General features: G+C 49.9%; 8 protein-coding genes and 1 long non-coding RNA gene across 17 annotated transcripts; 6 read left to right on the forward strand and 3 right to left on the reverse strand.

Moving 5' to 3' along the window:
• Positions 1-1,114: 1,114 nt before the first annotated feature.
• MC1R (melanocortin 1 receptor) lies at positions 1,115-3,566 on the forward strand. The gene is made up of 2 exons (XM_081920237.1): positions 1,115-1,741; positions 1,832-3,566. Exon 2 carries the CDS (start codon positions 1,853-1,855, stop codon positions 2,795-2,797), a length of 945 nt encoding a protein of 314 aa, XP_081776363.1. The 5' UTR covers positions 1,115-1,741; positions 1,832-1,852; the 3' UTR covers positions 2,798-3,566.
• A 7,080-nt stretch (positions 3,567-10,646) lies between these two features.
• TUBB3 (tubulin beta 3 class III) lies at positions 10,647-18,733 on the forward strand. Its single transcript, XM_081920225.1, has 4 exons — positions 10,647-10,803; positions 15,416-15,524; positions 16,440-16,550; positions 17,291-18,733. The coding sequence occupies exons 1-4, from the start codon at positions 10,747-10,749 to the stop codon at positions 18,364-18,366; spliced, it is 1,353 nt and encodes a 450-aa protein (XP_081776351.1). The 5' UTR covers positions 10,647-10,746; the 3' UTR covers positions 18,367-18,733.
• A 3,386-nt stretch (positions 18,734-22,119) lies between these two features.
• Positions 22,120-33,953, forward strand: DEF8 (differentially expressed in FDCP 8 homolog). 2 transcript variants are annotated; one of them, XM_081920228.1, is made up of 12 exons: positions 22,120-22,251; positions 25,688-25,822; positions 26,788-26,888; positions 27,215-27,364; positions 28,097-28,238; positions 29,061-29,225; positions 30,468-30,595; positions 30,741-30,854; positions 31,052-31,132; positions 31,591-31,731; positions 32,804-32,913; positions 33,044-33,953. In XM_081920228.1, the coding sequence occupies exons 2-12, from the start codon at positions 25,699-25,701 to the stop codon at positions 33,144-33,146; spliced, it is 1,359 nt and encodes a 452-aa protein (XP_081776354.1). In that variant the 5' UTR covers positions 22,120-22,251; positions 25,688-25,698; the 3' UTR covers positions 33,147-33,953. The 2 variants fall into 2 exon arrangements, with proteins under 2 accessions (XP_081776354.1, XP_081776353.1); XM_081920227.1 differs by lacking the exon at positions 30,741-30,854 and having other exon boundaries at positions 22,132-22,251.
• A 2,074-nt stretch (positions 33,954-36,027) lies between these two features.
• On the forward strand, positions 36,028-51,646 carry LOC309374919 (mitochondrial inner membrane m-AAA protease component AFG3L1-like). 3 transcript variants are annotated; one of them, XM_081920172.1, is made up of 17 exons: positions 36,028-36,297; positions 37,166-37,232; positions 37,699-37,758; positions 38,138-38,253; positions 38,389-38,538; positions 38,932-39,000; positions 39,237-39,361; positions 39,457-39,727; positions 40,052-40,189; positions 40,602-40,755; positions 41,454-41,561; positions 42,207-42,332; positions 43,333-43,443; positions 45,132-45,247; positions 46,713-46,913; positions 47,892-48,086; positions 48,775-51,646. In XM_081920172.1, the coding sequence occupies exons 1-17, from the start codon at positions 36,043-36,045 to the stop codon at positions 48,979-48,981; spliced, it is 2,469 nt and encodes an 822-aa protein (XP_081776298.1). In that variant the 5' UTR covers positions 36,028-36,042; the 3' UTR covers positions 48,982-51,646. The 3 variants fall into 3 exon arrangements, with proteins under 3 accessions (XP_081776298.1, XP_081776299.1, XP_081776300.1); XM_081920174.1 differs by lacking the exon at positions 36,028-36,297 and adding an exon at positions 36,573-36,660; XM_081920173.1 differs by lacking the exon at positions 46,713-46,913.
• A 52-nt stretch (positions 51,647-51,698) lies between these two features.
• On the reverse strand, positions 51,699-67,465 carry DBNDD1 (dysbindin domain containing 1). Its single transcript, XM_081920250.1, has 4 exons — positions 67,314-67,465; positions 59,308-59,460; positions 58,580-58,720; positions 51,699-55,440 (listed from the first exon to the last, which is right to left on the reverse strand). The coding sequence occupies exons 1-4, from the start codon at positions 67,342-67,344 to the stop codon at positions 55,271-55,273; spliced, it is 495 nt and encodes a 164-aa protein (XP_081776376.1). The 5' UTR covers positions 67,345-67,465; the 3' UTR covers positions 51,699-55,270.
• Positions 67,466-70,159: 2,694 nt separating this feature from the next.
• LOC309374966 lies at positions 70,160-70,680 on the reverse strand. The gene is made up of 2 exons (XR_014170772.1): positions 70,553-70,680; positions 70,160-70,502 (listed from the first exon to the last, which is right to left on the reverse strand). It is a non-coding gene; the product is annotated as an uncharacterized lncRNA (long non-coding RNA).
• Positions 70,602-81,319, forward strand: DRC4 (dynein regulatory complex subunit 4). Of its 4 annotated transcripts, none has more exons than XM_081920221.1 (11): positions 70,602-70,695; positions 71,212-71,310; positions 72,332-72,529; positions 73,140-73,346; positions 73,562-73,616; positions 74,378-74,583; positions 75,166-75,333; positions 76,146-76,232; positions 77,660-77,869; positions 80,325-80,390; positions 80,985-81,319. In XM_081920221.1, the coding sequence occupies exons 1-11, from the start codon at positions 70,693-70,695 to the stop codon at positions 81,132-81,134; spliced, it is 1,449 nt and encodes a 482-aa protein (XP_081776347.1). In that variant the 5' UTR covers positions 70,602-70,692; the 3' UTR covers positions 81,135-81,319. The 4 variants fall into 4 exon arrangements, with proteins under 4 accessions (XP_081776347.1, XP_081776348.1, XP_081776349.1 ...); XM_081920222.1 differs by lacking the exon at positions 70,602-70,695 and adding an exon at positions 70,710-71,005; XM_081920223.1 differs by lacking the exon at positions 70,602-70,695 and adding an exon at positions 70,710-70,927.
• Positions 81,320-81,730: 411 nt separating this feature from the next.
• Positions 81,731-88,104, reverse strand: LOC309374945 (cadherin-1-like). 3 transcript variants are annotated; one of them, XM_081920232.1, is made up of 9 exons: positions 87,130-87,363; positions 86,716-86,862; positions 86,389-86,532; positions 85,739-85,883; positions 85,156-85,331; positions 84,259-84,342; positions 82,687-82,829; positions 82,464-82,602; positions 81,858-81,997 (listed from the first exon to the last, which is right to left on the reverse strand). In XM_081920232.1, exons 1-8 carry the CDS (start codon positions 87,346-87,348, stop codon positions 82,506-82,508), a joined length of 1,155 nt encoding a protein of 384 aa, XP_081776358.1. In that variant the 5' UTR covers positions 87,349-87,363; the 3' UTR covers positions 81,858-81,997; positions 82,464-82,505. The 3 variants fall into 3 exon arrangements, with proteins under 3 accessions (XP_081776359.1, XP_081776357.1, XP_081776358.1); XM_081920233.1 differs by lacking the exons at positions 82,464-82,602; positions 87,130-87,363 and adding an exon at positions 87,983-88,104 and having other exon boundaries at positions 81,731-81,997; XM_081920231.1 differs by lacking the exon at positions 82,464-82,602 and having other exon boundaries at positions 81,731-81,997.
• Positions 88,105-98,600: 10,496 nt separating this feature from the next.
• LOC309375771 (B-cadherin-like) lies at positions 98,601-121,081 on the forward strand. Its single transcript, XM_081921678.1, has 16 exons — positions 98,601-98,804; positions 98,995-99,109; positions 109,275-109,495; positions 110,214-110,360; positions 110,608-110,763; positions 111,111-111,255; positions 111,907-112,082; positions 112,802-112,930; positions 113,377-113,562; positions 114,507-114,751; positions 115,734-115,876; positions 117,068-117,292; positions 117,740-117,958; positions 118,622-118,752; positions 119,170-119,316; positions 120,071-121,081. Exons 1-16 carry the CDS (start codon positions 98,754-98,756, stop codon positions 120,278-120,280), a joined length of 2,646 nt encoding a protein of 881 aa, XP_081777804.1. The 5' UTR covers positions 98,601-98,753; the 3' UTR covers positions 120,281-121,081.
• Positions 121,082-124,661: the final 3,580 nt, after the last annotated feature.

Below are 124,661 nucleotides of genomic sequence, written 5' to 3' on the forward strand. Positions count from 1 at the left end.
CTTTGAGAATGGGATGCTGGGCTGGATTGCTTAATCTATCAGACTCATTTTACATTCTTGCATCAACAGTTTTAGGGAACTTACTGGACTCTGAAGCTTTGATTTGGAGGGAACTGTATAATCCTATGTTTTAAGATTTTCAGGAGAGGCCATTCTTTCTGCCCTGCCAATATCTGTAGCATGTCTGGCAGAACTTAAGGCAGGGCTTTCCAAGTGGCTTCCCCCAAACTCTAGAGTTCCTTGCAAGGGAGGCCCATGTAGCCTCTGATTACCTTCTGTCAGTAGGAAGAACATAGGAAGTTGCCTTCTGCTGAGCCAGACCCTTGGCCCCTCTAGCCTAGTATAGTCTGCACTCTGGCTGGCAACAGCTCTCCAGGGTTTCATGCAAAGGACCTTCCCAGTTCAGCTACCTGGAGATACTGTCAAGGATTGAACCTGGGACCTTCAGCACACAAAGCAGATGCTCCACCACTGACCTATGACCCTCTCCTAAAGGAGAATATTTTTAGTCAGATGAGGCTCCAAGTAGCTCCTCTTGTTTTATGCCCACTGCAGTGCTGCTATGTGTTCTACTGGCTGTTGTTGTTTGTATTGGTTGCACAGGAAAGTTGCCATTCCTCTAAATTCCTCAAGGCAGACACTTTTTGCCAGACCATATTCACAGAGTAAAGTTTGCACTGGCTGCCCATATGCTACTTGGCCAGGTCAGGCCAATGAGAGATCAGGTGGTCGCTGAGATATCCTGTACCCAAGTTGTTAAAGGGCCTTCAAAATAAGAACAATGAACCTGGCTGGGTAGCATATGGGCAACCAGCACAAGCTTTCCATCGCTAGTCTTATGTGCTAGCAATAGTCTGTCCCAATCAACAGTCTAGCAGCTGCATTTTGCATAAGCTGGAGCCTCCAGACCAGAGCATTGCAATAACTGAGTCTTGTCAATCAAGCTGGGCAATTTCCTCCAGTAGAAGTTGGTGGGGAATCTTCTGCAGCAGGGGGAAAAACCCGGAGTGTGTCAAACATGGGTGAAGCCATATTTGGGAAAACTTGACTTTTCTTCCGCCTATATGCAACCCTTCTCCTTTGTACTTGCATAAATGTAAGTTGAAGACGTCACTGAGATGGTGAGTAATGCTTCACTGCTGGACCCCCTTTTGCTTGGCATGGGGAGGGGGGCATCATGCCACCAGGATGTTAATGAAGAGGAAAACTCAGCCAGGCTTTAAGGGCAGTTTCATAAGTTCTCCCTGCCATTCAGCGCCCTCGCCTCCTGGGCTGTTATCATGTGGATCACCCTCCGCCCCTCTGCTGATGGGAAAGCTGGGAATATTCCTTTAAAAGTAAGGGAGATAAAGGGTTCTTTCTTTGCTGTGAACTCCTGCTAATCAGTTTACTTTGGGGAAGAGGCAAATCAAGCAACGGCACCCTTGGAAGGGAAATAGGACTTGGGAATTCAGAGCCGGGAGAGGCGGAAAGAAACTGGCAAGTTCTCCCCTTTTCTTTTTCTGGGACCCAAAGGAAGAAACCAGGAACAGGAGAGCAGAACCCAAGAAGACACGGGTGTTGGGCTCTCCAGCGTATTGTGCCAAAGAAGGGTCACTGGAAGCGTGTTGCTGACTTTGCCACCCCAAAACTTTGTGTGGAGCATGTCTGGTCTCACAGCTCTGTTCTGAGACATCTATCCATCTATTCCCTTGGAGGAAGAGTGGCCACAGAAGTTTCTTTCAGGTTCCACAGCCTACAGGTGAGTTCCCGGACCATGCTAACTATATACTTCTCCCCCAAGAGAAAACTCTGTTGCAAAATCCTGCGGGTTTCCTTTGTCTTTCTGTAGCATTCCCACCAAGGTGCCACCATGTCTGTGCCATCACCCCTGAGGGTGCTGCCCAGCCCCCCGAATGCCACTGCAGGCATTCCCGTGAGCAACCAGACCAATGAGACATTCTGCACAAGCAGCCAGCAGGTAGTGATCCCTGGCGAACTCTTCCTGACCCTGGGGATCCTGAGCTTTGTGGAGAACTTGTTAGTGGTGGCCGCCATTGTCAAAAACCGGAACCTGCATTCGCCCATGTACTATTTCATCTGCTGCCTGGCTGTGTCAGACATGCTGGTGAGCGTCAGCAACCTAGTGGAGACCCTCTTCATGCTTCTGCTGGAGCATGAGATGATGGTTGTGCAGCCCACCACCGTGATGCACCTGGATAACGCCATGGACATGCTGATCTGCAGCTCCCTGATGTCCTCGCTCTCCTTCCTCGGCGTCATCGCCATTGACCGCTACATCACCATCTTCTACGCCTTGCGGTATCACAGCATCATGACCATCCAGAGGGCCGTCACCATCATCGTGGTTGTCTGGGTGGTCAGCAGCATCTCCAGCACCATCTTCATTGCCTATGATGGCAAGGCGGTCATCCTCTGCCTGGTCATCTTCTTCCTCTCCATGATCACCCTGATCATGGGCCTCTACATCCACATGTTCAGCCTGGCTCACCAACACGCCCGCAGGATCTCCAGCCTGCAAAGGAAGCAGTCAGCGCCCCACTTCACTAGCATGAGAGGGGCCATCACCCTCACCATCCTGCTAGGGGTCTTCTTCATCTGCTGGGGCCCCTTCTTCCTTCACCTGATCCTCATCCTCACCTGCCCCGAGAAGCCCGCCTGCAACTGCTACTTCAGATACTTCAACCTCTATCTCATCCTCCTCATTTGCAACTCTGTGGTGGACCCCATAATTTACGCCTTCCGGAGCCAGGAGCTCAGGAGGACTTTGAAAGAGGTGGTCTTATGCTTTTGGTAAGGAGCAGGCGGCAGTGGGGGTCTGAGGGTGCAAGTAGCCACTGGGGCTCTCCTGCCCTCCCCAGAGGCAGCAGAGGCAGCCACTTTGCAATTGGGAGCTCAGCGCCCCCTGGTGGCACTGGGGATGGGCAAGCAGAGGAAGCCTCTGGGAGGAGGTACCAGGCAGCGTTTGCCACATCCCACGGCCAGAAGGAGGAAACAAAGTGTGTGTGTGTGTGTGTGTGTGTGCGTGCGTGCAGTGGGGAGGGACGTTCTTTTGCTTCCTGACTGCCTTCAGCCTAGAGGCATGGCTGAGATGTTGTATAACTCTGCTATTTCCTTGCTAGTGATCTAGGGAAACCATTCGTTCTTCCTCTGTGAGCGCTCCAGGGCGTTCCCATCAAGGTGTGCAGAGCAGAGGGTGAGGATGACAATGGCAGGTGCAGCAACATTTTCCCAATGCAGAAGAAGGAAAAGTGTGTGTGTGTGTGTGTGTGTGTGTGTTTGTGGCTGTGTACACACTCCCAATTGCGCTGCATCCAGTGCACAACAACCTTTGGTTTGGGAAGTGGCATACAAGTGATGTTAACCACAACCAATATTGATCCTCTCCTTTCTGAGGAAATGCTGTGTTTTGATGCATTCCCCACCCCGCCCCCCAAACCAGCTCCGATTTGACTTGTGTAAAGATACGGCCGCACTGTGTTTTAAGCCAGTAATGTGTGCACAGCCTAAATATGTGTTTTGTATGTCAAGGAGCTTTGCAGGGTAATAAAGAGGAATGTTTCAGAGTATGTGTGCCCCTTGTGAACTGAGCAACTGCAGGAGGGCTCTACCTGTCTAGGAGTACGGGGGGGGGGGTGTCCAGTTTAGAGATGTGGACATCTTTTCCTAAAGCCATTTCAGCACTGGAAGGAAACACCCTAAAATTTCAGATGCTGCAAATATGTCCCCCTGCATTCTCATAAGACCCGACTGGCAGCCTCTGACTGTGTTTCAGAGGACTTCCCTCCCTCCGTCTTCTGACTTCATGTTTGCAGTCTCTACAAATCAATGCAACTCAATAAGTTGCAAAATGGTGCCTCTGCCCATATCTCAACCCTTTGTCCAGAATTCTTACAACATTGTCCTTTCACTGAAAAATAGGCCTGAGTGATGCTCTGTGCTTATGTGAGATTATCTTTCTGAGTGGATCTCTGATTCCCTTACCTGTTTCAGTGTATCTGAAGAAGTGTGCATGCACACGAAAGCTCATACCAAGAACTAACTTAGTTGGTCTTTAAGGTGCTACTGGAAGGAAAAATTTTGTTTGTTTTGACTATGGCAGACCAACACGGCTACCTATCTGTAACTCCCTTACCTGAGTGGATCTCTGCTTGTTCCGGTTTCCATGTCCTGCAATAGGTGGTTGTAGCATCCCTTACCTGGTGGCTGGGCTACCTTGGGCCAAGCCTGGAGGAAGCATCAGGGACTCACAATCCTATCTAAATTACTGGTAGTTCCTTTTCAGAACATGCTAATTAAAGTAGGAGTCAGTCTTCAGATTCATGGTGCCCAAAGCACAGGAGCCTCCTAGTGTTGCATCATATGTCACAGATGGGAGTTGCCTGTAAGGAACCTCACACACATATCCCTGTCCGGTCCTGTGCCATAGGGATGCTTCCATGCAAAACAAGACAAGCCATAGCTCATTCCAGGCATCACCCCTAGTAGATAGGACAGTAGCATAGCCCTCCTAAAGAAATGACTCTAAATCCAGAAAAGAGCCTTGCTATTTACATCCAGAGCTTTACCAACTGGGCAAACTCTTATTCCGTGCCACATAATAACAAACTTCAGTGGCATTGCCGATTTTGATCTTAAGGTTTGCTCTTAAAAGCATATTGTAGGTCTGAGCTGAGGTTCTTTCCTAAGATAGCAGGAGCAAACTCCTAAAAGCACAAGGAGAGCCCTGCTGGGAACCCAACAGGCCCTGTATTCTAACATCCTGCCTCCCATAGTGGCCAACCAGATGGCAATGACTTTATGCGCAGGGAGGCTACACATAGCCTCCGTTGGCTAGCAGCTGTTGGTCAGACTTCCCTCCCTTCAGGAATGTGTATTCTGAAGTATGCACAGGTGTACCTAGGGGTTGGTGAAACTGGCTCCCTCTGGGGCACAGGCCTGGGCAGGTGCACAAAAATCACCTATCTGGCTATGGAGTGTATGACATGCATGTGTGTGGTGAACCAACACCGTTGTTACAGTGAGATCAAACATGGGAGAAGCTTCCCATCCTTCTCACACCATGGCACAAAAGTGTGCAGTGAAGTGATGGGGGTGGCATCAATACAGCTCCTTGCCAAGGGTGCAAGGGACCCTACAAATGCCTCTGGGAGCATGCCCCCCAGAAGTGGGTGACCAGGAAATCCAAGTCCGATGAAGGACAGTTGTCTCCCATTCACATGAAGGGCTGTCGCACACAGAAGATAGTTCTTCTCTGTTGCTCCAGAATCAGTGGCTGGAAAAGGCAGAAAAGTAGACTTCAATGAAACATGAAGAAGGCCTTCCAGATAGTGGCAGCTGTTCAGCAGTGGTTTGGGAGCTGGTGGGTTCTTCTTCACTCAAGAGGAGGTTGAGCAGCCATCTCACAGGGTTGTTGTAATTATATTCTGCATTGCAGGCCCCGTAGGGCAGGAGCAGGAGGTGGGGCTAAGCAGCCTTCAAAGTCCTATCTGATGCTGTGATTCTAAAAGCATCTGAGCCAAGAGTTCCCAAACTGGTTTACGGCATTTCTGTGGATTTGTGGTTAAAGGCAAGAGACAGCACATCTATTGCATAAAAGATTCATACTGCATTTTAAGTGCTTCTTTTGTTTATTATATTGAATTACAATTTGAATTCAGTGGAATACAAAGATGTGATTTAAAAATGCAATTAAAAATCACACAGCATCTAGTACAGCACAACACAATTGCTTCAACAGACAGACAACACCATTAACCATTTTCTGAGGGCCTGAGTGGTTTGGGAACCATTGCGCTAAGCCACATTGTGCAGAATACAAATCATGGGTCAGGATGAGGGAGACAGGAGGAGAGATGAATGGCTTGTTAGAAGGTGTATTCCGGAGAGCATAACAACTCACTTGCAACACTGTATAAGAAGCAAGTTCAGTGGGTATTTTTTGTGGGGTGTTGTCTTTCTCATATGCACCAACTGTGTGCATTCTCAGACACAAACACACAAATACAGAATGCTGGGGAGAAGCACACAGCACTTTTATTCCACCTTCTTATTATCTGATACACAATATTTTGTAGGTTTTTGTGGTGCATGTGGCATAAATGTTCAGCTAGCAGCTTCCGTGTGGGAGTGGAAGTTGCGAGGGGGCTGGAACTATTTCTAAGAAGTGAGAGCTCCATCTGACCAGGGGCTTTTGTTTTGTTTGAGCTCTGCCACAATGAGTCATGCCTATGGGGGGGGGGATTGGGTTCTACTCCCAGCCATTCAGCAGTCTGACTAGTCTCTGACACGCCACTCCCCCTGGGAGGGAAGAGGGCCTCATTTCCCTCCTGTCTCCTGTCAGTGGGCTGCAGCTGAGGCACCAGAACAAAATCACAGGGTCCTTTGCATGTCCACCTCTGCCTCACATGCCTACCCATTGCCCATGCACACCTGATGTATCATGCATATGGAGCATCCCTTGGCAATGGCATAAAAATTCCATGTGCAAGTCTGTCACTCATGAGGCAGGCTGGCAATCCAGAGCATCCCTTCTACCCCTCCCTCCATTCACAAGCTCCTGAGCAGCAGACACATACATGTTCTGTGGCACTCCCTCCCCCCACCCCTTGTTATGCAGCAGCCTGGTTGTTCTGGAATGTGCGCACCATCTATTGCCTGGAGGTGGCACTGGTGTTTGCTGCCTTTGCCCTTCAGGTCCTCTTGGGCAAACGTCCTGAGCTGGTTCTATGTCCCCATCCAGGGAAACACCATTGCTCAGTGGTAGAGGACCTCCTCTCCCCTGTTCAATCTCTGGTGTCTTAAGGTAAGGCTGGGAATGTCTCCTGCCTAAAACCCTGGAAAGCTGCTGTCAGTCAGTGAGACAGTACTAAGCTGGCAATCATCTGATGCAGCATAAGGCAGCTTCATATTATTCCGGCAGGGTGGCTAACCTTTTTGTTAGGGAAGGACCTAAGTTCAGTGCTAAAATAACAGCAGCTTTGCATGCAGAAATGCCTGGGTTCAAGTATGGCTGAGAAAAGACTCCTACCTGAAATCTTGATGAGCTGCTGCTGCCTGTTGGTGCAGACAATACTAAGGCTAGATGGTTTTCGATGTACCCATTCCTTGCCAAGGCAGGTGCTTTACCTGAGAAAGAGGGTGAACTAGCTGTTTGCCCACTGCACAGTCACACTCGCTCTTGAGTTCCTTTGTCTCTGTCCAAGGCCAGATGTGATTCTCCTTCAGGCGAGCCCTTTCTCCAAGCTCTGTCATCTCTGATTACTGCTCCCTGCTGCTCACTTTGCAAAAAAAGAAAGACCTCTTTCTGGGCAAGGCTACTCCCTAGGGCAGCGGCCACATCCACCATTCTGGGAATTCAGCTGCTGTGGGGAATGATCTCAGAGTGCTTTTCCTTGCTAGCAACTTGGCTGCATTTTACTGCCACTCCAGATGTAGGAGGGACTGCGCAGGCAGGAAGCCTGGCAGAGAGGCTGGCATGGGATGACCATGAACAGGCCCTGAAGAATAAGCGGAGAAGGGCTTAGAAGCCAGCAGAATTTATCCTAACCTGCAGCTAGAAATGTTTTCATAGAATCATAGTTAGAAGGGGTCCTGAGAGTCATCTCTTCCAACCCCCTGCAATGCAGGGATCTCAACTAAAGCACCCATGCCAGATGGCCATCCAAGCTCTGCCTAAAAATCTCCAAGGAAGGAGAGTCCACCAAGCAATGCTGGATTACCACATAGGCAGAGAAGGGACCCATGCCTTTTAGGGGCCCAATGACAACAGGTAAAATAATATTGATTTGATCTTGAAAGAAAATTACAATCAGGACTTCTTAGTTCAATGCTATCCCACTAGAGCAGGCGTGGTGGGGAGATTTCGACAGCCTAGGGGCCTCCACAGGATTTAATCCGGCACTGCTTCCAAAGGAGTCTGTTCTCTTAGTACCATCAGAAAGTTCTTCCTGATGTTTAGTTGGATATTGGAATATCCTTTCTTGTATCTTGAAGCCATTGGTTCCGGTCCTACCCTCTGGAGCTGGAGAAAACAACCTGGCTCCATCCTCCATGTGACAGCCCTTTAGATATTTGAAGATGGCTATCATATCTCTTCTCAGTTTCCTCTTTAGCAGGTTAAACATACCCAGCTCCCTCAATTGTTCCTCATGAGGCTCGGTTTCCTGACCCTTTGTGCATTAGGTGGAAAACTTGTCTCATGGGAACTATTTGTGTGTGTGCAGTTTGAGAATAAGGGATTATCAGTAAGGAGCTAGATTGTTCTTTGAAAAAGAAATAAATGAGATTTCTCCCTCCTCCCTGGACCCTGTCTCTTCCTGCTTTCTGAAAGAATAATTCTGGGGTGGAGATGCTTGTGGATTGGGAGGGCCGTCAATACAGATGGGAAGCCTAGACCAGACACTGGGGGGCGCTGGTATCCAGCAACAAGAAAGAGAGAAGCAGCTTTGCCTTGGTGGACAGCAAAAGTTAACCCTGAGCCAGCCAGGATCCAAGCCCTGCCTGTGACATGTTGCCAGTGACAGAGCCCACGTGAAATCCTCTCAAAGAAGCGTTAGGTGCCCTTGAGCACGTACAGAGTCCTGCCAAGAGTTCCCAGCCAAGCACCCGGCATCCCTCTGTGATTTAAGGGCTGGGCTTGCAGATAGGAAGATATCATCAGGCCTAGGCTGGCTGCTGGTGATCAGCCCCCTCTCCTTGTATTATACTGGCTACGGGAGCGGGGAGGATGCTGAACCATTGCGAGGCCAATTGTCGACCTCCCTGTTTCCAGCACCAGCATATTTCTTGAGCAGGGTAAATGAGTGAGTGAATGTGGGCCTTTCCGCCTTCAGTTGTATACAGGTGAAGCAGACCTTGGTGGGGGACAGGGCCGGATTTAGGTTTGATGAGGTCCTAAGCTACTGAATGTAATGCGGCCCTTTATATGTCCAGCTGTCCTTTGTCAACAACAAATTGCCACAGTTTTTTGTGTTGAATATATGCTATATGCAGGGCCCATTACTTACATCATAGGAGCCTACACAACACAAACACTGTTGCTGTATGTAGGTTTTATTTTATTATATTTCTTTTTTATCTTATATTTTGGAAATGTACATCCAGGTGTTTTTTTCTTTAGTTTTTTGGGGGGCCCCCAAGAGAGTGGGGCGGGGCCCTAAGCTATAGCTTGTTTAGCTTATATCTAAATCCGGCACTGGTGGGGGAGCTAGGAGAGCGTTGCCTCGAAGGGACCCACCCGTTCCCCTGGCAAGGAGCTCCTGCTTTTTGCAGCCTGCTGTTCTTCCTGCTGCGGTTCTCGCCTGTCAGAGAGGGGGCAGCCTTTCCTCCCCCCCTCCCCACTTAGGGAAGAGGTCAGCAGTCTCCCTCCACAGGCCTTTGTTCTCCCCCAGGAATTGCAACGACAACCCAGACACAAAGGAGGGCGTAGGGGGAAAATGACAGGAAACAGATCTGTGGGGCCCCTCCCCATCTCCCCACCCAGGAAAAGGGGGAGAGTAGGGAGAGGCAGCTTCCTGCCCGAGCTGGCTGAACAAAGGGGAGGCGGGCGGGAAGCCTCCTCGCTCTCTCCTCCTGCGCACCTGGGACCACGAAGGGGCTTTTGTTCTGCCGACTTTCCTCACCACCACCCGCATCATCTCCCCCCACTTAGGCGATGGTCCATCGCCCGTAGCCGCCCTTGTTCCCGGTAGGATGGCCTTCAGTTGCCCCTTGCAAATTGCAAGCAGCCGAGGAAGAGAGACCCACGACGAGGCCCCACCCAGCGGGCAGGGGCGGGCTGGGCACTGCTGAGTCAGGGGGGTTCGCCCAGCTGGCAGTTAGTCAGCAGCAGGAGAGCACAGAGGCTGCGGGCAAAGAGTTGGCCAAGCGGCGAAAGGTTCGAAGGAAGCGCCCGTCATCAGAGCCTCTAGGCGGCTCACCGGAAGGAAACACGCGTGTTCAAAACCGATTGTTAAAAGCACCCCAACCTCAGCAAAATACACACAGCTTCAATGCAGGATGGCCCCTCTAATATATGTCTTCAAAGGGCTGGGTGGGCGGTCGTGATATCAAGAGAAGCGGAGAAGCCCCCAGTCACAAAGCAGAGCGCTGCTGTCTGGCTGGGGAATAAGGAAAGAGGCGCGCCAAGGAAGGATGCTTTGGCGACCCCGTCCGAGGTCATCAAAGGCAAATCCAGGACTGGGGCGAGGCTGAAACTTGAGACCTGATAACAAAGATGCCCCCCACCCAAGAGACATCCCAGGAAAGTGGCTGTCCCCCTCACGCACCCCCAGGTACCGCAGCGGCCCACCCGCCCACTCTGGGATGTGAACCTCCAAGTCGCTTCAGGCAACAGCCTGCGATGCCTCCTGCATCAGCCGCCTCCCCTGGGCCTTTTCTTTTGCACGGGCCTTTTCCTCGATCCCGGCTTGCGGGCGAGGCGGGGCGGAGGGAGCGCGGGCCTTTCCCTGCCCCAGCCTGGCCGCCCGCTTTGTGCCAGGCAGCGCGGCTCTGGCCGGCGCCGAGGGATGCGCTGCTGGTGCTGATGCTGCAGGGATGTTGCAGTATTTTGCGGCGGCGCCTCCTGATTGGCCGCGGCGTCGGCGCTGACGTCAGCGCCCCGGCCTGGGTGCAGCGGGAGGCGCCTATAAAACCCGCCGGCAGCAGCCTGGACGCCTCCGCCAGCCGCTCCGCCAGCTGCAGCCGCCGCCCACCCACCCGCCTGCCTGCCCGCAGCCGCCCCCCCGTAGCACCAGCCGCAGCAGCATGAGGGAGATCGTGCACATCCAGGCGGGCCAGTGCGGCAACCAGATCGGAGCCAAGGTAAAGGCATGGGGAGGCGGAGACGCGCGCTGCTGGGGCTGCAGAACTCCCAGCCGCCCCCCGACGGCTCCTCCAACGCGACTTGGGGGTTCCGTGGCTGATCCTGCCCGGTATGTTGCGGGCCCCCTGGAAAACAGCCAAGCGTTGCGCCGACGAGGCGCCCGGCTGCTCTGCCGCTCCCCTTGCCCTAGATCCGGGCGAGGTAGCCAAGTGTCATCTCGCCGAGGCGGTGGTGCCGGTTCCCTGGCTTGGCACCGGGGTGGGGCGTGCCCTGCGCTGGCGGCGGCGGCGCCTTTGTTGTGGCCTCATCTTTCCCCGCCCGGGTGTGGGCGTGGAGGCACCCCAGGGCTGCGGGGCAGAGCCTCCTGCAGGAGGTGAAAGTGCCCTCCGGCTCCCTAGGAAAGGCACTCCTTTGCCTTCTTGGCAGCTAGCCAGTAGGTGGCCCAGGCCAGCGTCTCCTAAAAAGTCCGCCCTGGGCATCCTGACGCGGCTGTCAGAGGCCCGTGGTCACCCTTTGTTGTTGGCGCTTCTGATGGGAGACAAAAGGAAGGAGTGGTCTTCCTCCCGCCCCCTCCGCCACGCCCATCCAGGCAAGGGGGCTGCCACACCCAGGAAGCAGGGGACCCTCCTGATTCTCTTAGAACAAAGAAACCCTTCCCTCTGCCTGTGACCTTGCAAGTTCCTGCTGTAACCTTGACTAGGTCAGGAGGCAACTTGGGCGATCTGGCTATTTGTTTACACTCCTTTCCTACCTTTTCTCTATGGGGAGTGGTAATGCCTCGCTCCCCTCCTTCAGTCTGCTATGGGGCAACATTTCAGCCCTGCTTCTGCAGGGGGAGGGCGGGGCCACCTTTTTTTGCTCTGTCTTCTTGTCCCATTGGGTTCAGGTGAATGGCTATTCCTAGAGACTTTCAGGAGCCTTTTCCTCCCTTTGCCAAGTGGTTCTGTGGATGACAGATGGAAGGTAAACAGATTTCAGCCTGTGATGCCCCCACCCCTGGACAAAGCATCTTCGCCTCCCCTTCCCCTTGCAGCTTCAGGTAATGCAGGACACAATGGTGAAGAGTTGTCCACTCCTGGAGACAAAGAGGTGTGGGGATTCTGAGCGTCCTGTGGCATCTTCTGATATATGAAACAAACAGAATGTTTGATGTCATGACAGGATCCCCTCCTGTTCCATGATGGGGCAGTTTTTTCCTAACCATTTGTTAAGTGAAATGGCTGCTCTTGGCTGGTGCAATTGGGCCAGGGAGAGAAACAGGGAGCACCCTCTCTCTGGGCAGCAAGGGGTGGTCTTATTTTTGTTTGTTAGGGGAAATGTCCAAAGGGAAATGAACAATCCTGCAAAAATAGGGGGTCTCTCAAATGGGTTTTCAGTTTCTGCTTTCCCAGGAGACACCTGCTGCCATGACTTAGTGTCACAAAGACAGCTAATAATCCATTAAGTCAAACCCCCCCCCCCCCGCTCTCTCCCTGCTCTTCTCTCCTCCACCCTTCAAAACCAGACATCTGTGCCTGCTCTGAATAAAAAGGAAGGCCAGCCTGCTGCAGTGTGATTGTACCACTTAATGCTCTATCCCCGTGGGGCAGGGTAGCAGCACAGCAGGCTGAAATCAAATCAGCCCTCAGGAGCTCTTCTGCAGCTGGGGCCGGGAGCTCCCTTGCCTCTCCCCCACCCCACTTAGGAGAGAGGGATAGTCTGGTCATTATGCTGGATGCAGGGAGGTGGGCAAGGGGTATGAAGAGCACCTGCTACCCACCCACAGCCAGTAAGCTATTTAAGAAGCTGAATAATAAACCTTGAAAGACTGCCAGTCTCTTCCCACCACCACTCAGAGCTCCAAGTCTGTGGCAGCTTCGCCACATGTCTCCTGAGGAAGAGGTGGGTTAGCCACACCTTCTGCAGCAAGGAAGTCAAAATGCCCAGGATTGTACTTGAGATTCTCAGAAAGGAACATTCTCCTCTCTTTTTTTTTTTTTTTAAAAAAAGAGACAGGGTGTTTTCTACCCTCCACCCTCAAATGCTGAACGTGGAATCCTGTGGAAAACCAAAGGAAGTTGAATGGATTTCACATTATCTGAGACAACCTTGGGTTCTGTTGCAATCTTCCCTGAAACTGGGTTACTAAGGCAAGGGAATAGGGTTCTCCACTATCTTGCTGCTCCTGAGTCAGGGATTTGGGGACAGGCAATCATCAGTTGGGGCGGTGATGCTGGAGGCTAGCTTTCTGCATAGTTTACCTAAGCAGACTCATGCATATGCTAATCTGCATGAAAAATTCATTGTAAACTCACAGGTTCTGTAATTGACACATCTGATCAACACAGGATAGAAGCTGGCTTTGGTATAGAAGCCTGGCTTGGCAGCCCCTGAGATATTTAAGGATTGTTCTTTTTCTCTTTTTCTAAAATAAGAACAACTTTATTTAACCTATTTGGAATCCTGCATCACTCTAGATACGGTATGCCCCAGAGAATTCTGCTGCCAAATCCAGCGTGTTGATTTCAGAAGCTGTCTCTGAAGCAATGCCTGTGCCTTGACAAAGAACTATGCTTTATTCATGCCTTAAGCTGGACAGTTCACTTAATTATGCATTGGTGTTCCTTTGAAACCTCTCAGAATATGGGCAGGAGTTAATTTGGAAAAAAAAAGAGATGACAGTCACTTTTTCCCACATCTGAGTCTTCCCTTCCATGGAGCTAAGGGCAGAGTACGGCAGATTGTTATCCATTTCATTCTCTCAGCAAATTTGTATGGAAGGCTGGGGGGGGGACCCATGCAGTGAGCTTTATGGCTGAGCCAGGGATTTGAATTTGACTCAGCCTGTTCCAAGTCAAATGAGACCAAATGAATTGACAAGAGGGCTTGACCCTTGCATTTGTCTGCAGTCCTAGGGCTTAGTCTCACTTCCGTCCCTGAGTAACCTTGGGCCACCTCTGCATATATAGGATTATATCACTTTCCAGATCTGCTTCATTTTTAGAAACAATTTATTGGTGAAGAGGCCTTCTCAAGGCAGATCTTTTTGCATTGGGTCTCGGGGGGGGGGGGGATCAGCCTTGTGGCATGTGGCTGACGCCATTGTGTTTACAGTCTTCCTGACCTTGCCATCAATTTCAATTTGTCCTCTTAGTAGTGGGAGCTCCCTGGTAATTAAAGCTCTGTCCACTGGAGATGGTTAGCATTCATGACATGCATCTTCCTTTCTCTCCCCCCCTTCCGCATTGTTCAAACTAATTTAGCAAGGACTGAGCAGTCTCCTATAGATTGCTGTAAACAAACCTTTTTCTCCTGTCCTCCTCACTGCCTTGTTAAAACAGAAAGTCCTTCCGTTAGTGAAAAGCTCCACAAAAAGAAGCCCTCTCTGTTGTCCTCTAGGAATACAGCTTAGCCCTTGCTTGCAAGAAGCAATTAGTTCCAAGGTAAAAAGTTCTGGAAAATGCATCATTAGCAGCTGTCCCTCCTAAGGGAGATAGAGTGCTCTTGCTGCAGTCTGCGTAGTGCTGTGGCTCGTAATAAGTTTGCGCCAATAACCAGCAGTGCGAAGTCATGTGCTTATTTGCCGGTGAGATGACTCTGCACAAATTTAGCTGCTTTTCCTTGTAGCTTATTCCCAAAGCAAAATGCTGTGTTGCTTGTCAAAATGTGTACAACAGCATGATCAACCCTTGCCTCTACCTTTGTCTTCATGGCTAAACACTGCAGATGAGGGCAGGAGTTTTGACATGCGGCAATACCCCATCTGAATGTTCTCACTTTCAGCAGCCTTAAAATACTAAAAGCTCAGCCAAATGGCTGCTTCTCTGTCTCCTGTAGTGCGGTGTAGATTCCAAGAAACAAAGCTAGGAAAGCAGTATCTTTAAGGTTTCAGCACCATGGCCAGATCCCTAGAACAGCACACAGTGCTTGCAAGAACGAAGCGTTTCTGCTCTGGGTCTCACCGTAGGCTGGTGAGAGAGCCCTCTCAAGGATGGCTTTGCAGAAAGGGCTTTTAGCAACCTTCAACTACCAAACGCAGCTACAGCTGCTGATGCAGTGCTACTTGGCACTTGCGAGTAGCAAATCAAATTTATTTGTGTATTTATTTCTATCCCATCTTTGTGTTGTTCAAAGGGATGTACTTGGCTCTCCTCCTCTCCATTTTATCCTCACAACAACCCTGTGAGGTAGGTTAGGCTGAGATGTGATGGCCCAAGATCACCCAGTGAGCTTCCTGACTGAGCAGAGATTTGAACCCTGGTCTCCCATGTCCCAGTCCAATACTCTTGACAGCTTGTACCACACTGGCTCTCTATATGTCATTCAGTTAAGCACCCCCCACATCCAAAAGAACTGCTTGCACTCACACAAGGAGTGGCATACTGGATAAGATTTACAGGATAAGGTCAGGATAAGGTCGGTGCTCCACTTAGCCCAGTATGATGTCTCCAGCAGCAGATCAACTCAGAATGCTTTCCCTCAGTGTGGATAATGAAAAAGCTAAACAGCCCAATGCGGGTGGGAATTTCCTTTGTTTCTAATGGTATAAAACAAAAATGTCCAATTCTTTAGCTGACTTAACAGGTAGAAATGTTAATTCTTTCTATCTCCCCCTCTCCACTTTTCTTTCAGTTCTGGGAGGTGATCAGTGATGAGCATGGTATAGACCCCAGTGGGAACTATGTCGGTGACTCTGACCTGCAGCTGGAAAGGATCAGTGTTTATTACAATGAAGCCTCTTGTAAGTTGTGCTCCTACCCCAGACCTGACTGCTCTTCCTGATAGGCAGGGATATTCTGGTATACCAAGAAACTTCCTCCTGGCTTCCTCTCAGAAATGAAACTGGAAGGTTTTCACCATTCCAAGCAGATGACAATGGCCCTTCCCTTAAGCACTTGTAGCGGCATAGAGTACGCCATCCATCCTGCCACCTCCTTCCGAGTGAGGGAAAAGCATCCCAGGGCTGCCACTCTCATCCTGGATCACACCCAGTTTTGCAGCAACATTGCAAAAGGTATTCTTCCTTGTCGCCTTTGTTGACCAGCCTAGTCCTCTTTTGAGGCAGAAGGCTACAGATTTGAATAGCAGGCCTGGAAATTACATGGCTGGTACCGAACACTGCCTTGGGGGACATGGGTCTCTCTGGTCATGGGTCAAGGGCAGGCTGCTTTGAGCATGCATCCTTTAAGCATAACACTAACAGGAGAATGAGTTAAGGCAGCAGTGATGGTGGGGAAGCCTGTGGCATTCCAGATACTCCACAATGCCCATCAGCTCTGACAACTCACTACCCTGGTTGTGGCTGATGGGAGTTGGAGTCCAACAACCTCCGGAGAGTTGCTACAGATTCCCCATCCCTAGTTTAGAGGAAGAGATAAAGAAGCTCAGCCCCACAGTATAGTCTCCTTGGTAAAGGATTCCCTGGATTGTTGGGCAAGAACATCTGAAAAGGCTAGGTGGGAGCCTGATGTTGGGCAGTGCCCACTTTTGGCTTTGGTGAGCATCCTGCCAAATGGGTACAAGGGAGGGAGATGATGTGGGAGATCAGGAATCTTATAATCACCCCCCCCCAACACAATAACTCCTGTTGTAAATCAGCAAGGTTGTCTCTCTGGCTGATTGCAATGAAGACAAATCTTCCTTTGTTTTTTTCCAGCTCACAAATATGTTCCTCGTGCTATCCTGGTGGACCTGGAGCCTGGCACCATGGACAGTGTTCGTTCAGGTGCTTTTGGGCACCTCTTCAGACCAGACAACTTCATCTTTGGTATTGTTTCTCTGCTTTCTTCTGCTGCCTGGCTCTCTTTCCTTTTCTCTCTATCATAGCTTCTCTCAGATGTCACCCAGTTTTAAGAAATAGCACAGTTCGACCTCAGACTTGCATAACTAATACTAAGCTGTAGCATTTCGAGGTTTTTGGAGCTGCAAGCAAGGAAGGCTGGAAATCTTGGGACGGGGCAGCTGACTTTTAAGGAAAGGGTTAGGTCAGATTATTTCCAGGGTAGAGAATCTCCACTCCTTGATCACAGCTTGCTGCTGCCTAATACATCTTTATTTCTAAAGGCTCATACAGGTGCTTCAAACATATAAGCTAAAATCAAAAGGCAAACATCTTCAGCAGACTCCATGTTCACCTAATTTGTATGCTTGGCCTCTAAACTCTGTGCTCCCCACACAACCCCTGCTTTATAGGCCCTTCCTGTGCCAGTCACTGTCCCATTTCTCTGGGCATTTTAAGTCTCCAATTAATGAGAATCTTACAAGAGCTACAAATGGAGGAAGTTAAAAATGGCACAGCAAGCTATTGTTGCGTACTTTTTCTTTTTTTACTTAAGTCTGGTGGGCTTTCAAAAATTTCAAACTCTGATTGGTCAAAAGGTAACAGGTGTCCCTCAATGTTATGCCATAGGGATGAGTAGATCTGTACATCCCCCAGTTGACAGGACAGGGCACACAGATCAGTGCTGATTGCTACACAAGATGGTGTTGGTGTCTCTTCCTTCACAGGACAAAGTGGTGCTGGGAACAACTGGGCAAAGGGTCATTACACAGAAGGCGCTGAGCTGGTGGATTCCGTCTTGGATGTAGTGCGAAAAGAGTGTGAGAACTGCGACTGTCTACAGGGCTTCCAGCTCACCCATTCCCTGGGTGGGGGTACGGGGTCTGGCATGGGGACTCTCCTCATTAGCAAAGTCCGTGAAGAATACCCCGACCGGATCATGAACACTTTTAGTGTGGTGCCTTCTCCCAAAGTGTCTGACACTGTGGTGGAACCCTACAACGCTACCTTGTCCATCCACCAGCTGGTGGAAAACACGGACGAGACCTACTGCATTGACAATGAAGCCCTCTATGACATCTGCTTCAGGACCCTCAAGCTGGCCACGCCCACCTACGGAGACCTCAACCACCTCGTTTCTGCCACCATGAGCGGCGTCACCACCTCCCTGAGATTCCCAGGGCAGCTCAATGCCGACCTCCGCAAACTGGCCGTCAACATGGTGCCCTTCCCTCGCCTCCATTTCTTCATGCCGGGTTTTGCTCCGCTGACGGCCCGCGGGAGCCAGCAGTACCGAGCCCTCACTGTCCCCGAGCTCACCCAGCAGATGTTTGACGCCAAGAACATGATGGCCGCTTGTGACCCCCGCCACGGCCGCTACCTCACGGTGGCCACCGTCTTCCGGGGCCGCATGTCCATGAAGGAGGTGGATGAGCAGATGCTAGCCATCCAGAGCAAGAACAGCAGCTATTTCGTGGAGTGGATACCCAACAACGTCAAGGTGGCTGTGTGCGACATCCCTCCCCGGGGCCTCAAGATGTCCTCCACCTTCATTGGCAACAGCACAGCCATCCAGGAGCTCTTCAAGCGCATCTCGGAGCAGTTCACGGCCATGTTCCGGCGCAAGGCCTTCCTCCACTGGTACACTGGCGAGGGCATGGATGAGATGGAGTTCACAGAGGCCGAGAGCAACATGAACGACCTCGTCTCGGAGTACCAGCAGTATCAGGATGCGACAGCCGAAGAGGAAGGAGAGATGTATGAAGATGACGAGGAGGAATCGGAAGCCCAGGGTGCCAAGTGAAGGGCTGGGGCCACAGGCAATGCTTGGGTTCCTCCCAGTGAGGGCCAGGCAGTGACATGGGCCTGTCGTTCATCGCCGTCCATCTTTGCTACTCATTTGCTGAGTTGTAGACAACCAGCTTCTAGTTGCTTCTGATTCAAGGGTTCCAAAACTTAAAAGCTGTTCAGTATTTAACCCCCTTCCTCCTCCTCCTCCTCCTCCCCCCCCTCCGCCCTATATTCCCTCTCCTTTACCCCCAAGTCTTATAAGTTAGTGCAGCTCCCTCTGTCCATGACTTTGATAACTTCAAGGGCCCTGGTCTTTATTTTTTACTGGTCTGTGTCTATTTTTATGTTTTGGAATACTTAATAAATCTATTGCTGTCCAGTATCTCGGGTGTCCCCTTTCTCTCATTTGGGATAGGGGAGCATGTTGGTGAAGTGGGGAGGGGTTGGAGTGCTGGGTAAAGGAACTGAATGAATGTTGTGGTGTGGCACAACCACTCCCTTGGAGAGTGTTGGTGTGTGTCTGTCTAGTGCAGCCTTCCACAAGCTGGTGTCTTCCTGCTGCTTTGGACTACACCTTCCCTCAGCCCCAACTAGCACAGTCACGGGTCAGGGGTGATGTGGGTTGGAATACAAAACATCTAGAGGGCACCAGATTGAAGAACACTGGACTAGAAGGCAAACACCAGCTGGAAGTCAATCACACACAGTGTTGCTTGGCAACTGAGGGCAAGCATCAAGGTCCAGGCTTGGCTTTTCAACTATCCACCTTGCCGTGTTTCCAACCAGAGAAATTCAGCAATTGCACTTAGGGTGGTCACTTTAAAAACACACACACCCCAACTACTTTAGACAATTTCATGCAGGCCAATCAGTGGTTACTAATGAAAACAGCTTCATATTCAAAGAGGGGGTGCACTTTGGGATAGAAATTCAGGCCTCCCCTCTTATCAGCAGAATGAGTGGGAGGTCCCTTACATGCAACAGAACGGCCTTGCCATAATTGGAAAGTAAGTAACACATTCCTCTATGAGCAGGAGGGCCATGAAGTCCAGCATCTAAAATGATCGAACACCACTGCTATGCTTAGAACAGTTGCCTCCCAGATCCTGGGGTCAAGCTGGGAGGAGCTATGAAATGGTCACTGCTGTAGGAGGTAGCTGCACATCTGGCTCTGCTTAAGAACTGATTTACTCACAGGACTGGCTTCAGCACATGGTGAGCCTATGGCCAAGAACTCCCCTCTCACCTGAATGTGCTTATATAGGCCATAAGTTGTGCCACAGAATTTGTGGGACTGGGTCAAGAGAGAGACAATGTGCAGCTTCCCACTTGGGTGGCAGATGGTTAGGAATGAGCACTTGCCTGCGGGTGTTGTGACACTGGTGTGACTCCTCTCAATGTGCCCCTCAGTTAGCTGAGCCTCAAGAAATGCCTAGTGAGAAGGCTGGCTCTTGGCAGCAGCTGTGATCTGTGGGGCGAATCCTAAAGTGAGGATTGGCTCAGTGATGTAGATGGGGCACACCAGATGTCTTCAGGGTGGTGGAACAGCCTATTCTAATGCCCCACCTACATGGCTGATGGGAATGACACCAGGCAGAATGCAGACCATACCCCAAAAATAGTAAGAGAGAGTTTTGCACTGGAAAGAACACACTCCTGCCTCTAATGACAACTGCTAAGATTCAAATGTTTGCTGCATCAGTGGACCACCTATGTAACTTACCACAGAATAACCCGAAGCTATGATCACTCTTGGAATCCAGTTGAACCAGCTTTCACCAACCTGGTGGTCTCCAGACATTGTTGGACTACAAGTCCCATCAGCGCTGACGGGAGCTTTAGTCCAACGACATCTGGAGACCACCAGGTTGAAGACTCTAGGATAGCAGTCCATCTTTTCTACCTTACTATGGTCCTGCTGCTGCAGACTAGGGCAGTGTCCTGCAGGATGGCCCTCAGCAGCACCATATCAAAGATGCCTCCTGGGACCCACCCAACATTGCTGAGGTCCAATGGTGTATTCTGCACTCTTTAACCTGCCACAATGGCATTCTCAGGAAGGTGCCTTATTCTGAGTCATTCTGCCATCTCGCTCAGCACTGTAGACTACAGCTCCCAAGGTTTTCAGACGCAAGGGGTTTATTTCCTGCCAGACACAAAGATGCTGCTAATTGAACCTCAGGCTATGTTGATGGCCTGTAACTTGGAGCCAGAGGAGTCTCAGTCCACACTGGATCCTTTGCCTCAGGTGGCATCTGAACCAAGTCTGGGGCCTGATTCTGAAGAGCCCCAGTCTGCACATGTTCCCCTGCAACAAGCACCAGCTGGGCCGAGTCAGGGGCCTGAGCCTGCCCTGGCTCCAGATGCTGGGATTACCTCATTGCCTTCAGCTAGGCAATCACTTACAGCTGCTCCACTACCAATTGGGTCAGGAGAGGTTGAGGCGACCTCTGGGTCTAGTAACCCACCGACATCTCCCGAGCTGCAGAGGCTGAGGTCTGAGAGGAGAGACCTAAGTACTCACAGGAGGAGTGCTCACCTTCGGGTGAGACAGGGAGGTGAGTCACTGGGGGATCATGACCCCGACAGAGATAAAAGGCTGCTGGACCCTGCCCCAGGCTGAGGGAGCAATGTTGCTGTTTGCCAGAACCTGCCTGTAATCCTGTGCCTTGCCTGGTTTCCTGCCTCGTGTCCTGCCTTGGCCCTGTCAGACTGACTCCTCGTGGAACCCTTGGATTTGGGACCAGACCTGGACCATGTTACTTGGCTTACCCCCGGGCCTAGCACAGGCTGCCTGCCTGCAAAACATATGCTCTACCACTAAGTTTATGACACTTCCCCTGGGAACACAAGAAGCCCCCATATACTGAGTCAGGCCATTGATCCATCTAGCTCAATATTGCTCACACTGATTGACAGCTCTCTGGGATTTCAGGCAGGTATCTCTCTCCCATACCTGGAGACACCAGGGAATGAATCTGTTACCTTCCTCATGCATGGAGGTTTTAGTACCAACTCAAAATGTAAAGGGAAACTTTCTACCTACCACTTTAGGTTATTTTTCTATACATACATAATTTGTGTATTATAAATGCACTGCAACAGGATGCACTTATATAGTGAAATCTTACTACTTAACATGAATAGAAACAAAAGAAAGCAAAATGAGAAACCCTTTCTCAAAGTCATAAGAGATATCTGATGTAACCACAGATGCCCCCGCAGCTATGTAAGTTGTTCACTAATGTAACGGCCTGGTAGGCTGGCTTTTGAGCATATCCTTGCATATCCTTGGGAAGGGCTCTCTCGGGCCTCTTTTGCGAGACAGACTCCCTACACATCTAGAACTTTTATTCACTCCCTTTTTTCAGGACCTCGCAGGAAAAGCCCGAAGGAATACCTTCGTGCAAATCAATTAAATGAAATGGGGCGGTGGCCGCGGAAAAGGGCTTCTGCCCTGATGTTTTTACATTAGTCAAAGACTGTCCGTAGTCGAGGTCTTGCTTGAGGGAGGACTGACAGCTGTCTTTGCTCGGGACTTGCGCGGTCTGCACTGCAGGGAAGCGGTCTGCTCCGAGCCAGGATGACGAACCCCCTTCCTTCTGTGAAGCGTATCTCCTTTTCAATTTGCAAGGGACCCGCAGGCCTTTCTGCAGCGGCGCCCCCTCCTGGGCCTTATAGGCGCCGCGGCTCCTCCGGGCCGCGCGGGGGCAGCAGCGGGCCGGTCCGCGCGGGCCGGTTTGGGCGACGCTCGTCGCTGGCCAAGGCTTGGCTGGGGGCGCCCCGCCGAGTTGCCATGTAGCGAGCCGAAGAAACGGCGCGTCCGGACCGGGCAGAGGCGCGGGCAGCCGGGCCGGGCCAGGCCGCATCCCCCCCACCCACCCCCATGGGCGCGCAGGTAAGGGCCGCGGAGCGCAGGGGGCTCTTCCGGGTTTCTCCCCCTCGGGAAAGGGGGTCCCTGGGGTCGCGGAGTGGGGGGTGTTAGGCGCCTCCCTCTCTCGCTGCGCCCCTCGCCGCCGCCTCGGGTCTCCGGGGAGCCTCGGTTTCCCCGTCTGCCAACCTTTCAGGTCGATTGAGGCGGGGTAGGAAGCGGCTCGGGGTTGCTTGAGGACGCGGCTCCCCACCCCCACCCTCGAAAGTGGGAGGAAAAAACCCTGCACCTCCTTCCCCTCCCGCGCCTCGAGCTCTGGCTCTTCTGCTCCCCACGCAGGACCCTCTTCCCTCCTTCGACCCGGCGAGAGACTCCGCCGCCCGTGGGACACAGCAGGTCTTGAGCGTACAGCTTGGCTCACTTGCTGAAGCCCTCTGGTTTCGCTCCTGGTCGTGCCCTCCCTCTGGGACCGCCCTTCGCACCTCTCTCCCCCCCTCCAATAATAATCCAGTTGTGGCCCCTTCTGATCTAGGGATCCCCTCCCAGGGATCTCTGCGTTTGTTTTCGTTGTTTTCACCCGCCCGAGGCCTCTCGCAGCCTCTTCCAAAAAAGCACGAATCTGAAAGCCAAAGCTTTAAAAAACCCGTTTCAAAACGTACGCCACACGAAAGAGAAAGGACGCGGAAGGCCATTTAGGGCTGAAAAACCTCATTCCCCCTGCCCTGAAAGTGTGGTTTAATATCCAGATACACTCTGGTCCCAGGTGGCAGTAGGGGGTTGCCTTTGGGGCTCCTCTCTAGGCTCTGCAGGTCCCCATTTCTGCTCCCCTGATTCTCACAGCCCACCAGCAAAGCCAAGACACTCAGTCCCGGGCACTTCCTCAGTTGCCTCTCTGCCTTCTGCACCTGTTCTTTCATGCTGCTTTGGGTACCTGGAAATGCCCTCTGTGCCAACTTTTGCTGCTGCACCAAGTATACATGTGTGCATGTGGTGAGCACCTTGGACACAACAGCCTCATGTGATCGGTAGGTGCAGAATGTAGGACAAAGGGTGCTTTCTAGCTATGGTAATGGGTTTACTGGTACACTGGCCTTGCCATCTGATTATCTACAGAAAAGTAGGCTAAGACAAGAGCCCACCAGTTGCTTTGGCAGGAAAGGTCATTGCTCAGTGGTTAGAGCATCTGCTTTGCATGCAGAAGACCCCAGGTCCAATCCCTGATGGTATCTCCAGGGAGGGATGCAAAAGGCTCCTTAATCTGAGCTCTTGGATAGCAGCTGCCAATCAGTGTAGACAGTATAGAGCCAGTTGTATCAATGGTCTTACTCCTTTGTATATTCCTATAAGCGTGCAACCAACAGTGCCATACCAGGTGTTTTGCACTACAGTTTTCATTAGGCTCAGTGAGCACTGGTGTTGCTGGCATCTGGAGGGCACCAAGTTGATGAAGGCTGGTTTAATGTGTTCTTCAAGGTATAATGTTATATATAGCACAAATTGAGGTATTTCATCAGGTTTACTCATTTTTCAAAAAGAAAAAGATTTTAAAGTCAGCCAGATTCCCCCCCCCCCCCGTTGCTTATATATTATTTTGTTTATTTTGCTATTTATAGATTGCCTTTCAGGCTGTTCACATCACATTAAAGACACAAAATTATACAACCCTGAGGTTGTAAATGTTAAATTCTGTACACCTAGAAAACTAAAACAGCAGCATCTAAAAAAACAACAAAAACAACCAGCAGAATAAAACTGAGCTGGAAGCAGGAGGTTTTTATTTTTTTTAAAAAATGCCTTAGAACAAAGCAAACATCACTTTTCTAAAGTGATGTGGACAATCTTAGAGCTCAATTATCAATGTCTTCATGATGAAAAAAAGGCTTCTTGGATTCTATTTGAGTTGTTTCCGGTGGTTAGTAAAGGGAAGGTGCTAATAGCCCAACAAAGTGAAGATGATGTCATTTTAAAGGCTCCTTAGAGCATGAGACAGAAGGGAAGAGCAGCTAATGGAAGGTTCTCATATATGCACTTAAATCTCAGTAGGGAAGTTGGAACAGAATGGTAAAAAGAGATTTGTACAATAACATGCTTGGAAATCTGTATTTCTTTCATAATAGTTATCCTAATAATGATAATAATTTTTGTGTGGCTGTCACCCTACCAATTGATTCCTTGCCATCAAGGGACAATGAGACAGGGCTGATTGATGTCATGCTGGTTTCAAATTCATTTAGCTGGCTTTCTTACTAGCCCTTCTCTGAGGGTCCCTAGATAACCATCAGTGGTCATGTGATGTTATGGACAACTCCATTGCTGGAGGCTCCAATTCCCAAAGAGGAAGGCTAAGCATGGTTACATATAAAAAGTAGCCTCTCAAGCAAGTGTGGTTGTATGCAGTCCGGGTGGTCTTGGCCATGTGAACCAATCTTCATCAACAGTGTTAGAAACTGGGATAGAAAACCTAGGAGCCAAATGGCTTCCGGGTTGTGGGCACTTTTAATTTATTATTTTGATAAGCATGAGCTCATATGAAATTCACATAAGTGACACATTGTTAATGTAACATTTTAGCAGAAATTGTTAATACATGTTTAATTTGGTGTTTACAATAAAAATATTGGTACCATACTTCAGTTTTCAAAATATTCTACTCTTTATTGTTAAACTCCTTTACATATTGTCTATCCTTAACATATACTTCAAGGCTTCAAAGCACGTTCATTTCAGTAATCCTTAAGTGTCAGCCAGGCGCAAAGAATGGCATCCAGACTTTTTGAGGTGCTCGCAAATGGGGAATCTTTCGGTGCAAAATGTGCCTGGTGCCCTGCTAATTTTGAACCCCGTTCCTCAACCTGGTGGGCTCTGGGTCTTTTGGATTACAACTACCATCAGTCCCAGCCAGCACAGCACAAAGGATTGTATTCAACTAAGGCCTACTCAGAGTACACCCATTATAATTGGTGGTAATGTCCATTAATTTTGAGGGGCCTACAGTGAGTAGAGTGGTAGCAAATATGACCACGAATGTCTGAAGGGCACCAGGTTGGGGAAGTTTGATATAGACTCAAAGTGGCCAAAGTTTGCCTAGCTGTGCTGTCCACTGGAGTTCTTGGGGATTCCAGGAAGGAACTGGCAGTGACATCATTGTGCAGGAAGGGATGACACCTGACTGATGCACAGGAGCTGCCCTGCTGGATGCCTGCATGACTCTGCACAGTTATTGTGTGGCCATCAGAGGCTGCAGAACTGGCTTTACTACCATCTGGGGGACAAACAAGCCTGAGAAGGTGCCTACGAAGGCAGGAGCCATATGGGAGAGACCATCCTGAGTGGCTTCTGGCTGGGCAGGGCCCTTATGAGGAGCAGACAAGCCAACTTGTCTACACCAGGGGTGGGGTCTGCCTAGTCCTAACGTGTAACACCTCTAGCCCCTCACCTTGGCTTCTGTGTGTGGCTTTGGCAGGTCGGACTGCTATGGAATATGACGAGAAGCTGGCTCGTTTCCGGCAGGGCCACCTCAACCCGTTCAACAAGGCCCCGCTGCAAAGCCAGCATGACCAGAAGACTGGGGAGACTGGAGAGGAGTTTCAGCAGAAAGGTGAGTAAGGCAGCTGAGTTCTCCCCTTGGGTAGGGCTCATAAGGGCATAATATTGAAGCTTGAAGTTAGACCCACTTAAGAAGAGGGGGCATCTGTGTTTGTGCAGAGCGTCTTTGGGGCCAGTGCCATCTGCTCAGGCTTACAGATGCTATCCAAAGTCTCTGGCCTTGTCTTCTCCTGCTTCCTACAGTCCTTTGAAATGCAGGTACTGAGAATTGTACCTGGTAAATATCTGGTACTTTACATATATATATATATATATTGTGAAGCCCTGTATAACCTCAGAATCAACACCACAGTCACCAAGACTCCTTTTGGTCTCGTGGGCATGGAGGAAGACAGGAGACTGTGGTGTTTCAAATTCAATGAGTAGGAGGGGACATGGTTCACCCTCCAGATAACTTCTATGAAAGCTGACCTGCTACTTCCTTCCCTTGGTGGAGAAATGAGGTGACCCCTTTCTGACATGGACCTCCTAGCCACAGAAAAAGAGGAGCTGGAGGAAAGGCAGGGGGCAAGAACAGATTTGGACCTAGGCAGGTAGTTCTGATCCCTACAGAACAAGAACCTGCTGAGTCAGGCCAATGGCTCATCTAGTCTAGCATCCTGTTCTCAGATGCCTGTGGGAAACCTGCAAGCAGGATCTGTGTACAAGAGCAACACACACACACACACACACATCCCGGTGGTTTTCAGAAACTGGTATTCAGAAGCATTGCTGCCTCTGGCTGTGGAGGCAAGAGCATAGCCACCATGGCTAGAGAAATGGCGCTGCGTAGCAGCTCCTCATACAGTCTTTCAAGAAACTGGACACAGAGTTTCCCTTGCACAGCTTTGGGTAGCTTATTGTGGGGCAGGCGCCCTCTGAGACCCAGGCAAGCCGATGTTTGTATGGGAGAGGGAGGAAGGGAATGTTGCCATTCTCTTCCCTCCTGACACTTTTGCTTCTCTTTGCTCCTTGTAGGCTTGAGGCTGGGCTTGTCCCCCGAGGAGGAGGCTGAGTTCCAGTGTTCGGAGCGCACCATGGACTTGGGTCTAGCAGAGGATCACTTCTCGCGCCCAGTGGTGAGGAGGAAGGAGGGATGCTTCTGCATTCTGGCCTTGGGCTTGCTGCCCCCCCAATTGTACCTAAAGACTTTTACATACCTGGAGAAAAGCAGCACTTAAAATCCCTGGCGCCAATCCAAAATCCTCACACTTAACACCAAACATTAAACAGCCAGCCCCCCATTCCCTGCCTTGCAGAGCAGGCCACCTCTCTGGCTCCACCAGATCACTGGGGCCACGAGGATATGGCCGGCCTAGACTGCTTGGCTATGGGGGCGGGCAGTCAAGGTTGTCCCTCTGCCTCTGCACTGACAGCCCCTTGGTGATATGCTCTTCCTTTGCAGGGCTTGTTCCTGGCCTCTGATGTTGAGCAGCTGCGGCAGGCAATTGAAGAGTGCAAGCAGAGGATTTTGGAGCTCCCTGATAACTCGGAGAAGCAAAAAGATGCCGTAGTGCGGCTCATCCATCTGCGGCTCAAACTCCAGGAGCTGAAGGTGCACAGACAGGCTTGTAGAGGGGCATTTCCTAACCATAGGATGGGCTTAAGGGATAGAGCTCTGGAGTCTTCTTGCTGCCAAACAAATCCAAGACTTCTTTCTTGCTTTAGTTCAAGGTGAAAAATTTGTAGTGGGTGTCAAACTTGCAGGTGCACCGTATGATCATGAGAGCCAGCATGTTGGACTGGATGCAAGATTGCTGTGGACCTCAGATGCACCAGCTGAATCTCTGCTCAGCCATGAGTTGCTCCAGAGCCTCAGTCTGAGATGAGACAATCCCCCACCCTGCATCTCTGGGCTTCTATATCAGAAGGCATAGCCCCCAGCAAGGTTGAGCCGCAGCACATCTCAATACTATGCCATGCTGGCTTTCTGTTTAAGATTCAGCTGTTTTAAAGATATATTTATTGCTATCTAACAGAGTGAGCCCAGGGGTGGAACACCTATGGGGGTCATCCAGCTGTTGTTGTTGGACTCCAACTCTGATCAGCCCTATCAACTGATATGGCCAAAGCTCAAGGGTGGTGGGAGCTGGAGTTCAGCAATTGCTTTAAATAATTCTCCTTTTTTGTAGTTGCTTTGCAGCCCTTTGGGCAGTGGGGAAGGGCACAGCTTTAGGGCCATGGCTTAGACTTCCAGAAGTGGGGAGAGAGGGCAGATAAAACCACAAGGCCCTTGTTGGGGGCCATGATTGAACATCCCTATGTGGCCTGCCTTTCCCTGTTGCAGGATCCCAGTGAGGATGAACCCAACATCCGGGTGATTCTGGAGCATCGCTTCTACAAGGAGAAGAGCAAGAGCGTGAAGCAGACTTGTGACAAGTGCAGCACCATCATCTGGGGACTCCTCCAGACCTGGTATACCTGCACAGGTGAGAAGCCACACACCCACATCCCCTCCCCTGGGGACCAGGAGTAGGAGGAGCTCCAATGGGAGATCAATTGCTGTTCCTCCTCCTTCCAGAGCAGCGGAGGGGAACATTTGGCCTAGTGGCAGGGGGCAGGGGTCCTGTGAGGCCATTTCCCCCAAGCCACACCCAAATATAGAGCAGGTGAAGACACAGCTGAAAAGGACCAAGTGTGTAACCTGTGGCCCTCTCAGATATTGCTAGACTACAGCTCCCATCATGCCTGATCATTGGCCATGCTGACCAGGGCTGATAGGAGTTGGAGTCTAGCAATACCTGGAAGGCTACCTGCTTTGAGGCTCTGTTGCCAGAAGAAAGTTGTCTGCATGAACTGGATGGAAATTCAAAGACAGATGCTTATTCTGTATGCAGCATGGCCTGGATTCTGCAGTGCATTGAAAAAATACCAACAAGTGTTCTGGCCTCATCCTTTTAGGAGGGCACAAATATTACTCTCCCTCCTCATTCCTTTTGGCCTCCTCATTGTTCTGCCAATCAGGAAACAGAAGCACCATGAGTTCTTCCTAGGCTAAGTGGGGAAGATCCTGTAGGGCCTAAATCTTATTCTACCTGCCATGGGTATTGTCTCTTTTTATGCAGTACTGTGTTTTTATGTCCTGTGGAACTCCCTGGCACACAGCTTAGAGTTTTCAAGCCCACTGTGAATTAGCTTGAGGTTCTGTTGTGAGGTGTCCCTGGAGAGACCTTTAGAGAGGAGATACGGGGGAGGACTGCTGCTGTTGGGGCCCTGTGGCTTCCTCATGCTTTCCTCTTTTTCCTCTCCAGGTTGTTCCTATCGCTGCCATAGCAAGTGCCTGAACCTCATCACCAAGCCATGTGTCCGCTCCAAGGTCAGCCACCAGGCTGAGTATGAGCTCAGCATCTGCCCAGAGACAGGGTTGGACAGCCAGGACTACCGCTGTGCTGAGTGCCGGGTGCCCATCTCGCTCAGTAAGTGTTGGGGTGGGACTGGCTGGGGCTATCCAGACCAGGGGAAGGGGGAACCCCTGGCTCGCCAGGCTTAATTTGGCCCAACTATGCCCACCTGTCGGACACTTGATGTCAGGTGTGGGGCAGGTAAAGATGTGGCTGGGCCAGAGGGGTTTTATGGGCCAAACAGCTGGCCAGCAGCACCTGCAAAGCCCTCTGCATGGTATTTTGCAGCTGTCCACAAGCTTTGCATAACTCCATGTGCATTACTGTGCAAGCTCCAGCAATCAGCTGCTTGGCCATGCAGGCAAAAAGGGCCACCTGACATCATTGTTATGCTGGATGATTGATGGGTGAGTGGCCTTGCCCACCCTTTCAAACTTTGCTGTGAGAGAGCATGGGATATAAAGGGTCTGGTTTGCTGGCCAGATCCAGTGCCCCAGCTCTGACCTAAACCTTCTGGATCTTGTAGGGTGCCTTCTCTGCCCCTTCCATATGCCCATATGGACCGAGGGAAAGTGCCATGAGTCATGGTCAGATACCCGCTACCCCATTTCTGGAACCTCTCCAGGCACTAGCTGTGAGGACTTAAACCAGCCTTGGACTAAAACTCCCATGAGCCTCAGCCACCTTTGCCGTCTGATGCTGAGACAGAGGGTAGTTGTCTTCAAACAGTAAACGGAGGTCAATCTGACCCATGTTTTCCCATAATTATTTTGTAAGTTGGTGAATTCTCCAGTTGAGATTTGGCATGCATTTTAGTGGCAACTGCTTGTTGCCCTCCCTTCCCTTCTCGCCTAGAAAACTTTTACAGTGAACTGTAAGTCTGTGGTATGACCTGTGCACATTCATGCAAGATTGTTTTTAAATGAGTGGTGCGATCTTACCCTTTTGCTGGTTCATGCAGACATGGCTGAGTTGTTTTGCTCAGAGCTCTGCAGCTTGGACAAGAACTCCAAAGAGGCAGGATTTAGTGGACTGGAAGTGCAGCTCAGGAGCAGAGTGAATCCTTTGCATGTCAGGAGTCCCAGCTGTGAGCCAAGGCACCTCCAGTCAAAGGATCCCAGCAGCAGAAAGTTTGGAAAGCCCCCTCCCTGTAGCTGTGAGCTGCATTGCTGCCAGTCAGGGTAGACAGGACTGCTTTCAGTGGCTCTAAACCTTACTGGCCATTTGTTGCCAGAGTTCTGCCCAGCCTCTTGGGAGTTTTGAAGATAGTGCTGCTTACCTCGACTGACCTGCCTCTTTCCCTCTGTCCCGCTGCAGGGGGAGTTCCAAGCGAGGCCCGGCAGTGTGACTACACTGGCCTCTATTACTGTAGCAACTGCCACTGGAACGACCAAGCTGTCATCCCTGCCAGGGTCATCCACAACTGGGACTTTGAACCCCGCAAGGTCTGTGCTCAAGTTTCCCAATACCAAAGGCCTTCTGTTGTCAGAAGTTGTAGCGAGTGGCATTAGAAGAGGACAGAGCAGGGATGGGGAACCCCATTGCTGTTGCCACTGTTGTCCATCCTTAATTGGTGACTGTGATTTCCAGGTATCTCGGTGCAGCATGCGCTACCTTGCCCTGATGGTGTCACGGCCGGTACTCAAACTGCGTGAGATTAACCCTCTTCTGTTCAACTATGTTGAGGAGCTGGTGGAGATCCGGGTGAGCATAGGAGGAGTCTGAGAGGGTATACCTGGCCTGAAACCTCTTCTTGATGTGTGCATGGGGAAGTATTTGGGGTTTGAATGAGAAGTGTCCTCTACTGATATTCTAGCACCCAAAAGAGAGGTTCACATTACTGGGGAAAGACTGCCTGGCCAAGTTTTTCAAGCGAGTCTTCTCTCCCTCTCCCTTTGCAGAAGCTGCGCCAGGACATTCTCCTTATGAAACCGTACTTCATCACCTGCAAGGAAGCTATGGAGGCTCGGCTCTTGCTCCAGGTCAGGAGGAGAGATGGACCAGCCAGCAGCAGTTTTCTCTTATGTCCATTTTAAGCCCAGTATAGGGGACCACTTACAAAACGTTGGGCGTTTATGTGCTCAGCCTCCCTTACACATAAAACCAGGTGGCCTGAGGATTTTATTTATTTGTTTATAAGCATATTTCTAAATGGCCTGCTCATTCAAAAAATATCTATCAGTGGTATATGATAAATCTCCAAAAAACATTGGTAAAGCCTTAAAATACAGAACAAATGACCAAAACTGAACCACGTTAACTCTTAAAATGCTTGGGGAAGCTGGGATGTTTTCAGCAGGCATTCAAGGGACAATCATTAAACAGAGGAGCCTTTGAGTTCTTTACTCATATCCCACTTGAAGTTCCATGCTTTGTCCTGCCCTCTGCCCCAAATTCATCTACTTGCGGTGGACAATAAGCAATCACGCTCTCCCTTCAGCTGCAGGATCGGCAACACTTTGTGGAGAACGATGACATGTACTCGCTGCAAGACCTGATTGACATCAATGCTGGGCGCCTCAGCTGCTCCCTTACCGAGACCCACACGCTCTTTGCCAAACACATCAAACTGGATTGTGAGGTGAGGGTTCAGCAATTGGCATTCAGAAATTTACTGCCACAGGTTAATGGCAATGGCCACCAATTGAAGTAGTAATAAAAGGGAATCAGGCAAATTCATGGACAAAGCTATCAGTGGCCAGTAGCAGGATGGTCAGGTGCAAAAAGGGCCGTCCCTCAGCAGATTTAACGTTATGTAAGACAACATACATCTCCTAAAATGCCCAGTGAAGGAGCCCTGTCCTCTTTCACTTCAAGCCACATCTAGCTACTAGTCAGGGTGGCTCTATGCTATCTCCAAGATCAGAGGCACCATGCCTCTGAAGGCATGTTGCTGAGGAACAAGAGTTGGAGAGTGCTGTGTTGTGCTCCTGACCTGTCTGTGGGCTTCCTTGAGCCATCTGATTGGCTTCTAGTAAAAGGGGTGCTAGACTAGTTACACTTTTGGTCTCATCCAGCAGAGCTGCTCTTATGTTACTGTGATTCTTAGCAATTGACAGGCCTGTTTTCCACCTCTGTGAATTTGTCTAAACCCTCTTTAAAGCCCTCTAAACTGATATCCATCATCACCCATCTTGTGGGAGTGGAGTTCCTTACATCAAATGCTGTATGATGGTGGACCATATTTTGTCTGCCCTGAATCAATTTCATCACATGATCCCAAGTTCTAATATTCTGAGACATTGTACTGACCTTTGGCATTACACAAATACATTACTGACAAGTAGTCTATAAGAGGAAGGAAAACTTGTTTCTTTCATGCATAATCTTATAATTTTATTTATTTAAGAATATTTATAATTTGCTTAATCTTAAAGACAAATCTTTACCCCCACCATGTCTTCCTCATTCAATGCAGCACTTTATAGTACATGGCATTTCCCCAGAATATTTTGCTGTTGGGGAAAATGCAATTCCTCCTCTACAAGATTAGCACGCCCATGTGGTTGTATGAGTGTTGTAGGCACCCAGTAGCTAGCAGGAAACCTCTAAGGTGTCATTACGAGCCCAGCAACTCCACCCAACCTCTGTTCACTGGCAGTGGAGGTAGAAGCTGAAACTGACTCACTGGCCTTCCTTTCTCATTCTTACAGCGGTGCCAAGCAAAGGGTTTTGTGTGTGAGCTCTGCAAAGAGGGGGACGTGCTCTTTCCCTTTGACAGCCACACCTCCATGTGCATGGACTGCTCAGCTGTCTTCCACAGGTGAGCCCCAGAGCTATGATCTGGTTTGCGCCAGTGCTAAATGTGAGGGTTCAAGTCAGGCAGTGAGTGGTAGCTCCTGCCTCTCATCCAGATGAACGAAACTGACAAGCCTTTGTGTCTCCTTTTACAGGGACTGTTATTATGACAACTCCACAACATGTCCCAAGTGTGCTCGGCTAAATCTGAGAAAGCAGTCGCTGCTCAGAGACCCCAGTGTGGAGCTGCAGGCTTAGAGGTGCCTTTCCTTGGCTGGAGGGAGATGGCACAAAGGCACATGGCAAGCCCAGGATGCTGGGTTTCACCTGTACTTGCCTGGGAGGAGGTCAGCCCAGATTGGCAAGGAGGAGCACCTTCACAGGAGTGCAACTGGAAATGGCTTCTCTAAAGGTTCCGGGAAATGATGCTGCAGGACAAGTGTCCTAGACTCTCTCTCACTAGAAGAGCCTTTGAGACTGCTCAGTACATCAGACTTTGCAGACTCTCCCTACCTGAAATCATGAGACTGAGCACTGTCCTCACAGGACACAGGTTTTTGGGTGTGAGGAGGACAAGCTTTTGGGCCAGGGTTTATTCATGGCAGATCCTGCTAGGCTGAAAAACATTGGAGAAAGGGCCGACTGACTGTGATGCGAAACACTTCCTAGCAGCTTTCCTCGGCTGTTGCTTATTAACGCCACCGCTCTATGCTGGCACATGACATTGAGAGTGCCCCTGTGGCTTTCGTTTTGACAGTGATACATCAGCGTGGAAGATGATCCGAGGCAGGTGGGCTTAGGGATGATATGATATCTGGAATTCATTCCCTCTAACTTAGATGCATAAAGTATCTGTGCTGGAGATCGGGTATGTGGGAGAGAAGATGCCCTTTTCTCCTTCACCATCCCCATGGCTTTTGGTGATGGCAACACAAGGACTGGATGGATGATGAACTTGGAACAGACCCCAACAGCCAGTGAGACCAGACTGGAGTGGGGCACTTCAACCACAGTAATTTATCACGAGCACTAAAATCACTTTAAATAAAGCCGTGTGAAACTCTGGCTGCATTACTATGACTTTAAATTCTGCCTGCACAGACCTTGTCTTCTGCAAATATGTTACCTTCCTTTCCCTCTCCTGGAAGGCTTCAATGTTGCATCCTCTGGAGCTATTCAAGACAGTTTATGGCCAAACATAACATGAGGGCAGATAGTTAGTGCCAATACTTATTAAGATAAATTAACTTGAGATCACATGTCCAAGTAACGGAGACCATGTTGTAAAATGTCATGCATATGTGGTAGTTACCTGCTTTTCATTCTTGGGGTGTCCTTAGCCCCTTTGTCTCTATCTGAACTAAGGAGCTTCAGGTGCAAGGAAGTTGCAAATACAACGGGTTCATCTTTACTATGTGTACAGCTCAGTAACTTGCAACTGAACCTGTAAATTGTGTTAACCGTAACATGATATTATTCAGTGTGGTGAATTGAGAGAGCCAGTGTGGTATAGTGGTTAAGAGCAGCGGACTCATAATCTGGTAAACCGAGTTCAATTTCCCACTCCTCCACATGCAGCTGCTGGGTCACCTTGGGCTAGTCACACTTCTCTGAAGTCTCTCAGCCTCACTCACCTCACAGAGTATTTGTTGAGGGGGAGGAAGGGAAAGGAGAATGTTAGCCGCTTTGAGACTCCTTAGGGTAGTGATAAAGTGGGATATCAAATCCAAACTCTTCTTCTTCTTCAGTGGTCTGAAAGCTCCAAGTGATCTGTTGTAGCTGTTTCATAAATGTAAGTCCATAGCTGATAAGTAGGCATGTGCAAGTTCAGCTTGAATTATAGATGGATTGTAGAGGGATGTGGGAAGAGGAAACATGGGTTTCAACTTCTATTAGTTGGTTGAACAGAGAGTTATTTTAACATCACAAAGCTGCTATTATCCTAGGCTCAGCCAAGCAGGTACCACAATAGTCCTGCTCCCTTTGGCTTAATACCACAACACAGTGTTACCAAAAATCTTTCCTTGCCCTACCACAACCAATTGGACATACTAGGGCAGAAGGGACGAGGTACATAGGAGATTTAGCAGCCAGGTAAGAACCAAAGAGTCCTGCTCCCAACTGACAAAATGGCTATCTAGACCATCATATAGTTTCTCACAGTAACTAATTATATGCTTCTTGAAAGCCCACAAGCATGAAATAAGCACAAGAGCACTCTCCCTACTTGTGCTCCCCAGCAACTGGTGTTCAGAGGCTGAGCACTTCCAGTATTGGGCTAGTCCCCAGGCATAATGGTTGGTAGCCACTGGTAGCCTTATTCTCCATTTGTCTAATCTGCTTTCAAAGCCATCTTTGTTGGTTGCCATTGCTACCATCTTGTTTTAGCAGATTCTAGAGTATTAAAGTACACTGAAATGTGAGCAGTGAGAGCTTTTGTAACATGAGGCAGAAGATCTTGATTCTATGTAACTCTGAGCGAGTCCTATGTACTGGATTCCTAGTTCATAGCATTCTTGACACAACCTCCCCCATAGTCTCTGGCTGACAATGTGAGGGTAAAATGTGGGTGCTGCTGTATCTCCAGCTGATACAGGAAAAAGATGGAAAGACATACTGGCCTGAGAAGCCAAGCAGAGGGATTCCTGAGCAAGGGCTGATGGTTAGGGAATGCTCATTATGCCTTGGATATTTTCTGTTTCAAGGCTGACCCTGGACCATTTGAATTAATGAAAAAAATCTGCCTCTGCATAGCTGCATAGTAAATTTCCCCGAATACTGAGTAGTCATAATTAGAAAGGTTGCCACAACTTCAGATCTTCAGGTATCTGAAGAAGTGTGCATGCACACAAAAGTTCATACCAAGAACAAACTTAGTTGGTCTCTAAGGTGCTACTGGACAATTTATTTATTTATTTTTATATACTGTATTTCTACTGCGTCAGACCAAAACGGCTACCTACCTGAAATCCACATCTGCATAAATAGGTTTGGGGTGGGGAGATGTACTCCTCACCCCAGTAAAATGCCTCAAGAAATTAGCATTTCACGTGTACTAAAGCCATTATTTCGCCTTTCATCCGCTGGGCTCTGACAAAATTTTCTGGTATACGCGGCCAAATTCAATCCCGGAACTACATGTCACCACATTACGATGCTGCAGCCTGTTTTCTTGGTTACACAAGTTGGTTCACATACCTCCTATACGTTAGTGAGAAACGAGAACTATAGCGCCTGCGCAGTGCAAGCCCGTAAGATAAACAAAAAGCGCATGCGCTTACGGCGCCTGACTGATAGGACAATAATGGCTCATCGGCTGGCGGCGGCGGTTTTATCGCCACCTTTGGCCGCCTTGTGGAGAGGCCACTGCCACAGCCGCGGACTTGCGAAGTTGGTACCGGTCCGGCAGGTGAGGAAAAGGCGGGTGCTGTTTTGTGTGTTGCACTGTCGTAAATACAACGGCGCCCTCCCTCTGTTCCCCATAATGGTCTGAGTTAAGAATGGTGGTCGCTGGTTATGTCATCGCCGCGCGCCAGCGCTTCCATGACAGGTATAGGCCATATTCAGTGGGCGTGGTCAGAACGCGCCTCATGTAACCGGGCTCTGGATTGGCAGAGAAGGAGAAGCGTGATTTGTATGGTGACATTAGAGTTGCGGATTGGCTAGAGATGTGTGCAAGTGCTTTGGATAGCAGTCAGTGGGCTACACTGCAGGGTTGCTGTTAAGCTGCTCAGCGAAGTAGGGCTGATTTCTGAGCGCACAGGATCCCGATGTTAGCCGTGCGCTTCTGCGTGCGCAATATGCCGATGTTTAAGTATGGACCACGCGCCCTTCCTGAGCTCCCCACTGCTCAGCAATAGTAGGCCACACAGCAAGGAGGATATCTTATGCCTGTTAATACATGCCCCTATCTCAACTGTAGCTGTCTTCCTTCTTCAACATGGGAATAATTACCCTTTAATGCCCCTGAACTATGGGGATCATGGCACAAAGTCTTTCCTATAGGACTAGCACAAGCCACTCTCAGCTTCACCCTAGGCTGCACACTGGCAGAGACCCTCCCATGGACTTTTCCTGGGATAATGCTAGTTTTCAGCTTCTGGTTTTAGAATTCCTGGTGCACAAACTATTCTGCATACAGAACTTTATGGATACTTGGTTTTGAGGCCTTTCTGGCCACTGTGTTGCATATTTGTACCTTTGACCTTGCTCAAAAGAAAGGAGGAGGAACCCTTGCTGGCCCTCAGGAAACCAATGCCGCCCTTTGCTCTTTTCAGTGGTGTGAGAGAGGCCATCCAGGATGTGGCATGTCCTTCCATCACTGGCTGTGCTCCAAGCCTGAAGGTATGTGACTCCAGCAGAAAAGGGCTGGCGCTTCTTGTTTGTGACTCTGTTGAGAAGAAGAATGTCATGAGATTTTTTTCCTGCTTAATTGTAGAGCACATTATTTGCATATAGTAGGTCTCAACTTCCATTTCTGGTACATCCCTTTAAAATAATCTCAGGCAGCAAGGCTGGCAAAAACATTTGGTGGTGCCCTTGAAGCCTGCTGTCAATCATGATAGACAGCCTCAGCCGTCATCACTGAAGCTTTTCTTCAGGCAGGTTTATACTTACTGACTTACCAGCCTCCCATCAAGCTCTAAGTGTATTGTGTGGGCATAGAAGGTTGATATTGAGGCACTTCTGGTCATTTCAGCGTTAGGGAAGTAGAGCATTGTGGCAGCGGTGGGGACCTTGTCGTGTAGTATAGAGGCTAGAAAGAATAAGACTGAACCTGTCAACAGTGAGATATGTTTTTGTCCTGCAGGCTTTGAGAAGAAAGATGAAAAGAGACAGGGTCCAACAGAGGCAGCCCCTGATAATAAAGGTAAGCACCTTCTTTTCCATGGCTCGGTTATAGAGCATCTGCTCTTCACGCAGAAAATCCCAGGTTTGATTCCTGGCATTATTCTCCATGTAGGGCGGGAAACGCTGTCTGCACAAAACCAGAGTGCCGCTGTCTAGTGGTGCAAACAGTCCTGAGTGAGATGGACCTTCAGTGGTCTGGCTCAGTACAAGGCAGCTTCCTTTGTTCCTATGTTCTTCCCCCTCATTTACTTCCCTAAAGTTGGTGAATGCCTCCCATTCCGAAAACTGGTCCATCTCTCATAAATCTCCCCAACCTGTTCTGCTCCCCCTCTACAATGCAGCCAGAAGCCTTTTAAAGCCTAACGTATAAGCATTTCTATTTTTTCTCTCCTTCCTAGAGCCTATCGGCTCCAAAAATCCCAGTCTTCCCAAAAATACCCGGGGAAGCAGTGGTGGAGAAGGCAAGAGAGGAAGGAAAGATGAGGATTTGGGGTGGTGGAATCACATGCAGAAGGTATGTGACCATTTTCTCTGTTGCATTTATGTCACTGAAATGTCCTAAAGCTGCTGGAATCGGGGATGGCTAAAGCAGAAAAGAAAAATGACACAATGATAGCAGCCATATTAATTACCTACTTTTTGCCCCCAGGGAGAGTTCCCTTGGGATAATAAGGACTCCCGGTACCTGATTGTCATGGGAGCTGGCATCCTCACAGGGTTCTTCTACCTCTACTACCGAGATCCAGGCAGAGAAATCAGCTGGAAGCACTTTGTGCATTACTACCTGGCCAAAGGACTGGTAAGGCAACATGTGGCAGGCCATCCTCTTGCTGGGGGCGGAGGGCAGCTCATGTATGTATGTATTCTATTCTATTCTAGCAGTAAAGTGTAGGCACCTGGAGGAGACATTAGGAGCAGGAGAGTAAATAGGGGTGATTGCCCTTTGCTAGGAGTTCTCTGCGGCCACAACATACCATTTTGTACTCAAGTGAAGCTCCACCCAGAAAGATTCACTCTCACTCTTTCTGGCCCTGTCCACACCATAGATTTAAAGCACTCTTATACCACTTTAACAGTCACAGCTCTCCCCCCCCCCCCGATATATGGTGTAGATGTGACCTCTCCTTCCTTCCTTCCTTCCTTCCTTCCTTCCTTCCTTCCTTCCTTCCTTCCTTCCTTCCTTCCTCTTAAGGTGGATCGACTGGAAGTGGTGAACAAGCAGTTTGTCCGGGTGTTCCCAATCCCTGGCGCCACCTCAGAGGTAAATAATTCCAGGGGACAGAGGGATGAGGTGGAGAAAGACAGTGGATGCCCACAATCACTGCTCCAGTCTGCCACAGTTAGACCTTTGGAAGAAAAGCTGTGTGTGTTTAAGGCACAGCAGTCTGGTGGCAAGAGGGTTGGGTCCATAGAGGTCCCTTTCACACCTGAAACAAGAGAAGGCTCTGTGTATGCCAGGGGGCATGAAAAATCAACACCTGTCCTTGGTTGCCACAGAAGCACATCTGGTTCAATATTGGCAGTGTGGATACCTTTGAACGAAACCTAGAGGCTGCTCAGCTGGAGCTGGGGATCAGCAGCGCCCAACAAGTGTCTGTGGTCTACAGCACCGAGAGTGATGGGTGAGTGACAGGCCCCAGATCAGAAGCAGCTGTGCTAAAACTGCCCAGGTGCCACCTGCTGTAGTCATGGGCCTTCTGACCTTCTCTTCTTTCAGCTCCTTTCTCCTGAGCATGGTGCCTAGCCTTCTGCTGTTGGGCTTCCTGCTGTTCACTCTGAGACGTGGACCAATGGGAAGTGGGCGCGGAGGGCGAGGAGGAGGGATCTTCAGTGTTGCAGAGACAACAGCAAAAGTCCTGAAGGACAACATTGAAGTGCAGTTCAAGGATGTGGCCGGCTGCGAAGAGGCCAAGCTGGAGATCATGGAGTTTGTGAATTTCCTGAAGAATCCGAAGCAGTACCAAGATCTTGGGGCCAAGATTCCAAAGGTGCCCACTTTTGATTTGTAGCCAATTCATCAGGTTACGCAAACAAGTCCAAATGGCCAGTGCTTTTGGAGGAGAGGTGAAGGCAGCAGTTGGCTGTCCAAGACCACCATAAATGAAGCCCATCAGAATAGTGTTAGCTTGGAGGGTTGTAAGTGAATCTTCCTGAAACGAGGGACCTCTGAGCCCCAGCAATGTTGTGCCATTCCGGGCTTTGAGGTGCTGCTGATGTGGGTTGGCTGACCAGTTAAGGGAGGGACTGCATGTCATTGGGCCGTATTGCTGCCCCACCTTCCCTCGTGTTGGCCAACCTCTTGTCTCTTGCAGGGAGCGATGCTCACGGGCCCCCCGGGCACAGGCAAAACCCTCTTGGCCAAAGCTACTGCGGGAGAAGCCAATGTCCCTTTCATCACTGTGAACGGCTCTGAGTTCCTGGAAATGTTTGTCGGAGTTGGGCCTGCAAGGGTGAGATTGGGGAACCTCGCAAAACGTTCTGCATTGGCAAGCTTCTTAAACAGAAAGGGTGGTTATCCAAAATCAGGAACACATCTTGTAACTATATCTCCTGGGAGATAATAGAAAGGAGTCTAGGAGACTTTGGCAGGTGACATAAGCATCCAGGCTTCAGCTTTGACCATTTGATGCTCCAAACAGATGCTCAGTATTTGGGCTGGTGCCTGAGCAGGGGAGTCTCTTGTTTCTTGTGCCTGCTTGCATATCTCCCTCAGATGCTCAGCTGAGCCTGACCTTTCTCCTAAAGGGGCAGGATTCTCCCACCTTGAGTCCCATCATCAGCATCCTGCCCCAGCTGCTCACCAAACCAGACTGCTTTCTTCCCAGTGGGTGGATCAGCTCTGGGGAAACATCTTTGTTTCAGGTTCGGGATATGTTTGCCTTGGCACGGAAGAATGCCCCTTGCATCCTCTTCATTGATGAGATTGATGCCGTCGGGAGGAAGCGGGGCCACGGGAACTTCGGGGGCCAGAGCGAGCAAGAGAACACACTCAACCAGCTGCTGGTAGAGATGGATGGTGAGATCTTGAGGAGGCATATTGAGGAGGGAAGGAGCTGGCATGCCCTTGTCTCCCTGGAGAAACAAGCAATCTGAAGTTCTCACCCCTGTTCCTTAGCATTAACAGAGGCTTCTGTGTTAATGTTTCCAGACCTTTAACATGGTTCCTGCCTGGGATAGCTTGGCTGTTCCTAGCTGTGCCCCCTGCTCCTTTTGCCCCATCACCATCTTTAAGATCAAGTGAGAGCACCCCTCATAGACAGCCCTCCCCTCAACCTGGTGCCCCAACCAAATGTGGCTGGACTCTGAACACACACCTTCCCCATCCAGTGGTTAGTGGTGATGAGACCACCTGGAGGGTACCAGCCCTGGGACAAGGCTGCTTTAACATGTACAATTATTGCATGGTTGGGGATAAGGGAGAGTTTGGGTTAGCAGAATGGAAGGGGCATTAAATTGGGTTCTAAACTGGGTCTTTTTAGTTTGCTTTTAAACCATTCTGAAGGCGGGCGTAGCTAGTGACCTAGTTTCATAACTCTACAAAAGGTTACATTCTGAATTTTGTTGCAAGGCACTGTAATTCAATCCGAATACGTTAGCTCCGCTCCGCCCCCCCACTAGAAGGCTTGGAAGATGTTTGGGGAATGTGTTCTGTGCATAAAATTGCAAGAGGCACCCCCCCCCCCAGGAGCTGATCTCCTCTCATTTCCTGTGCAGGGTTCAACAGCAGCACAAACGTCGTAGTGCTTGCAGGCACAAACCGACCCGATGTCTTGGACCCGGCGCTGACGAGACCTGGACGCTTTGATCGGCAGATTTATATTGGTAACAGATGCCATGTCTAGTCTTAGTTGTGCTCACCACTTTTGCCGGTCTCCCTGCCCGCCACTGGAAGGTTGCCCTTGGAAGGTTGCTCAGAAGGAATGTAACCCATAGTTTGAAAAGGGTTGCCTATCTCTGCCTCAGATAGCCCCAGCTCTTCAATAAAACAATATCCTCCTGTTGCTCAATCAGCAGGACCTACTGGGAGGTGCCCAGAGTCTTGATGAGCTTCAGAGAGACTTGCCTTGACTTTTCGTGACCTGCTTGGAAGAGCCTCCAAGGAGCAGAGGGGGATTTCTTTCTGCCCCTTGCTTTTCTCTCTGATCCTTATGAGATATTTTGGAGTCAGGAGAGGTTTCCTGGGGTATTAAAGCGGCAATCTCTCAAGAAGGTGGAAATGTCAAACAGATCAAAATTATTTGACTTTTAGAAGACATCTGAAGGCACCCCTGTTCGGGAAAGTTTTTAATGGTTGATGTTTTAGTGTGCTTTTAATATTTTGTTGGGAGCTGCCCAGAGTAGGGGCAACCCATTCAGATGGACGGCATATAAATTTATTATTAAATTATTATTGTGGAGCATGACCGGCCTCTTTTAACTCCTTCTCATTTCTGAGGACTGCGTCTTTAACTCTCTTTCCCCAACCAGGCCCACCAGACATCAAAGGCAGAGCGTCCATCTTCAAAGTCCACCTCCGGCCTCTCAAACTGGATGCAGATATCAGCAGAGATACTCTGGCTCGGAAGATGGCAGCCCGGACCCCAGGATTCACAGGTGAGATGTGGACAGAATGCCAGCATGTGGACGGGGGTAGAGCAGGAGCGTTATAGGTCAGAGGGGGCACCTGAGCGGGAACCTGTAGGGCAGCCTTCCCCAACCTGGTGCCCTCCAGATGTTTTGGACTATAACTCCCATAAGCCCAGCACATGGCAAAAGCTGTTGTGGGGCTTGGCATGACTTCCTTGTTTGAATCATTTGGCTGTGTTGTTTCTTTGGAAGCAGAGATTGCAACAGAAAGGCAGCAGCAGGAGCCCCAGTTCTGACACAGTCAGGTGCTATTTGTTACTTTGTGAGCCTCTGTCATCTTGTCAGAGGAGCCTTCCTGCCCCACCCTGCTGCTTGGCCTAGGGTCTAAGTGTAACTGGGTAGCCTGAGGTGAATGGTCCTTCCCCACAGGAGAGTCTCTGGCAGCTGTGGAGGAGCACATCTGCTTTGGAAAAGAGCTTGCAGAGTCTGTGGCAACAAGCTTCAGTGAGAAAGAAAAAGGCACAGGGATATGGACACTCCCACCCCAACTTGAGTTGAAACAGAAAAGGGCATTGCCCTGCCACGCTGGCTTAGGATTTATTCTCATGAGAGCCAGTGTGGTATAATTGTTATCTAATGTCAGACTAGAACCTGAGAGACCAGGGATCATATCCCCCACTCAGCCAGAAATCTCACTGGATGACATTGGGCCAGCCACCGCCTCACCCTCAAAGGGCTGTTGTGAGAACATAATGGGAAGGGGAAAGCCATATACACCACCTTGAGCTTCTTGAAGGTGGCATGTAAATATAGGAAGAGAATAATAATAAATAAATAAATGTCTTGCCAGCTCTGAAGGTGCTTGAAGGAGCTTTCAGATCTTCTTAAAGCTCGGCCAAACAGAAGGTTGCTGAAGGCGCCAAGTTCCCTTTTCCTTCAGCTGTTGCACTAACATCTCTCTCTCCCTCTCTCTCTCTCTCTCTCTCTCTATCTCTATCTCTATCTCTATCTCTGTCTCTTTTTCCAGGTGCCGATATCTCCAACGTTTGCAATGAGGCTGCCCTCATTGCCGCACGACACGCCAGTCCCACTGTGAACGAGAAGCACTTTGAACAGGCCATTGAGAGAGTCATTGGGGGTGAGGGTCCCTGACTGCTCACCATGCCAGCTCTGAGTACCAGTTGCTGGGGAACAGGAGCACAGGGAAAGCTGTTCCTGTAGACTTCTGCTGCTGTGGGAAGCAGGATGCTGGTTTAGTTGGGCTTGTGGCCTGATAAGGAGATGTCTTGGCAGGCTGTCAGATCCTGAGCATTTATTTCCAAGCAAATCTTGCCAGTTTCAATGGGGCAAGTCAGGGTGTGATTGCACTGGCAGCTTCCTGCTGATTTACTGGTGGATATGCCACTGAACTGGGCCCCTTCTGTTCTTCCCAGGCCTTCACGCATTGCTTTTTAGGCTTCCCAGACCTGTTTGGTCACTGCGGGGAATGGGGTGCTGAATTAGATGCCCCTTTGGCCTGACCCAGCTTCCCAGTGACCTATGGCCATCCAGGTACTTGCCTATCCCCCTCTTGATGTCATCTCAGCTGGCGGCTGTCATCGCATCTTGCAGAAGTGATTCCCGAACATTCTTCTTAGGCAGGGGTTGGCAAATGTTTTTAGATTTGGGCCGGTCCACTGTCCCTCAGACCTTGTGGCAGGCCGGAGAAGCAGCACTGGGGGGGCGGAGCTGGAAGAAGAGGCGAGGGGGCCAAGTAGTCCTCCTCCCAAAGCCCCAGCCCCAGCTGCTGCACTTACCTTCCCAGGGGCTGCTGCCACTGCCGCTGCTGCTGCTTCTCCTGGGTAGGCAGAGCGAGCTCGTCTGCTCCGCTCTCTGGCCCACAGGAGCACTAGGGGGGTGACAGTGGCATCGGAAGGAAGATGAGCGGCGTGAAAGGGCTGGCTCCAGAGAGGGGCTGCTTAAAATGGTGCTCAGCCAGCTCAGCCCAGCCCCCCTTCCTCCTCTAGGCAGGGCAGAGAGAAGCCAGGAGGAGGGAGGGAGGAGGCGCTGCCATGGCGTGTGTGTGTGGGGGGGGGAATGTAATGGCACGGGGGGAAATGGCGCAGCCCGAATGAACAGAATCCCCACACCGATCCATGGACAGTTCGCGGGCTGGATCCTGAAGGCAATTGGGCCTGATCTGGCCCGCGGACCTTACTTTGCCGACCCCTGTTCTTGGGTTTGTGTGCCTCTGCAACAAGAGCCTCAGCTACTGTCTTCTGCTCCTGAGAAGAGCAGAGCTGAGCAGAGCCCTGCTGAGTTTTGTGTGGGTGGAGAAGAAGCATTTGCAGTTCCCCAGTAATTTAACAACCCAAAGAAAAGTGGTCCCCAGAGGGACCCGGCCTTGAGCAGTCCTCTGCAGTTGCAGATACTTTGCTGTGGAAACTGTTAGTGAAAGGAAATTGAGAAGCAGGACAGGGAGAAAGCTTCCCTAAGGGAAGTGGAGGCTTAGTGGCTTCTGTGCTGCAGTTGGAGCATTGCTCTGCCTCTTGTGGGTGAACCAGCTGACCATATTGCCTTACAGCTTCTGGTTGCAGAATGTTCCTATAGCAGAGTTAAAGAAGCGAGTCTTTGATCTTCTCTGTGGAGGCAGGAATTTGGCATTAACAGCTTGCAATTAGAGCTCTCGTATTTTGCATCATGAACTGCAGGTTTTGTGTGGATTCTCCAGTGGGTTGGTATCTGCTGGGAGTGTGTGTGTGGTGAGTGGGGAGCTTTCTCATTGCTTTCGACAAACACTGCACTTTCCTTCTTCTCCCCCACCCCCCTGCTTCCCTCTTTCTCCAGGGCTTGAGAAGAAGACCCAGGTCCTGCAGCCAAATGAGAAGACCGTAGTGGCTTACCATGAAGCTGGGCACGCTGTGGTGGGCTGGTTCTTAAAACACGCCGACCCTTTGCTCAAGGTGCATCTCCCCCAGCCAGTGGAAGCTCTCCTAACATGAACACAAAGCAGGTTGTGGAGCGGGTAAAGCCAGCTGAGCTCCAGTTCTTTTCCAGAAGGGCCAGGTAGCTCAGTGAAGGTCCCCATTTGGTTCAGAAGGCTCAACAGGGTTGATCTGTCCCAGGTGGTGGTCTCAGTCAGATGAGGTTCCAGCCCCAGAATGAGGTTCCAGGCAAGAGTTCAGGTTCCAGCAAGCCAAGCAAATTTAGGCAAAGTCCGCTTTTTGGTTAAGCAAAGCAAAGCAAAGTCCAGCACCTGGAAAGGTAAAGTCCCAAGTAGCCCTGGGAGATTCATACAAGCTGGAGATTCATACAAGCAAGCTACGTTATTGCTTCAGCAGCAGACCATCCTGGTCAGAGGCCTGAGCAGGGCTTCAGCTATGCCTCTGCTGGGAGCAGTCTCCGTTCCTTAAAGGGGCCTTGCCTGTAGTCTCCAATGGAATAGGAGAGACAGGGACTTCTGGCGAGAGTCCTCTGACCAAGAGAGTGACAGTGTGACTTCCTCAGGTGGTAGTGAGATGGGCTGCTTGGCACAGAGGTGCTTCCAGGAGAGCAGGGTCAGTTGTGGCTGATGTTGAGGTCACTTCTTCGTGGCCTCATCCTGCTAACCTGGAGGGTCTGCTGTCCCCTTGAGCCTCCCTGGTTCTGGCTCCAGGTGCTAAGTGCCTCCTGGCAGATCTGAACTACTCTGAATGAGGAAACAGGATCTGGGTGTTCCTTGCAGGATAGCACCCCAGGATGCTCCTGTTAAGCTAGGAGCGACATAATGCAGGATACGTCCTTGACTTCACTTGCATTGTTGCTAGAGCTGGGGTCAAGTCCAGAGGCAAAGGAAGGAAGGATGGTGTAGAAAAATCCTCCTATATGGCAATGCTGATTCAGAGCAGGATATCAGCAAGGGAGCATACAGGGAAAGGGCTGCCTGTTGGTGTAGGCAATACTGAGCTAGGTGGACCCATAGTCTGACTCGGTATAAAGCAACTTATTACAGCTGGGTTAGACCCAAAACAAAGATCTCCCCTTGCCCACCCCCCGCCAGAAGTGCCCAGCTGAGTCAGACCCTCCCTTTGCCATTCCCAGCAGGGGCGAATTGCTCTCTCTTTCCAGAAATAGTTGTGTGTGTAACAGACTGCTGTACTTGCAGATGATAGCTGATGAGAGCAATTGGCGTTCCTTGTTTTGGAAATCACTCTATGTAATTTAGGTCCCTTCAGTAGAATTCTCTCCCCCCCCCCCCCCGCATGTAAATCTCTGCCCTTCAAGGGAACTGCATCAACCTTTGGGTGATGCAGTAAATGTCTAGCTGACTCTGCATGGGTTGTGGGGAGGTGAGTGAGTGTCTTCCGCTCCCTGCGGGTCACTTTCCTGTTGACTCCAAGCTGGACTGGGCTCTGCCTTGTTGACCTTGGCTCTGCATGTTCCTGGCAGGTCTCCATCATCCCCCGGGGCAAGGGCCTGGGCTATGCGCAGTACCTGCCCCAGGAGCAGTTTCTCTACACCCGGGAGCAGCTCTTCGACCGCATGTGCATGATGCTGGGGGGTCGCGTTGCCGAGCAGCTCTTCTTTGGCCGCATCACAACCGGTGCCCAGGATGACCTCCGGAAGGTGACGCAGAGCGCCTATGCCCAGGTAATGCCCCATCAAGACATGCCCTGTGCTGCTGGGTGCCCTGGGTGTGAGGACGTAATGAGAGCCCTTTATCTGATGCAGCAGCTTTGTTAGAGATGCCCTGTTTAGAAGCCAAGGGTAGATGATAAGTGGAAAGCTCATTCAAAATGTTGACTTCTTACTTCAGAAACAGAGGTTAGGTTTTTTTTGCAAAGGCACTGGAACCGCTTACCTGCTCCCCATCTCAGTCACACACATGTGCAAGGAAGAGCTCTATGCTCATGCACACGTGCGTGCACACACACATCCACATGTGACTTAGAAAGAGTCCTGCTGAAGGAGCCAGTGGAGACCCACCTGGTCTAGCATTTTGTTCTCGCAGTGGCCAACCAGATGCCTCTCTGAGCTTTGCAAGGAGGACCTGAGTGCAATAGCACTTACCTCACTTATGATTCCTAGCAACTGGTATTCAGAGGAATACTGCCTCCAATAGTTGAAGTGGAACATAGCCATCTTGGCTGGTAGCCCTATTTTTATCCTCCAGGAATCTCCCTAATCCTCTCAAGGGCAGACTTGGACAAGAAGGGAGGAGAAGGAAAGAAATGTCGGAGAGTCAGTTTTCTGGTCAGAGCAGGGGGGAGGTTTATCACTTGTTAAATTTGTGCCCTGCCTTTCCCCACCAAATTGTAAGATCCAGGTATAATTGTCTGACTCTGCGTTCACAGCTTTGCATGTACCCAGGCTGGTGCCAACTGTCTTGTCTGTGCTCTGCTTCCCTCTGGACCTTTCTAATATTTAATTTTACAGAAAGCAGGTTTCTGTCTCCCAAGACCTGGGAATATGGCTGCAGCGTCCGGTGAAACTCTTGGGAAATTTGGGCAGCTCAAGATGGATGCCCTGGGGCAAGAGAAATAACCCGGCACCCCGTTGTCTCTGCCACTCCCAGCCCCCTCTGCCCCCGGTCCTGCTGTTGGCTCAGGTGTCTTGCTCTCTTTCCAGGTGGTGCAGTTTGGCATGAGTGACAAGCTGGGTCAGGTCTCCTTTGACCTTCCACGGCAGGGTGATCTGATGCCCGAGAAGCCTTACAGCGAAGCCACCGCTGAGCTGATTGACGAAGAGGTGCGTGCCTTGATCAACACGGCCTATGAGAAGACCCTGGAGCTGCTGACTCAGTGCCGTGGCCACGTGGAGAAGGTACGGAGCCAGGGCAGAAGCTCCCTGCTGACTTGTCCTGCACTTCAAATTGGGTCTGCTTTCAGCACACAACCCACGTGCCACCCCTCTTTCAAAGACGTTGAAATGGGACACAATTGCAGGTTAAATGGGGGCAGCACAGCAGGGACCATTAGAAGCAATGAAGGACATGGAAACTACTCTTGAGGGGAACAGTTTAATTTTGCTGCAGGAAGGAATGCACAATGAGAGTAGTAGCTTCTCTCCTTAATTAGCATTTTGTTTCTTAATGGGCTTCTGTAGTGTTGCTTGCTCTCCATAGCCATTGGGTGATATTCAGCTAAGTTCTACACAGATCAACCCATTGGAATTAATGAACATGACTATGTTAGGGCTATTAGTTTTGGTGGGTCTACTCATGACTAAAACTTAGTTGACTACCACCCATTGTCCTAAGACAAATAGCAGAAGTTGCTGATCTGCTGGGCTGGCATTAGCACCCAGTCTCCTTGAGCACCTGCAGGACTCCCAGTGCCCAGCAGGTCTTACCACTGACACGTTGTTCCTCATAAAAGATTCTGCCATGGCACTCCAGGTAGCTGTACCATCTTAATTTCCCACAATGCCTACATCAGGTGTTGTTGGTCACATGGCTGGTAGCTCCAGAGGAGTCCAGTGACCTGTTTACTTTTTATTTTGACCCTTGCAGGTAGGAAAGCGTCTCCTAGAGAAGGAAGTCCTGGAGAAGGCAGACATGGTGGAGCTGTTGGGGCCCAGACCCTTTGCAGAGAAATCCACCTATGAGGAGTTTGTTGAGGGGACCGGGAGCTTGGAAGAAGACACCTCCCTCCCCAAGGGCTTGAAGAACTGGAATCTCGAGCAGGAGGAGGAGACAGCCCAGGAGAAGGCCTCTTAGGGAAAGCAGGGCCAGCCTGAAAAGAAACGCATGGCACATTGTCCATTGGTCAAGCACCAAGACCTGTTTCTTTGGCTGGGGGCAGCATTGCCGAGAGACCAGCTGAGCCTCACTTTGCCATGGAATCATGGGACACTGTCAGGCTCCCCTTCCACCAAAGGACCAGCAACAATGTTCAAGGACCATTGTCTGCAGCAAGCAACCTTTCTTCAGTTCTCCCCCTCCAACGAAGGACATGAACTGGGATGGTTGCTTGGAGCAGAGAAAAGCAGGTGCCACAAACAGCCTCTGTGCCTCCAGTAAACTCATTGACCATCTGACGCACACAGACCCAGCAGTCTGGGAAGGTAAGGGCAGGCGAGGAGTATCCTTTCCAGGAGACTGCTCTGCTCAAGGGACCAAGGGCTGCCTTATTATGCTCAGTGCCTTCACTCCAGCTTCCCCCCTGCTTTCCCTTCCCTTCCCCTCCCCTGCCAGCCTGCCTTGCAAATGGGCAAGAGTGAACAGCAGAAGTCCATGCAGAAGAATTTCTGTGAACCTTGAGAACCCCGTGGACTTATCTAAGGGTTGAAGTGAATAGGTCTGAATAGGAACATGGTGCTAGTTTAAATGGTGCTACTTGAATCCTTAGCTTCTAGCTCTGTTGACATAAGGGGCCCCAGAGGATCCAGGGGGCAGGAGCCCCAAGCAAATCCAACAGGGCCACTCCAGACCATGGCTGTCCTGTGTGCAACATCAACTGCTTTCCCATTGCCTGCGGAGCAACCTCCTTTACACAATGCCTGTTATTTCTCACCACCAAATGCCTTCCCTGCAGAGGAGGCTTTGTCTTGAGGGCAGCAGTGCAGGAACTCCCTCCTGGTTGTTTAGGCAGTTTATACTTCAGTCTCACCTGAGTTCCTGCAAAGGAGCAGCTCAGGGCCCCTTTGGGCCCTTTACTTCCTGCTGCTTTTGCCTTGGAAATGTCACCTATGGTGGGCAACCAGTGGGCTTCCATGCAAGACATCTTAGTGGCTTCGGGGCTCTATCTCCTAGATCAATGTTGGAGCCGTCAGGGCAGGAGGATATGCAGCCCAACTCACCCCCCCCCCACTTCCAGCACTCCTTTCTTGGCACCTTGTGCTCAGTCGCAAAAAGGCTTATAATCTGTACCTGTGAGGGTTTTGATTTGGGTGTGTTGTGCCAACTCTCTTGTAGCTGCTGCCTTTGGAACCAAATCAACCTGGCATTTGCCCATGTATTGCCCACTGGGCAGAGGTCGTCCTGAACCCCCTGCCCCACGTTGGCAAAGCCTCCCATGTAAAACCTGTGTGTCGCCTTGCCCCCCTCCCCCGCCTCCACTCCACCCCCACTGCTAGCTGCTTCTGCTGTTTACTCACTTGAATGCTGGCCGTTCCAAAGCATTTGACCGACCAGCTTCTGAAAAAGTGACTCAGCAGAAACAACGCTGACTAGCTCAGCAAAACTGCTGGCTTTACTGAAAGTCATATTTGCTACATTCAAAGACCAAAATAAGTTTGGGCACCACCTTCTTCCAGGAGTCCAGCACAGGAGCTGTCTTCTGCATGATGAGTTGCTTTTTTCTTTCCCTGTCCTTGAGAACCTTTGCAGGGAGTCGCATTTTCACATGAAAGGTGCCCCATATCTACCATATAAGTATAGGTCAGACTTATGTGTCCTTCTTGCCCAGTAATGCTGCATACCCCAGCCTTTCCCACCAGTGGTCCTCCAGATGTTTCAGAACAGGGGCTGATGGGGGCTGTAGTAATTGTAATGGTTTTGTCTGTTTTTATAGTCTTTTCTGTTGTTAAAACCTGACCTGGGACCTTAGGGTTGAACAGTGGGCCACAAATCTTATAAATAAAACAGCTCAGAGCATCTGAAGAGGACCAGGTTGGGGAAGGCCGGCCTGCCCTGACTGTTGCCCCTCTCCAGGGTCTTGAGCAGAGGTCATATGGATTGTGGACACCTCTGAGACACCTCTTGGCTTGCACTCAGTTCAGTAGGTTTCCCCTTCTCTCTTCTTCAGCTTTTTGCGCACATCCCATAAATTTAGCCCTGTATAGAAGGAGAGACAGTGTGCTGCTGAAGTGTGTGCAAGCATAACCTAATTTAAAAATGAAACGCTAAAGCCAGCCCCCAAAAGACAACCAGGTTTCTAAAAAGGAAAACGTATATCTTTTGTAAACAAAGGCAGATGTGCAAACCTTGGTAAGCAGATCTGCAGGGAGGGCAACAAGGAGCAATAGATAAAGTACCAAGAACATTACAGATAGCAGTGGTGTGATGTGTAAGTGTGGACACTACTGAATATATATCTCAGGTAAAATGGGAAGTATATGGAGGCTGAAGGAGGCGGGCAGGATTAGCAGATTGTGACAAAGCCACTGATGAGGGGGAACAAATCAGGTTGGGCACAAGTCACCCCCAGTTGAGCCTCAGTGTTATCAGTAGGGAGCAAGAAAACACAGTTTGCAAAAAGCAGATTTTGTGGGTTTTCCAGCTGCTGGCTGGAAACCTACAGCATGCCCTACTACCTCACTTCCAATGTGCTGTGGATTCTGACTTCAGCAGCCTTTCCTCCCATGCAAGGACTAGGGAAGGAATCTATTGGACTTGGGAATGCAAGTGTATTTATTTGATAAACAGCCTGTTTTCTTCTGCATGTGGGTTTGTTTGTTTCCTTGCTTCATAAGAACAAAGCAAAACAACAGAAAAAGCAATGATTTTGCTTTAATGGTTCAGACTACATTGCCAGGACAGGACACACCCTGTGATCTATTGCTGGGTCTGTTCCACAGCTTTAGAGGCCACTGCTGTCTGACCCAGGGGTTGGAGGGGGGCAGCAATAAACCATAACTGGGCACATTCAAACTTCAAACCCCAAGTGCAGAAACCTGGATTATACACATCTGTTGGGTGAATGACAAGACAGTGGTGTGCAGGGCATCTTCAAGGTAAGACCTGGGTCTGCACGGTTGATTGGGCAGTTTTCCTGCTCATGGCACCAGCAAGTGGATTGTGTGACAGAGTCAACGCTGCGGCCCAGCCCCAAGAACAGCAAAGGACACGTTGGGTCATCGTTAGGTGATATCCAGCACACTTCTGATTGGCTCCTGTAAAAGCTGTAGTTCTGCCACACTGCCTCAGCCAGAGCAACTGAGACTTTGTTTTGCCAGCTCTTACACCTTGCCCAATGAGAGGCCAAGAGCTGGGCAAGAAGTATCTGGAAGTGCCACCTCCTGCCTTCCTGACCCCTGTTCATTGTGTGCCTGCAGAAAAGTTCTGCTTGGTCCTCTGTGCCCAGGTAAATACTGTTGCGTGTGCTGAGTACTTCAGAGGGAGCAAAGGAGCCCCCAGCTGAACAACTGGCTGGACCTGTTGGCATGAGGAAGGAGGGAGCGAGAGAACGGTATGGATCATTCTAGCTGCTGCTCCTAGAAAATTTGGTTCTGTGGCTTTAAGAAACCCTGATTGCTGTGAAGGACAGCCTCCAGCAGCTCTTGAGCGGAGACCCCAGGGGTGATCTGTCAGGGTTATTGAGGCCAACTGTGCACAATGCAAGTCCACAGGAATTGTGCTTTGCCAAGAGTGAGCAACCCAGAGGTGAGTCTCCAAGCATGAGGGGGCTGGACTTGATGGAAACATGAACTTGCCACCTGGAAGAGCTTCATGGCCTTTGCCTTCAAGTGGCCTTGATGCTGTCGCTGTGCCAAGTGAGAAAAATGCAGCGCACCAGGGAAGTGGCTTTGGCTCCCCGGCTCCCCTTGCCTCTGGGCCTCTGTAATTGTGCTGATCTGGTGGTATCCCTGCTGCAGCTTCCTGCCTCCACTTTGGCCAACAAAGCTGACTGTTCCTCAGATCATAGCAAGGATGAAACCAGCCTCACGTCCTCCAGAAGTGGCTGCTTTTCAGTGTTGTCCCTCTTCTGCCACAAGCCCCAGTTAGATCCAGCTTAAATTGGCACAGGGACTCAGGGTTCCAGGGTTGGCTTCTGGTTCCTGTGTTATAAACAACAAACTGGGTTTCGTGAACTGGAAGGGTGTGGATGCACTTGAGAGCATCCCTGCAAACAGCTGAATTTGGCTGTGGAAGCAAAGGATCAATTTGGGAAGCAGGCAGCTGTTGTTCTCCCTGAGCCCCCTCTCGGCACATGCACACACACACACACATTCCCTGGTGGCTCATGTGTCATCTGGGCATCATGATACACCAGCATTTCCACTTCAGCTGGCTGCGAGATCAGCTTGTGCTGCAATCAGCAGATGCTTATCTGTTAAGCCGTGAAACTCTGGACAGGCCTCAGAGTCCTCGTCATCTATGCTCTGCGCTCCACAATGGGGCTTGAAAGTTTATCTCCTCTGGCGTGGCAGGCAAAGTGGAGAGGGCTGAGGGCTGTGCATTTTTGAATTCCCAAAGAGGAGGAAGGAACGCATCTGCAGCTCCATTTGTCTTGACACAAATCCCTCTTGCCTTAAGATGCCAGCATTTTGCTGCAGAGGATGGAGGCTGCTGCTTGCTACAGACTCATCCCAGGAATGCAGGAGAAGATTTTGTTGCCCTCTGATCTGTTTGGCAAGGAAACCGGCTTTAAACTAAGGCCCAGACCACCTCTCTTGGTGGCTGTAAAGAAATGCAGCATTCCCTTCGCCCATGGCTACTGCGGTGTCTCAGGCTGTGGAGCCGTTCCCCCCCCCCCCGCCCCCAGAAAGATGCAGTCACCCAGAACAGGGCTGTGCAGTTACTCTGTAGGCTTTGGGGCTTGTGCAGTGCCCCCATCTCCATTGGAGGTCCGGAGAGTCAGTGTGGTTGATGGATCAGAGGGCTGGGCTGAGCTCTGGCCTGTGGTCCCACCTAACTGAATGGCCTCAGCTGCAAGTCGCCACCTCTCAGCCTCCGGTTCAATGTCACTGACAGGCATGTTTCGATAGCAAACCCAGTAAGGACTGCGGCACATTTGCAAAGTGAATGGAGCAACATGATTTGAATGGTGTCAGGCTGGGAGAGAGAAGCTGCTGTTCCTGCCCCATCCTGGCTTTCCCATCCTGAGAAGGAGAGGAGAGGGGGAGAGAGGGGATGCAACCCTCTGGGTCTAGCTAACTGGGTGCCAACAGCAGGTGCCCAGTCTGCCAAGCGGCAACACCAAGTGGCTGACCAGCCATGGTGAGGAAGGTAAGGTAAACTGGACAGTGGGCCCCCAAAGTTTCTGAGGCCCCCAAACCTCAATAGGGTACAAGAGGGTGTGTAAGCCTTGGAAGGAGCCTGTGCTGAAGGGGACCCCAGAGACTGAACTAACTCCCTGTCCCTGCTACAAGGGCATTCAGGCACCAGAGGGCCACCACTAGGGAAAACACAAGCTGGGTCCAGCACTTGGCTGAGAGCTTCTGGTTTAATGCACAACGGGGCAAGAAGCAGTCTCAGCAGCGTGCCTCTTTCCACTGGCACAAAGAGGCCTCCCCAGTTCACAAGGGGACGTACTTAGCTGCTCAATTCGGCCCTGCTCCTTCCTGGCTTCAAAGCAGTTGTGAGAATGCACAGAGTTGCAGGAGGAGAAGCGTGCAGCTGCCCTGATGCTGAGCCAGGCCAAGCCTGTGGATGCTGTGTGCTAAGAAGACCAAAACCCCAAAGCAGCAGCTGGGAGTTAAGGCCACCGGGAAGAAAATGTGCTTTCGGAAGTGAGGGCTGGTTCCACCCTTTCCCAGCAGGTTCTCCTGGCAGCTGGACTTTTGGCTTCATCACATATCCTGGAAGTGTTGTAGAAATGGTTCTGAGTTCCCCCAGGTTCCTTTGGTATAACAAGGTTCCTTTCCCTGGCTGAGACGCTGCCTCCCATCACCCCAGCATTGCTCAAGGCACGTGGCTGAAGAAGGGGGACTTTTTCTCTATTGCTGTGTGCTTCAAGCCGCTCTCCCTTTCCCGTTTCTACTCGTCCCCAGCAAGGTAGCCTCTTGTTGGTGTGTCCATCGCCACTGGCTTTGTTGAGAAGGTAGCAGCAAAAGGTTCAAAAGTGCCTAAGGGAAACAGGGCTGCAGCCGTCTCCCCTAGACGTGGCATCTGCTGCTTGGTGTTGATGGCAATGCAGAGAAGGTCCTGATGGGCAAATGTAACTCATGGCCGGGGGCTAAGCGAGATGATTTTTACACAACCAGCAAGACTGGCAAATGTCTTGACCTGGGAGGGAGGGAGGGAGGCAGAGGAGGAGGCAGAATGAATGTCTCTTAAGGTCACAAATTGCTTGGAATTTGTGGTTAGTGCAAGAGTGAGTGTTGGCACCTTGGTCTGGCTCTGGTTATTCTTCTTTCGGCTTCTCCACAGTAAGGAAAGTGTCTGCTTTGCTGGCCTGGAGCTCTGAGTCGCTGAGGTGCTTCTTCTCCCGGCCCTGTTCACCTTTTGACCTCGTCCAGGATGGGGAGCGCAGGTAGCCGGCCCGGGGGTTAGGGTGGGGGTGGGGGTGCAGACCTATGCCGAGAGAAAGAAAGGCAGGTCGGGACCTGACCAGCACACCTGGTTGCTTCCTCACACCGACAGACCTTTCGTTAGGACTGCCGTTTGTCCGGAATTTCCCAGACATATCTGGGGATTTGTCCGCCAAAAATAGTGTCCAGGCAGAATTTTCAGAAATCGTTTAGAATGTTTGGGAAAATCCAGGTATATGACAGCCTACATTGGAAGTGTTGGGGGTTTTTTTTGGCAAATTTCCTGTTTTAAAAAGCTCAAAACTTTCCTTCTTTCTCTCTCTCTCTTTCTTTCTTTCTTGGAGATTTTGCAAAAATCAGGGCTCAGCCACACTTTCGTCTACCCGTATTTTGATTGCATCGTGTACCAACTAATTCCCCCAGGTCTAAGAGTTTCCCCATTGTTCTGTGGCTGTGCCTTGAGAAAAATCCATTGTACCCGTTGACTCAGAAGCTCGGTAAGCAACATCTCTCTTCGGATTTTCCATGCATCTGAGGAGATCCAGTTCAGTGGGTAAGAACTGGTTTTCGCAAGGCACAGCTGCAGAACAATGAGAAAACCTCTCGGACCCTGGGGAATTACCGTATTTTTCCATATATAACACGCCCCCTATTTTGGGGGACTTCAAATTAAGAAAATGGAAAATGGCAGCCAATCGCCAGCAGCCCTTCTCACAGCCACCAATCACCAGCACTATTGCCACTGAGAATCTCCTGCTCGCAGCTGTGACCAATCGCCCAACCCCACTCTGCACTACCCAAGTATAAGACGAGGGATAATTTTAAAGCTAATGTTTAAATTAAAGACCCTCATCTTATAGATGGAAAAGTACAGTAATCAGGGCAGAATGCAATCAAAATACAAGTCAAGTTTGGACGAGCCCTTAATTTATTACCCATCTTTCCACATACTGGGTGTCAAAGGCAGCTATCTGAAGCAATGTACAATAAAAACAAAACAAATATCCAAAGCAGATAAAACAGCAGCAGAGCAGAAGAGAAGCAGATTAAAACAACTTAAAATTCTCAGTGAGAAACACAAAGTCCTCCCACTCCGGCGAGGGGCAGCTAGTCATGCGCCACGCCAGCTCCCAGCTGTGTCCACATCAAAGGACACATCCAGCTAGTTCCGTGGGGCCTTGATGCGCAGCTCACGTGGGTCTCCCTTGCTGTACTTGTGGCCTGTGCAGCCAATACATTTTGCAAGGCCTGCTCAAAATCAAATAGGCTCCCTTTCCAGATGCAGCCTCCCAGTGAAAGAGGGAGGACTTTGAGCCCCGCATTTTCTGTGGAGAAGTAGAACAGAGGTGTGGGATCCACTGGGTGTTTTTGGCAGATCCCCTGAGAGTCTGCTCGCCTCATTCTGTGTGATCCATGCGCATGATGGCCAATAATAACAAATCAAAAAGCCGACCTGCAGCCTGGATTTCCCTCCCTGCCTCTTCTTGTCTGCTGAGAGTGCAGGGAACTCTCCTCATTAATTCCACTCACACTTTCCCACCAAGGAGGCTGATCTGCATTTCCACTCCATCTGTGTCACTGGGATGCAGCTGCTGCTTCCGCAGACACCATCGCAGACACCCTCTTCATACCCCTCTCAGCACAGCTGCTCATCGTGCCATTGCTCTGGGAGGGGCAGGAGAAGAGGGCCTGGAATCCTGGGATGGGGGAGCCCTCCCTCCTCCCTACACACACAGCACACAAGCCCTCCCTAGAGCAATAGCTTGCGCATCATCCTCAAGCAGATAATGAGGACATCATCACTCAGAGGAGAACCAGCTTGCCCCAGGGAGAAGCTTGATATTTTCCACAATCAAAGAGAACATCCTCTAAGCCAAAGTGTCTCCTTTTCTGAGACACCTGTCAAATGCTATCTGTTTTCTGAGACTCTTGGCACAGCTGGGCTGCTTAATGAGGCGCGCACACACCCCTACCGGCATGCTTGATTAAGCAGATTTCACACTGTCACTCCATGCTTGGGTTCCTTATCATCACAGGTGGGGTCGATTGGCTCAGGTGACCTTTCTGCCGCAGCAGCTCTGCCTGGGGTGATGTGCAAGCCCCACAAGGCAGTTGCCAGGCACTCTTCCCCCTGCCACTGCCCTAGTCTTTGTGCCCTAGATCTTGCCTAGCTGATTAAAAGCATCTTACTCTGTTTGCAATCCTGTTCCCACTTAACTGGCAGTAAGCACCATAGAACTCGGTGGGACTTACCTCTGGCTAGAGATGGATAGGATTACGCTGCAAGAATTGGGCCTCATAGACTCACTCTTGTGCACTGAACATCAACAGTTTTTTTTAAACTAATTTTGAGAATTAGATGCATGACGAAAAAGAAAAAGGAAATTAGGGCACCCGAGTACAGAAACATATTTTGCGGAGCCATAAGGCACCATACAGAGTTGCCATTTTGCAATTGAGTATGCTTCAGGTTGGAAGGCAACAGATCTCAGGGCATACATCTGATGCTTAGGCCCTTTGTGGCATCATGTCTGAACTGCTTCTTGTTAAACTTAAAGCCTGGGGAGGGGAACAACAGACCAGAATTATACTGAAATCAATAAAATCCTACTGAATGGGGTAACAACATTAATCCCAACCAGCAGGAACTATGGTATAAAAAGGAAAGCATTCTAAGAAGCTGCAGAAACGGCAACTTTGTTTGTGGTTAGAACATTTTCTAGGATCAGAACTGGAGAGCAGAGTCGCCTCTCCAGATAAGCTTCTCCTAAGTAATCTCACACTTGCAAGTGAGATTCCTAGAGGGTGGGATGGGTGGAAAGGTGTCAGCTGGAACCCCCCCCCCCCCGATAAGGCACTTGCTTAGCTGCTTTGTAAAGCCAATTTATGTGACATTGCCTCTCCCCACATGCCGAGCAGGATGAGTGCCACATTGATCATTAGATCTGCAGCCGTTGGCTCGACCCAGCAGTCTCATCTTGCGCTCTTTTGTCAAGGATGATAGGAGTTGTAGTCCAGCAACATTTCAAGCGCCACAGCTTGCTGATCCCTCTTTTGAATTTCTCCCCCAACCTATCTTAGGTCTATGCAGATGTATGCAGTTGGAATTGACTAATTAGTTCCTCCATTTTAAAGCTTGCATAATTAATTGGTTTAAGATTCAATCGAGAGACCACGCTTACCAGCAGGGGATTCATTGCCTGTGTTCTCATCGTCGGAGTCAGCAAAGACCTCTGCCAGCTCCTGGTCAGACATGTCTGTAAGCTCAGTTAGGTCCAGAAGGTCAAAGTGCACCTCCAGGGAGGAGACGCTGCTCAAAGGTTCTGTGGAGACAAGATGTCAGTGAGAACCATGACCAGTTAGGCAGTGTGGGAACAGATGAGAAGGCCCTCTGATAGGGTCAGTTGTCCTGGACTCGGACATGCCCTCCCCACATTGCAGATGGTCTGCAGACTGAGGCATGAGAGGGAACACTGGTGAGTTAATGGCCGAGGCAAGATTTGAGCCAGGGACTTTCCTGCAGTGGCGTAACATGGGGGGTGCAGGGGGGGCCGGCCGCACCGGGTGCAACATCTGGGGGTTAGGGTAAGGGGGCGCAAATCCACGGGGTGCAAATCCACGGGTTAGGGGGCGCAGATTACTTGCCTTGCCCCGGGTGCTGACAACCCACACTACGCCACTGCTTTCCTGATTCTGTAGCTCAGCCTTTTAGCCTCTGCACTTTAAATGAATGCAAAGTATTTGTGGTAAGCTCCCAGGATGGGCCTTCCTGCAGCTCCCAGGAGATGCAGCTGTAAGGGAGTCCAGGGTCTCAGGGGGAGTTGCTGAGCTGGGCTAGGGGCCCAGAAAGCTCTTTGCCTTCTCCTACAGCCAGCAGAGAGCCAACTCCTTCCTTCCAGGTTTTACTTACGCCTGCGCTCCGCAACCTGCAGCAGCCCAGAAGTGGGGATTGGGATCCCTCCTTCTTCCTCAGCAGGGGGGCTGTGGGGCTCTTCCACCAGTCCATGTATGGGTACAATAATGGGGGCCAGCCGCTCTGGCGTTTGGGCCCCTTTAATCAGCTCTGAAACGACAAAGGGTTGCATCTGCTTTCAGGAGAGCAGAGGGAGAATCACTACGCAGGCCTGATCAGACCCACCCAGCATCAGCATCCCTTTTCAGTTCAGGTGGATACAGTCAGGCTTGGTGGCCAACAGGTAGGAGAGGCCTGTTTCCCATAAAAGCCTCCCCCCAATTGGCATGAAGGAAGCTAAGTGGGACTGCCCTTTGTTTTTGCAGTGAATTCTGGGAACAGACCCCTAAACTGACCACCAGCCTGGATGGCTACTAGCCACGATGGTTCTGCCTCCACAGTCTGAGGCAATAATGCTTCTGAAGACCACTTGCTGGGAACCACAGAAAGGGAGAGTGCTATTGTACTCAGGTTGTGCTTGCGGGTTTCCCATAGGCACCTCATTGGCCACTGTGAGAACAGGATGCTGGACAGGCTTTTCTAATGCTTCTCTGTCCTTAAACTCCAGCTCTTTATCCAGGCCACTCTTGCAACTTATTCATGGCAGATGAGAAACCAAGGAACAACTTCCACCCCCTGCTTCTACCAAAGCTCAGGTGTTGGGTCACCGTTCAGCTAAGCCACAGCATTCCTCTTTTCTTTGGCTCTCCATTTTTGCATTTCTTCACCCTCCTGTGCTGAATTCGGCTGCAAGGGTTAATCCAGCCTGCCACGTCAACCGTGTCTAGCTGCAACTTGGCTGTCTCCCGTGTGTGTGTGTGTGTGTGTGTGTGTGTGTGTGTGTGTGTGTGTTTTATCCCCTCCTTGCATCTAGCACAGACTGGCACCATGTCAAAAGCGTCTCCCACGGTTCTTCCACTTAAACTTCAGCTTAAGATATTTGCTGTTGCTCTTCCTGCAGGTTCCTCCTGCAGCATCACTCCTTAATAGCTTTCTGTTCGACTCCAAGCCCTTAACCAAGCCTCTGCCAACCAAAGGCCTTCCAGATTCATTGGTGGTAAGTCTGTCAGTGGCTACTAGCCACAATGCCTCCACAGTCAGAGGCAACCTGCTTCTGAACAGCAGTTGTTGGGAATCAAAGTGAGGAGGGGGCTCTTGGGCTCAGCTCCTGCTTGAGGGTTCCCCACTGGCATCTGGGTAGCTACTATGAGAAAAGGACGCCTGGCTGTACATCCATACATATAAAATTTCATATGGAAATCTGTGCCCTCTTTTTTACGTAATAGGAATGCCAACCTGCAATACCCCTGTGGTCTTTGTCCTCTCATCTTCCCTTCCCATTTCCCTCTTTACGTGGTTCCCGTTCAGGCCAAGCCAAGCCACACAGATGCACTTCTGCGGGCTCATGGTCTTAGAATCATATAATTGTAGAGTTGGAAGGGACCCGGAGGATCATCTAAGTCCCACCCCCTGCAATGCAAGAATAGGCAGCTGTCCTATACTAAGGTTACCAGATTTTAAAAATGAATCCGGGGACACTTATTGTTTGCTATGTACATGTGAATGCTGAGAAAGCTGTAAATCTGGGGAATGTCCCCAGGAAACGGGGACATCTCGTAACCTTATCCTATACAGGGATCGAACCTGCAGCCTTGGCATTATCAGCACCACGCTCTAACCAACTGAGATATCCAGGCTTCAAAGCATCATTGTGCAGCTTTCTTCTAGGATGGGCACCCCAAACTGAAAAAGGGGGTAAATGAGCAAAGCTGCACAATCTGCCGCAAGAGGCTCTTTGCAGCTGTGAGGCTATTAACAAAGGGGCTGTGTTTGCAAAGGCAGACACCTGATACACCCCTCCCTAGCCCTTGTTTCCTTCCTTCTCCTTGCCCTTTCTTCTGTTTGCTCAGCCTTGGATGAAGAGCTCATCCAGGAAAGGGGGATGAGTATTAAGCACCCCCTGCCTCATAACTCTAAAAGGACTCCTAGAGCTACCCAGAGAGGTGTGGGACAAAACAGGAAGCGCAGCAGCTGGCTTTGCCTGAAGAGTGGCAAAGGAAGAAAGGTTGGCACTTTCTCCCAGGGCAATTTACAGATGGGTACCAAGAACCTGGGGCTCCTGCTAAGGAACCAGCTGCTGCTGGGAGTTGCAATGACAAAAGACTGGTCTGTTTGAGAGCAGGCCGGCAGGCAGACCCAGAACAAAGGCTGGTCTGTCAGGAGGAAGGAAGATGCCACCAGAGCCACTGTCCTGACTGTGAGCCATGGGCTATGTGTGCTCAGATGTCTCCCCACTGACCCCCTACTCCATGGCCATCAGTTTTGTACCCAAGGGATGGAAGACATGCCAGCAGCCTTGGCTTCGGTATGTGCAGGTAATCCCAGCAATGCAATTGCACAAGTCTAGAACAGTCACACAATGAGAGACTCTGAGTCAGCAGCTTTCCCCAACCTGATTCCCTCCAGCTGTTTTGGTGTATGATTCCCATCAGCAGCACTGGCTGGGGATGATGAGAATTGTGGTCCAAAACAGCTGGAGGGCACCAGGTTGGGGAAGGCTCCTGTAGTAAATCCTCTTCTTTGGTGTTCCCTGTAGGTCATAGCTCAGGTCTCCCCAGATGTTCTGATGAGACGTTCACTTTGCCCAGTGTTGGCAGCTAAGTCAGGGGCCTGTTGTGGTACTCATGACCCTCTCCAGGTGCTAGGACTTTGCATGTGTGCCCCCTCTCCCTCTTTACATCATGGCTGGTGCCAGAAAGGCTGTGTCTGCACAGTCCACTCATATAAAGGGCTCAGCTAGAGAGACACAGAAAAGCAGAACCTCTGAGCTTGGGAAATCACTCTCCGCCTCATCCATTGTGCCAAGGCCACACACAGGCACTGCTCCAGCACCGTGCCAGCTATCAGGCAACTGGCACCCTACAACAGGGGCACATGAGGTTTGTGCCACAAATGATTGGCAGGCTGGGTCCCACCCGCTCATTAAAGGCAGGATGTTGGTGCTGTTACCCAGAACATAAATGCAAATCCCAGCTAGCTAAGCATGCATGTTGATGTGCTGGGAAGACCCATGGTCAACGCTGCTCTCGTTTTTCACATCACTCTCCCCCACAAAACTACCCTCGTCCAGCACTTGTGTCCTGAATTTGAGTCCTCCAGCGTACCCTCACATGATTGCAAGTGTGTGTGTATATGTGCACTTACAGAATTTTGCTGTAGCATCCCTGCACATCACGCTGGAAAAACAAAGTGCTCTTTAATTTCCATGCCTCCTCCTCTCATCCACAGATGTGCAGCAGCAGCGCAATGTGCTCAGCAGGAGGAGGGTGGGGGAGTTGGGCATTGATTCCCAATAGAGATGTACTAGCAGCACTGAATGAAGCGAGGGGCAATATTCCCTAATGGACTGGAGCTAAGGGGAAGGGAGCCCACAGCCCTTGCTTGCTCCAGGGGCAATGAAACTATTAGCATTGAGCAGAGAGAACAAGAAGTCTCCATTTAGCCAGCTCAAAGCAAGGGCAGTGAAAGGGGGAATTTCAGTGAGAGCAACATCTTCTTTTCCTGAGCTGCTGACAACATTTGGGGTTTGAGAATGCCTCCCAAACTACGTTGTGAGCAATCAAGCCATGGATCCAAAGCTGCTGCTGCTGCTGCTGCTGCTCCTTCTTTGCCAGTTCTGCAGTCAGCATGCTCTGATCTATTTGATTGGGATGATGGGGCCCTGGAGAATACATGGACTAGTGTGGGTAACAATCTGGTTGTTTTTTAACCTAAGAGTCATGAAGGGGCTTTGGCGGTGCAGCATTGCCAGCAGAGGTGATGCTCATTTCAAAGGAGGCCCCCAACGTCCAAGAGCATCCACTGTCCTTTTCCAATAGTAGAGACAGAACAAACACGCTTTTCTTCTAGCCCAAACAGAGCTGTTTATTTAACTGTGTCTGGATTCTGTCCAAACTCTTTGCATTTCATCCAACCCATTCTACAGGTTGCAGAACTCCTTGCTGAGTCAGAATTGCCTGTTTAACCTGCAGCAGCTCGTGGTGATCAGCAGATTCCACCTTACAAACAGCTCCAGTAGGGAATGCTTTTTTCCTCCAGAAAAGAGAAGTACCAGGGCTACGGTTTGTCTTGAAACTCACCCCCATTGGTTTGTTGATTTTTCTGGTTAATTTTCTGCGTACATATGTAGTCTGCTTTCCTGGTAAAGTGGCCACCAATGCAACCATTTAAAATCAACTTAATAACCAATAAAAACCAATCTAAACAAAAATAAGACAGATGTTTAACCAGCTAAGTATTTGGGGATTTGCTGCATCCCAGTGGTAAACAAAATATTCTCTGCACATGTTCAGAGGTGCTGAACATGTTCCTCATTCTGCAGCTGAAACCTGGCATGGGAACCATTTTCTGGGCACATCTGGAATTTTGAAGGCGTGCCAATGCCTCTTATCCCGTCTCTCCCTAGAACAGACCCCATCCCTAGAGACAGAAAGAGTGAAAATGCTCACATGCACACATATGCGTTCTGCTTTTCCAAAGGATCTAAATAAAATGCGTAATCTGAGCCTTGAAAAATACATAGAAGTGAAAGAGGATGTGGGAAAGAGCAACATTCTTCCAACTTCCTCCTTTAGTGCTATAGCTATACACTTTTCAAGGGGGAGAAAGTAGGACCCCCCCCCCACACAACTTCACAGGCAATAAGACAGTGAATGTGGGTGGGTAGGCCAAGACCTCAAGGGTGCCATTGTGCTCATGGGTGCCAAGTTGCCAACTCTTGGCTTGTGTATGTGTATTATTATATAGATTCACATGTTATTCCAGTCTAGGGGAAAGGACAACAATTCCCCCCAACTCTTCTTGCTGAGCAGAAGTTGCCAGTCTGAGCCAGGATCCTCTTTTCTTCTTTACAGTATTGACTCATCCTTAAGCCTTGGTTCCTTTTTGAAATATCACTGACATGCTTTTGGTTGGCTCAAAACAAACACAGTAGCCCAGACTCAGGAGGTCACTAGTAACAGCCACATCTAAATGTCAGATTTATTTCTCTAAAGGAGGGTGTGCAATGTTAATAAGGAAATTTTTGGGTCATTCCTGCTGCGGGGGGGGGGGCAGGAAAGAAGGGAGATGCTGTGTTAAAGGATCTTATTTCTGCTTGCTCTCCAATGGAGCACCATAATGCAAAAATCATTCCTTCATAGTGCATTTCTATCTCTAACAAAAGAGTTTTAGATAAGGTTTTGTATTCTCATGTGCCTGCTGCTTTTATGATCTCTTCTGCTTCCTCTGAAATGAATGCATATCCTTCCCCAACTACCCCCCCCCCCAGTCTCCATTTCCCTTCCCTCCCCCTGTTGCCTCTTCTGTGTCAGAAATGTAGGCTGCAAGGCAGGGGCAGGGACAACCTGCAGCTCTCAGGCACACTGCAAAAACGCTCTGCAAGCCATCAGTTCAGGCCTCTGACAAGAGGGATCTGTTCCTCCCCTGGCAGTCTGCTGGGTGGAGAGGGAGAGGAAGCAAGAAGAGGGGTGTCAGAAAGAGAGAGGAGGGGTGTCAGAAAAAGACGGGGGGGGGATGTCAAAAAGACAGAACAAAGGGTGCCAGAAAGAGACAGTGGTAGGCAGGGGAGGGGGAGAAGGGGCTGCTGGAGACAGGGAGAGGTGGAGAAGAAGGGGTGCCTAAAAGTGAGAGAGAAAATAGGCAGCAGTGGAAAAAATGGATAGCAAAAAGAGAAAGAAAAGGAGATGTCACTGCCCATTTTTGACCCTAGCCCCACCCACTGCTGTTATCTGTTTTGCCAACCAACAGTATATAAACCCTACAGATCACCCTAGGGAAGGAGGCCCTTGCCTTGATAGAGAGAGAAAGGTTCCTTGCTGCTCCTGCCAATGAATGCCTGGACTCCTCCTGCTCAGTAGATTCCTCACCTATCTGTGCCAATAGGAGGCTGGTCTGCGCCAGCCCTTGTGTATGTAAAGTGGCCCCCCAGGGCTGGACTCCAGCAGGAGAGGTTCTGCTAACTCCAACTATACTAGAGCCACCCCTGGGTGTCTGATGAAATGCCTCTGGCCAGATCTTGGAATCAGGTTTGAAAATGTGTGCGTGTTTAAATGTTAAAATCGTGCCGATGCATTAGAAGGCATTAATGTTAAGCATCTGCTTGCCAGATTCAGAAATTGCATCCTTCTTCTGAGGCTCCTAAATCTGACAACATCCCTAACGGAAAATGTTGAGAAGGAATCCAATTAGGAGAATTTGCTGGTGACTGTTGAGTTGGAAGGACTGGAGCTGTCTGGGGAAATCACCCCAGCTGCTCTGCGCTGGCTGCCCCTTCCCCCTGCAGCCCCCTCCCCAATCTACATCCTTCCCCCAAAAAGGAGGGAGCCTGCCTGCTTCTCTCAACTCCCATCATCTCAGCTCCTCTCCCAGCCTGCCCCCTGCAGCTGAAGGAAGGGGGCTTGGAGGAGGGTGTGTGTGTGTGTGTGTGTGTGTGTAGAGATTCTCACAACTGCTGCTGACTCATATTAAGTGAAAGGCGCTCCAGGTCACCGGGCCTGGACTGATGGAAGCTGCGCGTTTGGTACGGGGAATAAACGGCTGGCTGCGGATACTCAAAGCAAGAGCTGCCAGGAATCAGGCCAGTCAGAGATGGAAGCCTTTCCATAAATGTGTATGGGGTGGAGTGAGGGGAGGAGGAAGGTAGCAGGGGCCTGAATGAAATTCACGCTTTATCTCTCCAATATTATTCAGCACCCCTTCCCGCCCCCTGCTGGTGGCCAAGAGAGTTGGGGTAAAAGGGCAAGACACGCATCAATCAGCAGCTCAAGCCCTGGGGAGGGTGCTGATTGAGTTTATTCAGCGAAAAGAGGAAAGAACTCTGCAGATGCTCAAGGGCGCTCTTGCGCGAGGTCTATAATTAAAAACAAGCAAAGCCCGGCGGGGTCCTGGGACAACTCGCCTCATCCTGAGCGCTTGTGAAGCACAAGGGGGCCCTCGTTGCGGGTTCCGATGCTGGGCCTGTCTCAGCATCTTCCCAACGGCAGGGCAGCAGCGAGGAGGCGCTTCCCTCCGGCAGCGGAGAACCAGCCTGCCCGCGGGCTTGCCCTGGTCAAGGGAATCTGGCCAGGGCATCGGGCTGCTGGGCTGCCTTTCCTCGCCTGCTGGGCTCCAGATGTGGAACAGGGACGATACCCTCGAGGGGTGCCACAGCTGGGGCAGCTGAAAGATCTTCTGCCTGCTTCTAGGAGGGATAGGGAAGAGATCTTTCTCCAGCTTGGAGCAAAGTGGAGAGGGCGCACACTACTTGCCCTAGGCAAGACCCCTGGAACTGCTGCCTCCCTCCCTCCCGCTCCACTCAAAGCAGCCGGCCAGGCAACTTGCAGCCCCAAGTGCCAAGCAGGCGCCCCGCAAGGCAGCCAGCTCCATCGGGCCCTCCAAGCCCGCATCACCCCGGAGCCTCTTGCAAAGCGGCAATGGACAAACGTGCCCAAACGCGACCTCCGCACCGCGCCCAAGGCAGCCACACCCTCCCCGGCCCAGAAGTCCAGACTCCACTCCGGGAGCATTCCGGTCACACCCCACTGCGCGCCCCATCCATCCTCCCCGGACACACTCCGCGGCGCCTCGCATAAGTTGGGGGCGCGCGGTGGGATCCCCAAGGCGCCCTCCGCCCGAGTCACCACCCTATGATTCGCGGCCGGGGACAGGTCAGTCCACTTGGGGACCCTTCCTGGCCAGCGCGGGGAGGGAGAGGCTAGCGGCCCCGTCCAACTGCCCCCTCGGAGCGTCCGAGGCGCCCTCCTGCCCGTCCGGGCAGCTCCTGCGCAGCAGCGCCCGCTGCAGGCGAGACGGAGCCCCTCACCGCGGCATCGGGGCGGCGGCCCCACTTACTCCGGTGATCCACCAAGGGAGGGAGCGAGGGCGCCCGCTAGGGCTGCGTCCTCCGTCGCGAGCGGCGCACTTACCCGGGGTGGCGGCCCCTCCCGGCCCCTCCATGCGTCCGGGCTGCTGCAGCCGCTGTGTTCGTGCGCTCCTCCGCCTGACGAGCCGTCGCCGCCTCCGTGCGCGCCGCTCTGGTCACTGCACCAGCCGCGCCAGCAGCCCGAGCGCTCATCGCCGGGGAGGAGCAGGAGCGGGGCCGGCCGGCCGGCCGGTTCGGGCGGGGGGCGAGGCAGGAAGGCAGGCGCAGCAGCGGCCGCGGCAGCCCCCCACCTCGGCCGTCGAGGAGCGCCGCTAGGCACTGGCCGAGGGGAGGGGACGGGGGCGGGGTGCGCGGGAGGCGGCCGCGCCAGCGCGCGAATGGCTCGCCTGCCGGTCCGCACCACCGGCTCACCCAGCGGGCTGCTGGGCTGACTTGGGCGTTCGGCTCCCTCCGGAACCTTTTCCGACCGCCTCGCGAAATCGGAGCCCTGGAACGTCGAAAAGCTGAGCGCCTCTGAGCACGTGCAGAGTTCCCGGCGCAATCCGCATCCCGCTGAAGTCAGGGGAAGAGACCTTCTGAATGGCAGGCTTGCAGCGGAGCTGCTGGACCCATGGCCAGGGAGAAGCAGAGACGGAGGCCTCCTTCAGAGAGGGGGGAGAGGGCGCTGCGCGACCTTCACTCCTTTCTTGTGAGGACCCCGGAGACAGCACTGGGTGAAGACAGCCCTTGGTCTGACCCAGAACCTTAGCCTTGTTTTGACATTCTTATGGGGAAGTCTGTTGCTAAGAACGAAAAACCTCCAGTTTCAGGGACAGTCTACCAGAGCATTTCAGTTGCTGGGTGGGGCAACAGCAGAGGAGGGCTGGGAGTTGTGGGTTTGAGGGTGGAACGAAGATGATGCCTGTGGGCATCAGACTGAGCACTGCAAGAAATTCATAAAGAATAAGGCTGTCCAGGACTGCTGATTATGATGGCCTGTACAGGATCAGATGCAGCTGATAGGAGTCACAGGTGGGGAGACAGCTCCTGTTGTACTTATGTTCCACTTCTGGGCTTCCCATTGGGGCACCTGGCTGGCCACTGTGAGAACAGGATGTGGGAGTAGATGGGGCCTCCAGCAAGGCTCCTATTATGAATTTACTGCACCCCCAATAAATCTTTGGACTCCCTAGGACAGCACCACTTCTCTGTGTAGACATTAAAAACCGCCTGTCTCCCACCAGGCTCAGTATCCCTGGGGAACCAGCAAGCCCAGATGGAGATTTGCTTTTCTGTTTTTTTTCTGGAAGAGCCACAGAGAAGCTTCTTTCTCATCAGTCGTGCTTTGCACCTCCCATGTCCCCAGCGGGGAATGGAGGGAAGCTGGCATCTCTGCCAGCTGAGCTGCACTAGGCTTTTATTCCAGTCTCTGGCTACAAAACCTCCATTTTCTTTATCCCACCCCACTCTACTCCACCCCACCCCCAAGCAAGAGCTTCTAAGAACAGATCCAGGCAGAAATCCAAGCGGAAAGCCCCAATTAAGCAATGCCAACAGGAGAAACCCCCTGGCTGTTGTCTTCCTGGAACAAGGTATCCGTGCAGGACCGAAGCAGAAGGCAGAAGTCTAAACACTGCTCTAGCAGGCTTAGGGTGAAAGCGAATAGTGGGAATCAATGTGCCATAGGCAATGCATGGCATCCTAATCTAGGCAACTGGGTCCCAATGTTTCCTGGAATCCAGCCTCTGTCAGAAATCCTTTAGTTCCACCATAGAATAAATACAAATCAAATAACTCAATGAAATAATGGTTGATTAGTTGACCCTGCAGGTGCACTCTGCACACTGTCAGAAGTGCTCTCCACATAGCTGTGTGAAGCAGCAGGCCACCCTTTTTCACTGGTGGGGTCACTTTGCTTGCTTACCCGTTTCCTTCCTTCTCACCACATGAATCTCAACAAATGTTACTCGCTTAGGGTCAAGACCAGCCTCCCCCAGCTTGGATCCTCTAGATATTTTGACCTGCAACTCCTGTCACCTCCAGCCAGCACAGCTGTGCTCCCATCAGCCCCCAGCATCCTGCAGCTCTGCTGGCTGGAGGTGATGGGAGCTTTAATCCAGGTTTGGAAAGGTTGGCTAATGCAGGAGCTGCATGTCCCTGGCCTCTCTGGGAGGTCAAAGTGGTCCATTCTGTGTACAGTACACAAATAGCTTCTACCATCAGAACCAGAGGGAACAATGCCATGACCGACGACCCCCCAGTGGGCTAGGGGTGCACAGGTGGACAGAGCTGATGAAGGGAAGCCTCTTAGCCTGGGCAACCAAGCAATTTAGCTAGAGGATGGGGCTTCTGGGTACAGTAATTAACACAAGGCCATTGGGGTCAAGGCTAAATGTGAGGCCATTGTTTCAGCCTTGGAGATTAAAACAAACTTCGAGAGCTCAGCAGGCAAAGCTGAGGAGGCCTGTAATTGGACTCCACCTGCCTCTCTCTCATTGCCTCTGCCTAAATCACTCAAAATCCTGTTTCCTGGCTCAGACACTTTCTGCTCCTCTTCCTGATTCCCCCTACCACCACCTTGGTGGCTCCAAATTGGTGGTTACTCAAGAGGGTGTGGGGGCATAACGCAGGGATGAGGAATCTGTGGCCCTCCAAATGTTTCACGATTCCAGCTCCCATCAGCACCAGTACAACATAGTCAGTGGATAAAGGCAATGCAAGCAGGAGACAAAACCAGTTCTAAAGCACAGTTGCAGCAAAATCAGCAATGGGCAAATATTTTCAATAGGCATCTGCAAATGGTCCAGGTAATTCCTTGATCTAAACCTCTAATGTTTTGATACTTGTCCTATTCCTGTCACTGTATTTCGTTGCAATGGACTGTGATTAAAAGCAATAAAGACGACTTGCTTGCTTGCTTGTTTATACATTTATGCATACTGTGCCATCTTCCATGGTGCCTTGTAGGGTTGCACAGGCGGCGAGGCAGCTTCCCTGCTCCCACAGAACTCACCACCTAAAACTGCAAGGAAACCCGCAGAGGTGGCGGCGGAGGTAGGCAGCTGCCCTTACTAGACATCAATGAATTCTTATTGCTATTGTCGTCGTCGTATCCAATTGAGTCATAAACCTTCCTTGTTTTGCTGCATCACAGGCAAGGTCTGCCTCCACCATTTCCCAGCCCTAAAAGTCCCATAGAGTCCCATAGGGCTTACTCCCAAGTCAGAAGAAGGAGCAGTTCATCTTCCAAGGGCTGCAAGCGAGGATGAGGCTGACAACGGGCAAGGGGTGGGGCTTCTGGGCCTCCGTTGCTAGGGCTGGGGCCCGTTGCCAGGGGCGGGCCCGGCGGAGCCGGAACTCTCGCGAGGCCGAGGCGGCGGTTGCTCGGAGACGCGGCGACTCCGAGCCTGGGCAGCAGCCGGAGAGGGGACTCAGTCGCCACCATGGTGAGGCCGGAAGTGGGGTGCGCTTGCGATGAGGGGGCCCCGGGGGGCTCCCCCAAAACCGGGGCGGTGCTGGGGCTCCTGCCCGCCAAGAGGCCCCGACCCTCCACCCCGGAAGCGCGGGGGCTGGACGTGCTCAGCGACAGACCGAACTCTGCACATGCTCAGGGGCATTCCTTCGTCACTCTTCCTTACGCGTGCCAAGAGTAAGCCCTGATATAAGCCTTGAGCCCCGGTAAGCACTGCTCTCACCACCACCACCAGCCCCTATTTTACAAGTGTGCCTCTTCAACGCCATGGAGCAATTGCACAGGCAAGTAGGTGCAGGCAGCCAGAACTCATTTGTCCTTTGGAGAGAGGGAGGGATGCCCTTTCATAGAGAAAACGGCACTTCATCATTGCTCAAAGGGGTTATGAACATGAATTCACAGCCTCCTTCCTTTCTTTGGCTTAATCCATCACACTGAAGATGCTCTCCTCTCCTCTCTTGTCCTCTCCCCCACTACCGCGTTTGTTCAGGCTCCCAAAAAGAAAGGAGAAAAGAAAGGTGGCAAGAAGAAAGGTGCAAAAAGCCCTGTGGTGGATGTCGTCTCCCCGGAGGGCATGACCAAAGAGCAGGTGAGAAGGGGGTCACTTTGCAGTGGTAACAGAGAGGGTGCATTCTTAAAAATGTGTGGATGGGAAATAGAAACTACAATGCAAAGTGGTTTCTTGCCAACAAGAGGGAAACCAATCTACCTAGAGTTACTTAGGGGACTCCATTTTCTAGCAGCCCCAGGATGATGGGAGTTGTAATCCAGCAACACCCTGCAGGCTACTCATGTTTCCCACCCCTGGCCTGTATCACATTAGAAAATGGTCAAGGTGTTTCTCATTTTGGGGTGGAGTGGAGTATGGGGTGCTTGGCCTACCCTCATTATCTCCGACCTTCCTGGCTAGGAATAAGACCAAGTGTGAGTCATGCAGTCCCTCAGCTGGCTTGTTGCAGGTCCACTCTTTCCATCCCTCTGACATTTCACTACAGCACTGAGGACCAGCATTGGGAGAAGCCACTATTTTGCCAGGGGTCTATGTTGTTCCTTACTACACCCTTCTGCATTCCATAGGGTAGCAAAACTAGGCACCTCTTCAGTATAGCTAAGCTCACAGTTCCATTTTACAGTTTGGGTACAGGTATTGTGAGAATATTGCACAGGAACAGCTTTTGCCATCCTGATGCCTTCCAGGTGTTTTGGGCTGCATCTCCCATTAACCCCAGCCAGCAAACCCATCAGTGTAGCTGATGGTAGATGACAACCAGCACATCTGGAAGGTACCAGGTTGGCAAAGACTGCCCTAAACATTCTAAGCTGATTTATCCACTTCCAGAGAGCAACAGACTCATGGAGCCAAGCCTCTCTCTAACCAGATAATTCATTCACCTATTTATCGTGCATTCTGAAATGAAACATTTGCACCCTTTCTGGAATTAGCCATGCTTCCCATGCCAGTTCACAGGAAAGCCTTGGCTTGAAAAGAAAAAGCTTTGGAATTCACTGAGTCAGAAAAGGCACAATGCCAGTAGTGGCGATGGTGGGCTCCCAGTCCTTCCTCTCGGCTCCAGCCTGGCTGTTGGCTGACCCTCTTCTTGGCTTTGCAGCTGGAGGAACACATGGGCCGCATTCGGGAGGAGCTGGACCGTGAGCGGGAAGAACGCAACTACTTCCAGCTGGAGCGAGACAAGATCCACACCTTCTGGGAGATCACTCGGAGGCAGCTGGATGAGAAGAAGGCTGAACTGCGCAACAAGGACCGCGAGATGGAGGAAGCCGAAGAGCGTCACCAGGTGGAGATCAAGGTAAGAGCCTGTGGACTTCACAGATCACAGAACTGTAGAGCTGGAAGGAATCCCAAGGCTTATATAGTCCATCCCCCTGCAGTGCAGGAATCACAGCTAAAGCATCCCTGACAGGTGAGTAATAAAACCATGAGCTGCTTTGTATGGAGTATGTATTTAAGTAAAATAAAACATTTCCCATTGGTACGAACCCAACAACCTTTTACTAGGGACCTTTTGCCTGTGAAACATGCTCTCTGCAACCATTGACCCATGCTGCCTCCACTTGGGGTTGAGCAGCTAGATATTGGCTTCGCCATCCCCGCAATGTTGTGGATGGAAAGTGGGGAAATGGCTACGGCATTGGAAGGGTCTATTCTTTTGGCATAAAGACATAGAGGCTCACATGCTCCTGAATCTTCTTCAGTTCCTGGTACTTGATTAACTTGGAGCCACGGTGCTGCAGACAGAGTTGGTCACCAGCTTGGTTGGTCTGGCACCCCTGGCTGGGGCACCACAACCGACTTCCATCCCCTTCCCCACAAGTGCCTCTCATTTACTCAGGCCTCTGCAAAAGAGAGTACCTTGGCCAATGAGGGCCAATGCCTGCCTCGTCTTCCTTTTGTCTCAGGTTTACAAGCAGAAGGTGAAGCACCTGCTGTACGAGCACCAGAACAACATCACAGAGCTGAAGGCAGAGAGTACAGTGTCTATGAAGCTGGCCCAGAAGGATCACCGGTCCCAGGAGATGGAGCTGCGTAAGGACATGCGAACCTTGAAGGTGGAGCTGAAGGAGCAGGAGCTGTCCAACGAGATGGTGGTGAAGAACCTTCGGCTGGTATGTCTGAAGTGATACCGGACTTGGCTCTTGGGCTGGGCTCAGGCCAACTTTCGTTGAGTGCATGGTGTGCAGGTGGGAAGGAGAGGGGTGGTGGTTCTTAAACCTCAGTTGTTCCTCCAGAGCAAACCAGCCTTGGCTTTGCTTCTGAGCTAGGAGGAGTAGGCCTTTGTATATGCAACATCTGTCACTAACCAGTATCATCATCTTGGCAGAAACAACAAGAAGACATAACACGATTGCGCAATGACTTTGAGAGGCAGGTGAAAGGTCAGTTCTGGGGCTCGCCACCAAAAACTGTGGGGTTTGGGTTTGGAAGGGAAAGCTATCTTTGTGCCCAGGCAAGGATCAGTGGGCCACAGTGTCACTTCATCCCTTGGGCACCCTTTCTCGCACACATGCAGTGACAAGGGAGCTGCTTCCTTATGGCACAGTCTCACTCTTCTGGAAAGTGTATGTGTATGACTTTGTAGCCATGGTGTGTAAGGCCCATCTCATGAGTCCGCCCTATGTTGTGTGTAATTGAGGCTAAGTAGCAGCTTGATAGAGAGCACTGATTTGCGTAGGGCCTGTCTTGCAGACCAGCTCCTGTCTGTTTTGCAGTCATTCCGAGGGAGGGGCCTGAGGCTTCCTTGAAATGCCACATGCATTATAAGGAGGAAGATGACAGCAGTTCTAAGCTCCTCATCAAATTAAATGTGTCAAAATAGCTAGGCACAGGAGTGCCATTTGCTAGGCCTTCTATGAATTCCATCTCTGCTGGGAGCTTTGTAGAATGCCAGGCTCCATGGGCCCATCCTTTGCTCAGAGTTGTTTATATATAGTCTGAGCACTTCCAGTACCTTTGGGTGACAACATTTTCCAGTCAGCTGAGAGTCTTGCTTCGCCCTCTTGTTGGAGCTGGAGAACACTTTGCCCCATCTCCTCTTCCACACAGCATAGAGAAACAGCCCACAGATAGAGGCATGCATAGCCTTGTCACTTTTTTGCCTAGTAGAGCACTCAGTCTGCCCTGGGTGCTGCTTCCCCAGAGATCGAGGCCAAGTATGAGAAGAAGATGCGGGTTCTACGCGATGAGCTAGACTTGCGCAGGAAGACTGAAATCCATGAGATTGAGGAGAGAAAGAATGGACAGATCAACACACTGATGAAGAATCATGAGAAGGCTTTCAGCGACATCAAGAACTACTACAACGATGTCACTCTTAATAACCTGGCACTTATCAACACCCTCAAGGTAAAAGACATGCACCACACGACACCATCCCCAAATCAGCCTGTTGCCAGGTAGTGGAAGGTCAAAGTGGATGGTGTTCATTGGGCTTTCTGTGTTTTGTTTTTTCTTCTGCTTTGGCTGATTTCTGTACTGCCATTGCTTTGGAGCCACTACATGTTGCATTTGTTTGCTCTGCCATTGTGGATACCTTGAGTCCTGGAGCTCCTCTTTTGTGCATCTCACTATGGACCAACCCTTGTTGTAGTTGAAGGTCATGTGTTTCCCATTTGGGGAAATGAACCATTCTGGTTTGGGGAGAAAGTCTGTTTCTATATTTTATATGTCAACCGCGACCTTGTTTGTTTGGAAATTTGTTCCATTCACTTCAGTGGGCCAGTCAAATGAGTCAGGATGCAGCCTTGGTTATCCTCAGGTGATTGAGCTGTTGTTTCTCTTTGCCTTGGTGGTGGTGGGTCCCATGGGAGGTTTGAGGAAGCATGTTCCAGACAGGTGGTCAGGACTGGTGGGATGAGGCTTGCTGCTTGTTTTTGAGGATCTGAGGCACACCCAGCCTCCTTTCTTTGTGTGTGTCTTGGAGTACAGGAGCAGATGGAGGAGATGAAGAAGAAGGAGGACCATCTGGAGAAGGAGATGGCTGAAGTGCTGCTGCAGAACAAAAAGCTGGTGGAGCCACTGCAACGAGCCCGTGAAGAGGTGGCGGAGCTGCAGAAGAAACTGGCGCACTATGAAAAGGACAAGGCCATGTTGCATGTGAGTCCCAGGGCTCTGCATTCACCTTTGCTTCCTGTGTGTCCTGGCCAATGAGCTCTGGGTTACTCAGTAGGACTGACTCTCTGCTAGTTTGGTGTGAACAGCACTGGGCTATTTCTGCACCAGCCCACTTTCATGACACAGATTTTTATTTCCACTTTTGGTAGCAGTTTGCATTGTCTCTATTCTCATGTGCCCTTTATTTCCAGAGTTTGGAAATTTGTACTGTGTGAAATAGGCCCCACCTTTCTGTGATGTCCTTCAGTGCTAACAGTGGTCATTTAGAGTCTAGACAAATGTTACTGCGCCTTCCATTCTAGTTTTTGTCCAGAACTTTGCTTTTTATTTTTATCAGTGTTTCAAGATGAGAGTTTCGTGATTTTACATGCAGCCACGTACTCACGACCAGAGATGTCTTTTTAGGTTTGTTCCCTTCTGATGCTGCACACTCCACCAAAGTTGTTGGTGTGTCTGAATGCACAACAGCTTTGCCATAATCAAAAATAGACTCAACTACATTCAAAATACAACTGCAGAGCAATTGAGTTACTATGAGAAGAGGAAGGCAGGGGGCCATAAGGATCATGAAACATGCTGGAAGTTGGGGGCAAGAGACCCCTGAGCTGATGTTTCCAGGATGAGGGACTTGAATGATGCCCAGTCCCTGTGGAGCAGATAGAGGAACATAGTACTTTCCCATTCTTACAGTTTCTCCTTTGCACTGTCTGGTTTGGAGGTCAAAACCCATCAGTCCCTTCTGTGCACTAGGAACTGTGTGCGGCTGCTTTAACCTCCTTCTCTTCCCTCTCCAGCACACACATGCCCGTTTGAAAGTCACCGAGAAGGAATTAAAAGATCTCCAGTGGGAACATGAAGTGCTGCAGCAAAGGTTCATCAGGGTAGGGATCAAGAATCACTGTTGTGCTGTCGCTGAACTTAGAGTTGGGAAAGGGTTGGATTTGATGGGTGGGCTGTGGGACAGGATGAAAAATACGGGCCCATTTTCTGCAGATATCCAGTAGAGAGGTCTATAGAGCCACCCACCCACCCACCCACCCACCACCCATTGGGCCTTGAGAATTCTGTGGTCCTGGTTGTTTCTTGATGAGACCTTTAGAGCAGATGGACAAGTCTGAGCCAAAACTGCCTGCAATAGTCATTCCCTGTCATCTCCAAATTAGCTGTGTAAATTTTTGCGGTTCTTTTGGATTGCTTGAGCAGCTGGACTTTGTGTTTGTCTGAACAGCAGCATGTCTACTGCTGGGCTGGGCTGGTCATCAGTATGATTTAAAGAAGTGGGGACTGTGATACTGGAGAGGGGCAGCTCCCATCGGGGGTGGGGGGTGGAAGGGAGGGGCTCTCTTCAGTATAACTCATTAAGACATGGGGGCAGGTTTGCGTGCCATTCAGCATTGATCTGAGACCTCATTAGTTGCCTTTGAAAACTGGCTGCAGTGGTCCTGTCTTAATGAGGGGGTCTCTGACTAACAAGAATTGGGTCAGGCTGCCTCCCATCCCTCGTCCCCCACAGATCCTTGCAAAGTGCATTGGGAGAGAAAGGAGGCCTTTCTGTCCCCAAAGGCATCATTCTCTTGCTCTCCTGAGGCTGCTTAAAGCCCATGGCCTAGTCTACCATGCCTTGCTGGGTGGTCTGTTTCTGTTCCTGAAATGGGGGAAAGAGGTTGCTGCAGATTCCTCAGTTCTCTGGCTCCTGAGGAGGAGGCAAGCAAGCGTACTGGGGGCTTCCTTGGAGCTGCCCTCTATGACTGCTGCAAGGCCGAGGTTGAAAACAGGGGCTTGACTCTTCCTGATAAAGGTCAGCATATGGGAGCACAGCAAGGCAGTGGGTGGGCATTTGCATGGCACGCGCGCACGTACACACACACATGCACGCACACACATGCACATATAGCACAATGCAAGATGATGGTTTTAACTGATAAAAACCTAATCACCACCAGCCCTGTTTTCCAGCTCCCACTGCCTTCCCTGATAGCCTGAAGGGCTGCCTCAGAGCTCTGCATTGCTCCTCCCTCTGTGACTCACTAAAGTCCCAACTTTTGGAATCATTGCAACATATTTTCATCTGTGTTGGTTTGTGACAGAGGGGGTGGGCAGCTGTTGTCATTGGGTAGCTGGTTTTTTATTTTTGGAAGAAGACTTTTATGCACGAATGTTAGGACTATAGACAGTTGCCTAAATACACAGTCAGACCCTTCGTCCATGCAGCTCCGTCTTGTCTATGCACTGACTGGCAGTGGCTCTCAAGGCTTCACCTTTCCCAGCCCTCCCTGGGATGACTCTGGGGTTGATGGTTCTCTGACAGGTGCAGGACGAGCGAGATGACCTGTACCAGAAATTTACCAAAGCCATTAATGAGGTGCAGCAGAAAACTGGCTTTAAGAACTTGTTGCTGGAGCGGAAGCTTCTCGGCCTCTCCAACATCCTGGAGAAGAAGGAGGTGCAGCTCAACGAGGTCCTGGCTGCCACCAACCTTGATCCCGGTGCTCTCAGTGTGGTCACCCGCAAGCTGGAGGTACTGTGCTTCTAATCACCATGAGGATTATAGAGAAGGTTTATAGATATTTTTCTAATACCCTTCAGTTAAACAAACAGCTCCCAAGCCAGATGAGAGCAATCGGTCAGATTCCTTCTTGCTACTGTTTCAGATGGGGTTTGTCCTTGGGTTTCATATTACCAAGATGGATTAGGCAAGATCTAGGTAAAACCTTGCAATGCACAGGGAAAAGGTGCACTGGCTAAAAGGGAGCTGCCAGGGGCTCACGGTGTGGGCAAGTGCAGGGAGTCATGCTTTAATAAGAGACTCTCATTCAGGGGCAATTAATAAATGTAGCCTGCACAGTATTTCAGAGGAGCTGCCCTTAGTTGTGCACAAGAGGCCCACAAGCATGAAAAGCCTTTGCCTCAGCCCTCCAAGCAATCAGAGCATGTACAGTAGTACCTTGGGTTACAAATGCTTTGGGTTACAAACGCTTTGGGTTACAAACTCCGTTAACCTGGAAGTAGTACCTCGGGTTGAGAATTTTGCCCCAGGATGAGAACAGAAATCGCACGCCGGCAACACAGCGGCAGCGAGAGGCCCCATTAGTGAAAGCGTGCCTCAGGTTAAGAATGTTTTGAGTTAAGAACGGACCTCTGGAATGAATTAAGTTCGTAACCCAAGGTACCACTGTACCAACATTTCCATTTGCCAAGCAGGCTCTGAATGCACACGCACACAACTGGCCTCCAGTTGCCTCGAAGCTCCTGGGAGGTGTTTGTTTCCAGCAGCAGCTATAGAAGTGAGTCACATGGGCAGTACTGTGGGCAGAAGGGACCCTCGCAGCAGTGACTGAACCAGTGGTGGGGTGAATTGCTCCACTGGGGATTGCTTTTCCTTCCTATCTGACCTGAGCCTCTTTCGTGCTTTCTTGGGACATAGAATGCCCAAGCAGTCAGCAAGTGTCTGTTGTGCTTCTGGCTGTGAGAATACACTTGGCACGAGGGTGCTGTGCCTGGGGAAATCTGCAGGAGCCAGATTGAAAGGGGAAGCTCCAGTGGTCAGAGACTTCAGTTTCTTTTCCTTCTGGCTGGTGGAGTTGGAAGAGATTCTACATGCAAATCTGCTGAACCTATGTGCCATTTATTCTGGTCCCAGAATCCGTTCAATACCCAGAACACATGTGCCCCTTTGCAGCATGTGAACTGTGTGAACTGAAGCGGCAATGTGCCCTCGTTGCCAGGGCGGTGTTTCCTGCTCTGCTGCTCAGTCTCCAGTGGAGATGGAAAGGGAGAGAGAGAATGAGCTCCTGGCTGCCTTCTCGGTTCCTTGCCTCCCTCCTCCTCTCCCTGCGGCCACTTGGGAGTGTCAGAATCTTCTAGGCACACAAGCGTGGCTTGGGGACTGCTTGCCACACAGCTTTCTCTCAACTCGTTCCACTCCACGGGGTTTCCCTGGTTGTTGATTTCCTAGCTGCCCGCTTTCTTTGCTAAGGTTGGGTTCTCTCTGACAGCACCCTGGTACACAGCAAGGCTATCTGCACTTTCAAAGCATTCCCCTGGCACATCAAGTTGTTTCTGGGGAGCAGGGGCTGCCCATCACGCTGCCAGGGCCCCTCCTCTCTGTGTTTCCAGCCCCAAGAGCCAAGGGAGGTTCTCCATCATAGGGACCTCTGTGGCCTCCTCACTCTTCAGGCTTCCTGTCCTGTCCAGTCTCTGAAATGCCTGATGGTATGGAAACAGAGTTATCTCCCGTGACTTGGCCTGCCTGGGAAGGGGGCTTAGTTAGCGGCTTCCACATTCCAAGCAAGGCTGGCGCCAGTAACTGGAGATTCTTCCCAGAGGCAGCTGCTCCTTCCAGCAGGCCTCCCACATTCCTACCTTCAGCTGCTGCTTGCGCAGGAGGCACATCCACAGGGGATTCCCTGGGTATTGTAGCACCAGATCCTGTGCCAAATAGGGCAAAAAATGGCTTGGTGGCAGAAATGCCAGCCCACAGCTCTCATCTCCCATTACTGGCGGGCAGCGCAGATGAGCCTTAATTTGAGTCACAAAGAGGAAATTGTGCAGGGAGGCAAGAGGCGCATTAGCTCCTGTTTGTAGATGGAGTGCTCCACTGTGATTGGTATGCCAAGTGTGGGATGCAGTACTGTATACAAAATTCAGCACCCATGAGAATCTCGGGTTTTACCTGATTTTGTAAAAGCAGGTTTCTAAACCTCATGGCCGTAGAGAGGCTTGGAAATACGTTGGCACTGCCTAATGAAATCATGGAAGCCAACCACAGACATATTAGGACTTTCAGCATGCAGAATTTGCAGAAAGGAAAGAGCCAAGCACAAGACTGTGCTGCAGAAGGGCACTTAACTTTGCATAGGCCTGCCGTGGCCCATTAAGAAATGGCCAGAAGCTCTGGCTGGGCCTTGACTAGTCCCCTTGTGGGCCAGTTCACTTGCCTGATGTGTTAACACCCAAACAACCTTCCTTCACAGGATGTGCTGGATTCGAAAAACAATGCCATCAAGGACCTGCAGTATGAGCTAGCCAGAGTGTGCAAGGTAAGAGCTCCAGCTGGGGAGAACCCTGTAAATGTACTTGAATGTTGGAGCAAAATGTAGAGAGCAGGTCTCTTTAGACACAACCCAGGAAGGAAATATATTTTCCCTAGCAGTTGGCTTTTACTTATGCCTTGTTTGAAAGCCATTTATGTTAGCAGGAATTCACTATCCTGTGGCAGTGAGTTCCATAGGTTAATGCCAAGAAGTGTGAATAAGTACTTCCTCTGTCTTTTGTAATGCCCACTGCCTACCTATCTCAGTGAACAGCTGATGGGTTTGACAAATGTTGTACTAGCCATCGCTCCATCTGACCTACCAAGTTGCATCGTATTCACCCTCAGCCCCATTTTTCTGAGTTAACAAGTATGTTCTAAACATTTGTTCCTTGAGACGGTCTAGCCTGCAACCATTTTAGTTGGCCTTTTCCTGCTCTCTTGCATCCTTTTGGAGAAATATGGATGCAGCCACCACTGCCATGGGTGCCTTGGGCTGGCTATTACCAAAGCATAGACAAGAGAAGTTGCTGTGTTATGGTATGTTATGGTATGTGATGTTTGATCCCTCTCCTCAACCTGCAATTGCCTCCCATTGCAGGCCCACAATGACTTGTTGCGGACGTACGAGGCCAAGCTCACAGCCTTTGGGATCCCTTTGGACAATTTGGGCTTCAAGCCCCTGGAGACCTCCGTGATCGGCCACACGCTGGGCCAGGGCCCTGCTGGGTTTGTCTCAACCCCCACGTAGCACAGCCTGACTTCATACTTTGGAATGCCTTCAGCCTAAGCCTTGTGTGCAAGCAAGCCACTGTCCCGCTCCTGCTGTGGCCGTAGAGGGGAGGGAGGGAGAGAGCAGCCCCCTGGAATGAGATTGCGTCTGCTCCAGCCCTCATTTGTATTAAAGAGGCCCTGTGGTGGGCTATTCAGTCTTCAGTCTCTGCAAAGCCTCCCTTTTTCTTTCCCACCCACGTCAAGGCAGAGCTTGGGGACTTGAAAAGCATCCTCCTCTTGATTAATGAGCCCCTGGAATACTTAATCCCACCTTATCTAGAGCCTCCAAAGTCCTCCACACCAATGTTGTGTCCACTCAAGCACCTCTGAAGAGCCTGGCTCCTGGATCCAGGCTAAAGGACTACCTGGTCCAGCATCCTGTTCCCCACAGTGGCCAAGCAGATGCCTCTGGGAAGCCCACAATCAGGACGTGAGTGCAGCAGCCCTCTCCCCACTCATATTCCCCAGCAACTGAGGGAGCCCTACCTAATCAGTAGAGCACACGTGTGTCAAGGACCCAGACCCAATTCATGGCATCTCCAATTTAAAACAAGAGGCTTACAAGTATCAGACTTTAGATTAATCTCACATTTACTGCACGGCAGCTACTCATGGCCAAGCCCCCAGCCAGAGGATTGGGCCAGAGGTGGCCGTGGATGTAACCACAGCTCTTCATCTGCTGGACTGCATCATCTCTCTCAGAACAGGCACCCCGGTTTGCTGAAGCAGCCCCTCCTGCTGGCCGGTCTCCCACTAGCTTCCCCTGTAGGTGGTATAGGAATAAGGGCTGAGCAGCAAGGGAATATGCACTTTTTCTTCCTCAGTGATGGTGAAGACAATCTAAAGAGAGAGACAAGCAAGAGGATGTGTAAAGACAAGGGAGGGGGGAATAGCAGGAGGCTGGTAGTGCTCTTTGGTTTGAGATCCTTTCTTCGCTGCACTGGGCCTAGCCCATGAGAAGACATTTGTCAGGGGCCCAAATGCCTGGTCCAGAGCACCCTTAGTGCCCAGTCCTGGCACACTTCTGGCTTTGTGCTCTTTCAGGGATGTCCCATGCACATCTAGCTCTCCTACCAACCACCTGGGCCTCTTCCTGCAGGTTTCTGAGGGACTTCACAGCGTGCAGCCTTCATAATGTGAAGTTTATGCTGATTTCTCCCATTTTCCAACGTTGTGCTTCTCCTGCCAGGAATTACATCCCTCAAAGGGCAATGAGTGGTGGTCCCTGCCATCATCAGTCCTCCCTATGTTGGAAGGAGCCTCCCCCCCCTTTCAGGTGTGAGTTTCATCTGGGAACCAAACTTACTTCCACATAAGGGTAAAAGCTGCTGTATCCTTGTTGCTCCCATTACTCCCTCGTCTCAAAGCGCAGCTTATAGGTGCCAGGTTTCAGCTCCCTGGGCATCGGGCTGTTTCTGTCCAAGCGCCCATCAGGATTTGTCTTGCTGGAACGGAATAAATGAGGCTGAAACTGCAACGGCCCCAGCCCTACCGAGGGAGGGAGATTGTCCCGCTTCATCCCCTCCTACCTTCTCATGAGCTCTGCCCACGGACGTTGGGGATCCTCCAGCTTAGAGAAGTGCATGGCCAGGCCTTGGGCAGGGAGGCCAGTGAGCACGTTCAGTGCATGGACAGTCAGGAAAGCGTGGTGGACCTCATCTGAACTAGCCACCTGGGATTCAGAATGGAGAGCCGGGTGGAGCAAAAGCCTCTGTACGAGTTCCTCCCCCTCCCATTTTCCTAGGTCCACCAATTCCCAAAGGAAGATGTCCTTGCCACCCTCAGCAGCAGGCCCTTATTTTCCAAGCTCTTTCTTGCTGCCTTCAGCAGTTTTTCCTGTTTTTAAATGTTTGCTTTTTCTCCCAGGTGCTGTGTGCACGGGGGCTTTCTGTGAGGTGTTGTGGTTGTGGGGAGAGAGGGAGGACCCCACCCACTTCTCACCCATTCACCAGCTGTGTTTGTTCAAACTCTGCTGGCTCCTGGGTGAGGGGTTTTGTTGGGGGTGGGTGGGTTAAAGACAAGATGCCCTCGGCAGACCCTGCTTGCCTTCTGATGTCCGCACTGCCCATTCATTTGCCCAAATTGTAGCCCTGCAGCTTGACATAGTGCCTGCCACTGTTTGTACAGAGAGGGCAGGTGAGCAAGTAATGAAGGTGCAGAGGAGGTTCAGGGGCAATGAAGGTCAGCAGTGGTCCCCACTGGCTGTGTCAGGATGGGCCTGGGCAGGTGCCTTACAACACCAGCCCCTTGACAGAAGCCCTGCCTGACAGAAGTGCATTCATCCACTCTTAAGCATGGCGGAGCAGTACTCCTGGGTTTCAAACAGAGGTCCTTCCCAGCCCTATCTGGAGGTGTTGGGGGTGAACCTAAGAACACTGAGTTATGACCCCTCTCCACCCAGAAGGTGGGCCTGAACAATGGCAGCTCTGCTCCCTGTCCCATGTATGATTTCATTGCCTTCTTAAACATTTGATCCCTGGCCACAGAGTTCCTTTACTTTCTGGCACATGCCATGAAACTCCCCAAGACAATCAAGAGTGTGGCATTCAAGCTTCTTGTTTTTCGTGAGCTGCAAGAAATATACATTCCCATCCCCTTGCCAAGTTTCCCAATGAAACACCAAAGCAGGAAGGCTGAGCCCACCCACCATCCTAGGATCTCTCACCACCTGGCGTCTCCCTCCTCCCTCCCTCTGTGGTAGTTGGTTTCTCTCATCCATTCTGGGGCATTTCTGATGCAGCCCCTTCTAACTCCACTTCCTACTTGCTTTCCACTGGCAGGCTGCTTGTCTGTCATGACTCAGCAGAAAGTCTTAACCCTTTTGTTGCCACGAGGGCAGGCTCAATCGGGTGCCCCCTGAAAACATGAGAAAGGGGCCCAATTCATTTCATGGCAAGGGGGGAGGGTTCCATCTCCATCTCTACCCAGCCTAATCTGTAAAATATACATTTGAAGTTCTTGGGACTTCTCACTGGAGTAAAATGCAGCAAGCATTTTGTGGGAGAACCAGCAATACTGTCATGCCCCAGCAAGAGCAAAAAGGAAGATACAGGAGCAGTTGCATGGTTACCCGAGAGTATTTGTGAGTTCCCAGTCCTTACTTGGATCACTGCTGTTGCTGTAGTGCTAAGACCTTCTCCTAAGCAGTCTGTAGCCTGCAGGATCAGAGTGTATTGGGGGGTTACCTGTAAACAAATATATCCATTAGCATTTGGGCAGAGGGGATCAAAGCACCTGAAGGCAAAGCAGTGTTGCGTAAGATCCTGAGAGCCCCACTGGCCATGTAACTCGAGGAAACTTCAAACTCACTAGGGTACTTCCAGATACAGCAAACTGAAATGGGACAAAGCTGTTATGCTAGACCAGGCACAGGCAAACTCAGCCCTCCAGATTTTTTGGGACTACAGTTCCCATCATCCCTGACCACTGGTCCTGCTAGCTAGGGATCATGCGAGTTGTAGACCAAAAACATCTTGAGGGCCAAGTTTGCCTATGCCTATGCTAGACCACCCTTGTTATTAGGAATATGTGAAAAGAAAATTCTTCATTATTGCAAACCATACAGTTAAAGCACATGACTTCCCCCAGAGAATCTGGGCAAATGTAATTTGCCCCTCACAGAGCTACAATTCCCAGTACCCTTGACAAACTGCAGTTCCCAGGATTCTTTGGAGGAAGTCATGTGCTTTATATGTGTACAGCTTATGTCCACTTCATCTTCTGTTTAGGGCAGCCCTCCAGATATTGGAAGGTGGCAGTCATGCTGTTCATCTGCTCCAGACTCAAAGCCTTCCCTCTTCTCTTTCAGAAATCCCTTGCAAGCCCCTCCCCATCCTGCTTGGTCCCCCTCCAGCTAGCCTCTAATCCACCAGTGCCTTATGGCCCAGTGTTTCCACTAGGAGTGAAGCACAGCAGCAGAGCCAAGGGTTGCCTCAAAGTGGAAATTTGGCATCTTTAATCATGCCCTCTCCCTACACAGCCAGGACCCAGCCACTTACCGTTCTGTCAAGTCCTGGTTTGTTCAAGCTGATGACCCCTGTTCTATTATCGATGGCAAACATTTGGCTCTGTGGCTTTGTGGGGGTCTGGATATCGAGGGAGTAGGTGATTACTCCATTGTAGGAATTCACAGCGTCATCTATGTCAGTGGCTGATACTTGTGTCACAAAGGTACCTGGGTGCGTGTGCCACAAAAGTCCAAAGTTCAGCTTCTGAAGTGCATCACACACATACCCGCAACATAGCCGATCATCCCAGCTTGGAGGTCAAATTGACTCTGCCCCAGACAGCTCCGAAATTACCACTTAGCCTCTGAGTGAATGCAAACTGTGCAGCAGCTGGGTGCGATCTGCACTACTTTTATGCCAGTCCGCAAGTTATGGTGGGCTCAGTAGTGACCGCCCAGGCCATACAGATAGAAAAAAGCACAGTTAGGGGCCTGGGTTTTGCACACATTATACCCCCTCCCTTTGTGGGTGCTCCTTCCATAAAAAATGGGCAAAGGATATAGGCATTCAGAGGCAAATAGGGGTTTCCATACATTCAGTTCATGCATGTGCAACCAGACAGACAGACACGTACCTGGCGGGGCTCCTTCTGCTATGGAGCCATGGAAGATGCTCTGGGTAAAACGGGGCTTGTTGTCATTCTGATCAAGCACCTCGATGACGATCTCTGTGGGGTTCCTCACAGGCTGCCCAGTTGCACTTACAGCGTGAAGAAAGAGCTGCAGAGCAAGCAGGGTAGCAATTGAGACACTCCCCAAAGCTGCCTCTCACCCTCCCAGACACCTTCCCACAAGAGTGTAGAGTTGCCCTTCTCTTCACACCAAGAGCACCCAGGAATTTACATTAGGGGCTAAAAAGTATTTAGATACTGTATGCTGAGAATTCAAAAATGAAACTAAGCTGAACTTTCTCCTCCTTCCCATAAATAATGGTTGCTAATACTATTGCTTCCTGGGGATTCCCCAATAACTGACATAAAGCAGCAGCAAACATGTGATTTCCACTCTTTCCCTGCCCCATAACACATAGCAGCCTTCCCCAACCTGGTGCTCTCCAGCAGTTTTGAACTACGAGTCCCATCAGCTCCAGCCAGCACAGCTATATGATGCTTGGGCTGATGGCAGCAGTAGTCCAAAGGATCTGGAAGGCACCCGGTTGGCAAAGGCAGTTTTAAGAGGTGCTGGGAGGTCCCAGGGTGACAGAAGCTAGCACAAAGGGACTTACAATGTATTTGTCTTTGGTCTCTCTGTCCAATGGCATGGTCACCATCAGCCAGCCTGTCTCTCTTTCAAGGATGAAGATGCCTTGAGGAGGTCTGTCTGCACCAGTCCCAGTGACACTGTAGAAAGTCATGCCATCTTTACCTACCTGGTTGCAAATGAACATGTCAAAACTGAGAAGGTCTGTTTTCTTGTTGCCTCCCTCAGAGGTAGAACACAGAGAGGGATTCTGAGCAGATTCATAGGAGGAAAAGAAGTCCCCCGAGCATAGTGGTTCTGAGCTGTTCAAGGCAGATGAAGAGAAAGAGGCAGTTGCCCTCTCTGTCTATACCTGCAGCAGACGCTTGGGGTAGGGACCGATTCCATTCTCCATGACCAATATTGGAGGCAGAAGTTGCAAATCCCTTTTCTGCCTCTTCAGATCAAGTCTGGATTCTGGAAAGGTCAGCACTTCTGCCCAAGCAAATAGGAAGGAGACCTGCAAGGGGGAAAGAGAGTTGCATATTTATTTATTTTTTAAAAACCCTCATTCAGAGCCCAATCCCATGGCATCTTCTATGTGAAGACAAGTTTGGCACTCCTTAAGATTTGTAGGGATCTCGGGACAGGACAGTGCTGAACCTCAGGATTCAGTCCTGGAACATGTGAAGGAAGACACGTCCTGGAATCTGGACACACCTCTATGTCAAGAGTATCTTCCTTCTATCTTAAATGTCAGTATTGGGTTTGCATTACTGTTATTTACCTGAAGTCCTTTCACTTCATCTACCTGCCACAGGTAGCAACCAGTCTGTTTTGCAGCCTCCAATGAGCAGTAGTCAAGGGTAGAGCTGATGAGAGTGGAGATGGGCCAAGAGGCCTTGCCACGGCTCCCACACCCATGGCCACCATCTTGTTGACCCCTTGGGCTAGCCTTATTTGTGTTATCTGATCCCTCTGCAAGGCCAGATGCTTTGCAGTCCATGGAAGATTCATGGTCCCTGTTGACAGTTTAAAGGTTGGTGCTCCCTGGTGGTTGTTTTTAAAGGAAATGCATGTTTGCTGATTCAACATTAGTTTGGAACATTGGCAACTGCTCTTATCTTCTCAAAACCTATTTGCTTTGAACAACTATGCTGCCGGTAGAGTACAGTGTAGAGAGACACAAGACCAATATTATGAAACCTTCCTCAGCCCAGTAACATCTGCATGCTCATTCGATAGTCACATCTCCTCCACACTCTGTTCATGCTCGTCTTCATCTTTATCCCCACACCCCAGCTCTTCCACAAGGCCATGTTCAACACAGCTGGGGGACAGCACCTGTACTTTGCACACAGGAATTCCCAGATTCAAACCCAGCCGCTGCCATCCTTAAGGATTTCTGGTTTCAGCAGCACAGCAAAATCACTGCCTGGAGTCTTGGGGAACTGCTACTAGTCAACACTAGTTGGACAAAGAGCCTGGTCTGGTGTGATAAGGTTGGTTCATGTGTTGGTACCTCTTCTGCACCTACAAAACCCTTAACCCAGCCCCTCCACCGTTAATGCCAAGAAGATCCTTCTACAACACCAAAGATACTAGCCCCGCTTCACTTTCTCTTTGGAGGACAATCCTACCTGAGAGTGAAGAACCAGGAAGAGCAGGAGGCTGACCCTAAAGAAGCACATTGTCCGGCTTCAGCTCTTGCTCCTTGCCTTCTGCAAAACTCTGGCAAAGGGATGGCAACCCAGGTGACTAAGCTAGAGCAAAGTCTGCCTGGCAAGTCCCTTTGGAGGAAGGGTTAAGGGCAAATGGGCAGGCCTGGGGTATTTTGACACACCACATGGAAGCAGGCCACGGTTGACTCAGCATGTGGGACCAAGTGAAGGGCATGTGCTTGTGCCCTAGGAACATCTCTTGCAGGTGGCACTGCCCTCCATTGTGCAAGTCTCATTTATTCTGGCAGTGTAAGCATTTATTCTTCTCTCATTTTGGAGCAGGTATTCTCAGGACTCGACCCTCTGAAGCTCTTTCGAATATCAGAGCTCAGTTTTATGGCCTTTCTCCCTTTGTTTTGATTCAGAGCAGAAATTTTCAATAAAACATGGAGTGGAGGAAGGTATTGTTATGAAAACAGAGGAAGCCGCTTTCCTTGTGGAGAAACGGTGGAGGGTCTGTCCACTCTCCCTTTCACAGTAGCAGGAGAGTGCCATGCCTAGTCCTGACCTTGTGGCAGACATAGCTTCCTCAGAAGGCAAACCAGGTGCCCCACAGGTTGAGGGCCTTAAGGAGGCTCTGGAACAAGTGATGAGGAGGGACATACCTGCTTAAGAACCCTTGGAGCTGTCAGAGGAGGTGGAAGTGCCCCCTGCCCCGCCCCAGTCCTCAAGAGCACTGGTGCCAAAAGCTTTTGGTCCAGATTGAAGAGCAACGATACAGTTTGCATTTATAGAACCAGAGCTCCCAGTCTACTTGTGAATGTGAAAGCCTTGATTCTCCTTCACTGCCAGCATTTGTGGTTAGAGAGTGGTTTAGGAGGCTAGAGTATATAAGACCCCTCTCCTGCCCTTTGAGCCTTTCAGTTGCCAGAAATAACACAGATCTCTGGCTCCTTGTTCCTGGCTTTGGCGCCCCCACCCCCCTGAACACCCTGTGTGATCGACTGTGGACCATTTCCTGACTTTGCTTCTGCATCGCATGTTGGACCTAGACAGATTCTGTCTGCTGGACCTATGGAACTCTGCCCTCTTGGCCAAGTGTCTTGGTAAAGGCTTTTTACCCTCCTGTGACCGAGGCCCCAGCCCTGGAGGAAAGTGCTGCAAGAGTAAGTAGAAGGAGGCAGACACTCACACATGGGCACCACTGTATTATATCAAAAGACTAACCAAGATCTGGTCCTCATTTGTCTTGACATTCTCTTTAAATCCCCATAGCAGAGATTTCTCCATGAAGTTGTTAACAGCAAGCTGGTATGCAGATAGCAGCAGCAGAGGTTTCCACATCGGTGCACAAAGAACGGCTGCCCACCATTCAACTTCTAAACGAGGTTTGTTGCTTTATGTTATAAACTGGTTTCAAGCTAACATGGTTGGCAGAAGCGCTGCACTTGGCCACCACAAGAGGGCACTGTGAGTATACAGAAAGGTTTCAGCCTCCACTTATTCACCCCCCTCGACCACCAGAGTGGTATTTAAGTAAAAGACCCCAGGCTGAGTGATCTGGTGGAAGCACTTCTCCAGGCCAATGCAAAACAGGTAAGGTATTATTATTATTCCTGTCATCATAATTTTAAATAGTAATGGAATAAAGAAGAAGAATTGAAAGAATTTTCTCTCTATTTTTATGAAGATTTTAGAAGGAGCAGTCCCTTCTCTCATGCTTATAAGTTAAGAGGCATGAAAGGAAAGAGGAAGTAGAAGAACAAGAAAAATTCCAAATCGTTTACTTCGGTTTTGCTGGCCAAGTGGCCATAGGATTTGTCAGAAGCCCCCCAAGGCCAGTGGAACCTGAGATACGCCACTGACGAAATATGCCAAGCAATGTCTGCCAATGAAGACATGCCATTAGCAAAAATAAGCTGTTACTTACACTCAGACCCAACATCGCTCAGGAATTCGAATGGGACATAAGGAGGCACCAGGACCAGACGGCTTTGGTAGCGCTTTTGATAAAGCTTTTCAGGAGACTTTAATGCCGTCTTTAATTTTGCTGTTAAATGACGTGTTGAGGAGTGATATTCTCCCAAAGGGCTTGGTCCACATCAGAAATAATTGTTATACCCAAACCAGGAAGAGATGCTGTGCCTGTCATCGCGCCTCTGTCCGCACAAACGACATGAATTAAAACCCTATTCACATTCATAGGGGAGCAAATCGAGGTTGCCTCTTGTTCCCCCCATTCCCCCCCTTTCTCTGTAACCATTAGCAATTGCACTACATCTAAGCCCAGGTATGAAGGATTACTGGGGATGGGGAGAATAACATTTATTAAGCGTCTGTGCTGGTTATATGGTATGCATGTAATCAAATTAATAGAAAGCTTTATCAATGCTTAAATTAGAATTAGATAAATTTGAAAAAAAAATAGGGAGTCTTGGAGCTAATCCTAAGAAGTTACTAATAATGTGTTACGATATGTGGGAACAAATTAAGCTTAATCAACGGAAACTCATTCCACACTGTAGGACAAATTTCAGATATATGAGGTAAAAAACTGTAAATTGAATAAATTATATTCCATAAATTATATCATACAAAAAATGTGGGTACATCCTTTTATTAGACTTCTTTGTTCCTGGAGGTTTCTTCACCCTGACCAGAGAGGAAGTCCAGGCCGGGCATCAAATTTGGAAGAAGATGGAGGGGGAGGAGGAGAGGCAGAGATGAAGGAAGGGAAGGAGAGGGAAGGACAACTCTGTTCAGTTGAACTTCTTCTCCTGTGACTCCTTTGTTGAGTCACAGATGAGGCAGGTTGAATAGGGGATGATTCCACACTATTCCCAGGAACATTAAAAAAAATAAAAATGTAATTTTCAGTTATATACATTTCAATAGTTTTACAGGCATTTTAACATTTCAAAACTCGACTTCCTCCTCTTTCTACAGTTCCTTAAATTTCTATTTATTATTTCCTGCATATTCTGAATTAACTTATTCTTTTATTCATCTACTTTAATTATTTACTCTTATGAAACTGCAGGTCATTACAATAATCCTGCCAATGTCCTTATTTGTTTGCAATTTATTTGTACATATTCAGTAAGCCATTTCCATTCTTTAATTTTTTATATATATAAATGTTTATTAGGGATATAAATATTTATTAGGGCATTTCCATTCTTTTATAAAAAGTTTGTTGTCTTGATTTCTTATTTTTCTGGGAAGTTTTGCCATTTCTGCATAGCCCATGAGTTTTTGTATCCGGTCGTCTTTCGTTGTGACTTCTTCTTTCCATTTTTGGGCTAATAACATTCTTGCGGCTGTAGTCGCATACTTAAATAAATTTCTATACTGTTTAGGTAGTTCTACCCCTATAATTCCCAGAAGGAAATCTTCTGTTTTTATTTTATTTTTACAAATGTTGTTTTAAACATATTTTTCAATTCATTATATATCATTTCCCAGTATGCTTTAACTAGGACCACCATATATGATAGAAAGTACCTTCTTTCTCTTTGCATTTCCAACACTTATTTGATTTAGATTTATACATTTTTGCCAGTTTACTCGGTGTTAGATACCTTCTATATAACATTTTCATATAGTTTTCTCTGAAACCATAGCATGCTGTAAATTTTATATGTGTGTTCCACAATTGTTCCCATGCTTCCGTATCTATATTATAACCAATATCTATTGCCCAATGTCTCACTGAAGATTTTACTTGCTCATCCTTTGTTTCCCAGTCCAATAATAACTTACACATTTTAGACAGCACTTTAACATTACATTCCAACAGATCTCTCTCCATTTTTGATACCTGTTCCCCAAACCCTCATTTCTTATCTTTCTACTCTTCCTAGGAACATTAAATAAGAAAAGACAGAGTATGTCAAAGAGTTTTTTTCTCAGTCTGCTCTTCCTCAGAAGGCCTGCTGGGCCTTGGAGTCTCCTGCAGCAATCTAGTTTATGTATGGGTGGGCGGTGTTGGTTTTTGTTTTATGGATCAAATTCCAATGGCAAAGCATAGTAATTGTATTTGCCCTCTTTACAACAACAGTATTTAATTAATTAATTCGATTTCTTGACCGTCCTTTACCACAAGACTCCAGGTTGCCTCGCAACAATAAAACATACAATTACAAAACAAACAGAACAGTTCCCTACATAAAACAATGCACATTTAAAAAACAACAACACAATTCCGTGTTTAAAAATAGTTCCAGTAGAGATGCAGACTGGGATAAAGATCCCCACTTAAAAGGTTTATGCTACCTTAAGATCCCTAGAGAAATAGGTGAGATATAAATAAAATAAGTTTTTGTTTTTTAAAAATTTTTTTAAACCCCACTTACTGTCCTTTGGAGCCCAATTGCTCTCCAGGATGGGAAGCAGATGGCTTGGCTGCGCAAAGACTTGCCATAGACCTTACTCTGTCAGAACATATCACAGAGGCTGAAAATGCGCTTGTGATAAAAGAGGGAGATGGGGGCAGTGAGTGACCCCACTCTCTATTCACCATGCATGATACCAGGAGGGGTGAGGAGGGTTTGGCTTTCCACAAATGAAATTGCAGTTCCAGGTCTGCCTGATCCATTTACCTGCTAATGCCATTATGTGGAAGCAGTTAGTTCCCTTATTTAGCCCTCAGCGACTTAGGCTCCAGAATCTGAAGCACAGCCACCTTATATTTGGACCCTCTTGGACATTAAGATTGGCGGGAGCTCTTGGTAGTTCCACCACCCGCCTGGTTCTCTATGGCAGCCCCAAAGCTGTGGAATTCCCTCCCCACCTGGCACCACTTTTTTGCAGCTTTCCTCCTGTACTGAAGATGCAACTCACTGGCCAAGCCTTTGAGGTTGAGGATATAAGTTTTAGGACCCACCTTAGTCTCTTGAGCGCAGTTGCCTTAACTTATTTTAAGTTGTTGTAACCCTCCTGGAAAGGGACGCGGGTGGCACTGTGGGTTAAACCACAGAGCCTAGGACTTGCCGATCAGAAGGTTGGCGGTTTGAATCACTGCGACGGTGTGAGCTCCCGTTGCTCGGTCCCTGCTCCTGCCAACCTAGCAGTTCGAAAGCACGTCAAAGTGCAAGTAGATAAATAGGCGGGAAGGTAAACGGCGTTTCCATGCGCTGCTCTGGTTCCCCAGAAGTGGCTTAGTCATGCTGGCCACATGACCCAGAAGCTGTACGCTGGCTCCCTCGGCCAGTAAAGCGAGATGAGCACCACAACCCCAGAGTCGCCCATGACTGGACCTAATGGTCAGGGGTCCCTTTACCTTTACCACTCCTGGAATATCATGGTGAAGACTGGGTAAGAAAATCATCACCATCACCATCATCAAAGATAGCTCAGTCAGTAAAGCATGAGACTCTTAATCTCAGGGTTGTGGGTTCAAGCCCCACATTGGGCAAAAGGTTCCTGCATTGCAGGGGGTTGGACTAGATGATCCTCAGGAACCCTTCCAACTTAACAATTCTATGATTTTTGTAATAATTAGCTTTAAGTGCAAGCTGCCTCAGTCACTATACAGAGCAAGGCTGGGGGAGAGAGGAGGGAGAATGGGAAGCTTCAGAGTGTCTTCTCCAAGTTATTGGACATAACTAAAACATCTCGCAGTGCTGATGAAGGGTGGGTAATAAGAAAATAAATAATTTTAATACTGCTACTGCAAATGATAATAACCAGGCACGTCCAAGGGTAAGGACCTCATTGCTATTTCCAGGGTGAATTGACAGTCAAAAACAATTGCATATTAAAGGAATTTTTAAAAGCAACAATAACTATACAGGTTAAAATAACAGCATCAATTCAGATCAAGGACAGATAACCACTGGGATAAGGATGTTTGAAAGGTTGGTTGAAAGAAGGATGTCTGTAGCAAGGACTGGCCCAAGGTCACATGGTAAGCTCCATGGCCAAGTGGAGATTTGAACCCCGGTCTCCCAAGTCCTAATCCAATGCTCTAACCACTACACCACACTGGCTCCCACCATCATGTTGAGACTGCAGTTCAACCCTGTCATCAAAGCAGCCTTTCCCACCAGATGTTGTGGACTACAACTCCCACCAGCCCCTGCCAATGCAGCTGTTCCTATTAGCATCATGTGGCCATACTGGCTGGGGCTGATGGGAGTTGTAGTCCGAAGCACCTGAAGGACAACTAGTTGGGACGGCTGCATAGAGGCCTTGCAGTGGCCCAGTGGGGGTTGGGAGGAAAGGGACCTGGAAACCTCCCAGCTTATCCTGCCAGCCATGCATGGATGAGCCGGAACGAACAGCCGACTCGTGGGCTGTGAGCAAAAGGAGATCAAGGCTGCGTTTGCAAATGCCAAAGAGATGGAATCACTCATGAACCAACGGACAGGCCCTGGTGGGGGAAGGGAGGGATTGCATACAAAACAACCGAAACCCGCTCCCTCTGGCCTGCTGAGGGAAGAGAGAAGCACCTTCTGTTTGCATTCCGGCCCATCTACCCTGCTTTCATGGACGAGGAAATGCAGATCAGAAGGTGTGGGAGAGGAAGTCGGATGCTTTCTCTGGAAATATAGTTGGCAGGTGGCAACTTGATGAAAGCTGAGTTCCATCAGGATATTGTGCCACAGAGAGGCCTCAGGTGTCACCTCTGTGCCCAAATAAGGAAAGCTCAGCCTGCCATGAAAAGGCACCCTCCTGGTTCTCCTGCCAGGATCTCCTTAGAGACCTTTAAAGCAGGCAATGGAAATCTCTCTTAGCCTGAGGGCCCCATTCCCTTGTGGGGAATTTCCCTAGGGCCACATGCTAGGGGTGGGTGGGGCCTGAGGCAAAAGTGGGAGGTGCAATGAGTTTCATGCAGAAAGCTAGTTTCTACACACTCTCTCTTCAGCCCATTCCTGCCCACTTGGAGGGTGTAATCTCCCAGGCTAAACATAAGGCAGCTGAAGCAATGTGAACATTATAGGAGCAACAGCCTTGCTCTTTGCACAGCCCTGAGAGTCACTTACGGTACCTTCCTATCCATCTTGATGAACCGTTCATAAATCCATCTGCCATATTAACTGGCGTTCAGAAGCACTCAGGAACTAATGGGAAATAGAATCCTTTTAACTGTGCTAGCTGCCTCCCCCCCTTTATTGAAACAAGAACAAATAATTCAATAATATATAAGAAAAAAGAAAGGTAACAGAACTGAATAAAAATTAAATACACAGAGAAAGAGACACCACCCAATTTGGGTTGTTTTGTTCACATCCTCTGGGAAAAATAATTATCTTTACTTGTGTTGTTGTGGTGGTGGTGGTAGTAACATTTTTTTTTAAAGGTCACAATATTCACCTCAAGGCCTTATGATATTCTCACTTAAAAGTGAAACATTACTACTAATTCCAAATAGTAGCATATTTCACAGGGGGCATTTGAACACTGTTATCATTATTAATATAAGCAGTATATTTTTGCCGCATGCTTTGAAAATGAATCTTTTTTGCTTGTCCTCTAGTATCACTTAATGCTTGAATTACGATAATTTTCCAGCAATAGATATGTAGCATATTTGATTTGATGACCTTTAAAGTCCAAAACGGCCTCGGTCTAGTATACCTGAAGGAGTGTCTCCACTCCCATCATTCTGCCCAGACACCGAGATCCAGCGCCAAGGGCCTTCTGGCAGTTCCCTCACTGTGAGGAGCCAAGTACAGGGAACCAGGCAGAGGACCTTCTCGGTAGTGGCACCTGCCCTGTGGAATGCCCTCCCACCATATGTCAAAGAGAAAAACAACTACCAGACTTTTAGAAGACATCTGAAGGCAGCCCTGTTTAGGGAAGCTTTTAATGTTTGACGGACTATTGTATTTTAATATTTTGTTGGAAGCCGCCCAGTGTGGCTGGGGAAACCCAGCCAGATGGGTGGGGTATAAATAATAAATTATTTATTATTCTTATTCTTATTATTGACTATACCCCATGGTGCCATTGCCAGCTGTTGGTGCTGTGGCTTGGTGGTTAGAGAGATGCCCTGTTTAGCTTGCAGTGGCTCCCAGGAACACCCTCTCTTTTGCCTCCTCTAATACAATCTGATGTTGGCCAGACATGGAAAATGTTAGAGTAGGAGGATAATCCATATTCCCAAAGGAGCTTGAACTTGCCAGACCCAAGTGCTAGACGCAGGTTGTTACTGGAAGCTGGTTCTGTCAAACAGGTGTCTCTGGCTTCCCTCATAGCCTGCCCTGAATGAACCTCTTTCCCTGCTGGATTCTCCTTCCCCCAGTGGGTCTTGAACCCTTCCTCCAGGAATGGCTGTATCTCCTTTTCTCCTAAGGGGCTGTGTGTCCTGGTAGCTTCATCTGCTTTCCCTCCATGTGTTGAGATTTTTTTTAAGTGTGTGAGAACAAGGGAAAGGCCATGGCTTAGTGGCACAGCAGCTGCTTTTCATGCAGATCATCCCCACCACCTCTAGGAAGGGCTTGGGAGAGATTTCTCTCTGAAATCCTGGAGAGGAGTAGACGGTGCTAAACTAGCCGGGCTCACAGTTAAATATTTGTTTATTTTTATTGATACCCAGCCTCTTCCACCCATGTTGGGTGTTCCGAGCAGCAGACAAATACAGTAAAACACTAAAATCTTAACCACGGCCTGGGTCATTGCTGACTGTGCCACAGGATGGTTTGGCTATCATTCATGCTTTGTTGTGTGTGTGGTTTGCCTCGCACCTGGCTGAGTATATTATATAGAGGCCATTCTCTTGGCATAGTGGTGGCATCACCCGCTCTCTCCCTGGTGTGATTTGTTTAAATGGCTTTGTCAATCTAGAACAGTTTCCTGTTTCCCAAGACAATCCCCTGGATGCTTCTAGGAAGCAGATAAGTGAGGCAGAAAGCAGTGGGCCATTCCCTGACCTCACCCCAGTTGCTTGCCCCCCTAGCCACCAATATTCAGAGGCAGGCTACCTTTGCACATGGAGGTTTTCATGTACAGTAGTGATTGTGGCCAACAACAGTCACAGGCAGGCAGCTCTTCCTCCATGAATTTGTCTAATCCAGGGCTTGGGGAGACTGTGGGCTTCCTCCAGATGTAGATGGACTACAACTTCCAGCAGCCCAGGTCATTGGTTGCACTGGGAGGCTGATGGGAGCTGGAAGTCCAAGAGCACCCAAAGGGCCACAATGTTCCTCATCCCTCATAGGATTCTTGTAAAGGCCTTGAGCCTGCTAAGAGCCCATTTCCATGGCCCAAACTGGACACAAAGTCCTTCAGTCTTTTGCCAACTATTGATTCCATAGCACACTTACCTGCATATATTATAGCTGTGGTTTCATATTACCCAAGTACCTGTTTTTAGCCTATTCATTGGAAAACTGATTAAAGAGCATTAATATTTTAAGAAGAAATACAAGTGACCTTTAAATAATGTTTTTGGCATTCTGGTTTTTTAAATTAAAAAAATGTCTGTGGATCTTCTGATTTGATTAGGGTTTTGTGTCTTTATTATTAGTATCATCATCACTGATTTATTAATCATGTTCTAAATCCCCACCACAAGATAATTTACACATAAGATAATTAAAAGTGAGTTAAAACCACAAATAAATTTAAAACTAGTCTAAAACCGTAGCAAGTGGGCACTCATCTCTAGCTGGGAAAGCCTGACAGGTGAAGGGAAGCTATACCTCTGAGCATGGCAAAAGGGCCTTTTCTGACTGTTGTGAAGCTGTCCACAGGTACCTTCAAACAGGAATGAGAACGCGGGGTCCCAGCTTAAATCTTTATGGAAGCTCAAACCCCAGCGCCTCTCTGCTGGAGACGCTTTCCTGCATCTTCTGGAATATTTCGCTGTCTCCCAAATTGCAAAGTCCTTCCAGGATCTTCTACCACTCGGGCAATGATGGTCCCTGGACTGGGGGCTCCCCACTGCTGCTCTACTGGTGCCCTTGAAAATCGTAGCTCCCACAACCTTGGACTGCTCGTGCCTTGGGGTCCGGGGTTCCTAGCGGGAGAAGCCACGTGGCCTTGAGGAAGGGATGGCCAGGATCGAGCCCCATGGAGAGTTGCAACAACGGGGGGGGGGGGACTCAAAGGCGTGGGACTCAACGAGAAACCAAAGAGAGATTTGGACAATCCCTTTTTGAAGATGTCACTGTAAAAGTTTTATTTCCTTCTTTGGGTACTTTTTATTTTGAAAAATGCAGCCTCCAGTTGAACCTTCGTTAAAAATGCAGAAAGCTAAAATCGCATTAAGCGATGTAGGGAGGTGAAAGCAATTTGGAAGCGGGTGCTGAATGAAGAGGGAGGCCCCCCCTGCCAGAAAAGCGCCCCCCGCGTAACCGAAACACAGCCGTCGACACCAAGTTTCAGGTGTGTGTGTGTGTGTGTGTGTGTGTGTGTGTGAGAGAGAGAGAGAGAGAGAGAGAGAGAGAGAGAGAGAGAGAGAGAGAGAGAGAGAGAGAGAGAGAGAGAAGCCCCCTCCCCTTGCAGCGATGGAGCCGGTCTCGCCCCCTGGCCGCCTTTGCAAGACCCGGGCGAGCGGGGAGGGGCCGGGGCGGTGGCAGCGGGAGCCCCGCCCGCGGAGCCTCACCTGGCGCGGCGGCTTTAAAGGCGCCGGGCAGGCCGGGCGGAGCCCCGCAGTGGTAGTAGCAGCAGGCGAAGCAGGCGGGCGACGCGAGGGGGCCTCCTTCAGCCCAGGCAGCTCCAGGCGACGCAACGCGGGACGCGCCCGGAGCTCCGACGAGGTTTCTCTTTGCCGACGGCGGCGCTTTCGCTTCTCGTCGCGGCGATGGGGCTCCCGCGGAGCTGCCTGCGGGCCCTCTTGTTTCTCCTCCTCGAGGTGAGTACCAAACTAAGCGGGACCCCGAAGGACGGTGTCGGTAAACAGCAGATCCCGGGGAAGGAGAGCGGAGGGGCGCATCAGTGCCTTGGGCGAGATGTTGTTCCTCGAGGGGAGGAGGGTCACGTTTCCCTTTCCCGCTTCCCGGAGGCTTCAGGTACCTGACTGTCCCTCCGTTTGCCCCTCTCAGGTGGGGACTCTGCTAGCGGACCCGACGCAACTTTGCTCCGCTGGCTTCACCTCCAAAGTCTTCACCATCGAGGTGCCGGACGGAGACCTGCCCCGGGGACACGTTTTGGGCCAAGGTGAGGAGGCGGCGGCGCGCGCGGGGAGAGGGGGATACCGTCTGATGACTTTTCCGGTCCTGGAAGAGGACTGGGGGCTTTGCGTGCTGGGCCGGGGGGGGCGCGATTGCACGATTTCGAGCATTTGTCTGAAATGAGCCCCTCTCCGTGGCGTCTGGGCGCGCTCGCGTCTTTTTTTGGCTGTCCCTTCTTCTGCTCTTCCTCGGGCTTTGTTGCCCCCCCGAGGTCTCCTGGCTGATCCTTTCCCTGTGTGGGTGTTTATTTCGATTTCCCGTAGTATAGTTTATGGGGTGGGGCGGGGGTGAGATCCATCTCGGCAGAGCGCCTCGTGGGCTCCGGTTTGAAGATTGCGACAGGGCAGGAGAGGCGCCTTCGACGGCTGCGACGGGCTCCTCCTGCAGCCCCGGGCGCCGCTTTTCTAATCCTCGGGATTAGTCTTTTTTCCGACCCTTGCAAATTGGACTGCGGGCTGACCACTGCCTCTCCGACCCCGCCGTTTCTGAAAGCTACGAGTGGGGTTGGCAAGCGTCACTCGCCCGTGGCCTCTGGCCCTTGAGGTGGCCGCGCTCCGCCTGGCGCGGCAGTACTGTTGGAGGTGTCCTGGAATGGGGGGGGGGTCTGCTTCCTTCCTGCTTACTCCTGGTGAGATGCTTTGTCCCCAGCCATTCTGCATGATAATCCTGGGCTGATGGCCCTTGATGGGCACCTGGTTGGGCCTGGGGGGGGGGCGGGGTAGGGCTTATTCCTGCGCAGCCATGTGCTCTCCCCTCCCCCGCCAGGTGTTTGTGAAGCTGTGCTGTCGGAGGGGGTCGGTGATGAGTTGGTTTTCCACAAGGTGTGGCTTGGAAATGACCAACTCAATGGAATGGAATTCCTGGCAAGGCAATAAAGGAACTTCAGTTGTTGTGGGTTGATTCCCATAACTCTTGAGACCCTCATTACCTAGCCCATCTTCTGATAACCCCCCCTCCCTTGTCTTGCCTTTTTGCAATTCAAATCCCAGCATAACCACAAATTGGTTGTTTTGGCATTAGCATATTCTCTTTCATTTGCCCAACTTTCTCTAATCCATATTTTTTCTTCCTTCTATGCTTAAGACCCCCAAAGGTTGCTCATGAAATTTGCCCCCCCCCCTGCTGCCAGTTAAGCTCAAAACAGTTGGAGGTGCTTTGGTGGAAGTTGGCAAAAGGGTTTGCATTCTGATATCTGGAGGAGAAATCCCCAATGTTTGTACACAGCAAAAACAATAATCACATTATTATTTTTTTAATCAATCGTTTATTTTCCCAGGGATTCCCCTCCCCAATACATTATGAAAACTTGTATTCTCATAGACCACAACTTGTACATCTATATAACACATTATTACGTGATCCACAAATCAGTATAAATCTTTGGAACTGTTCTTTGGTTTTCTGAAGAATTTGTAAATGAACCGAAGCTCCACCATTCTAGTTAAATTGTTTTACTGTTTCTATAGGGACACCAAATCCAGTGCCTGAAGAAGCTTGAGCCAAGTTTTGCCTCTTGGTATAAGCTTACAGTGGGACAAGGTGGATTTTGCATCTATGGGAGCTGAGGCTTATCATTACTCTTCATACTTATTGCTATCGTTAATAATAGTTACTGATATTGTAATTATCCTGTCTTCCTCCAAATAAGTTGTCCTAGCCACTTGCCCCCCATTTTATCCTCTCAACACCTCTGTGAAGTTGATTGGCTAGGTTGATTGAGAGAGTGAAAAGTCCAAGCTCACCTTATGAGCTTTGCAGCTGAATGGGGATTGGAACCCAGGATTCCCCAGTCATCCCTACACCACCCCTGCCTCTCTGGCAGCCCTCCCAGAGGAGGTTGTTGTGCCTTCAAGGCTAATCTCCCTGAGCCCCACTTGAATTCCTGTAACAAGGAGCAGATGGGCCTTTGCAGCCTTTGGGCCAACAGAACTGGGCTTGGCTGATGTCCCACATTACGGCTTCCTCTGTTCCACCCACTGATGGATGAGAATGTTGTTTTCTTTCCTGAAGGTGGGTGCTACCTAAATTTCGTGATAGACCCCCCCCCAGGCACCTGCTGCATGATGCCGTTGAAGTTCTCTCCATCCTCCTCCATCTTTCATGAGGTCTGCTGCTCCAGATGATGTTGATAGGGGGCGGGGGGGGGGCAGGCAGGCTGGCCTAGCTGTTCGGCATGGCATCCTAATTGCCAGCAAATGTGTGTCTAGTTGTTTTGTGAAACAGGGACATTGTGCATGGAACAGAGGCTGGTCTGTCTCCTTTTCTCGGTCACCCCTGCCAGGAGCAGGAATCCGTTTAACTCTCTCTGTGCCAGTGACTTAACTCTCCCAGAGACCGAAACTGCCCCTTCTGCTGCAAGCAACCAGCTCTCCCTGCCTCCGCCTCCCTAAACAGAATTCCTTCCACCTGCCTTGGGGTTGGGAATGAAAGGCAGCGGCATGAGCGGTGAAAGAGTACTAGCACACTGGCCGTCCTCGCTCAGCAAGACCTTCCAGTGTTCGAAAGTGACCTGTTCACCCAGCCGTGGCCTAATCCAACCTGCACACAGTTTGCTGGCTGGCACCCAAAGCCAATTAAAAGGCCCTGCAATGCAAATGTTTGTGTCCTTTAGGTCAGAACCTGGGCTCCCTGCATAGTTTGGTGGGAGGCTCTGTAGCCCCTATTTCGAATTCACAAAACTTTCATCTGATTTCCCCTCTGTATGGTGGGGAATTCTCGATTTGCCAGATTATGTGCCAGCTCAGTGCTAGAGCACAACGAGGAAATCCTGGCTGACTTAATCTCTCTAGATTGGCCTCTGTTTCTCTGCTGCCCCAGGGAGACTGGTCCAAGTTGTATAGCATTATGATTTCATTGTTTGTTGCTCATGGTAGGCTCTGGAACTTGGAGGAGGAGGAAGTTTACAGCTCCTGAAAGTGTCTGTTACTCTCCAGAGTGCAACTTCCAGTCATATAGGGCAGGAATACCTCCTTATCCATGCCCAAGGTGTAACTTAAAGCCAGGGCTTGGCTATGATGCATACAAAGTAATTAGAGCTTTTGTTCATGTGCAGAGTACATTTTAATTTCAACTAAATAATTGCAGCATGTATATTTGAGACTCAGTAGCAAGACTTCCTGGCCAGTCAGTGTAGCTGCTGTGCAATCTATGTTTCTGCTACAGATTCCTCTTTATGCTTTTGCACTCTAAAGTCTTCTTTTGTATACTGGTGATGGTGATATCTTACCTGCTCCTTCACCGTAGGCTCCCAGGGTGGGTCACAGCAATTCAGTATTCAGTAAAGAGTTTTAAACAAACTACCAAGTTGGTCCTGGAATGTGTGTGTATGATGTCAAGGGCCAGGGTAAACTGATACCTGACGGAAACTCATCAGAACACTTTGGCAGTTGCGAGTGGATTAGCTGAAATTACTGCAGCATCTCTCCGCCGCCGCCCCCCCCCCCCCAGTTTTATCAAAGCTGTTATGCCGATTTGCCTTCTGTTGCAAACCTTCCTTCGAAGGTGGCTCTGTTCAGCCTTGTCCTCCATAGGACAAGGAACCTTGGTGGGTTCCTGGCTGTATTCCCTGCCCCTTCCAGAATTTGCCTGGTGTTTACAGAGTTGCTGAAGGAGGGTTTAATCTGTTGTAGCTGCAGCTCTCCTCACCTCTTTGCACAGCTTGACCTCCATAATGGAGGGGCCTTGAGATAAGAGCGCAGAGGGAGAGAGGGGGGAGCGAATTCCATGCATGCTGGAGAAAGGGGGAGGTCATGGTGGGGGGCAGGGCTGCACTGTAAGCTTGTTCCCCTGTTACCTGCTGTGAAGTTGGCTGAAAACTGCTTGCCCATGTGGGCACAGGAGCCCCTGTGCCTTCTCTTCTTTCTCCCTTTGGGCTCAGCAGCAGCAACACCAAGGGCTTCCTGTGCCTCTGTCCCTCAGAGGCAGAACAAGCTTCTGCCCCTGCTGCCCACTCAATGGAGGGCTGGAGTTGGAGCCTCAGTCCAGAGCCGAGTGAAATATAAGAGGTTAATTGCTAACTCCTTCGTTCTTGTTGAGGTGTGGGAGGTGTGGCTGGCCGGGGATTAACTGCTCCAGTGACTGCACTGACTCAAAGGCTGAGTTACGGCTTGGGGGGCAGGTTGCAGGATGTGATGGGGCCCTGCCTGCCTCTTCAGCCCCTGCTGTGCGCTCTTAAGAGGCCCCAGCAGACCTTTTGGTCCCAGCCCTGCATGCGCGCGTGACCATTAGGAGCTGCCTTGCTTGTGGAAGGAGGCATGGCAACCCACTTGCTTTCCTCTGCCGCTGCCAAAGCCTCTTGGGGAAGGGAAGAAGGAAGCTATTTCCAGTAATGGTATACAGAGGGGTCTCTGCTAATGGCTTTGGGGCGCGTCAGATTCCACTAAGTGATGAGAGCTCAGAGATGGACTGAGATGGCTTTGACCTCCAAACCTTTCCATGCCTGATGTGCACAGAGTCGGAAGAGTCTGTTCTTTCCCAGCATAAATGCCGGTGCTTGTTCCAGAGAGGTCGCGGCTAAGCAGGCGCATCTCTGCAGCCACAAATCTCCGATCTGGGAGGAGGAACCGCAGTGGGAATTACCCACTGGTATTCCACACTAGTCCTACTCTGAGTGGACCCTTTGAAGTTAGTGGATGCAAGCAACATAGGCAGGCTCATTGATTTCAGTTGGTCTCCTCTGAGTAAGACTTAGTTGAATGCAACTCATAGTCCTGAATGTCACTGTTGGCAATGGGTCTTTGTTCTGCATTTTAGGACCAGTACACGGTGATTTTGATGCTTCTGAAACAGGAGTCTTGAGGTACTTTTAAAAGATAAGCAAATTTGTTATGGCGTACAGTTTTTTTTGGTGTGTACAAATTTATTAATGAAGACCCCAAAAAAGTGTAAGGGGGGTTAAGGGGGGGAACAACGGCAAACAAAAAAGGCAGCTTATGTTGACAATACAAGAACCATCATACATCCATCTGCCTTTACACATATAGCTCAGTACATATCATCCAAATGTCCAGTTTGCTGACTCAAGTTCAGTTGCTGTTTATAAAAAGTTCAAGGGCCTGGAGGCCTTCAGACTGAGTAATAGATAGTATTTGTGTTTCCAGGCTTGTTATGGCATAGGTTTGCATGGAGGAAAGTCTGCTTGACCAGATGCATGGATGTGCTGTCACGCACATTTTGTATCTGATTTATTGAATTCTGATCCTCAAGCACTTCTGCCATAACTGACTAAGGTGCCACAACACTACTTGTTTTTGCTGCAGCAGGCTTGACACACAGCTGCTACCTTTCTGGAACTTGGTACTTCTGTTCATGGGTTTCACACACAGTTGCTGATGGCATCATCGCACAGCTCTGTGGGTTCTCTGTGTTTTGTGCAGTGTTGCCTCCGGGGCTGGCCCCAAAACATTTTGCTGCCGGAGTCAAAGGACAAGATGGTGCCTCCTCTCATTCCAGGTGCCAGAAGCAACCAAATGGACACTTGAATCTTACTTCAGCAAGAGCAATGGGGCCATGTTCTCTACTGAGCTGCTCAGAGTGGCTGGGGCAACCATGTCAGATGGGTGGCATATAAATAATAAATTATTATTATATTACTGCAGTTGAAGGCAAGAGGCTAGCCGAGGCAATGTAGTGCCACCCTCATAGAGCACACAGCTCTGCCTGCTCTGCACCCCTCAGCATTTACCGCCTGAGATGACTGTTTTCCTCTGCCTAACAGTGGGGCCAGTCCTGGCTGTTGCCATCAGTGGTTTGAAAGCTCTCTTGGAATATTAATGGATTTCTCTAGTTCAATAAAGAAAGGAATTGTTTCATTTAGGGTCTCATTTCAGTTGTGGCTTTAGATACTCTCACTGATGGGGCATGACTCATGAGCCCTTCTGCTCTTCAGAGCCTCACAGTTGTTAATGGTGTCTGCTAATTACTGCAGGCTTTTCACTGTTTCCCAACAGGACTTGTCAACAACAGTCAGATAAGCGTAGTTGCAAAAAGTCACTTGTATAATACTATCACTAATTGTCATCAGGGATTCTCTTGATCTCAGAGTCATTCTAGAATTGTCTAAGCCACGCTTGTACCCTCCAGATGTTTTGGGGGCTGCAGTTTCCCTCAGCCCCAGCCAACATGCCTGTGTCATAGTTCTAAGGAGCTGGAAAGGACCAGGTTGGAGGAGGATGTTGTAGTTTCTCTAGTAGTTTCCCTGCAGCACAACAAAGTGTGTGGCACCTTGAAGACTTAGCAGGCTTAGTGTCAGTTTCTATGGGTCAGGACCCACTTCTTTAGATTGTCTCAGCCTTTATACAACCAGCCAATCACTGCATGCTGCAGATACCTTCTGCAGATACCATCTTCTTAGGAAGTCCATTCCACAGAATGTAGGAAGTGGGCCTTTAGTGTTGTGGCATATGCCCTCTGGAATCCTTTCCCCTTGAATAATAGACTGGCAAAGTCCCTGTTGTCTCTTCTGCACCTACTGAAGATTTTCCTCTTCTGACAAGAATTGTAAGTTGAGATCTTTTCTGAGCATCTTTGGGAAGAATTTAATTAATAAAAGAAGAATAAATAAGGTCAAATCTGGTGCAGTTGGTGCTTTCTTTGTTGGCTCTGCCAACAGAGGGTAAGAGGTTCGTAAGCTTCCATGGGCCAACTTCATCAGAAGTGTGAATCAAGTGGAGTTGACATTTCCTCCTTCAACTAGGCATTTTATCCTGTACATACGCAATCTGTGCTATTCCTTTCCTGGGGTGTGGTGAAGCATGGGCTGGGCATTCTAGCCTGTAGCCGTAAAGTCCCTTGGGACTCCTTTAAAGGAATCACTTTTGTTCCACAGCCTATCTCCTGCTTGGCATTTTGTTTTGCTTCCTTATACAGCCATACCTTGGTTTTTGAACAGAATCCATTCCGGAAGTGCATTCGATTTTCAAAAACGTTTGAAAACCAAGCTGCGGCTTCCGATTGGCTGCAGGAGCTTCCTGCACTCAATTGGAAGCTGTGTCAGGTGTTCCGCTTCCAAAAAACGTTCACAAACTGGAACACTTACTTCTGGGTTTGCGGTGTTCAGGAGCCAAAATGTTTGAGTCACAAAGCATTTGAGAACCGAGGTATGATTGTGTTTATATCCTGCTTGCCTTTCCTCGTGAAACTAAAAGCTGTATCCACGGGCTTCCCATCCAGGCTCTGCTTAGCTTCAGCAAGGTGGTGGCCTCTGTGGTCAAGAACCTGCCTTGCATGCGGAAGGTCTCTGGCTCAACCCCCAGCAGCAACTCCAGGTAGAATTGTGATAAACTCCTGCCTGAAATGGTGGAGAGCTGCTGCCAGTTGGTGTAGACCAGGCATCCCCAACCTTTGGCCCTCCAGATGTTTTTGGACTACAATTCCCATCATCCCTGACCACTGGTCCTTTTAGCTAGGGATCATGGGAGTTGTAGGCCAAAACATCTGGAGGGCCACAGGTTGGGGGTGCCTGGTGTAGACAATCCTGAGCTAGATGGACTGTTGATTTGACATCGTGTAAGGCAGCTGCTACCTATGTTCCTCTGCAGCTTCAGCCCATACCCTGGGACAGCACGAGAGGGAAACCAGCCTGCCCATCTCCTTTGATAGTCTTCATCCAGGTTCCATAATACAGGAGTAGGCAGAAGCTGGATCTATTAGTAGATCTCTGGGGTCACTTGCCGTACATTGGCAAAGTGCTCTTGCTTCTTCCAAATGGTACAACAGCAGCAACTAAAAGCCTCTTTCTAAATTAGGCTGTCTTGAGGGAGCGGGTGGAAATGAGGAGGGAAGACAGGAGTTGGTTTTTGTGTGGAAAAAGCTTGAGACTCAGTTAAGGGACTGAAAACACATTCCTGGGCTGAGCATATGCACTCAGAAAAAGTGCCCTTTACACTTAAATCTGTTTGCCTACCCCACCTGCTGTGGTTCTGGAGATGTTGTTGAGCTTCTCTCAGCTCCAGCCAGCATGACCAACGGTCAGGGCTGATGAGAGATGGGGTCCAACAATATCTGGAGAAAGGGCACCATCTCCCCATCTCTGGACTATTTGACTTCAGTTGGTGGATCTTGGGTGTCTAGTTTAAACAATGAGAAAGGAACAAGAGAAGGGTCTAGTGTAGCCTTCGTCAACCTGGTGCCCTCCAGATGGTTTGGACTACAGCTCCCATCAGCCCCAACCAGCACTGATGGGAGTCATGGTCCACAGCATTGGGTTGGCACCAGGCTGCCAAAGGCTGGTCTAGAGTGGGCAGTGAAGCTCATCCTTGAAAGTGCATAGAGGAACTTCTCTGCAACAAGCTCAAATACTTATCCCTTCCTATGACTGACTCATAAGCCACATGATTGAAAGCAGGGGCTATAAAGAGGCAGTGAAAATAGTTTGGGCTTTTATGGAAAGTCTCAGGAAGTGCATCATGCATCTAATACTGCCACACAATTTCGTGGTGGGAAGGGCATATTTTCCCAGAATCCAGAGCCAAGGCCCTGGCCGCTGCTGCTGCTGCAGTCGATTTAGGGTGTGTTGCGGATGCCTGCACTGATGACACCAGATTTAACGTGTTCGAAGGCTTTGCTAGTTGGCTGGAAACAAGAATATGGGGAAAGGCAGGCTAATGTTTGAGGTGTGTACACTGCCTCACCTTGTCCCCCTCAACATTTGAAGCAAAGTGGGAGACATAGTAGTGGCATCCTGGTGGGATGGGGATTTTGACTTGTTGTTTATGGGGTTCTACTATTTCCCAAAACCTATGTTGTGTGTGTTTGGATCTGACCTCCCCGGAATTCAAAATGCTTCCATATTCTTGTCTTAGGTAGAGGATGCAAAGCCCTTTTTAGCCAGGGAGCCAAATTCCCTTCTGGGCAACCTTCAGAGGGCCACATACCAGAGGTGGGCAGGGCCAGTGGTAAATGCTGGCAGAGTAATTAATGAAAAATTCACAGTGGGCTGGTTTTTTGCACACACTCCTCTATCCTGTGTCCCATACCCAAGGCATTCACGGTCAGAGTTTTGCCAGCCAGGCAAAATTATTCAAGGAGGGTACAAAGCAGGGGCAGTGACCTGAGGACAGTTCTGAGGGCCAGACAGAGGCCTGGGAAGGGGAAAATTGGCCCTGGCCTGAGGTTCTGCACCCCTGCAGCAAGACGTTGGAATACTGTTTGGCCAGGCGTGTGCATGTACATGCAGTTGTACACACTAGAGCCTCCCTAATAGCTATCCAATTTCTATTTCTTGGAACTAGTGTAAAGTATATTTTGTTCTCCTGTTGGCTGGACAATCAGGCTTCTCAACTTGTCTATATTGATGCAAATGCTGCTGCTATCACTCCCTGACCATTATTTTTTTGGTGGGGTCTCCATCTTATGAGCTGCGCTGCAGCTGAAATATGAGGCCAGGACTTGGGAGCAAAGTGGACGCTTTGTTGTTTGCATTGAGAAAATCCAGATAATTTGATGATGACAAGTGGCCCGCTTTGTGACCGGGTGTGGGTTCAGTCCTGAGCAAGAGGGGAGCCCCGGCATATTTTGTTTGAGCTGCGGTGGGCTTCTGCTTCCAAGGCCAGTCAGTGGGATCTGTTCTGGCACGCACAGAGGGCTTGGCTGCTTGCTACATCAGCAGAGCAGAGTGCTCTAATCAGTCTGGACTAAGCCTGGATTTCTCCTGCTGCTGCTGCTGTTGCTCTGGCTGGTGCTGCTCAAACACCCCCTTGCTCTGCAGGGGCTGTGCAAGCAATTCAAGGTTCTCTGAGTGCCAATCCATTAAAGGGCAAACAAGACCCCTCCCATCCATTTGCAAGACGCTCTCTTGAATGCAGTTGAGATCTTTCAGTGCTTCCCTTCCTGGGCGATGGCTTATCTGCAGTACATTCCAGCTCTCCTCCTCCAAACTTTTGCCCCTTCAATTAGGAAACTTGTTTGCACATGTGCCGAGACAGGTCAAAGTTTGGCTGGCCCTGATAAGGGTTGCTGATGCTCAGGGGGCATCTAAATAACTTGGACTGTGAGCTGCAGATGGCCTGGAGGATCAGTCAGGGCCAAAATACCTCTCCTCTAGGGGTAAGATTTAATTCTTAATGTTATTGAGTGGAGCTTTTTCTTGCTAGGCTAGGATCCAGGCTGACGCAGCCTCTTTTCCTTCTCCCTCTCCCTCCCCAACCCCCCAGTCCAGTTTGCAGACTGCCAGGGATGGAAGCTGGCCTCATACACAACAGAGGATGCCAACTTCCGGGTGCTGCCCAATGGGACGGTCCTGGTGCAGCGCCAAACGCAGCTCCATGGGCAGGAGACGACCTTCGCTGTGCATGCCTGGGATTCCACGGGTACCAGATCCTCCTCTGCCTTGGTGACTGTGCTGGTGCGGAACAAAGGCCCTCCTTCTCCAAAGGTAGTGTGCAAAGCAGCTGGCAGGGGCCTCGGGGGAGTGCAGGTGGCAGGCACCATGGCAACCTTTGTCCTTTGAGAATGGCTGCTGTGGTGGAAACTATGCTAATAGGGCAAGGCTGTACCTCTGCAGGTGGAATGCACCTCTCTGAGGAGGGGCTCCGTTTGCCACAAGGAGGGAAACTCTTCCTGCTACAGAAATAACTCTGGATTTCCCCACAGCCTTAATTTGCTCTAGCTTCTAATTCTGTTGCTCTTGGGAGCTTCTTTTTTGGTGTTTGGCTCCTTTTCTGGGTTTTTGCAGAGAATTTTGCTCTCCAGAGGAGGCCACTTGGCTTTCCATGGAGGGTTAGAATTGTATATAGAATTCCCTATTCTAAAGCTGCCGGTAGGCTTAGCTGGGCCAGCTGCTACTGGTGGGGGCTGCTGTCAGCTATTCTCAAAGCGATTGACAGCGACCTCCCCACACTGCTGGCCTTGCAGCCTGCAGTGCTAACAGACCTGCCACCTGCCTTCTTTCCTTGTTGATAGTTGGATAGGATATGGGTGCAGTCAAGGCACCAGAATAGCTCCTCTTACTCAGCTCTGTTGTTTTTGCTCAACCTGTGGGCTCCCAGCTGCTGGAGCTGATGGCAGTCCACCCTCACCTGGAGAGCAGCACCTGGTTTGGGAAGGCAGCTGCTGTTGCAGAGGTGTCTAAAACTCTTGGTCCCTTCTTACAGGAGGAGTTTGAGCCTGCCAGCCAAGCAGAAGTGCTGTATTTCTCCCCGGCAAAGCCTGGCTTGAAGAGGCAGAAGAGGGACTGGGTTATCCCTCCCATATCCGTTCCTGAAAATGAAAGGGGCCCGTTCCCTAAGAACCTTGTTCAGGTATGGCAGATTCCGGTGGGGGTGGGGGGGGTCTGTGGGCCTTGCCCCAGAGGTAACAAGGGCATGTGGATTCATTCCCAGGGTATCTGTGCTTAATGCCCTTTTAGAATATGTTGCCTGAGGCTGCAGGTGGCTGAGCTTTTCGGATAGCGAAGGGTGCTCAGTCTTCCTGAACCAGCAGCCCTTTTCGGAAAGTGAGCATCCAGTGTTTTGTGCAGCATTTCCTATCTTTCTCTCCCTGCCTCAGATCAAATCCAACCGGGACAAAGAAACCAAGATCTTCTACAGCATCACCGGTCAGGGTGCAGATAGCCCTCCTGAAGGAGTCTTCATCATTGAGAAAGAGACAGGCTGGATGAAAGTGACTCAGCCACTGGACAGGGAGAAGATTGACAAGTACCATGTAAGGGAACTCTTTGAACTAGCAACCAGGAGACCAGGGTTCAAATCCCCATTCGGGGGACCTCGGGACAGGCACTGCCTCTCACCCTAACCTACCTCACAGGGTTGTTGTGGGGTCTAAGTGAGATGGCGGGGAGCAGGGAGGGAAGAACCATATATGCCACCTTGAGCTCCTTGGAGGAAAAAGTGGGATATAAATGTAATAAATAAACCAGGCCCCCTGCTGGGTTTGAGTCTGTCTGCAGGCATTTAGGCTGGAAGGATGTTCCTCCCATCAAATTAGAAGCAGAGGAAGGAAACTTCCAGGCCACAGAAGTGCTTTAAATGTGGCTCTCCGTCTCCATACAGCTTTTATCCCATGCTGTGTCTGAGAACGGCAAGCCTGTGGAAGAGCCCATGGATATCGTCGTCAAAGTCACAGATCAAAATGACAACAGGCCTGAGTTTACCCAGGAGGTCTTCAGAGGGTCTGTCTTGGAAGGGGTGACACCTGGTAAGGGGGGGAGGGGTTGGAAGAGGGAGCAAATGGCATCATGCAGGTGGGGGGGAGGGGCACCTCTGGGCTGGTTATGCACACGCCAGCCTGCATCTGTAATGGGATTGTCTGGAGGCAATCAAATAAGAGAAAACTGCCCTAAGGTGTTCAAAACGCCGCCTGGTCTTTTGTTTTCTAAAATATAAGCAAGCCTTGCCATGTGCTTCTGAATCTCTCAATCTAGAACAGTAGCAGCTTAAATGTGTTATTGAAAACTAATTTCTTACTCCAGCCAATGACACTGTCCAGACTAAGAAGCCCTTGAAACGAAATATCCTGTCCAGGAGAAAAGGGACACTATGATTGGCTCCAACCCCTTTAAGCTTTTGGCATTTTGGGAGTTGTAATCCAAAATGCCTAGAGGGCACCAGGTTAGTGAACGATGGTGCAATGGGAGGGCTATAGCAGCTGGAGCAAAGCACCTGTGTTGCAGTTGCAAGGAACCCCAGTTTCAAGCGGAAACAGTGATAGGCTCAATAGACAGATTTTGCTTGTCTTTAAGGCTGCTGCTTCATATGCTGGGCATTACATTCACTCTCTCCTTCCCCGCCCCACCCCCTTCTTCCTCTTCGCCCTCCTCCTCTGCCATCCCCTTTGGCACCAAACCAGGCACCTCCGTGATGCAGGTCACCGCTACTGATGCAGACGATGGCATAACACAACTCAACGGTGTCATTGCCTACTCCATTTTGAGCCAGGTTCCCGAGGTGCCCCACAAGCAGATGTTCGCCATCAACAAGGCAACAGGGGCCATCAGTGTGATTGCCAGTGGCCTGGACCGAGAGGTAAAAGGCCAGCACGGGGGGCGGGGAGCCGTATAACTGGTGGAGTGGGTAATGGGCCTTGGCTGCCTGGGTGGAAAGGCAGCATCGCAGTAAGTACAGTGACTAGCTAAACTCTGGGATCTGCTGCCATAAGAGGTAATGGCAGACAACAATTTGGAATGGACAAATTTCTGGAGGGCTACATTCTTGTGATAGGGCATTATTTCTTGTGATTCCCAGCAACTGGTTTTTGAAGTGGGGACAGAGTGCTGTTTTGCTCATGTCCTCCCAGTGGGCTTCCCAGAAGAGGCATCTGATTGGCCACTGTAGGGACAGGATGCTGGAGTAGATGGGCTGTTCCACTTTAGGGCTGTCTTTCTGTTCTGAAGTAAGTACCGCTGGAGCAGAGAAGAGTTTTAGCTCTAACCCTCTTCTCAAACCTCAGGAGTCCTTCCTCTTTGGAGAGCTGCAGGATCCTGGACATGAATTCATCTTCAGATGACTTGTAGGCCTAGTGGGGCCCGCCCAGGGAGGTCTGCTTTGCTACTCCCAGATTAGACACAAATCCAGGCAAGAGGTGCAGTTTCAAGGCTCTAGACCTGGTTTGCGTGTGTGAGAACGTCAGCAGTGGGTGGCGTACTTTTTCCACAGGCTACAGAATGAAGGAAGAGACGCTTTTACTCAAATGGAGCCTTTGTCAATCCGTCACTAATACCAACCACAATACTTGCCTCTTCCAGAGAGTGAGCGAATACACACTGACCCTGCAAGCAGCAGACTTGGATGGCGATGGGTTAACTGGCACCGCAGTGGCCGTGATAGAAGTTGCAGATGTAAACGACAACGCACCAGAGTTCAAGGAGCCAACGGTAGCAATCCTGCATTCTTTGGAGCAACTATAGGGGGCTTGGGGGGGGATCTGCACATGACTTTGGGGTGTCTCAAGGGGTGAGACAATGCAGCAGCTCCTCTAAACGCTTAGGGTTTTGTAACTGTTGTGTAGACAACTGCTGCTTATAGCAGCCCCCATTGTTTTAGATCTTCCTGGTTGCAAAATGGCCTTTGGCTTATGTGGGTCAGAGATTTCATCCCAAAGCCCCAACAGGATAGGCGCACCCCTGGCTGCACAAATAATTCCAGCAGACTGAGGACTGCTGCTGGCAAGGACACTAGGAGTTTGCATACTAAGCTGAAGGGGTTGGGGACTGGTGGGTGGCTGGGTTGTGTAGTGCATGCATGATGGGACTGTGCCTTGGAAGCAGAGAGGAGCATTTCCCTATCCGTGCAGCTAACAGGTTGGTTCCACTTCTCCTAGTACTCTGCAGAAGTACCAGAGAACGAAGCAGGGCTGGAGGTCGTGAGGCTGGCTGTGACTGACAAGGATGCGGTCAGCTCCCCAGCATGGCTTGCAGAGTACAACATTGTGCAAGGCAATGAGGGGAATTCCTTCACCATCTCCACTGATCCAGAGACCAATGAAGGCATCTTGAAAACGGCTAAAGTAGGTGCTGGAATGTGTGTGCTTGTACACCTATTTTATTTAGCAAATTTTTTGTGCTGCTTAATCAACAAAGTATCATTTAAGCGGTTAGCAAAGAGTTGTACAAAATATTTATGGATAGGGTGGGGTAATAAAAGCAGGCTTTAAAAACAGTACACATTATAAAATCAGAATATAGATAAAAATCAACATTAAAAATATATACATAATAAAACAGCATGCCTGGATAAGCTTCCCTATGTGGAAAAGGTTTTAACAGGTGCCAGAAACAGTCCAATTGAGGTGCCTGTTGGATATCAATGGGCAGGGAGTTCCAGAGAACAAATGCTGCCATTGTAAATGTGGAATAAATTTTTGTGACACTTGTAGAGCTGCCATTTCCCATGCTAGCACAAAAGAGAAAGCAGTCAGTAGAGTAGGGCTAGCATTAACAAAAACAAGAACCCACTTTCTAGTTGGAAAACAGCATTTCATGATGGAGAACAAGTATATATTTATTTGCATTTTCTTAATTTTGGGGGAATGGCTTTTGGGGCTATGGGACTAATAATAAAATGCTCAGGTGGACATAAAGATGGATCTGGGAGTTGAGTTGAAGAACCACCTCCTGATTCATTGCAAGTCCTCAGTAAATCTGTGCATTTAATCAAACATGAGGACTTAGGAACCTATTAGGATGCTGAAGGAGCAATAGCAGCAATGCTGTAGCTCAGCTGTGCAAAACATCTGGCGGTTGGCAAAGACTGCTGTTGCCTACAGCTGCTGTCTTTGCAGTAAGGTAGTTTGCCTAGTCCAAGAGGCACACAAGGGAGAGGGAAGCAAATGTTCTTGGCTCTAGTTCACAACAGTGGTTGCTGCAGTTGCCCTCCCTGGTTTTGCCACTCCTCCTGCTTCAGCCCCAGCATATGCCAGTTCCACATGTCTGGTTTTTTCCTTGTTTTTAGGGCTTGGACTTTGAAGCAAAGAAACAGTACCTGCTGCAGGTAGCCGTCACCAACCAGGCACCTTTTGTGGTGAAGCTCCCAACCTCCACAGCTACTGTGATAATCAATGTGAAGGATGTGAATGAGGCCCCAGTCTTTGCTCCTCCCATCCACAAGGCAGAGGTTTCAGAGGACATCCCAATAGGGCAGAAAGTCACCGCATACACGGCACAGGACCCAGATAAGATGCAATCCCAGAAAATCAAGTAAGCATTTCTGTTGCTGGTTGGCCAGGTGTTGAACCTAGTGGGGTGAATAGTGTTAACAGGCAGGCAGCATTGGCTTAATGGCTTGATGAGAGGTGGGTGGAGATCAATGGGGCTGGTCGACGATAGCAAAGCCACATCAGGCTGGGCTTTGTTGTTTCTAAACATTTCCATCTTCCAAGAACGGGGTGTCAATCAATGCTCAGTGGCTCCGTCTTAATAAATGGAACCTTGGGTGCTTGGAAGGGAGGGCAGGAAATGCAGGGAAGGTAAAATGATACCTCTTAATGGACCAGCTCAGGTTGGTGTTGAGAAATGTGCAACTGCCGCAGAATGTAAGGTGAAGTCAGTCTTGAGTTTCAGAGCAGGCATGCAGGCTCCCTGGATCAATAGCAGCTGGTCAAATGAGGCTGCATTTTATCTGCTTTTGAGTTCAATGCAGCAAGCACATTGTGCAGAAGTCAAAGGCATGATGTTGGCCTGATCCAGAGAAAAGATTGAAATCAAGATAAATTGCATTTTGAAAGATGTGTGTCTCGAGAGGTAGGGATTGTTTACCTTTCCCCCCTGGGGACAGGGCAAAAAACAACGCTTCCGAAATGCAAGTACGTTGCCCCAAAACCCTTTTCTATGTGGCTCACTTGTGATGCGTTGTTCTAAAAAAGCAAGGGAGGTATATATTTTAGATGGTTAAGATCTTTGTGCGCACAGAAAAACTGGGAGATGAGGGAGGAGGAGAAACGTGAGCCAGCCTCTCTGGCATGCTAAGTCTTCACAAGCAGTTTTTAAGGAAGAAGAGCAATGAAGCAATGTCTCCACCTGCATCCCGAAACAGGACCCATCCTAACATTGCTGTAGCAAACAGTGTGTGCTAATTAGCCCCAAAGCTGAAATTCTCAGGGGCTTTCTTGCTGGCATGCTTTATAAGACACATTCCTCCTTTTGTGGTCTCTTGGGATTTAAACGTGTTCTCTCCTGCCAGGTACTCCATGGGGAATGACCCGGCTGACTGGCTGGCCATCCACCCGGAAAACGGCATCATCACAGCCAAGAGCAGCCTGGACCGGGAGTCCCACTTTGTCAAGAACGACACCTACATGGCCATTGTGCTGGCGGAGGATGATGGTAAGCTCTGTGTGATAGGAGGGACGAGTCCCCTGCCCTGGGTCACCATCTCTTGTGGGGGAAGGGAATCAAAGGACTCTTTGTTGGCCTGTGCATCAGCCGCCTGGGAGCTTCCCATGTGAGGGGCACGTGGCTGTGGAGCTGCAGCCTCCTCACAGCCTGTCACGAGAAACCACATCCCAGACCTTGGCTGTTTATCTGTTTAGGAAGTGGAGACAAGGGCAGAGGCGGGTGCAACCCAGGCCTTCTGAAGACACAAATCAGGGGTCCCGGACAGCCTCCTGCTGGCTGACGAGAATGGGAGTGAGATGCAGCCACAGGCCACAGTGGATGGCAATGGGGAAGAGGAGGAAAATGTTCATCCACATATTATCCGGGACACCTCTTGCCCCTTCCCTACCCCACCCCACTTTCTGCTTCTCTTGAGAAGAACAGTGTTGCAAGGACTCACTTGGGGATGATATGCACAGCACCACAGCCACAACTATGCAAAAGTCTCACATTCTGTGCTTAAAAAAAAAAAGTAGGCTAATAAACCACATAGTGCAGATTAATGCTGAATTAAGCATGCTCTTCTCAACATTGCATGCATTTTGAACAGGGTTTAATGCTCTTCAAAAGCCAAAGCAAATGGAATATATAAGCTGTGGCAGTTTGAGCATCAATCTTAAAGAAAAAGCCTATTGGACTTGACATACTTAAGCATGTTTTACTTCAAGAAATCATACACAACACAGATCCTCAGAATAAATTACATTAATGCAGATAGTTGGCACAAGCCTGAATGTTTTGCACATGTCCTCATTCTGTGCGTTCTGAACTTGATGTTTGTAATTGGTAAGATTCTGGATTCCTTTATGCTTGGTTCTGTTTTGTTTTTGCAAAGAGCAACTCTTGGGAGCAGGAAGCCATGAGAGAGGGTCTGTAGCTATACAGGACCCAGAAGCTCCATCATTTGCATGCTGGAGTGTAAGGGGACACTGCCAGCTTCTATCAAGGCCTATCTCTGACCATATCCATTAGAAAAGTTCTGAAACCTGTGGACATAATTTGAATGCCAGGCTCCTGGCATTCTCTGCAGAATTGTGTCTGGGAAGGTGTTGCAAGTGAGTCTGGGCCAGAGTACAGCCCTGCCTCTTCCTCATTCATCTCTGTTTCTAAAGCCACTTCTTTGCATCCTGCTCCAAACAGGAACCCCTCCAGCAACCGGGACGGGCACCCTCCTGTTGACCCTGCTAGATGTGAACGACAATGGCCCTGAACCTGACCGGCGGGAGATCATCGTCTGCAACAGCAAGCCAGTGCCCCAGATGTTGCGCATCCTGGACAAGGACCTTCCCCCCAACACCTCCCCGTTCCGTGCAGAGCTTCTCCACAACTCGGAAGAAAATTGGGCTGTCGAGATGGACAGCAAAGGTGGGGTGAGCAGTGGGGAGGAAATGGGGTGCCCTTCCAGAATAGCTGTCCATGGTCTCTGCTGGAACAGGAACCTTCTCTCCTGTGGCAGCAATGCCCAAGTGACACCCTCTTCTTAGTTCTCCCCACTTTCCCCACAAAGTCTTAGCTAGCCAGAGATGGTTATTCCCTGTTCCCTTTGGGACTTAGGAATATCCCAGGGAAGCCAGTTGCCCTGGCTGGGGTGAGCTCCCCTGTCTGCACATGCTTGGAAATCCTTTTAGACAGTCTACTTGGGTAAGGTCCTACACTGTGTATGGCCGTCATTCCTTTTCAGCAGGTGCAGCTGAAGAGAATTCATTAGCTGAGTGTTAACGGAATGTTTCTTTTGGTGGCCATAATCCATTCCCAATGAGCCGACTCTGTTCCTGTTTCATTGCGCTTATGCTCTGGTTGTTCCTTTTGCAGGAGAAACGGCAACCCTGACACTGTTGCAGCCCTTGAAGCAAGAGACGTACAAAGTTTACCTCCAACTCTTTGACAACCAGAACATGGAGCGGCTGACGGTCCTCACAGCAACTGTCTGTGATTGTGAGGGGCATACAGAAGGGTGCCCGGGTCCTCAGGGGACTGGCATTGAGGCTCCCATCATCTTAGCCATCCTGGGAGCCATTTTGGCTGTGCTGAGTAAGTGTGCAGGTCACTGTCCTTCTGTCTCTGTGGGCAGAGTGGGGGAGTGAAACCATGGAGGGCAACTCCTTATACCAGAGGTTTTCAACCTTTTTGAGTCCACGGCTCCTTTGACCATTTTTTCTGAGGCACCCCTGTGGGGCTTAGGAGCCCAGTTATGTCACCCCTTGCCTGCCAAGCTGGCAGCATCTCATCCTTTTTTGAACATGCTCCCTTGTGGAGTGTTCCCTCAGCCTCCTCTCCTTGGGAGTCCTCTGGGCAGTTATTGATCTCTGAGCTGATCCCCTGCCCCATAAAGAGAGGTGCCTTCTTACATTGCCCCACAGGGGCCTGGGAAGCACTGCCTGGCTAGCCCCAGAGGCACAATTCACCTGTAGAGCTTGTAGCCAGGGCTGCTACAACAAATAGCTGTTCAAGCCTTTGGGAGGCAGAGACGCCTGCTTCCAGAAGAATCTCAGTTCACCCTTCCAAAACCTGGTGCCCTCTCTTTTGGACTCAACTCCCATCAGCTCCAGCTTCATATAGCCATGCTGACTGGGACTGATGGGAGTTGTAGTCCTAAACACCATGGGGGCACCAGACAGGGAAAGGCTTGCTCCTCTGACATGAGTGCAGAAGCACCTGCTAAGATGCTGTGCTGAGTCTCTGTTTCTCTCCCAGTTATCCTGCTGCTGCTGCTCCTCTTTGTGCGAAGGAGGAAAGTGGTGAAGGAGCCTTTGCTGCTCCCAGAAGAAGATACCCGGGACAACATTTTCTACTATGGTGAAGAGGGAGGTGGCGAGGAAGACCAGGTGGGTGCCCCTTTGGCTCTATCCAATTAAAAGGGACATGAGGCAACTGAGGAGGATGTAAAGGATGTGCTGTGTTGCAAATGTCTGATGGGACTATGGTATCCTCAATACGTGCAATGCCCCCAAAAGACTCTCCTCCCAGAGATAAGCAGGGTCTTTTGCTGAAAAACATGTTCCATCCTGTACAGCTGTCCATCCTCTACAGCCCACAATGGGTCAGTTGGTGTTGTGACCTGGTCTTCATCCTCTCCAAGTGTCTTCCCCATTTTGTTCCAGTACCTCCAGTTGCCTACCATCAACATCTAAATGGCAAGGAAGGGGAGGCAACTTCCTTGCCTTGTTGTATTCTGCAGTTTTCAAGCTGCAGAGCCTCTGCATCATCTTTTCTCTCTCCTCTTCTCCCCCTTCCTCCGAAAGGACTATGACCTCGGCCAGCTCCACAGGGGCCTGGATGCTCGTCCAGAAGTCGTCCTCAGGAACGATGTCCTGCCCACCCTTCTGCCAGCTCCACAGTACCGCCCGCGCCCTGCAAACCCAGATGAAATTGGCAACTTCATCCATGAGGTAAGGTTGGAGGAGGAGGGTGCTGAAAGGGAACGCCGGTCAGCAATCTGCTGCACATCCCAATGTTGTTGGACTCCAGCTCCCAGCACCCAGCCAGTATGGCCAGTGGTCAAGGATGGCGAGTTGTAGGGAGAGCCACAGGTTTGCCACCCCTGTTGCACAAGGCAAGCCAATGGCTAAAGCTTGAGTGTGCATGTCTGGGAAAACCCAGCCAGATGGGCGGGGTATAAATAATAAAAATTATTATTATTATTATTATTATTATTATTATTATTTGCCTTTTCATACTGTTCTTCAACCCCTAAATAGTTTCTGGAAGCCTGTCCTTTCAGTTTGGTACCATTGAAATTGACGGGCAGCAGCTTTTTTTTTTGTTTCCCAGCTGTGCTGCTGGAGACTCTGCAATCCACAGACGACTAAGACTGATTTTACATACTGATTTTACACCCCACATCTCTCACATGAATGTTTGTTCATTTAGAAATAACTATCCATTCTACCAGATTGCAGTGTTTATTTCTTAAGAGAACTGCAGTTTGAGAAAAAGTTTTCCTGCACAGTTGGTTCTTAGCTCTGGTGTAAAATATGAAATTCCTCTTGACCCTTAGAGAGATAACTGGCTGTTCTATACAGCTGAAACTATTATTATTAAGAATCACATTCCATGAGGCATCCCAAAGTTATTTCGAATATACTGAAAACATGTATAAAACTATTACATCTATAAAGGCAGCTTCTCCCCTTGCTCCTGCAGAACCTGAAGGCGGCAGACACGGACCCCACGGCGCCCCCCTATGACTCCCTGCTGGTGTTTGATTACGAGGGCAGTGGCTCCGAGGCCGGCTCCCTCAGTTCCCTCAACTCCTCTAGCTCTGACCGGGACCAGGATTACGATTACTTGAATGACTGGGGCAGCCGCTTCAAGAAGCTGGCAGACATGTACGGCGGGGGCGTTGACGACTAAGAGCCATGGGTGGACTTTTGCAGCCCAGAGACTGGGTGGTTGTGGCTGGCTCTCACCTCTGCCATTGGGGATCTCTGCAAGAACCACATGCTCCTCTTTCCCAGCAAAGCCTCCCTTGCATTGCACCGGCTCCTGCCCGAATGCCAAACACACTGCATCTCCTCCTTGGGTCCCTGGTGGCAACACCTGAAGCCCTGAGAAGGACCCAGCAGCTTCCTGGCAGAGTGTCTGGCTTCCTCTGAACTCACAGGCTGCCTTCTTGAATGTGCCTGCGAAGGCTTTCTAGCCAGATGAGCGATGCTGTACGTTACCTGCCTCTGAGTGCCTCTTGATGAAAGCGTCATGCCTTGCCAAGGAACCTGTCAGCATTCAGGGAGGCCTGCAATCTATACCCTGGTTCCAAGAGAGGGCGTGTGTCAGAAGATGCCCAGTTCTCGCTGCTGGAGCTGATGTGTGTTCCACCCATATTCATTTGGTGTCCCCGTACGAGATGCATGGATGGACTTGGGATGGGGCAGGTGTGGTGCATGGGGATGTAGTAGCTGTGTGTGTGATGTAGTGGAGCAGCCCTGCCCAGACTCCTGCGATCAGCTGGGGCACCTGCTCCCCACTGGCTCAGCCCCCAAAGTGCCAGCAGTCCTCTTAGAAACTCTTGGCTGCTTTTTTTTTAAAAAATACGCATCTCCTAAGTGCTCCTAGGTCAGTTCTTTCCTACTTTTAGGTACGAAATAGACTTGGTGTTAAGCTAAAGGGTTGGACAATCAGGGTGTAAAGTTTTAATAAAGGATTTTCTTTTTTAAACATGGGTGTTTTCTCCAAGCCTGCCTGGGGTGTGTGATGGGAGAGCATCAAGGGTTGCTCAGGGATGTCACGGGGCACCAGAGCCTACCCTGAACTGAAAAGTGAAATGTATCCAGGGGGAAAACAAACCCACCAGCCTATGTCTGTCCAGATGTTTTGGTCTACAACTCCCATCAGCCCCAGCTATGAGGGGCTGACCCTCTAATCAGTGTTTCCCACCCACCTCTCTTTTCCTCACTTTCTCTGCACACAACTGCATTCTACTCATGTAAAAACACACTGATTTACGGACCGTCTGTGGGCCGGATTTAAAAGGCGATTGGTCCGGATCCGGCCCCCGGGGCTAATAATAATAATAATAATAATTTATACCCTGCCCATCTGGCTGAGTTTCCCCAGCCATTCTGGGCAGCTCCCAATCAAGTATTAAAAACAATACAGCGTTAAATATTAAAAACTTCCCTGAAAAACTTTTCCTTAGTTTGCCTACCCATGTTCTATAGCCTTCTTGTGATCTCTTCCCAGACCATCGCTGACTGGATCTTCACAAACTCTCAGCCTTGCTTCCCCTGCCTTCTCCCTCGGCCTCCCTAGAAGGCCTGTCTTTTTTAACAGTTGCTGCTGTGTTTTTGTCCTTGTTAAACCTCTCCTGAGGGAGCTGGCAGGAAAGGGCTGCCAGGGTTGCACAGCTGCTCTGGGGAGGAGGCGCTGCACAGGGCTGGGGGGTGCAGGTGTCTTCCTTGGCGCTGGTGCAGCTGCATGCACCACCCTGCCTCATAGAAACCCTGTGGGAGACACTGGCTGACCACTATCCCTCCTCCCCAGTGGCAACCATCTGCCTCCAGCACATTCCTGGACAACAGTATCCTCCGGAAGCTCAGCTCTCTGCTGAAACCTGAGTCCCTCTTTGAAGGGTGGGGGAGTAGCTAGGCTGGAAAGACCTTGCCCACCCACTCCTTTTACTTTGCCCCTTCTCAAGTATTACTTGCTTCAGGGCCCCTTGGCTTGCTGTCAGTGCCCATACTCACCCAACAGGTTTTTCTTGCTCCAAACACCTCCCCTCCCCACATCCTTTCCCTTTTAAGTTACTTATATGGGTGACTGCAAGCCTGAGGGCAGAGCCAAATGCCAGGGAATGCTGCTGTTGCTGCTGGATTGACAAGCAGAGAAGGGGGTGCCCAGAGAGGGAAGGTGGATACATGGGTGCAGTTAGCTGATTGTGGCCCTGGGCAAACACAACCTCTCCTAATACAATGGTACCTTATAAACATACCAGTTGTGGGGAGGGAGGGGGGTCGCGACTCGGCAGAGTCAAAGGGAATGTATGGTGCTATTACAATTTGTTGGAAAAGAATATGTAAGGAAAACAATAAAAATTCACTTGGGAAAAAAAAAACAATGGTACCTCGGGTAACAGAAACTTCAGGTTAGACTCTTCAGGTTACAGACTCCGCTAACCCAGAAATATTACCTCAGGTTAAGAACTTTGCTTCAGGATGAGAACAGAAATCATGTGGCGGCGGCAGCGGGAGGCCCCATTAGCTAAAGTGGTACCTCAGGTTAAGAATAGACCTCCAGAACGAATTAAGTTCTTAACCCGAGGTACCACTGTAGTGAATATTCTCACGTTTCCAGGGGTACCAATTTTTATTTTTATTTCATTTTAAAAAGCCTTAGGGAGCAGCTAAAAGCAACCCCTCCATGAGCACTGACTGAGTGTGGCTGCTTAGTAGCCATGGAGTGCAGAGTCAGCCACAAAGCTCACTGGGTGTCCTTGGGCCCAGTCAGTCTCACTTAGCCTAACCTCCCTCACATGGTTTTTATGAGGATGAAATGTTTAGGGGGGTTGAGGAAAACCCAATATGCTACTTTGAGCTCCTTGGTGGGATATAAATGACAATTTAAAATATATCTAACTTCAGTTTTTACACCCCAGTCCTCACCATCTTGTAGTGGAGTGCTTTCAAGACAAACGTGTCAGGAAGTGAGATGGATAACTCTTATTAGAATCACATCAAGCAGCGGTATATCCAGTGCTTTTTTTCTGGGGGGGATGCAGGGGTACGCATATTCCTAAACGTTTTGTGAATCTTAGTATTTTTGTCCATTTACTGTGTTTATTTTTTCCGATTTTGTAGCCTTATGAGGCTTTGCCCTCGGGTGGGAAAAATATTGCGCCTGGGAAAGGGAAGTGGGAGTCAACAGACACTCAAGGAATAGTTTCGGAGAAAAAGGTTTTATTTCTACCATCCATGAACTGGTAGAAGGAGCAAGTCACAAAAAGCATGCACGAAATTCACAGTCATGTGCACAAGCATATATACCCCTTTCCAGTTCCCTCCTCCTTTCTCCTCCCTCAGGAGTCCTCTGAGCATGAACAGAAAGCTGCCTTGGGACTCTTGGCACCCTTCCCAGGAAAGGGTTTTCAGAGTGTTCAGATATGTTTCAATCTCTTGTTCTGGCATGGTTCCCAGACAGAAAGTAAGTTGCAATGTGGTTCTTTAGCAAGGCCAGAAGGCATCAGAAAGCCCTGAGAAAAAATTGACTGTTCTCTACCTTTGTTACAGCAGAGCAGAATGTTTCTGATGCTTAGCTGCTGAGAAAATGATTTTGAGAAGCTTTGAGCCTGCTTTGGTGGGGGGTGACTTCGGGCCTAGGTGAGGTCACCTGTCCTCACCTTCCTTCAATTTAAACTATAAAATGGTGGTTTTCTTGAGTCAAAATGAGAGTACCCCTAAACTTTTTTTTTTTAAGCACTGGGTATATCTATCTATTTACACAAACCTGATAGGCAAACAATGATGGGAACATGTCTTTCTCTGGAAGATGGCAGGATCCTCAAGGAGGTGTTTTGAGGAGAGCTGGCTTCAGGCACTAGGCCTTTTGGAAGGCCAGCTCTGTGTTACAAAGATGTCTGCAAATAGGACCATCTTTAGCATATGCTTTGCCGGGGTGCAAAGATCCACCCAGCACCCCCAGATTTAGTTAATTTTGTGTGCATGGCACAGTTGAGAATAATGAGTGCCATCGTTGAGTCTGACAAGTGCTGCTGTTGTGAATGACAAGTGCCGCCGCTGGCACGGCGCATCTTTGGTAAATGAACGCACAAAGTCGAAAGTTCTTCAGTGAAACAGTAGGTATGCATTTCGGTAATACCTAGGTATATATGTATTTTGTTTTTCTAGCTTGATCAAAATTATTATTTCATAACAGGTAGATAGTTAAAAGCTTCAGTGGTGGGTGCCTGCCCCCCGCCCAGAATTCAGTGCCCGGGTGCCCCACACCCCTTGCACCCCTGGGTAAAGATGGCTCTGTCTACAAATGTGACATGAAGGCTGGCAACATTCACCCAGCTGTATGGGAATCCTTTGCAGATGATAGCAGTGCCTGGAGACTGTCAGGTTGTGTATCCACAGTGACCAGAGGAGAAATGACCACTGGGAGGAGTGCAGCGAGAAGGAATGCCATGATGCAACTGTAACAGTGAAACCTGACACCTTTATCTGCAGGTGGGGAACAACTAACAACTGTGACCTTCTAGATACTGTTGGACTGCTATCTCCCAGCAGCCTGCCTGGCC

The sequence above is a fragment of the Podarcis melisellensis genome (assembly GCF_964234715.1).
Source record: "Podarcis melisellensis genome assembly, chromosome: 8".
In the NCBI taxonomy this organism is placed as follows: domain Eukaryota; kingdom Metazoa; phylum Chordata; class Lepidosauria; order Squamata; family Lacertidae; genus Podarcis; species Podarcis melisellensis.

Excerpts from the sequence above, each read along its gene's own strand:
- DBNDD1 (XM_081920250.1), bottom strand. The coding sequence starts at position 67,344 with ATGGAGGGGCCGGGAGGGGCCGCCACCCCGG. Across the intron at positions 59,461-67,313 it reads GGGAGGGGCCGCCACCCCGG|AGCTGATTAAAGGGGCCCAA; the intron begins GTAAGTGCGCCG and ends TTGTCGTTTCAG. Across the intron at positions 55,441-58,579 it reads AGGCAATGAATCCCCTGCTG|GTCTGCACCCCCACCCCCAC; the intron begins GTAAGCGTGGTC and ends CTCTCGGCATAG.
- LOC309375771 (XM_081921678.1), top strand. The coding sequence starts at position 98,754 with ATGGGGCTCCCGCGGAGCTGCCTGCGGGCCCTCTTGTTTCTCCTCCTC. Across the intron at positions 110,764-111,110 it reads AGAAGATTGACAAGTACCAT|CTTTTATCCCATGCTGTGTC; the intron begins GTAAGGGAACTC and ends GTCTCCATACAG. Across the intron at positions 117,293-117,739 it reads TGTCGAGATGGACAGCAAAG|GAGAAACGGCAACCCTGACA; the intron begins GTGGGGTGAGCA and ends TTCCTTTTGCAG.
- DRC4 (XM_081920221.1), top strand. Across the intron at positions 72,530-73,139 it reads GTCACCAGGTGGAGATCAAG|GTTTACAAGCAGAAGGTGAA; the intron begins GTAAGAGCCTGT and ends CTTTTGTCTCAG. Across the intron at positions 74,584-75,165 it reads CACTTATCAACACCCTCAAG|GAGCAGATGGAGGAGATGAA; the intron begins GTAAAAGACATG and ends CTTGGAGTACAG.
- DEF8 (XM_081920228.1), top strand. The coding sequence starts at position 25,699 with ATGGAATATGACGAGAAGCTGGCTCGTTTCCGGCAGGGCCACCTCAAC. Across the intron at positions 29,226-30,467 it reads CCGGGTGCCCATCTCGCTCA|GGGGAGTTCCAAGCGAGGCC; the intron begins GTAAGTGTTGGG and ends GTCCCGCTGCAG. Across the intron at positions 31,133-31,590 it reads AGGCTCGGCTCTTGCTCCAG|CTGCAGGATCGGCAACACTT; the intron begins GTCAGGAGGAGA and ends CTCTCCCTTCAG.
- LOC309374919 (XM_081920172.1), top strand. The coding sequence starts at position 36,043 with ATGCTGCAGCCTGTTTTCTTGGTTACACAAGTTGGTTCACATACCTCC. Across the intron at positions 36,298-37,165 it reads AGTTGGTACCGGTCCGGCAG|TGGTGTGAGAGAGGCCATCC; the intron begins GTGAGGAAAAGG and ends TGCTCTTTTCAG. Across the intron at positions 41,562-42,206 it reads TGATCGGCAGATTTATATTG|GCCCACCAGACATCAAAGGC; the intron begins GTAACAGATGCC and ends TTCCCCAACCAG.
- MC1R (XM_081920237.1), top strand. The coding sequence starts at position 1,853 with ATGTCTGTGCCATCACCCCTGAGGGTGCTGCCCAGCCCCCCGAATGCC.
- LOC309374945 (XM_081920231.1), bottom strand. The coding sequence starts at position 87,348 with ATGGACTGCAAAGCATCTGGCCTTGCAGAGGGATCAGATAACACAAAT. Across the intron at positions 82,830-84,258 it reads CAGCAACAGCAGTGATCCAA|GTGGCTAGTTCAGATGAGGT; the intron begins GTAAGGACTGGG and ends TCTGAATCCCAG. Across the intron at positions 81,998-82,686 it reads TGGGCAGAGCTCATGAGAAG|ATTGTCTTCACCATCACTGA; the intron begins GTAGGAGGGGAT and ends CTCTCTCTTTAG.
- TUBB3 (XM_081920225.1), top strand. The coding sequence starts at position 10,747 with ATGAGGGAGATCGTGCACATCCAGGCGGGCCAGTGCGGCAACCAGATC. Across the intron at positions 10,804-15,415 it reads GCAACCAGATCGGAGCCAAG|TTCTGGGAGGTGATCAGTGA; the intron begins GTAAAGGCATGG and ends CTTTTCTTTCAG. Across the intron at positions 15,525-16,439 it reads TTATTACAATGAAGCCTCTT|CTCACAAATATGTTCCTCGT; the intron begins GTAAGTTGTGCT and ends GTTTTTTTCCAG.